This window comes from Cornus florida, unplaced genomic scaffold (genome assembly GCF_030987335.1).
Source record: "Cornus florida cultivar Cherokee Brave unplaced genomic scaffold, ASM3098733v1 CherokeeBrave_3.0.0_Hap2_Chr10, whole genome shotgun sequence".
Taxonomy (NCBI): Eukaryota; Viridiplantae; Streptophyta; class Magnoliopsida; order Cornales; family Cornaceae; genus Cornus; species Cornus florida.
Window position 1 is genome coordinate 115,865,205 of NW_026775580.1, and position 143,458 is coordinate 116,008,662.

Sequence of the window (143,458 nt, forward strand, 5' to 3'; positions counted from 1 at the left end):
TAACAAACAGTAGCTTGGTTTGGTTAAGTCAATGACTCCGACCTGATAGGTTAGTGTTAAAACATGAGCTGAGTTTGTACCAATTACTGTTCAAAGGCTGAATTTCTATATCCTACATTATGTACAGTTCAGTTATTAGGAATTGAGATGATTTGAGGTCAGATTTTGGTAGGAAGCTTCTCTGGCCATAATTTTTATTTTATAGTTTTAGTGGTTTACTGCCTCACATTTATCAGAAGGCCTGAGACGAAATGGAAAAAGGAAAATTGTCTGTTTGTCAGCTTTCTTTTTGTTGATCTATGCTGGACAGCTTTATTTTGTTCACTGTTATCAAGAATGATAGGAATGACTGTCCAATTTTGCATTTGATACCTTTATTGTGATCTTATTACTTCAGGTGGTTCCTTTTGCTTGTGGTAAGGTATAAATGTTTTGTCGAACTTTGTGGTTATGTTACTGATGCTAACGTGTCCCCAAAAAGCAGTTTGAATGATGATATTTATCACTACTATTTAGTTTAGTTGGATACATGTACCTTTAGTATCATTGAACAAAGTAAGATTCACAAAATTTTATTGTTCCTTGTGTTTTCTTATTGCTTTTAGCGAACTTGATTATTATATAAATTTCTGTTTACATGTTAATCCATCAATTTAGAATATTTTATTGGCTTCAATCTCTAATACAGGTCAACAACACTGATGCTGAAGGCAGACTTACACTTGCAGATGCTTTGGTATATGCCTGCAACCAAGGTGTAGACAAGGTACTATCCAGATACCATACCACAAGTACACATTGATACCTTGAGAGGACCTGGATTTTGTTTTTTGTTTTTTTCCTTTTGATATCAGAACTATAAACATCTGATGACAAATGTACTCTAATAGGCCATTTATCTTGTCCCACTTACTCGAGGTGCTGAGAGGTATAGATTGGAGTTAGATGTAACTTTGACATTTTTTTGCACAAAATGTCAGCTCTCAATTCAAAGCCTCATTTTCATTCTTATTCCGCACTTTTTACCTTACACAAACAATGGCCCCTTCTGACAAATGTTGCTCTGATATTAAAGTTATAACTACTGCTTGTTTTATGCAGCAAAATAACAAATATATTTTTGTTATTTGATAATAGTTGATGGAAAAATTGGATATCAACTACCTAAAAGCTTTATTTTTTGATTTCTTAACTTCAATTTAATGGCATGCTGATTTGAAACACATTGTATAATGAAAGTTTTTTATTTTATTTTACGTGTAACAATATTTGATACCAAAGAAAATTATTTGATATTCTTCAAATCCATTGGCATCCTTGGTCAATTTACAACGCACACACAAAAGGAGGGAGAGAGAGAGTGTGTGTGTGTTGGGGGTGGGGGTTGTGCACACAACAACAATCCAGAATATCAATGGGATGTAGACACGCCTTTATTAAAATTATTCTGGAAAAACATCATTCCTTCATTTTCACAACTCTTCTGGAAGAATTTGCTTCTGAAGTAAAATTGGTTTTAGACTTGTCTAACACCTTGTTTAATTGTTTTGCAGATAGTTGATGTGGCAACATTAACTGGGGCCTGTGTCGTGGCTCTTGGCCCCTCAATTGCAGGTATATGTATTATAAGTTTTCTCTTCATTGCCATGGCAATGAATTTGGAATATGGTTATAATGTCCTGCTTACAATTGCCCAAGGTTCAAGGGCGGAGCTAGGGGTGGGCCAACAGGGGCCATGCCCCCCCCAAACTTTTTCAAATAAATTTAGTACGTATCTCCTTAAAATTTAAGAAATTTTCAACTTGAACCCTTTTAACTATATATTGAGAAACAAAAATTTAAGCTCATTATTATTGTAGTCGTTTTCGCAACACATTGTTATTTTATTTACGTATACACATTTACACTATCTATAATATTAATTCAAGAGAATAAAAAGGATAAAAATCACTAATGTTCCCTCATGTTTAATAAAAATGGATGAAGCATTTTTTGTCAAACTTTTTTGCAAAATGGTATTTACAAGAAAAATATCTAGAATTATATAACAATCTTTATTGGCATCTTGTTTAATTTAAAATTATTTTGTTTAGTTAAAATTCATTATTTTTTTCTAATTTTTCATCAAGGCATATCTTTCCCCAGTGGAATCAAAGTACTCAAATTTTTTCTTCCAAAAATTAGATTTAAAAAAAACTAAAACAATTGATGAAGGAAAATTAATTCTCTAATAATGCTTATTTCTTTACCTCTTCTCTTTCTAATTGTAACTCGTCATTTTTTCTCTATATTCTTCTTTCTAATATCAAATTTTAGTCTACTATTAAGTTGTTTTTTTTCTCATTTTTAAATTTTCTCAAATTATATATACTATAACTATTATTTAAACAAAATTATATTACAATTGATTTATAAAATTTTCCAACTTTAGTTACATAGTACAAATCTGGCCCCCCAAACCTATATTTTCTGGCTCCGCCCCTGCCAAGGTTTTTAGAATGTTACAGGAACATATTTGTGGCACATCAGGGGGAAAAAATAATAATAATAATAAAAAACCATATATATTTTTATATACTGGAACAAAAATGATCAATGTTATGGAAAAGTTCACAAGATATCATGACATAATGGTACATGACATCAAGATTCCTTCTGGAAACACAGGTATCTTTACAGCCAGTGATGACCTGGCAGAGGAGGTACTTGCAGCTTCAGAGGTTGCGGGGGAAAAACTTTGGAGGCTGCCTTTGGAGGAAAGTTATTGGGAGTCCATGAAATCAGGAGTAGCTGATATGGTTAATACTGCTTTTCGTCCAGGTGGTGCCATCAATGCAGCTCTTTTCCTGAAACAGGTACGGGATTGATCATTCTATCTGCTTGCTTTTATTGTTAGATCAAGAGTGTTAGACAAGGACCAGATATAGACCATGCATGTAAAATGATAGATCCTGATTTCTGTATGTAAACCATATGTGATTATGGAGAGTGAGACATGATAATTATCGACCGTTGGATTGCCTATGTAGTGGATAGGTCAGATATAGACCTAACATTTGGCATTATTTTGCATATTGTTGCTGCTGCTCACATGTGAGTGTGTTCTCACACTTGACAACACTGCGCTTTTACCATTTTGCTAAATACAGTGCCTCCTTGTGTTAAAACAAAATTGTCCCCCTTTATGAACATAGTATTCTTCGATGATGTGTGCATAAAATTTAATATCTAAGAACATCAAAACCGGAGCATCCATCGTACTGAAATTCCCGGCTGCAACTGTACCACAAAGCCAATGGTCCTTTAATCTTCATTGTTTACATGAAAAGAAACCATCCAGACACTACAAGGAATTTTGCTTGCTGGGTTCCAGTATCATTTGTTTTTTTATAAAGAAGTTTTCTTGGTTAAAACTAGGCTGAGAAATTCTGATGTTACAACTGTCCCTTCTTCTTCTTTTTTTTCTTTTCAGTTTGTTGACGAGAAGGTCCAATGGATACATATTGACATGGCCGGGCCTGTTATGTCTGAGAAGACGAAACTTGCAACAGGATTTGGCATTTCGACTCTGGTGGAATGGGTTATGAAGAACTCTTCTTCTTAATTAGAGTTTTGAAATCCAATGGCGAGGAAGAGAAAGTAAAGTAAACGGATTTTCCGGTGCTGTGAAATCCTGAATTGTATGAAAGAAAATGGAAAGCGATGAGCTATCAGTTGTCACATTCACTTCAGTAATTTATATGTTTAGATTTTTTTTTTTTTGTTATCTTTAGGTTTTTTGAAATGTCCCTGTAGTTTGCATGATGAATTTCCCTTTCAGTGTGTTTCCATTTCCTTGTAAAATCACGCGAGTTACAGAGGCAATCCAGAATAGTTTTGATGGAAGTTTAAAGTTTCATAAACATAACTCTTGTTTTGTCTATGTTCATTAAGAAAGCCGGTCTTTTCTTTCTCTGAAGACCTTAGTTTTCCTGAAACAATTCAGTGCAGTCTTGAAAACTAGGTAAATGTTGTCTCAATAAAGCGCATAGGATAACATTTTTGTCTATGTTCTAATTTTGAAAAAGGGTAGGTCAATTTTTTTCTATTGGCCTTCTAAATAGCACTCTTTTATATGTATGTCCTCAAGAAAGAAAGGAAATTATTATTTTTAAATGCAAATGATGCTACCTTGGTAGTGATATTTCAATGTCACACACACATATAACATAAACCAAAACTATACATATGAAATAAACTTGAAGTACTTATAAATACAATATGCAAGAAATCTGGATGAGGGCAAATATTACATACTGCTTATCCTTAATTCAAGCCATTTTGTTACATTACCTTAATTAATTGCAGCAGCACAACTTTGAAACCCATACAACAATAACAATACCATAATAAGATAAGATGAAATAATGATCTCACGTTCCTTGAATTCAAAGTTTTTGAAGTGTAACTTTCATTGCCAGTCTTCTAACCAACGATGTTAATTTTTAATATTTTTTTAATGTATTAATAATGAGTGAGTTTTTAAATTTATCCTTGTTAAAAAATGCAATACTTCTTAATAATGCACTTATTTAATTAGGTCAAAATGCCATAAAAATAGTAAACTTGCTCTTAAAGTGAAACCTGTATTTTTTTTGGCATTTCAAAATAAAAAAATTGGAAAAGATTTTTGAGCTGGAAGAAAGTATTTTTCGCGAATCTTGCTATGCAAGTGCGGTGGTTCACCATCATTATCGCTCGCTCACACATTGAAAACCTTTAAATTGATGGGATGTGGAAACTAGATGATCATGACCGTCCAACAGTCCGACCCATTGGGCAACTTTAAAAAGTGTCAAAGTTTTGACTTGATTATCTTGGGTTCACCAAACAAGAGTAAAAAAATCAGTGAAAATTTAAAATATGGGCCATTTATATATAATTTGACTTCCTAGTAATAGAAAACGATAAAATAGATCGAGTGATGCAGAACTGCCTCTTATGAAGAGAACATTGATCTCTGTCCCCATCAATTTTTTCTTAAATTATTAAAAACTGCAAAATATCTATATATACATGATTTTTCTAAATTAAAATTACAAAGTAACTCTCACACCACACAAGGTTTTTTTTTTACGAGTTTTAGTTTCATAATTGCCCTTTCCTTTAGGGTTAGGATTCTCGGTGCCAAAAGGTATAATTTCTCGGCATTTAGATTCTTCAATTCCTTTCACGTTACCTCCAATCCTCTCTCCTTTGCAAAAAAGGAAGATCTCACTAATAATAGAATGTCTTGTTAAGACAAGTTGTATTGAAGAAAACTAAAAAATCTATGAATCAGTCATCAACCTTTCTAATTTCTTACTTTTGTTCTATTTTTTTCATTATAATATAATTTTTTGAGTTGATTTTGAACATATCTTTATCAATCTATCAAAATTCATTGGATGCCATGTTGAGAATATTTGACACAATTCTTGTCTGAGGTGGGGTTATCCTTAAATAAAAGGAGAAAAGTTTAGGACTATGATTAGTATAATAAAGGATATACAATTCTTGTTTGAGGAGGGGTTATCCTTAAATAAAAGGAGAAAAGTTTAGGACTGTGATTAGTATAATAAAGGATATTTGAATTAGAAACAAATTATATATCAATAAATAGATCCTATCTCATTTTAGAAAAAAAACATTTAATTGGATTGAAAATTAAAGGAAAGTTTAATTTTACTCAAATAGAAATAATGTTGTATAGAAAAAGTTTGTTTGATTTTACGTATAGAAATTAAGAAAAAAGAAAACCTAACGTTCTATATATATTGTTTTCCATAAGTTGAGGTAAATTTAGGTATATTGTTAGTGTCTTGTGAATATTATTATCAAGTACTTATAATTTAACTACATATATACATATTTAACAAGTAATATGCAAATGGTAGCACTACTAGAGACTCAAATTATCAACATGCCTTGTGTGATAGGTATTCTAACAATCAAATGAATGAAGAGGTGCATAGAAAATAAGAATAAATGAATGAACTTCCTCTGTATAGATGATATAAGGAAAGAAAGGAAAATAGAAAGAAAGACTCTTTTGCAAAGTTCAACCGTTAAATTATATAGTAACGAACATAGTCTCTTCTGGGATTTCAACTCCTGATCTTCCTTTGGGAAGTTAAGAGGCTGATACCGCTAGGCCACTGGCTCGTTAGTTAAATTATGAACTTATTCTATTATCTTATACCCAACCGAGCAAAAAGAAAGAAATACATAATCTCTCCCCTCATTTATCACTTCTCCTCTCCCTTTCATCCAATGTTTTTCTTTAATACAAGCAAAATGTGAATGAATTGGAAGAGTCTCAAATAAGAGTAACGTTGGGACGACTCCTTACACAGTTTGTTGTTAAAATTAGTTAATTTTAAATATATTAATTAATTATTTTTTATTCTTATTAGACTCTTAAAATATTATTTTTTTTATTTTTGTAAAGATAAAATTACCTTTTTAAGTTATCTTGCAAGTCTTTGGTCTCTCTCCTATCTTGATCTATCTCAAACAATAATTTTGTTTTAAAAAAATAATGTTTGTAGAACTCCATTAAAAATAAGAAACAAGAAATGAATGCATTTAAAATTAATAAATTACTGTGGAATGACAGTACTAGCACTCCTCAATAATTTAAGCATTACGGAAACTTTTTTTATTTACACTTTTTAAAAAAGAAGTGCATTTAATCGTTTGGTTAAGTAAGGGTCACACTGCGTAAAAAAATAAGCCAGGGGGGGCTAAAATCACGTTTCATGAAACAAAAAGGGTTTGAGAGAAATTCTGCAAAGTGAATTTGTCCTTTTCTTTATATGATCGAAATAATAATCACCGTCGGTAATTTCTATATAATGTCAACCGTTTGTCCCTTCTACTTATAGGACGATCAACGGCAAATATTCATTTTTAAATTTCAGCTTTGTAACCCCCAATTTGGTTATCGTTCTTCCCGTGCTATTTGATCCCAGACTAGAGAGACACAGAGCTTTATAGAGAGAGAAAGTTAGGGAGAGAGAGAAGGGAGCATCTCTGGATCTAGATCTTCGGTTTTGGTATTGTTTCCCACTGTAAGTGGCCATGGCGATTCGAAGGCCTCTCGTATTTCATCTATGGATCTTTGTGACCCTATTGCTCATCATTCGTGGACACTGTTTTTACCTTCCCGGTGTCGCTCCCGAAGATTTTCACAAGGTAAGTTGTATAATTATGCGTTTGTTAGAGTTTAGTGTTAGATCTTGTTAATTTGGTGGTTTGACCTAGTCTTCACATTTTGCGTGATTTTGTTGAATTTTGTAAGATCTGTGTCAGTTATGGCCTTCAATGAATAAAGTTGATTGTTTTGTAATTATTTGTTTGAAAACATGCTTTCTCGTTGTTCAGTTTATTGCGATTCATTCATATATCTACTATTGTGGTTCTCGATTCGATGAATTGGTGTGGTGAATCTTAACGTCTTGTTATTTTGTCAGCTTATATAAATATGAATATATATTTGTGTGTGTGTGTGTACATATATATATATATTTATGTACACTATGTGCATCTTAAACTAAATGTTCGTTGCTGTAATAGTTTATACAAACACTTGCATGTAATTGCATGCGCTGAGGGTGACAAACTAACAATCCAGAAAACTAGGAAAAAAAGAAAACTAACAATTCAGAACCTTATTTAAACATTAGTGCTAGTGATGTCATGTTAGGGAGTCAAGATCTTGGTTCCTCCCTTCTCTGCGACTTAAGAAGTTCCCATCTTTTTTATTGAAATCATTTTCAATTCGGTTGTCTTCTTAATTATAATTAGGAAAATTAAAGCTTTTGAAATGGTCTCCAAATGTTGGATGTGATCAAGATTGCTGGTGTATTACCTGTGGTTTGGATAATTTGTTCTTCATTATGTGTACTGTTCACTAGTTGGGGCTGTTTAATGGTTCATTCCGAGCCCTCACTGTGCAAACCTTGCATTAAGTGATGTAGAAATTAAGATGTTTTTTGGCTGATTAACAATGATTTGTTAAATGTATTGGTTCATGATCATATATTATGCTAACCTTGGTGGGAAATGAAGAACATCGACGGTAGAGATTATTAAGATTCTACAAGTAGCTATTTCTAACTCCACCTTAGAGATTGCAATGGATATAAATTCTGCCACGAGATTCTTCACTGCATAAGTTTTCTAGTGGCTTTGTTGGTCACTCTAGATTTTCTATGTTCCTTTTTTATGATGATAACAATATATGTTCGGTGAAGTTGGATCTTTTCTCTTCTATTTTTCTTTTCATAATAGCTTTTACTAGTCCAATATTGTGTAGTATGAAGATTAAAAAAAAAGCTTTGTAACTGCAGTATGATATATTTGTCTCTACTCTAAATGGAGCAAGAACAATTGAAATATGGGCAAGCAATTGAAATAGATTAAGAGCCCGTTTGGGGTTGCTGTTGGAATAAAAAAATGCTTTTATCAGTAGAGCTGTCAAAAAATTTCGGTCTGTAAAAAGCATGTTAGGTGTTTGGTGACACATTATAATAAATACTTTTCACAATTAAATTATTTTTTAATTTATTTGGTAACATTATTTTTTTAAAACACTTCTATTTTGCTAATTTTACAACAATGTCCTTTAATAGTATGTTACGATTTTTTACAATAGCAACTACATAAAGGAAGGAGTGTAATTATCTTTATAAAAAATAAAAAAAGGACAAAATTGTCTTAGGAAAAAGAGTTATCTAAAATATTCAACTTCTACTCAGAACGCAGTTTTAAAAACTGCAAATTCTAGCTACTATTAAAAGCACTTTTAATGGTTACCAAACACATCTAAACGAATTCAGGAAAAAAAAAAAAAAAGAAAAAGAAAAAAAAACACATCTAAACGCAATTTTTCAAAATAAAAGCGCTGTTAAGCAGTTGAAAAGTAATCCCAAACGAGCTCTAAAGCACACCCAAAAAGTATGTAAAGGGACATCTGCTTACTTTTTGGAGTTCCTCCCATCCTGTTGGCAGGCCAAAATTACTTTTCTTTGGGCATACCTTTGTTTTCTGAGTAAATTTTCTGGACATGATTTTATCTGGATTTCTTCTGGTCCAGCCATTGTGCATTTTGTTACCAATGTCAATGACCTGCTAAAAGATAAATTTTGCATTTGGATGTTGAAGAACTCATGAGGTCTGTGATTTTTTTGTTCTGGTTGGTCAAACCGAGTGTTGTAAACCGTAGATTATTCATTTATTGTCTTGATGATGCCTCAATCCTCTTGTTTGTTGGATCTGTGGAGTTATACACACAAACACACGCGGTAAAAAGCATCCTCATATGCATATTTAAGTGTCATTTTGAAGTATGCAAAATCCCAGGTATGTGCATCATTTGCTGTTTTTGCGCCCTTATGACGGTGACAGGGATTTGTTGCTTAGTGACCTCAATGAGATGGGTAATATGGATGCATTCCTGTACTTGCTTTGTGTTTGTTTGTTTGTCACTCCCTCCGTCTCATTATAAGTGTCTACGTTTTCATATTTAGCTGTCCCAAAATGATTTGTCCCAATACTACAAGATTCCCAATTTTCCCTTCTTGCTTTGAACTTATAAATACAAAACATCATCACATCATTGTGGACCCACCACGGGTAAATTTGGTAATCCATTCACTACCAATACAATAGAAAAATTAAAAGCCACATCTTAAAATGGGATAGCTATAATGACCTTTTCTTTGAGGCTATAGTAAGTTTAATGTCCATTTGGTGCAGGGGGATCTTTTGAAGGTGAAAGTGAACAAACTGACCTCTACAAAAACACAGCTTCCATACTCGTATTATTCCGTTCCTTACTGCAAGCCAGGGAAAATAGTTGATAGTGCTGAAAATCTTGGTGAAGTTCTTCGTGGTGATCGTATTGAGAATTCTCCTTATGTGGTCAGTAAAATTTCTCAGATAATTCATTTGTTCTCTTTTGCCTTCTAAATTCCATTTCTTTTTTATTTTATTTTTTTTACACACTGAGTTTCTTACTGAAGTTTTTTGTTGTAGTTTAAAATGCGAGAACCTCAAATGTGCAATATTGTATGTCGTAAAACACTTGACGCGAAAAGTGCAAAGGAATTTAAGGAAAAGATAGATGATGAGTATCGGGTGAACATGTGAGGCACTTTTCTGAGGAATCTTATATTTTTAATTTTAAATATTTTCACAAATTGCAAAATGCTTTCAAGTTATTGTATAATTTATTCATGTTTTCGGTTGCATTGACAGGATTTTGGATAATCTTCCTGTAGTTTTTCCCATACGAAGGAGAGATCAGGACTCTTCCATTGTGTATCAACATGGCTACCACGTTGGTCTGAAAGGACAGTATGCTGGAGTAAGTACCAAAATTTGTCATTGCACTATTGGACTTTGTCTCGTGTCTATACAAGAACAATTTTTTTTTTTGACTAATTTTATTTAATTTCTGCAGAGCAAGGAGGAAAAATATTTTATCCACAACCACTTAACATTCACTGTCAAGTTTCACAAGGATGCACAAACAGACTATGCAAGGATTGTGGGATTTGAAGTCAAACCATTCAGGTCATACATCACATTCGCTTCTTGCTTTAATGCACTGTCGGTGCAAATATCTCTCTAGAGGTAGTTTATGCTCGTGTTATAATTTTGGAATATTTTTGGTGGAATCAGTGTTAAACACGAATTCGAAGGTGAATGGAATGACAGGACCCGTTTAACAACCTGTGATCCCCATGCTAAACGCTTGGTTACCAGCTCTGACTCTCCTCAAGAGGTTGATGATAAGAAGGAAATTATCTTCACGTATGATGTTGAGTTCATAGTGAGTCCCTTTATCTCATAGAAAGGAACAACTTTGCTGCTAATGTTTTTAGTTTATATTTTCTATGTTTTCCCTTGGTGAATCGTGTTTGCCCCACTACTGCAGGAGAGTGATGTGAAGTGGGCCTCTCGGTGGGATACATACCTTCTAATGGCTGATGATCAAATTCACTGGTTCTCAATTGTCAATTCGTTGATGATAGTTCTTTTCCTCTCGGGCATGGTGGCAATGATAATGTTACGGACATTATACCGTGACATCTCCAAATACAACCAGTTAGAAACCCAGGAAGAAGCCCAAGAAGAGACAGGGTGGAAACTGGTTCACGGGGATGTTTTCAGACCGCCTACAAATTCGGATCTCCTGTGTGTTTATGTGGGGACAGGTGTTCAGTTTTTTGGGATGATACTTGTTATGATGATATTTGCCATTCTTGGTTTCCTCTCTCCCTCAAACCGAGGTGGGTTGATGACAGCCATGCTTTTACTTTGGGTCTTCATGGGCCTGTTCGCTGGTTATTCTTCAGCCCGTCTCTACAAGATGTTCAAAGGAACTGAATGGAAGAGTATCACTCTTAAAACGGCTTTCATGTTCCCTGCATCTATCTTTGCTATTTTCTTTGTCTTGAATGCCCTCATTTGGGGTGAGAAATCTTCGGGGGCAGTGCCATTTGGTACCATGATAGCGTTAGTATTTTTATGGTTTGGCATCTCTGTCCCTCTTGTTTTTGTGGGAAGTTTTGTGGGGTTTAAGAAGCCAGCCATTGAGGATCCTGTGAAAACCAACAAAATTCCGAGGCAGATACCTGAACAGGCGTGGTACATGAACCCGGTTTTCTCTATCCTTATTGGAGGCATACTTCCATTTGGAGCTGTATTTATCGAGCTATTTTTTATCCTCACCTCAATCTGGTTGCATCAATTCTATTACATCTTTGGTTTCCTCTTCATTGTCTTCATCATCCTAGTTGTCACTTGTGCTGAGATCACAATCGTACTCTGCTATTTCCAGCTTTGTAGTGAGGATTACCTATGGTGGTGGAGGTCTTACTTGACATCGGGATCTTCGGCCCTCTACCTGTTCCTATATGCTGCATTCTACTTCTTCACAAAGCTCGAGATCACAAAGCCAGTTTCTGGCATCTTATACTTTGGTTACATGCTGATTGTGTCTTATGCCTTCTTCGTGCTCACTGGTACAATTGGTTTCTATGCATGTTTTTGGTTCACTAGGCTCATCTACTCATCAGTTAAGATTGATTAAGTGATAGAATGTGAAGGTAAAAATGGTTGGTTTATGTCTTGACAATGCATAGATTTGTTTCACGGTGAATCAGTAATGCAGGCTGCTCTTATTACTTCCCAAGTCAACTTTGGGGTTTAGTTTAAATTTGAAATCATATAATAGAAATTGCTTTACTTCTTCTTTCCCAACCCATTTCGATTTTGTTTAAATTTTTGTTATTTTTTCACATTTCTATACTGTTATGTATTGAAACCTTTGGGAGGATGCTTAAGTAATTTCCCTGTCTTCAAGGACTGCCTGTCGTAGAAAATATTAAAGGGATATTCTTGTATGACACGATTGTTGGGTTTTTGTAATGTGAAATTAACTTATTTCTCCATTTTGTTATTTCTCAATTTATCCTTAATAGAGCTAACCATTGTTTTTTAGATTTTTGTTTCCTGCTGCACCGGAGCTGCTGACAGTTATTAGTAACAGGAAAGCAGGCATTGAATTCACCATTCTTGCTTGTGTCTTTATTAGAGCCCTTACGAACCAATATGTTCTTCAATGCTGAAGAGGTCCATTACACCAACCAATGGTGGTGACCGGTTCGGTTGCTGGTGCCAATCACCACCATTGGTGGGGTGGTGTATTGGATCTCTTTGAGAGACCGGTAACAAAATCATTCCGGGTAACTGCATTGTCATTATTTTTAAGGTTTATTTTGACAGCCCAACATTCTATTATCCGTTCAACAATTGGGAAATAATTTTCCCAGGTATATTAAACCCAACAATAGGGAACTAAAATACATAAGATAGCAACCTTGAAATTAGTTGCTATTTGATTCTGATGGCATTTTATGTACTAAAAAGCAATAAGTTCCTCCACAGCTATATTATCATAATTGTGTCCTATCAGTTGGAATATATGGTATTATTAAAACTAACAAGAGGCACATGCTAGTTGCCCACCAGTTCCGGAGGGGATTATAAAAACTGTGACTATTCTAACCAGAAAGGATCTCAAAATGTGGCAACTCTGGTGCAAACTAAAAGCATTTACAGGCATAGGGTAACCCAAACAAATTTGAATGCAACCGCATCAACTGAAAACCTGCTTAAACACGAAAAAGATCTGCAGAACAGAACATCTGCATGTCAAATGCAGATTGTACAAGGATGGTGATGCAAGAAGAAATTGTTAAGGAGCCAAAGATAAGCTACAAACACGGAACATGACAAGAGAGTAAATACTGTCAAGGCATTAAAATCAGCAGTAGAATAAGGCAGGCATACGAGTCAACAGACATATATTGCCAATTAAAAAAAGTCTAATTTTTGCATTGCTCGATTACTTCCAAGAACCAGAGCAGAATAACATTTGTTTGACCACTGAAACTGTTCCTATCTCACAAACAAGAAGGAATAGAAATTAAAAGGGATATGTGCACACACGTGGGTGGGTGGACGTGTGTGAGACTCTTTATTTCTGTTCAGCGAGAGAGAGTATTTATTCTGTTTACAATATAATCTACTTCAAGTTTTTCTCAGGTTAACTTTGATCCTGTCAACTAATATTTGCAACCAACCTTTCTAGTTCAATGGAGTTGCAGGTCTTAACAGGCTGCTGCATAGTGTTATTAGTTAAATGAAGGTTGCATAGTGTTGTTAGTTGTTAATACTTTGAAAAAATAATCGGCTAACAGTGAAAAAATCAATAACATTGCATAACTCCAGCCATCAGAAGCAATAACTCTTCAACTATATTTCCTCAATCCACCACAGGGCCCTCAATAGTTGGACATGAAAACCCAACAGAGACTATTCCAGTGAATCTCTTAGTCTAGATGAGTAAGCACACCAGCAATTGTGTTTCTAGCTTCATTGCATAAAACATCAGGATCATTTCCTTCTATAGGCTTGTGGATGACAACTTTTACAGATCCTGTATTTAGTATACGCTCCTTTCCCACAGGCATGATTTTTCCGGTTCCAATAAGAGTAATGGGAACCACTGGTACTCTGGTTTTTGCCGCAACACTGAATGCACCTTTCTACAAATGACCAACAGGATAAAATGATCCAAATTAGAAAAACCATTGGGGGTCTACGAATTCCTTGGTGGCAGACCGTTGTTACCAATAATGAAAATAAAATAGAAGCGACCAGGTAAAAATAAAAATAAACACAAAGAAGCAGGAAGACACATTTGAGCATTTGACAATCCATAATTTACAAGGTATCACTTCCCCAAAGTGATTTCACCCTATAAATATGTTCAATCCCAATTTGCTACACTTGAGCCTTAATCCACCACATAGTGAAATCTACCAAAATCTCATCACTGTGCAAAGTATTAGAGTAGACTAAAGAACAAATGTTGGTTGTGATTTTGGTACAAATCTGTGCTACATCTTGTTTTTGAGAAGATGGAAGCAAGAAATCCTTTTCCTCTTTTTATCCAATTCTTCTCAGAAGCCAAACAGTTGTTAGGTTTTAATTTTAAATTTCCTCATTGACTTTAAATAAGGCAAAACATGCACATGTCAAATAAGAATTCTAACATAGATGTCACCTTGAAAGTTCCTAATTTTCCATCTTTACTTCGAGTACCCTCTGGGAAGAAAAAAACAGATGCTCCCTTCTTAACTAGATCCATGCACCGTTTAAGACATTCCTGCGGCCAATAAAATTCAAAATTTAATAACTTACAAGCAAGACCGTAAGTTCTAAAAAAATTGTGAAAATACAGTATTGTTTACATTGGAACCCAAACAGGATGAACACAATTGCATCATTGGAGAATGAAGTAATTAAAAAGATAAAACAGGAAAAGAATACCAATTGGCTTCTGCTGTCCATGCGCTTTAAAGGAATAACACCCATTAAAAACATTGCCCATCCAATAACAGGAAAGAGGAAAATTGAAGTCTTGCTAATGAATTTGAAGCTTCTCCCAAGAGTGAGTAGAGGGAATATGTCTAAAAAGCTCTGGTGGTTGGACACATATACAGCAGCAGTATCTGGTGCAGGTAGATTCTCCAATCCCTCAAACTTGATCTTCAAAAATGGAGTGACAGTCAAAAAAGCCCAAATTTTGGCAATAAGGTAATGAGTTTTTCTACGGTATCGATCCCATAAGAGCACAAAGGGATGCGCCACCAACATCAGCACAAACAAGAAAATGGCAACAGATGCACTAACAGCATAAAAACAAATTCCTCTAAATTTTGCACCCAGCTGAAGTTCTGCACTTAAAGATATAAAATAATCACCTTAAGAATTAGAAAATTGACACTGAAAAAGAGAAATTACTTAAAGGCACGTCAAAAGAAACCTGATAACTGATAGGAAGCATCAGGCGTCCCAGTGCCAGAAAGTTCAGATCTTACGACTATGTATCTTGTCTGTTTATTCTGTTTATGCAATCTATCATTATAAGATAGTCTAAAAAATTTCTCCTTTGGGCCGAAAGAGCACCAAGATGCACATGCATATTTCTTCAGATCGAATAAATTTCTACCTGTAATGTCCACAGAAGGAAAAAGATAAAATAAACAGATGAAAAGAAGTTTTATTTTGCTGCAGATCAAATAAATTATGGAACCTCATAGAAAGAAAGGATGAATATTACAACACATTGAACATAAATACAGAGTCCTGTGGCTTCTGTAATATATTTATATATTTTCTTGTAAAAGGAAAAAGGAAAGAAAGAAATTGAGCATATATACATCGGGAGAAGGTTTCAAGGATTGTTTTGGGTGGCTATCCACACCAGTAACAATAACATCATGTACCATCCACTCAGATTATAATATTTGGCAATAATCTCAACAAAATTATGACTTGAGATGGCAATACTTGAACTTTGGCATGATGACATGCACATGCATGGATAAGGACTGAGGTTTTGAGGATTTCAGCAAAGTAACAAGTTAACAACTTTGGATATAAATGGTCAGATCTCGGTTCAAGGCAGATAAAATTGTATAATATTGAAAAAGTGGCGAAGTAATATTTACTGTTGTCATAAAATGAAAGAGAAATGTAAACTCTTAATGAAACATGGTAAGCACAATGAAATCATTTCTCAAAAGATAATTATTCTTTTGCAACCATAATTGTCACCTATATCACAGTGGACTCGTAAATTTGTCCTAACAGAAAAGACTTCATTACAAGATTGCAAAACATAAGATTTCTGTGGCTGACCAAGCATTCACAACGATATACCTAATTACTAAAAATAGCCAATTGTACCGTGCAAGGTATCTGCAAACACCATCATACTAAGCTATGAACGTAACATCTGCTTTGGAAAGAAATCCTGAATATATATGTCAAACAAACAGAAGACATAATCATTGGCTCTAAAGCAAAGACACGCGCAACAGGGGTGCTGTACCCTTGTCCGACACACTGCATAAGTGTGCTCTTTTTTCTTTCTTTTTAAAAATTGGACACACTATTGGACACATCGGAGAAAACACCTATGGCTGTTCATAGTTTTTTTTAGACGGGGGATGTATATGGTATATAAATATATATGTGTGTATATTTGCATGTATTCAAAGAGATGTATAGAGTTGAGATAAAAGAGTTATCTAAATATGTGAAGAGATGATGGGGATGAGAGAGGAGCCTCTGGAAGAGATAAATCCGAGAGCCTTGAATGAGAGAGAGAGAGGAAGAGAGAGGTGAAGAGAGGTTGTCTGGAAGAGCGAGAGAGTAACAGAGGCACAGAGCTGTGAAAGAAAGAGTGAGGAAGAGAGGGGATAACCGGATAAGATTACAATCTTATCGCCTTCTTTTTCCACCCAGTTTGGTTACAAGGATAGAAATGGTACCTTTTGAATATATAGATATATAATGGAATTTGGGTCTGTGGGTTTCAAAAGAAGAATATGCTGGTGGGGCTAATTTAAATGAGATATGTGTGAATATAACTTAGAATTTGAGCAAAAACTAAAATTTTATACAAAATAAAAAAAATTATATTATTAATTTATTGTTGATCCTTGCAGCATACTTGACTTAAATTTTTTTAATTTGCTGTATCGCCGTGTTCGTGTCGTGTCGTACCCGTGTCCCATGTCAGTGCTTCATAGATCATTGCCTCATTGGCAATCATTCGAAAATGTGGGAAATAATTTACTAAGTAACACCAATTTATGTATGAACTATAATCACTTGTGGCGTCAATTTTGGTACTACGACTCTACTATTTTTAAAGCCTTATCTGTACACAGCAGGTCCCAAACCCAAAAAAAGGAGGAAGGGTTTGTTAAAGAATTTGTCAAGACCAATATGAACCTGAACCTGAACCTGAACCTGAAGTTTATACGGAGATTATGATAACATATATCATATAGCCTTAGATAGAGCAGAATGAAAAAAATAAAATTCATGCAACTGCCCAAAGTAGTTGGGAAAAGGCTTTGTTGAGTAGAGTTACTTTATTGCAAAACGATATAACTGAGAACTATGATTGATTGAGAACAATACTGCAACGAGGACACTAGAAATAGACTCATTCAAGAAAGGATGAGTAAGATGGGCCAAGGGCAATGATTGTTTTCCTTAACAATAGTTCTAGAGAAGGCAAAGAAAATAAATAAATCATCAATTCATTTATGTGATAGCGTTATACACCAAATCGACTTAGAGAGATGATTCAGATTGAATAATATAATTTAGTAAATGAAGAAGCACATAGCATGTGACAAAATTATTCAGAGTTTCTGGATAAGAAGCATTATAATGCAAAATCAAAGGTTAAAAATATAGTACACTAGAAAGAAAAATACTTACAATTTATTGAGTTCCTACAAATTAATTGCTTATATGGAGAGGGCCCAACACAGAGTCCATTACGAATATGCAACTGCAGAAATTGAAAGTCAGCAACAGAGTCATGCAGCAGATAAGTTGCAACTATAGCAGTACAATTTATCACAAGAATCAATAAGAGAATTGTGTAAGGAATGGACACAGATTGGCATTATGTTGAAATGTATCCCAAATCCAAATTTTATATTTCCTCTGTCCCATAATAGATGTCCCCTATGGGGAATAGAACTTTTTAAGGGGACATGTAATTATTGCATTGTCCCCTTTGAAAATTACAAAGTTACCCTTTCAAGTTTAAATATATATATAATCAAGTTTGAATTTTTTTTAAATTTTAAGGGTATTTTATGGAAAGATGTGAAATATGTTGTTTAAATTTGGTAAATGGACAAGTATTTTGGGACAACTTATAAAGGAAAGATGGACAACTATTATGGGACGGAGGGAGTATTAGTCCATTCAACCATCAGAGAAAGGAAGAAAAGTAATACGTACACCATATTTGCATTTTGGCCACATTTATTTTATGAATTTATTGTTTCTTAGCCACCCAACCTTTCTTCAAAAAAGTAAATTAAAATGTTCCAAAAGTTTGGTAGCAGATTGTGTAGAGACTTGGATAAACAAGATGGATTTCATCTGTTATAGTTAATGGTCAATGGGATCTTCCTGCATTTTTGCCAGTGTGTAAAGGACTATATAATGTCTATTTCTATTCATTCTGGTATGGATGTTAATGTTATCAAATGGAAATATGGATTAATTAGCTTCAGGGCAATATGGGACAAAATCAGGATGCATAGGGATAAAGACTAAAGTCAAGTGGTACAGGGTTGTTTGGAAACATTGTAGACCTAGAGCATTTTTTACCTCCTCTCTTGTTTTAGAGAGTGCCATTCCTACTTCAGCAAATATACATGGAAAAGGGATCCAACTTGCTGCTATGGGGAAAGGGATGATTCTGATCACCTTTTTGTCTCCTTGCCCTGTTGCTGCCGCTGTTTGGGCAGTTATTTGATTTGCTTCATTTGACTTTTCCTGCAGTTACTTCATTGGATCAGTTTGTGGACTGGTTGTTGGTTGATGCTAGGACAAAGTCCATGAGATCTAGACTCCTTAAATGTTTATTCTCTACAACCTTAGGGTCCATTTGGAGAGAAAAGAATTCTGCACTTCATGAGGGCATCAGGAGATTTCCTAGAGAAGTCACTCACTCGATTATGCGGGATTGTTTGCAGTTGCTGAACTTGCAGTTTCAAGACTTGGGAGTTTATGTTTCCTTTATCATGATTTACTTCCGGTTGCTATTTTTGGTCATGTTTATTTTCATTTTTGCTTTGTATTGGAAATGGTTTTTTTCATTTCCTTTGAAGAAAATTCTTATCAATGATTCGACAAAAAAATGGTTGCCTTCACCATTCTCTGTACTTTTTTAAAAGTTTCTTCTTGATAAAATCACCCCATTTAGGGAAACAAAAAGTATGATCGGTATAATAACTGTTTTATAGATTTCACTTTTGTACTTTAGAAGGAAATGCCGATCACACAGAATGCCAAAAGCACTTCTCCATTTAACCTATCATGCTATAATATTATAATTAGCATCATATTCAATTTCTCTCTTTTTGTGGTAAAACATTCATTTTTTGGTATCTCTTGACCACTGATGTTCACTATATTCCAACTTGCATTTCTAGATTTACCCAAGTTACATTTCATATGTTTAGCTTCAACCCTACTAATCGTAAATCGGGGTGAAGTTCAAACGAGGAAAGGCTTACGGAAGTGTTCTGTTAGTTTATTAATAAGTAAGACATAGAGATACAAATTTAATGTAGATCCTCAATTAACCCTACTGTAATAGGAAATTCACTTATTTACCACACAACTGTTCTTATCTGTCATAAGTGCATCATAAATGTTGTTCAGCAGATCAATTCATCTGTTTGTGACTCGTTTTCTTTTCTAAAACCTACCATATTTAATCTATGGGGCCCTGTCATTTTGCTTTTGCAAAATCTACAGAAACCATCTGGAGATCTTTCTTCTTCTTACAATAACAGTAGGAGGGAACCAACGACTGTCTAATTTGGAAAATATGATTCAAATCAAATTTACAAACTGATAAAGGAGAAAAAGAAGAATATAAGATTCCTTATTTATTTCTTTTTCATATGTCTATGAGAAGAAAGCTGTGTTTACTTATTCTTTGGAAGAGGCCAAATGAGTTTAGAGAAAGAAAAGGAAGGTGCAAAAATATCCTCGAAGAAAGAGTTGCAATCAAAAGTGTTCTTCCACTCTACAGTCCAAGTTTGCAGATTTAGTTTCCAGAAGGCTGTCTTCTAAATAAAACTGAGAAACTTGAAGCACCCACAGATGAGAACAAAATAGTATTGGATGTAGAAGCATCTTTTGATCTAAAAAAATAAAAAAATAAAAAATAAAGACCAGGGAAAAAGAGTGATATTATTTGGGTTACTTGGGTAGTAGGCATTCTGATCTCTTTTGCCACGTGCTATGAGGTTCTTCAGTAAATCTCAACAATCTCGTGGCAAGGATTTTGACTTCACATCAACAGCAGGACCAAGGGTTCCAAAGGTGTCAGGCCGAGTGTTGTTAAAGGCCCGCCTAGGCTCGAGGCGCAGATCTAGCGCCTATTGTCATCCCAAGCTCACTGATGTTTACTAGGCGCGTGCATCGGTTGCGCCTCGTCCTATTTGTTAGGCACGCCTCACTGTTCTTGTTTTTTTTTTTTAAAAATGATTATTATATTTCTTCAGCCAAAAAGGGTACTTTTGGCAACTTAATAAAGCCTAAGCTTACGAGAGAAGGAACTTTTGCTCAAAAGAATAAACAAATAAGAAAGCCCGAGAGTCAAAGTGTCAACCGAACATAGAAAGAATGAGACTGTGAGACCAACAACAAAGCCCTAGTTGCAGAGATAAACGATGAAGCCATGTCAATTCTTTCTTCTTCTTCTCTCTCTTCCCCTCTACTTCTCTCTCCTCTCATCTTTGCGTACTTCTCTCTTCATCTAGTTATCTTCTCTCTCTGTCTTTTTCTTTTTTTTGGGCTCGGTTTTTTCTCCTTTTTCTTCAAACTTTCTCTCTCTTCATCTACTTCTTTTGTATTTGCGTCTTTTTTTTTGGCACTGTTTTATTTTTCCTTTTTTTTTTTTTTTGTCAATAGATTTATTTCTTTTTTTGCACTGTTTTTCCATTTAAAAATAAATAAATTCTGTTTTGCCTTTCAAGAAAACAAATTCGTACTCTGTTTTATGGTTCTTAAATGCTTATAAAGTTGATAGATTTACTTTTTTATATTTGATATTAATTTTTAGAATATTGATATGAATTATGAGATATGAATGCTTTTATGATAGTTTAAAATTTCAATTGTGCGCTTCACATCACTCAAGCGCAAGGTGCACACTCCAAAGGACTTCTAGCGCCTTGGTGCTCCTTGAGCCTTTAATAACATTGGTCAGGCTGAAAAACTCTTGGGAAAATAACCACTAATTAGGTGCTGTTTCTCACCAAAAGACAAATAAGTCATAAATTTTTTTCCTTAAGACCAAAAAGTCCTACTTTTGAGATTTTTTTCAAGTCCTAAATCAATGGATCTTCCATTTATACCCTTGCTAAATAGAAGTAAAATTTTGTAATTAAAAATTTATTCAAGAATTGATGCATAATCTATTTTTTATACATTTCTATAAGTTTTAGTTACTTAATAATATTGCATTATGAGTTTATGATGTAGGACACAAGAGCAGCCATAAATAGATAACGACGTTCAGAATTCAAAGGCTGAAAGTTCAAAGAACTAGGCCTGAAATTTGGAGGTTTGATAGTAAAATTGTAGAAAAACAAAAGGGGAAAAGAAATAGAATAGAGCTATCTATTGGAATTTCTCCAACAGGGCCTAGGCATCACGCCTAGAGAATGCCTCACACCCTCAAAATTTGTGAATCACTCACAAAGCAATCTCAAACATATTTTTATTCATTAATCAAAGTTATATAGTATCCTTTTTTACAAGTTGACTCAAGCATAATAAAAGTAACAAATATCTTAATTGATGCAATTGGATCTAATTAATACAATTTCACTATAATTGATACAATTTCACTATCCTCTACTTGCTGGCTTGCTGCCACCGTTCTTTGCCAATTCTCTCTGGCTGGGAAAAACTGATGTAGGACAAGGGAGAAGCCTTAAATAGTTAAGAACTAAAGAATTCAGAAGCTGAAAGTTAAAAGAACTAGGGCTGAAATTTGGAGGTTCGATTGTAAAAAAGTAAAAAAACAAATGAGAAGTGACTGGAAATTCAAATAAACAGAGAGAAAGGATTGAAAACAAGAAAAAACCTATTGAAATCACTCCAACAAGGCCTAGGTATCACATCTAGAGAAGACCTCACCCCCTCAGAATTTGTGAATCACTCACAAAGAAATCTCAAAAATATTTTTATTCATTCATTGACTGAGTAATCAGAGTTACATAGTATCCTTTTTTAAAAGGACTAATGACCCTTGGATTAGCCTACAATTGAGGTAATCAAAAGTTGACTCTAGCATAATAAAAGTAGCAAATAACTTAATTGATGCAATTTGATCTAATTAATGCAGTTTCACTATAATTAATGCAATTTACCAAAATTATCCAATTTGACCTAATCCCCCCAATTATGCAAGACTGCAAGTGGACCCCACTTCACCTAACATGTGTCAAATTAAGGATAGGGCTCTAGAATCCTCTTTCCCATGCCTTTTATACTATCCTCTACTTGCTGCCACTGTTTTTTGCCAGTTTAAATAATAATTAACCTAATTTAAATTCAATTAAAAAAAAAAAACTTATGTAACGACTTTAGTACCCAAAAAAAAAAAAGGAAAAAATTTATTCTATAAAAAATCAATAAAATATATATTTTAATTTAGATTTATAGTTAATTTTGTAAGGGTATATATGAAATCTTGAGTCTAAATTTTATATAAAAAATTATTAAGAGATTTGAGAAGAGGCTTGCAGGTTGGAAGAAGCAGTATTTGTCAGAAGGCGGGAGAGTTACTCGTATGAAGAGCACGCTCTCTAGTCTTCCTACCTACTATATGTTGCTTTTTACTATGCCTCTGACAGTTGTTCGAAGACTTGATGAGATTCAGATGAAGTTTTTGTCGGGTGGTGTGGGAGATGAGTTTAAGTATCACTTGGTTAATTGAGAGAGGATGTGTACCCCTGTCAAAAAGGTGGGGGGGTTAGGGAATCCAAAAACTGGACGTGTTCAACAAAGCTTTGCTAGGAAAGTGCCTTTGGAGATTTGGGAGGGAGAGGTCCAAGCTCTGGAGGCAGGTTGTTTCTTGCCATTATGGGGAGGGAGTTGGAGGGTGGATGTCTAGGGAGGTAAGATCCCCAGCAGGCATGGGCTCTTGGAAGCTTATTCGAAAGGGTTGGGATGAGTTCTCCAAATGCATTCGGTTTAAGGCTCGGACCGAAAGATATGTCGGGTTTTGGGAGGATAAATGGTGTGGGGACTTGGCCTTGGCTTGTAGATTCCCTCATCTTTTCAAGATTGCTGTAAATAGGCTTGCTATGGTTACTGACTATTATTGTCCCGATAACAGGAGGGTGACTTGGGACGTGCAATTTCGAAGATAGCCCAATGATTGGGAACTTTTCGAGATCACGAGTTTTCTTGCCTTGATTTATAGCCAGGTGGTGGACGGGGTGGGCATGGATGAGATGGTTTGGGTGAGTTCCTCGAGAGGGGTATTTGAGGTTAGGGGTTATTTTAACAGTTTGTTGGAACTTCCTGGTCCCTCCTTCCCTTGGAAAGTTATTTGGAAGACAAAAGCTCCCTTGAAGGTGGCCTTCTTCTCGTGGACGGCTGCCCTTGGAGGTATCCTTACTCTAGACAACTTTAGAAGGAAACGCCAGATTGTGGTTAATTGGTGTTGTATGTGCAAGAGGTCGGGTGAATCTGTGAACCATCTACTCCTTCATTGCTCAGTGGCAAGGGATGTTTGGTCAATATTTTTGACGGCGTTTGGTCTTCCTTGGGTGTTTCCAGAATCCACAGTTGACATGCTAGAGACTTGGAAAGGGTGTATAGTGGAGAGCTCAACTAGAGACTTGGAAAGAGTGCATAGTGGAGAGCCGAGTCAGAGATGCTTGGAGGGCTTCTCCCCTATGTATTTTGTGGCGTGAGAGGAATAGGAGGTCCTTTGAGGGAGAGGAAGCTCCTATTTGGTCTCTTAAATACAATATTCTATCTTCTTTATTCTTTTAAGTATATGGGCGGGATTGTACTTCTATGGATCATCTTTTGGATTTTGTAGATAGCTTAAAGTTATAATATCGATGTAACTTTAAGCTATCAACTAGGAAAACAAAAAAAAAAAAATGTTGGACAAATATGATTGGATAATCTCACCAACATGACAACCATCAACACCAGTGAAAAACTTAAGTCTCTGCATTTCAAAGATTCTAATATTAAACATTCGCACTACATTCCTCTATCAAAATTTGATTTTACTTATAAAATGAAATAAAATCCTCTATCTAAATGCATTGTCTACTGTTCTCCAAATACGAGAACCTCCCACTATTAGCAATTCATTTAAAAATAATACACATTATTTTGTAAATATTCTATGCTAATTTCTAAGTCATTGCTTAAAGATAAATTTTCCTAATTCTCTATTTCAAACCTTATTCACTTATAAAGCTTCGACGCTAGAATATATATACAGGCTACAGCTCTTATGAAAGAACTTAAACACTCAGGTCTTTGCTTTAAATTTGCCTCATCACTTTTCTCATAAGCAATAATTTATGTGAAAATGCAGCTTTAAGTACGAAAGCAGCCGCTTTATGCAATATAATACAAAAGTTTAGATCCATCCTCAATCTTACCCTCCTAGCATCAATTAAGTGGAACCAAACTAGATAATGGCTTTTTAAGCAACAAATTTTGCTGCCATTTTGTTCATTAACTCTTTATTTCATTTTTTTTAACATACCGATGTAGTGACTTCCACTTTCAAAACCATCCACGTTCCAGACAATTCAGAACAAAAAAGGTAACCCGCCTGCCCTGCCCCGATTATATAGCCAAATTATGTATATATCCTTATTCTCTTTATGTATTCTTTAAAATACCCTCTGTGTATGTGTAACATATCTCACTTTAGTCTTAAGAGTTTATGTTAAACTACCAGTCATGAAGCCGCCCCATCCCCGCTCCTGCTCTCCCACGCCCACCGCCGGCCTGTCCCCAACCAATCAACATGAATATGGTCGCCATAGTTCAATCAACATGCAAGGTTCGCGAAGGTACTCTCCCTTTCTCTCTCTATTTATCTATGGAGAAGTCTCTCTCTTCTCCTTCAATTGCATGCTGATATGAGTGCTCTCCTTCTCTATGTTGCATCTCATGTTTTTCTCATGGCTATGTCTTTAATCAACAATTGTAGAGTTTATACTATAAATCCCTAACTTTTAGGGTTTCTTTCAAATCTGATCCATGACCCTCTCTTTTTTCTTCCAATTTTTCAGATTAGAACAAAGGTAACGGGGCGGGACGGGGAGGGGACGGGGTGTGAATTCTAAGAATGCTGCGGGGATGGGATTTTGAGCAATTTGGGATTGATAACCGGGGTGGGGAAGGTTTGACCAATAATTTTTTCTAGAAGGGGCAGCTTGACCACAATAAAATAAAAGCATTTCAAAATACCATAATAAACAAAAAAGAACTTTAACATTAATTGATATTTTAATTTCATACTTTCATTTCAATTAATTTATTAGGTAATTACTTCTATTGACCATCATGCACAGGTGTTTTACCAAAAATTTAGCAGGGCATTATTACAAATTTAGCAAAATTTTAAGTATATAATATAGATAAAGAGAAAGTCAGTGGGGGAGGCCGCCCCCAACTACATAGGTACGTCGCTGGGTTTTCGAAAATCCATAACGAACCTGCCCTGTTGCCATTCCTATTGCCAATTGACTGAACTATTTGCTTATCTACTCAACATTATCATTCATTTCAATTTTCCACCGTACTCATTATTTGGCAATTGACCGGATTGTAAAGATGTTGCAAGCATCAGATTATTCCTAACATCATATACCAACATTAATGAATTTTCATTCAAAGCAACAACTTATCCAATTTAATATCACTGTCATACAATGAAAAAGCATATACTATGCGTGTCTGTGCATATGTGTATTGCAAAATTGTTTCCCCTAAAAGATGAGAGCAAAGCAACTCAAGAAAAAAAATAAAAGAGATATGGGCAATTACCGGCTGAAGGGAAGATATTAAGAAAAGCCTCGATTCCTTCGTACCTGGGCACGGGAGAAGAAGAAAACTATGAAAAAAAAGTTTTTAGATAGAGATAGATTCAGAGAGATTTTGAGAGAGAGACTTACGGAGACGATGAAGTGGAATCGATGGATGGAATACGGAGTTGTAGAATTTTGGCTGGTATGAGACTTCCATTGACGAAACTATGTATAGATCTGTCTCCCGTTCACTCTCCCACTGTAGTCATCTTCTGCGGTGTTGCAGGGTTTATTGTTTTTACGCACAGTTTTTAAGCTTCATAAATCATTTTCCTTTCTGGAAGTTCGCAAATATCTATCTCACTAAAGTTATGGTCTTATTCAGTATATCCTGTCAAAAAAAAAAAAAAAAAAATGTATTTTATAACACCTCCCATAAGGTAATATACATTAATAAGCATATTAACCCCAGAGAGGCTAATGGTCACGTTCGGCTCTTAGTAGTAAACGTTATTGTTGTAGAATTATCCTATAGCAGTTAATTTGATTGTATTTTTTTTTTGCCTTAATCTTCAATGAAATTTCTTGTCTTTTTACCAAAAAAAAACAGAAAAAATAGCATATTACCCCTGGACCCTTATGCGAAAATGAAAAATTGTCTATTATTATTATTATTATTTTTTTCTCCAAAAGTACAATTTCAGTAAATAAAAATATTGTACAAAAATTTGATTACAGTCAATTCTTTGATAATTGATTTTTAAAAATTCAGTTAAAATAGTTTTTGATTTTTGAATTCATTCAAATAGTAAACACCTTAGCAATGTTTAATTACCAAAATGTAAACACTTAAAAATAATCTTATCAAGAAAAAGTTTAGACAAATAATTACAAATGTGTCAGCTTTCACTCTTCATGAGTCCAGATTATCCTTAAATAGTTCCTAAAAGTTATTAATTTACCCTTGCTTTACCAATCTAAGAACCATTTCTAATCTGAAATTTACTCATCATCATCATAGTTCTCTTCTCTCTTGCAAACCTAGGGCACAAGGGTAGAAAGGGTGCGGGCTGTCAATGTGCAAACCTAACAGGTTGAGGGTACAGATGCTAGGACCCCCTCGCCCAAAGTAGAGTCCGCCATTGATTTGGAAAAAGTTGAGCAAGGAGAAAGACGAAATAAAAGAAGAAGGTTTTAAGTGCATAGAATGCTTTTCTTTATTTAAGTACGAGTTTTACAATTTTAAGTGGTAGTTTTAAATTATTCATTTTAAGTTTTACATAATGCTATTACCGTTTCCTTTGCTTAAGTAGAAGTTTTACATTATTTAGTAAAGATTTTATATTAGTGCAGTTGAAGGTTTATATGAGAAGGAACGAGAGGTGCAATAAGAATTGTTCATGAATACATGGTGGTGATCATTTGTTGTAGTCCATGAGTATGTCTTCATCGGTGGGGATTTGAGGAAAAAGTCAGAACTCGCCGTCGTCCAAACTCTCTGCCATCTGAAACACCTATAGATGTAACTGATTCAATATATCAAACAGGTGGTGGGTGCTTCGACTACTCTCCCTGATATGATTGTTGCTTTTGGTTTAAGATTTAATTATAGTCGCTTTGTTTGTTTGCTGGGTTTGCAATCTCAAAGCCCAGCCAAAGCCAAAAACCAAAAAACAGAGCGACAACACAAACTCAGAAGGAGAGAGAGGGGGGGGGGGTGAGGGAGGAGGCAGTGAGTGAGGGAGTGTTTATATTATAATTTTAAGGGTAATTTGGTAAATTTTAGAAAGTACTTAAGGGTAATTTGGTCTGCATGTATTCATGAATATTGAAAATTGGCAAATTTATAATTACTTTTGACTAAAGTGTTTTTTTTGATGGAGTTATTTTTGAGTGTTTACATTTTAGTAACTAACGCTTTCAAAAGTGTTTCGTTTTTATAAAACAAATGAAGCACAAACACTTCCCATAGGGATGTCATGGCATTGTCAGGTATTTAAACACGGCTTGAACATTTGTCGGACACGGCTAGACGTGCTTTGAAATTTGAATATTTTATTTTCTGATTGTTTTGGACACTTCTAAGACACCCGTGTGATTTATAATTATATTTATTAAAAGAATAAAATTCAATGCAATTTAAAATATATTATAGACTAATATAAAAAATAATATAAAATTTGAAATAACAAACATTTAATCTTAAACTCCAAGTTAGTGCTTTCATTTGTTATAATGTAAATAAAATTAATAAAAATGATTGTTTTTCTAAATATAATAAAATATTATATTATATTTTTTTGACATACCGATCCCTATTTATTTATTTATTTTGAGATTTATCATATTACCGTGTCGGTATCACGTTGTATCCAAGTTCCGCGTTTGTGGATTTCTTAGTATAGAACTAACCAAACATGCTTTAAGGTTTTTTATACCTTTAATTATTATCATATTGTTTTAGTTGAAAACTAGTAGGATTAAAGTGAAAAAATTAGGACAAATTTAGTATTTTTATGACTTGACTTTATTAACCACTAATGCAGGGAAAAGACCAAATACAAAGATTAGGGAGGTCAGTTAATTTTTTAATTAGCTAAGAAAGCAAGTATAATTATGCATACCTTAGCCTTGGAAAGGTTAATTAATTTTGAATTAGTTAGGAAGATTCTGTAAAATTATTTTATACCTCATCCTCAAGCAAAGTGAGTGCAATTTTTCCTAAAATGTGATTTCGACACTTCGCAATTTTATTTTCAATAAGTAAAGACTTGTAATATCAAATAAAAAAAGAAAAAGAAAAGAAAAACATATCACTAGCTCACATGTTTTGGTAGTACATTTACATTTCATTTAGATTCTTTTAATAAAGAAAAAGAAGATTGGTCTCTAAAAATGTGGGTGATTACCGCAGTTTATATAATTATGTTGTTTGAAAGTTATATTGGCATTTCACATTTCTTTCTATTTTGACAGTTAAGGTATAGATCGATTGAATTTGTGAATATGGAATTAATATTCTACTTGCGATCGAGGATGGGTGTTGTCTGCACTGGACATTCTGGTGGTAACTCTGGCTACGTCAATGGCGGTGGCTTGGGGCTTCTTTGGAGTATAAGGTAAAGTAACCCATGGTGAGAGCCACCGATGGGCTTTTTCGCCGGAGAGTATGGCAATATGCTCCGCTGGTTTAGTATCTTCTATCTACTCTGTGAGCTAAAAGACCACATGTTTTAGCTTAGATTAATTAAATGCAATTTGCATATGTATTGTGTTTATTTGTTATATTAGTATATCACTCTTAACTGTCAAAAGTTATGCTAAAATTACTACCAACTCAACTGATCACTCATCCTATTCTTTTCATAAATCCATTTTTAAGAAAGAAAAATTGGAAGAAATATCCTAGCACATATCCTTAGTAACAATCTCTAACTATAAGATTTGCTTTATTCTCTCTTCATTTTTAACACAAATGTAGAATTTTGACTGATGTTTTGTCAATTTGGAAAAACCCAGTCAACTGTAATTTTTTTTTGATAAAATTTCCTATAGAACCCCTAACTTTTAGTACTGTGTCAATCAATCCATAATAGTCCTTAGTGTTAGGGCTTAATTTATTTTGTGAATTGATGTTAAGCTTGTATACTGCATGGTCTAAGGGTTGTCAAATATGTGGAGTTTGCTTTGAAACAAAGATTGGCTTAAAAGTAACAAAGTTTGATGATAGTTCGGCAATCAAATAGAGATTGCTTGGTCATAAAATGTCAAACTTTCTCAACAAAACGTGAAGAAGTGTTTGGCTATATATATGACAATTTACCTTGAATTATGTTGAACTGTCCACATTTAGAATCTTGTGAGTAAATCTGTATGTCGCCCGTTGTTTTTCGTGGTTTCATGTAAACACATTATTGCAAACCCATCTTCTCCAAAACCCATTCCTACAATCACTCCTGCAAACAAGAATGCAATCCATGACTCTACAAAGGTGGCTATAAAATTATTACAGGTCTATGCGCTTAAGCCACTAAAAAAATCACAAGTTTATATCAGTCAGGCAAAAAATACAAGTTTCTCTATCAGTCAGGAAAAATGACAAACTGTAGGATTGATATTCTTTTGGTTATATGTTTAGCCTTGTTATGTTCATGCGCATCTGGGATTGGTAATGCTACACAAGTTTCATACGATTCAAATGCCATTATAATCAATGGCCAAAGGCGAATTATTTTATCTGGTGCAATCCATTATCCTCGAAGCACAGTACAAGTACATAATCTTTTTTTCTCAACCGTTTCTAGTTTCATTCAATAATAATTTTTGGTTCTATTTAGTTATATTTTCTGATGACAATTTTCAGCTCAAAAATTCGTTTAGTTGACCTTTTGATGAAAATTATTCTGAAAACAAATTGAAGACACAATTTCATAGAATAATCCTTTTCTATTATGTGAAAAGTGTCTTCTGTTTTTAGAGCAAACAATCATGTAGCAGCTTAGTCAATTAAAAAAGAAACACAACTTCGTAATTTTTTCCCACATGGATTATCAGAAATGCTAATGGTTACTTACTCAATCCATGCTTAATTTTAAACATATTAAAAAATCTGTAATATTCCTATAGCTGTTTTCCGCTATAGAAAAAGGTTGAATATTCATTTTTCAGTCATTGCTTAAACCGAGCATCACTTTTACTAGTACAATAATAGAATCTGCATGATTGGTATGTGCATGTTAAAGATTAGAAATTGTGTTCTTGAATTAGCGTGTTCAGTTTACATTGTACTAGCATAGCTCATATCAATCTGATACTAATCTTCATATGGGTTGCAGATGTGGCCAGACCTAATTGTAAAGGCAAAGGAAGGTGGACTTGATGCCATTGAGACATATATCTTCTGGAATCACCATGAGCCTCGACGCAGAGAGGTTTGAATTGATTCTCATAGTATGCCACTAGTTTCCATTAAAATGAGCTAAACAGCTTAGCCTAACATCTGATTTGTTATACATTTCTGATGACTTAGTATGATTTCTCCGGGAACCTAGACTTCATAAGGTTTTTAAAGACAGTTCAAGCAGCTGGTTTGTATGCTATTTTGCGAATTGGTCCTTATGTATGTTCAGAATGGAATTATGGGTAAGTACTTTTCTGTTACACATTAATTATTGTAAAAGGTTAATCACTTAATGGCTTATAAATAAGGACCAAAGGCTATTTCTTTTGTTTTTTTTGGCATTATTTTACATAAAATAATTAATGTGGGGCTCGACTTTGTATCCTCACATAGCATGTTGCAATGATACATATGGTGTTTTCCTTTGATCAGAGGTTTCCCTGTTTGGTTACACAACATGCCAGGAATTCAGCTGAGGACAGATAATGCAGTTTTCAAGGTGCTTTTTCTTTTATAAACCATTATTTTACAAGGTTCCTATAGCTATATTTACATGGTTGAGTTTAGGACTCTATTTCATGTTTGATCCATACTGTTAAAGAATAGTAACATGAAGTGTTCTAATTTTAGCTTCCTATTTTTTATTTTTATTTATTTTTATTTATTTTTTTATTTTTTTTCTTTCTGCAGAGTGAGATGCAAACATTTGTTGCGAAGATAGTAAGCATGTGCCAGCAAGCCAAGCTCTTTGGACCACAAGGAGGACCCATAATTTTTGCACAGGCATTGTTTATTGCAGCCATATCTCTGTTTGTATTGTTTGTACTGACATCTATATAAGCTGCTCTGAGATTATTTAGCTTTGGAGTTCACAAATTACAGATTGAGAACGAATATGGAAATATCATGGGACCTTATGGAGCAGCAGGGAAGTCATATGTTCAGTGGTGTGCCCAAATGGCCCAAAACTTCAGTATTGGTGTTCCATGGGTCATGTGCCAACAAGCAGATGCTCCACCACCAATGGTATAAAATTTCATTCTTCACTTTCACTTTTATGAGAAGATAATACATATCATCTTCACATTTCCTACAGTTTTAGAAATACTTATCAATCCAGTAAAGGAACCTCTAAACACATGATATACCATGCAGATCAACACATGCAATGGGTTCTACTGCGATAACTTTCAGCCAAACAATCCAAAAAGTCCCAAAATGTGGACTGAGAACTGGACGGGATGGTAAGACATTCTCCTTTTTGTCTTTCTTTCTTTCCCCTTTCATTATCTGAATCACATACTTTGATGGTCATTTTGAATTGAAATGGCTACAGCACCTAAAATGATATTTCCTCCTAAAAGGTTCAAGAATTGGGGTGGCCAAGACCCTCAAAGAACTGCTGAAGATTTGGCTTATTCCATTGCACGCTTTTTCCAAGCTGGTGGTGTTTTCACTAACTATTATATGGTTAGTCACATCCATCCAATGTTATTTTTGATCCACTCTTTTATATTGCTATTGTAGTTTTTGTACTGATGAGGATTTTAATTTCAATCAATTGACTCAAATAATTTCAGTATCATGGAGGAACCAACTTTGGGCGCTCAACAGGAGGTCCATATATTACAACAACCTATGATTATGATGCACCACTTGATGAATATGGTAATCATTCTTCCAAAGGTTAAACTTGTAAGCAGTGAGAAGATATATGAAGGCAACCCTATCATATTTCGCTACAAGACTAAAATGAAACTAAAAGAATGCTGCAATTATATATTTAAGTTATCACTGTGATGAAAATTTAAATGAAATAAACTTCGCAGGGCTTCCAAATCAGCCTAAATATGGACATCTGGCTCAACTTCATGCTGCTCTTAAGTCAGTGCAGAAGGTTCTCACTAGCACCAAACCAACACACCAGCGTGTTGGAAATCAAGTTAACGTAAGGAACAATAAGTAAATTGTCTATATTACTTTCTTAGAATCCAAAAGAAAAGCACTAATATGAAATAATCCAATCTATATATCACCAGTTGACAACATTTCTTAACAATGCTACGGGAGAAAAGGTCTGTTTCTTGAGCAACATAAATGCAGGACAGGATGCCAACATCGACTTAAAACAGAATGGCAAGTACTTTGTGCCTGCTTGGTCTGTTAGCATTCTTGCTGGATGCAACAAGGAAATTTACAATACTGCAAAGGTAAAAGTGATGGTCTGGTCTTTCCTTAATCAAAAGCATACTAATTTTGCCTGCTCATTTCAAAAACTTGGAATGATATATAATTCTTCTGTTACTTTGATCAGGTTAATACTCCAACAACTGTGATGGTTAAGGTACCAAACAGGGCTGAAAAACAATCTGCCCAGCTCTCCTGGACATGGACAGTGGAGCCCATGTCAGACACCCTCCGCGGACATGGACAATTTAATGCAATGAAGCTTCTTGAGCAAAAGGAGACAACTGTAGATGCTAGTGACTACTTGTGGTACATGACAAAGTAAGTTCCATTTTCTCTTGACTTGATTTCGTCTTGAGTTGAAGTTTACCAAGAACAATATATATATATATATATATATATATATATATATGGTACTTTGTACCCCCACAGGGTTGACATGAATGACACTTCGAGCTGGACCAATGCAAATCTGCTTGTGAACACAGCAGGCCATGTACTTCATGCCTATGTCAACCAAAAACTTATTGGTATAAAACCATTTTCCTCTGAAGTTATAAAACCATTTTTGAAAAAATGTGAAGTTCAATTCTTACTTGGTTGTTGTTCTTAATTTGGTGATAACAGGATCCCAATGGGGCACGGGAGAAACATATAACTTCACGTTCCAAAAAAATGTCAAACTTAAAAGCGGGACTAATGTTATATCTTTGCTCAGCGCCACAGTTGGACTGCAGGCATGTTTTTCCGCAGTTGTTGAAGCAGGATGAAGATAGTAAAGGATTGTCTATCACCTTTGCTAAATTAATAATCGAATTACCTTGATGAAAAAAATATTGTCAGTTAAAATGATTTTTTTCAAGCTCAACATACCAGTACGTACAACTTATGTTAGTTTCTTATTTGTACTTTTAAATGAGCAGAACTATGGTTCATTTTTTGATTTGTCGCCTACTGGAATAGTTGGGGGCCCAGTTAAGTTGATCAGCAACAAAAACGTTATTATGGATTTATCCACAAACCAATGGTCATATAAGGTAATTAATTGGTAAATCAGAGAGTTTCTGTTGCTGTGTTCTATTACTGATATTTGACAATTAACTTGCTAATTTTCATTTTCTGGATTAAGGTTGGACTGAATGGTGAGGCCGAAAAACTCATGGACGCTGGTTGTCAATTACGCCAAGCAATTAAATGGTCCACAGATGGACTTCCCATATTGAAACCCATGACTTGGTATAAGGTACTCCTCTATCCACTTTTTCCTCTCAATTAAGGCTCATATTAAAGAAACTATTAGTATTGCAGCAAAATCAATTTATATAAGATTTCATTTGATAATTGTTTTTGTGTTTCAGACCACCTTCCAGGCTCCATTAGGTACAGACCCTGTTGTGGTGGACTTGCAGGGCATGGGGAAGGGGCATGCTTGGGTGAATGGTCTAAGTATTGGGCGCTACTGGCCCGCTTTCCTTGCTCCTGAAAAAGGATGTAATGACAGTTGTGACTACCGCGGAGTTTATAGTTCAGACAAATGTGTGACAAATTGTGGCAACTCTAGTCAGAGATGGTAACTTAATCATTTCACTTTTCTTGGATTAACACTGAGTCAGTTGCATTACATATATTCAGATATCATTACTATAAATGTATCAGGTACCATGTCCCAAGATCATTTCTCAGAAATGACAAGAACACTTTAGTTTTGTTCGAAGAAATAGGTGGAAACCCAACACAAGTGGCTTTCCATAGTGTCACAATTGGAGCTGTTTGTGGAACCGCATACGAGGGGAGCACATTGGAATTGTCATGTCAAGGTGGGAAAACCTTATCGAGTATCCAATTCGCCAGCTTTGGGGATCCTAAAGGAGCTTGTCAGTCTTTTAGTAAAGGCTCTTGTGAGTCTGCTACGGGCATGTCTGTTGTTCAAAAAGTAATCAACCCGATCTTCTTTCACAAAGCTACCTAGTTTGTTATAATTCTATAGAAGAGCATTTTCCTTATGAACTCTTTGTTTTTTTCTCTGTAGGCCTGCACTGGAAAAGAGAGATGCTCTATTAATGTTAATGAAGGAACACTTGGAACAAGCAACTGTGCCAACATCATCACTAGAAGGATGGCAGTGCAGGCTGTTTGCTCATGAGGACACCCTGTATATACAGAGTATTTCTCTCTCTCATTTTCAATTTTCTTTTCCGAATCTCCCAAACCAAGTGTATATAGGAAATGATATAACGTGTTCTATAAAGCAAACAAATTATATCAGTCGGACCTTTGTCAGGTATATAACAGTAAACATATCTAGGAATATTTGAAAATGTCATTCTTCTTTTTATGAGAGAGGTTTGTTTGCCTGACCTATCCTCTCAGGTCGTGAGAGATTTTGCTAGGTTAGATTTTTTGCTTGCTGTAGTTTTGTAATCTTGTTGCCTTTTGTGGCCATTCTAATTCGTATGCATCTCTTTTGTATTAAATGAAGATTACTATATTGGCTTTGCTCTATGGCTAACATAGATTTTCGATCTGATGAGCAGGAACTTATTGATTGAAGTAAAAACAAGTGTATATGGTTTTGTTATCTGTGTGTTTTCTAGTTTGCTAAAACAAAATCACATTTTGCTCATTGGGATGTTTGTATTATATGGTTTGCTGGTAATGAGCATTGTTGAGAAGAAATGCTTGATAAAACTTGTAAAGAATTGTCCTCTGATTTTGTACCTGTTAACATAACTCATCAATTATCTCAAAGTGAAAATGGTGGTGGCGGGGCAGGATGAAAGGGCTAATGGCAGATTAAGGCATTATCATATTTTATAAGTATAAAATTATATAAACATAAAAATTCAAATGAGATGATATAAGCCCATTGATAGAAGAGGAAAGTTAAAAAGAAAGGATCAACCCTCTCCAAGAAAATTTAATTTAATTCAATTTTTTCTTATTAGTTGACTATATGCTAAAAAATAATAATAATGTAGAAAATGGAAGGAATTCATTTGTGAAAAGGCTTAGAATGGTCAGATTTGGGTTAAACTTGGTTTGTATCAGGTTCTAACGGATCTTGTAAAAAAATCCATCATCCTTCCCCCTTTAAATTCGGATGTAAGATCATATATAGTTTAATGACCCGATAAAATTGAGAATGGATTGGATCAGAAATCAAATCAATTTTTGGATGAAATTAGAAATGTGACACTTACACAGTCACACTTGTTTTTTCCACGCTTTGCACCCCACTTGAATTTTTTATAAACCAGTGTTTAAAAAATTGCTTTTAATTTTAATTTTTTAAAACCAGTGTTTAATTTTCATTATAGGTAACAGTAATTTTCAATTCCAATATTCTACACATTACATGCACCCTACATTGACCCAAAACAAATAAACAGAAAATAAATGAACCTAAAACAACCATAAACATTAACGTTAGTGGGGATGCCCACATCTAATATCTCATCGTTGACTGCCACCCCATTCCGCTGCTGGTGATGCTTGTAGTTCTGGGCCTTGTGCTCCTTCCCTCATTTTTTCCCTATGCACTTGGTGTTGCCCGCTCGAGTTTCAGAAATTCCAATTTAAAAGCTGAAGAGGTCCTTTATTTACCATGAATATATATCAAAATTCCAGAGCCAAACGGAGAACAAATAGAACTACAATTCATCCCTGATATATATATATATATATATATAAAACTGCTTTAGAATTATAATAACGGTGTTAATGGTAATGATGATGAGGCTTGTGCCTCTAAAAGGCTACTGCATAGAGAATTTGCTTTGAAACAAAGATTGGCTCAAAAGTAACCAAGTTTGCCGATAGCTCGGCAATCAAATAGAGGTATTGTTTGGTCATTAAAATGTTAAAACTTTTTCAACAAAATGTACCTGAAGAAGTGTTTGGGTATACTCTATATATGACATTAATTTACCTGAATTATGTTGAACTGTCCACATTTAGAATCTTATGAGTAAATCTACATGTCAGCGTTTGTTTTTCGTGGTGGTAAACAGATTATTGCAAACCTATCTTCTCCAAAAACCATTCCGATAATTACTCCTCCAAAGAACAACCTGCAATCCATTGACTCTATGAAGGTGGCTATAAATTAATAAAGGTCTATATGTGCTTAACAAGACACTAAAAGATCACAAGGTGGAACCAAAAAATGACAAGTTGGAGGATTAATATTGTTTTGGTTATAAGTTTAGCCTTGCTATGTTTATGTGCATCTGGGATTGATAATACTACTACACAAGTCTCATATGATTCAAATGCCATTATAATCAATGGCGAAAGACGAATTATTTTATCTGGTTCAATCCATTATCCTCGAAGCACAGTAGAGGTATGTTATCTTTTCTTCTTCGCCATTTCAGCATTTTTTTTTTTTTTGAATGGCAAAATTTCTAGTTTCATACAATAATTTTTTTTTTTTTATTATTTTTTTGGGCATCTTTAGTTCTATATTCTGATGACAGTTTTCAGCTTAAAAATTCGTTTGCCGTTTCATGAAATTATTCTGAAAATTAGCTTAAGACACAATTTCGTAGAATAATCCTTTTTCTAACATGAGAAAATTGTTTTCTGTTGTTAGACCAAAAAATGACACAGCAATTTTAAACATTTTTAAAAAGAGGAGCACAAATTTGTATCTTTTTCCCCACGAATTATCAGAAATGTCAACAGTCATTTACTCAATCCATGATTAATTTTAAACATTTTAAAAATCTGTAATATACCTATACCTATTTTTCCACTATAAAAAATGCTCAATCTGCATGGTTGGTAAATGCATGTTAAAGAAATGAAATTGTGGTTTTAATTTGTGTTATTTCATTAGCATTTTCAGTTTCCATTGTACTAGCGTATCTCATGCTAAACTTTATATGGGTTGCAGATGTGGCCAGACCTAATTCGAAAGGCAAAGGAAGGTGGAATTGATACGATTGAAACATATGTATTCTGGGATCACCATGAGCCTAGACCCAGAGAGGTTTGAATTAATCTTCTAGGGTGCCACTAGTTTCCAATTTAATAAACTAAACAGCATAGCCTAACATCTGTTTTGTTATACATCTCTGATGACTTAGTATGATTTCTCCGGGAACCTAGACTTCATAAGGTTTTTCAAGACAGTTCAAGAAGCTGGACTGTATGCTATATTGCGAATTGGTCCTTATGTATGTGCAGAATGGAATTATGGGTAAGTCCTTTTTTGTTAAATGGTTTGTAAATAAAGACTAAAGCTATGGCACTTTTTGGCATTATTTTACATAAAATCATTAATATGGGACTCGACTTTGTATCCTCATATTCATCATATACATAATGTTTTCCTTTGATCAGAGGTTTCCCTGTTTGGTTACACAACATGCCAGGAATTCAGCTTAGGACGGATAATGCAGTTTACAAGGTGCCTTTTCTTTTATAAAAGCATTAATATTTTACAAGGTTCCTATAAAAGCAGTAATACTACTTGCATGGTTGAGATTAGGACTCTATTTCATCTTTGATCCATACTATTAAAAAACAGTGACATCAAGTGTTTTAATTTTAGCTTTTCTTTGCAGAGTGAGATGGAAACATTCGTTGCGAAGATAGTAAGCATGTGCCAGGAAGCTAAGCTCTTTGGACCACAAGGAGGACCCATAATTTTTGCACAGGTATTGCTTATTGCAGCCATATATCATTTTATAACATTTGTATGTGCCGCCATCTATATATATAAGCTGGTCTGGGATTATTTAGTTTTCGAGTTCACAAATCACAGATTGAGAATGAATATGGAAATGTCATGGGACCATATGGAGAAGCAGGAAAGTCATACGTCAAGTGGTGTGCGGAAATGGCCCAAAACTTCAGTATTGGTGTTCCATGGATTATGTGCCAACAAGCAGATGCACCACAACCAATGGTATAAATTTTCACTTTTACTCCGTATGAGAATATAATACATATCATCTTCACATTTCAAAAGGTTTTGGAAATACTTATCAATCCAGTAAAGAAACCTCTAAACACATGATATATCATGCAGATCAACACATGCAATGGGTTCTACTGCCATAATTTTCAGCCAAACAATCCAAAAAGTCCCAAAATGTGGACTGAGAACTGGAGTGGAGGGTAAGAAACTGTCTCCTTTTTTTGTCTATCCTTCCTTTTCCCCTTTCTTTATCGGAATCCACATATACTTTGATGGTCATTTTGAATTCAAATGGCTGGAGCACCTAAAATGCTATTTCCTACTACTAGTTTCAAGAATTGGGGCGGCCAAGATCCTCATAGGACTGCTGAAGATTTGGCTTATTCCGTCGCACTCTTTTTCCAAACTGGTGGTGTTTTGATGAACTATTATATGGTTAGTCCCATCCATCCAATGTTATATTGGATCCTTTCTTTTATTCAATCAATTGACTCAAATAATTTCAGTATCATGGAGGAACCAACTTTGGGCGCTCATCAGGAGGTCCATATATCGCAACAACTTATGATTACGATGCACCACTTGATGAATATGGTAATCATTCTTCCAGAGATTAAACTTTTAAGCAGAGAGACAATATAAAAAAGGCAACCCTATCATAATTCCCTACCCAGACTAAAATGAAACTAAAAGGATGCTGCAATTATAGAGTATATTTTAGTTACCACTTTGATGAAAACTTGAATGAAATGAACTTTGCAGGGCTCCCGAGTCAGCCTAAATATGGACATCTGGTTCAACTTCATGCTGCTCTTAAATCAGTGCAGAAGATTCTCACTAGCACCAAACCTACACACCAGAGTGTTGGAAATCAAGTTAACGTAAGGAACAATAAGTAACTTGTCTTTATTACTTTCTTAGAATCCAAAAGAAAAGCACTATATGAAATAATCCAATCTATATATTACCAGTTGACAACATTCCTTAACAACGCTACGGGAGAAAAGGTCTGTTTCTTGAGCAACACAAATGTAGGACAGGATGCCAACATAGACTTGGAACAGAATGGCAAGTACTTTGTGCCTGCTTGGTCTGTTAGCATTCTTGCTGGATGCAACAAGGAAATTTACAATACTGCAAAGGTAAAAGTGAGGTGTTCTTTCTTTAATCATAACCATACTAATTTTGCCTGCTCATTTCAAAAATTGTAATGATATATAATTCTTCTGTTACTTTGATCAGGTTAATACTCCGACAACTGTGATGGTTAAGGTACCAAACAGGGCTGAAAAAGAACCTGCCCATCTCTCCTGGACATGGGCAGCAGAGCCCATGTCAGACACCCTCCACGGGCACGGGCAATTTAATGCAATGAAGCTTCTTGAACAAAAGGAAACAACCTTAGATGCTAGTGACTACTTGTGGTACATGACAAGGTAAGTTCCATTGTCTCTTGACTTGATCTCTTCTCGAGTTGAAGTTTACCAAGGATAACATTTATAGTGCTTTATACCCTCACACAGGGTTGACATTGATGACACGTCGAGCTGGACGAATGCAAATCTGTTTGTGAACACAACAGGCCATGTACTTCATGCCTACGTAAATGGAGAACTTATTGGTATGCTTCAATAAATTTCAGTTTCATCATTTTCCTCTGAAATTATAAAGACATTTTCAAAAGATGTGAAGTTCAAATCTTATTTGGTGGTTCTTAATTTGGTGATGACAGGATCCCAATGGGGCACGGGCACGGAAGATGCATATAATTTCACCTTCATTAAAAATGTCACACTTCAACGTGGGACTAATGTTATCTCTTTGCTCAGCGCCACAGTTGGACTTCAGGCATGTTTTTTCACAGTTGTAGAAGTAGGATGATGACAGTAAAAGATTGTTAATCAACTTTGTTAAAATGAATTTTTTCATGGACACAAGAAGCTCAACATACCAGCACTTACACCTTATCTTAGTTTCTTATTAGTACTTTTACATGAGCAGAACTATGGTTCATTTTTCGATTTGTCGCCTGCTGGAATAGTAGGGGGGCCAGTTAAGTTGATCAGCAACAAAAACGACGTCACTATGGATTTATCCACAAACCAATGGTCATATAAGGTAATTAATTGGTAAAGCGGAGAGAGTTTCTGTTGCTGTGTTGTATTACTGATATTTGACAATTAACTTGTGAATTTTCATTTTCTGGATGAAGGTTGGACTGAATGGTGAGGCCGAAAAACTCATGGATGCCGGTTGTCAATTACGCCAATCTATTAAATGGTCCACAGATGGACTTCCCATATCAAAACCCATGACTTGGTATAAGGTACTCCTCTGTCCACATTTTCCTCTCAATTAAGGCAAATATTAGAGAAACTACAAGTATTGCAGCAAAATCAATTTATATAATTTTTTTTTGTGTTTCAGACTACCTTCCAGGCTCCATTAGGTACAGAACCTGTTGTGGTGGACTTGCAGGGCATGGGGAAGGGGCAAGCTTGGGTGAATGGGCAAAGCATTGGGCGCTACTGGCCTGCTTTCCTTGCTCCTAAAGATGGATGTAATGCCACTTGTGATTACCGCGGAGTTTATAGTTGGGACAATTGTATGACAAATTGTGGCAACCCTACTCAGAGATGGTAATTTAATCGTTTGCTATTTTTCTTGGATTAACACTGAATCAGTTAGTTGCATTACATCTACTCAGAGAATTACTACAATTGTATTAGGTACCATGTCCCAAGATCATTTCTCAGAAATGACAAGAACACTTTAGTTTTGTTTGAAGAAATGGGTGGAAACCCAACACAAGTGGCTTTCAAAACTGTCACCATTGGAGCTGTTTGCTCAACTGCTTATGAGGGGAGCACCCTGGAATTGTCATGTCAAGGTGGGAAAACCTTATCGAATATACAATTTGCAAGCTTTGGGGATCCAAAAGGAACTTGTCAGTCTTTCAGTAAAGGCTCTTGTGAGTCTGCTACAGTCATGTCTGTTGTGCAAAAGGTAATCAACCCAATCTTCTTTCACAAAACTACGTACCTTGTTGGAGTACAATTCTATAGAAGAGCATTTTCCATATGAACACTTCGTTTTTCTTTGGTAGGCCTGCACTGGAAAAGAGAAATGTTCTATCAATATTAGTGAAGGAACACTTGGAACTAGCAACTGTGCCAACGACATCACTAGGAGGGTGGCAGTGCAGGCTGTTTGTGAAGACAAAACCGACTCGATTTTAAAAATTTTAAGATCGCTGTCACTTGATTTTTCATCAAACCAATTGCTGAAAAAGATTTCATACCTTTGGAGGACCTTCTAATTGTCCATACGAGAATACTCTCTTTTGGCCTAGAGCTTCAGTGAACACTTTCTCCTTTGGCCTTCAACACCATTTATACTTCACCTCTATGATTCCAAAGCAGGTTTGTGAATCCCCTCTTCGTGATTCTGTATTACAAATATTTGTGTTACTGAAAAAATTGATACAAGAGAGACAATTGTCGATTAAATATCCGATGCTAAAGATACAGGATCAAAAGACCTTCCTTATCCTAGCTCCAGCTGGGATCTCCAATTAATTGCAATACATATAACAATATTATTATAATGGATAAATTACGGTTTGGGCAAATCTCACGCGTTTCAGATTTATTACTTCACATCCCTTGAGGCTTGGATTTGTGCTCAACAATCTCCTTTCCATCAAAATTTGTAAAAAAAATGCATTAAATGACCAAGTTGCCCTTACACTCATTTTTTATTTATTTACAATATTTTTTTAAGTGGGGTAATGGTGGTGGAGAGAAAGAATTAAGAGAGATGAGATAGAAAATTATTATTTTTTTTTAGATTTTATAATATATTTTGTATTATAAAAATATATTTCATATAAGGGTATAATTAATTTTTTATGGTCTTAAGGGAGGTTAGAGTAATAAATCTCAAATGTTTCACCCATGTGAAATTTGTTCAAACCTCAGGGGAGGTAAATATAATTTACCCATAATTGCACTTTAAGATTCAAAAATTACAACAAGGCCCGTCTTACTAAATAATTTAATATAAGTCATTCTACTACTGAATACCACAAGTAGCTCCAAGAAAAATGAAATATTATATTACTTAAGGCATACTTAATTCTTATATTTCTTGAGTAACCCATTTAAAACTTCATGATTACTGAATTAAATTTTTTTAAAAATAATTAATTATTTAAAATAAATAATAAAAAATAATTTAATAAACATTTTATTAAAATACTATGGACAGGTTCTAATGATCAAACTTATTAAATTGAATGAAGGAGTTATTTGTTACTCTTATAAAGAGTAGATTTTATGTTGAGCACTTGTGCTCTCACAATTCCAACATTAGCTGCCCAAGATACTGTGGTATTGACGTTAAAAATCTCACATATTGGTAAATCAAGGTGACCAATATTGAAACTTGAGTCCACTAAACCCATAATTTAGAGCATAATGCATCTAGTAGATAAGAATTACACTAAAATAGTGATGTTGCGTTTGGGAGCACTAAATCGGTATTTTGGATTTGGGATTGGAAGAAATTTGGTACAAACTTTGAAATAAATTTCCTCCAATCCCAAATCCAAGCCGCCGATTTGGTGCTCCGAAACATAGTATAACAGAAATTTGTATGGTATCCAATTTAGTGTATTCCAAGTACACTAACACACTAATTTAGAATGAATTACCCCAATAATTGAGACAAACCATTTTATCTCATAAAGGTAAGTGTGTTACAGTTTTATAGAAAAAAAGTGCCCAACTTTATCATATTTAATTAACCTATAATGCAACTTGAGGACTTTGATGCATCTCATGCATGCAAATGAAAAACTCACTGAACCAAGTGTACATAGGAGATTGCATAACATGTTCTGTACAGAAATTAAAATGTTATCAGTTAGACCTTTAATTGTTATAGGTGACCATGGATGGGAACGGATCAGATTATGTATTAAACCTAATCCAAACGGATCCTTACATATTGTTAAAAAATGAATTCAATCTGATCCATTACTTTATGGATTGGATTATATCGAATTAGGCCTTTTTACAGATTGGATCAGATTGGTCCAATAGATATGTTTTTTTTTTTAAATAGCCAAATATTATTATTTTTATCATGGTCCAATAGATGAATTTTCAGCCATTAGTAAAACTTAAAAGTTAGTAGGTCTTTAGGTTAAAAGTTATTAAAATTTAAAATAACAAAAGAATAAAAAAAAAAAATAGAAATAGTGTATATATACATATTATTTTATATATAAATTTAAACGAATCAAATTAGATTAAATTGGTTAACTGATATGTGGATTGCGAATTTCTTATTTATCAATGCATAACTGAACTACCACTGAAAAACCAATTCAATTCGCACGGATTAGATCAATTTCACAGATCATTGATTAAAGGAGAGAAGATTTGACAATGTCATTCTTCTTTTCATGAGAGGTTTCTTTGCTTTACCCATCCTCTCGGGTTGTGAGAGATTTTGCTAGGTTAGATTTTTTGCAAGCTTGTTGCCTTTTATGGCCGTTTTAATTTGTATCTCTTTTATATTCACTTCCTTCTTTGCTGATTAAAATCCCAATGAACACTATATTGGCTTTGCTCTATTATGGCTGACAGATATTTTGTTGAGCAGGAACTTCAGTGATCGAAGTAAAAACAAGCGCAAGAGCTTTCGTTATCAATGTCTTTTCTGGTTTGCTATCTTGCTCATGCATTGAGATGTTTGTATCATATCGTTTACTGGTAATGGACATTAATTGTAGAGAAGAAATGCTCGTAAAGAATTGTCCTCTGATTTTGTACTTGTTAACATAACTCATCAATCATCTAAAAGATGGAAATGATGGTAGTGCCAGTGGTGAAAGCCTACAAATTACAATAATCGGGGAGTATCGCCACTGAGTGGTTCCAGGTACGGTACTTCCAGAGTAGTGTAAACTTTCTTGTGACAGTGATGGGATGAAAGGAACATATTAGTGCATCACCATATGTATACTTTAAAAAAACAAAATTTCGTAAATACACAAGCATAAAAATGTAAGGAATTTAATCCTCCAAGATCTCACACAATAAATATGCATTGATTACCCGAAAAATGAAAAGAAAGAGGAAAAAAAGAAAAGATGGAAAACACACAAATGAGACGAGATTTACGTGGTTCCACATATTATTTCACTAACAAAGAATGACAACCTTTTCTTTTTAAATAATTATACGCAGTCTTCTAGTACTCTCTCAACTCCCTCAAAACTTCATTCACTCACAACACAAACCTAGTCTATAAATACAGACCAAAACCCAATTTTTTAGTGGCCAAGCATTAAGTTACTTTGGAGTCCAAGACTTATCTAACAAAAAATTCTTTAACGTTCAAGACAAGAAATTCCTTAATTGACCAGATTTACTAAACAAGAATATATTCAACTGATTATATATTTTTTTTTGTATAAATCTGATATGTCATAATAAATTTACACAAAAATTCTGAATTATTTATTTTTAACTCCGGTAGTTATTTTATACAATATTATTAGAATTTATCTGAGTATTTTAAATGGCAGCATAGGCTTCTATACTTGTCATGCAATTAATTAACTTAATGCAAGTAACAATATTTACATTAATTCTTGCATGATCAATTATTATATTACCATCCAAATATATAAACAATAAAATTACAAGCTATTAAAAGTCTCATTCTAATAACTTAAAATGCAACCAAAGCCATCAATCGTTTCCTGAAGGATTAACATGGTATTATCCTCTACAATAATTTATTTTTATAACCAGGTAAGCTTTTTAATAGTCATTAAATTAATATCATGCACCTCAATTTAATTCCATTATAATAACTTATACTATAAAAATAAACTATAAAAATTAAAGACCCAATGTCTAAACTAATCATAAACTCTAAAAAAGAACTAACACCACTACTTCCGTTTTTATAACCATGCTCTGTTTGGTTGTTTGGCAAAACAAGTATTAATTGGAAGTTTTGGAACTAACAACACAATTTTCGTACATAGGAACCGACTAAAGTTACAAGCCATCAAGTGTAACTTATAGACTTAAAGTATGCTACTTACTTTACCATTTCAACAGAAGTTCCGTTACATTTGAAATCTATTCAGATCAACAAGTAGAATAGGAAACATAAAATAAAAACTATTCGGACCATATCTGCTTTTGCAACACCCACAAAAGAAGAAAAAGAAGAAGAAGAAGAAGAAGAAGAAGAAACCAAAGGGCCTTTGGCCCAATGGTATAATCTCCCCATCTTTAAAGAAGAGGGGAGGGGTTCAAGTCCCGGCGTGAGCAAAAAAGTGTGTGTGTTTGCTTTACCATTCAAAAAAAAAAAAAAAAAAAAAAAAAACCATAGAAGAACAAAAACAAAATTAATAATCAAATAAAATAAGTTAATTTACACGCGGACCTCCCGTACTTTTTAAAATATCTTACATGGACCTCCATTCTGTTAGGGCCAACGACAAAAAATGATGACATCAGCTACTATTTTTACTAAAATGCCAAAAATACCCTTGTCATTGATATATATATATACACACACACACAAATCTGCTAGTGCTTTTGCAATTATCTTTTTGTCAGATTTTGCCCTTAAGAGTTTTGGTTCTACCCACCTTATTGATCGTTGGGTCTATAGTTTGCAAATATTACGAGTGTGTCTTTTTCAGTGTTAACTGCTTATAATTTCATCCCTTATCTATCTCTAGAGACTGATGGTTAATCCATTTCGGAATCCACATATATGGTAAATTCAAAGACAAACTCACCTCAACCTCTCATGTGAGGTAGATTTTTTACTCCTAATTTCCTAAAGTATTTAGCACCAAAAATCCTTCTGAAGCTCTGCTTTTTCTTCACTCTTTCTCTGTCCTCCCATTTCAAGCACACATTTTTCATAAAAGAGAAAATATAACTATATGTATGTATATGTAAGATATAACTATACAAACACACACTTTACACACACATATATAACTATATGTATGTATATGTAATATATATCGATATCTATAGATAGAGAGATGGAGTAAGATTTTCTGAATATACAGAATTTGAGAGATGGGAGGGGTGACGTCGTCGATGGCGGCGAGGTTGGCGTTCTTTCCGTCGAATCCGCCGTCGTACGTAGTGGCGACTGATGAATCGACCGAGAAATTGGGGATTTCTGATTTCCCGGTGAGGGAAAACGTTGACGTTTTGAAGTTGGAGACCAAGAGAGGGAACGAGATTGTGGCAGTGTACATGAAGAACCGGTCGGCGTAGTTGACGCTGCTGTACTCGCACGGAAACGCATCTGATCTGGGTCAGATGTACGATTTGTTCAATGAACTCAATGTTCATCTTCGAGTTAATGTTGCAAAACCCAGGCCAAGATCATCATCGCCATGAACCAAACCTCAACACTGTCGCCTTAACCCCAAACCTCACTGCCACCACCGCTGTAAATCACATCGCCATTGTAGTCGCCCAAAATCAGTATGGCGAACTGTTTAGGATCAGGCCAAAGACATTTCGGTAAATTTTTTGACGGCGACCCACCATTGGTCTCTTCAGATCGCCTCTCTCTCTATACTATATATATATATATATATATATATATATAAAGAGAGGGTACTTTAGTCATTTACCATAGAAAATTAAGGGCATTTCAGTAAATTAGCCAGATCCGTTGGTGTATTTGACGGTCCGTCACACATAAGGGAGATCTATGTAGGATATTTTCAAAAGTAGGGGAGGTCCGCGTAATTTTCAGAACAGGAATGGTGCCGCCTGTAATTATGACAAACCATATGAGAGGTCTGTGTAAATTATCCAATAAAATATACACATAAAGATACAAAAACACCATAATCATACCCAATCATAGAGTGACCCGATTTAAATATGCAATTAAATAATTTCTTTTCTGAAATTTAATCTTAAAATCCTTCTAGAGATGAATTGAACACAAATAAGGACTTGCTTCAAGAGTTTCGGACCAAAACTCTAAACCCTTTTTCTCAAATTTTCCCCTGACGCCAGCGGCTTTCGGGTCGCCGTCGTATGCCTCTACGCTCTGAATAACGCCCACAACAGCCGACCTAACCACTATTTTCCTTTTTTTTTTTTTTTTTTTTTTTTTTTTCTAGGGTTAATTCCACCTGCACCCCCTGAGGTTTGCCAATATTCCACTTACACCCCCTCTAAGTTTCATAATTTCACCTACCACCCCTGTCAGTGACGACCGTCCATTTTGTTAACGAAAATGTGCAATTTTACGGTATTGCCCATGAATTATACATTGATATTTATATAAAGATGTACCTGAGAGTAAAATTACCGAACTGACTTTAGTTGTGTGTTACTAAAGTGATCCCAATACTTCGTTTTTTTTTGTTCCATATACAGAAACCCACAAATACGATAGAAAGAGAAAGGGCGACAGTGAGAGAGAGTGAGACACAACTTTATTTTATGTGATTTCTTTGCTTCGAATCATGTAATTAAACCAAACGAAGAACGTAATTGGAGCGAAACATGGTTTAATTTCAAGAACGATTGCTATTAGGGCTTGGTGACTACGAACTATTGCGATTAGGGCTTTCTGAGTACGAGGTATGCATAAAACGTTGTTTGCCTGTTTAGATTTTAGGGTTTGTTGTTATGATTTGCAAATTAGGTTTTCTGACTATGACGTTGACTTGCAATTAGGGTTTGTTGTTAAGATTTTAGGCTTTACTGTTATAAACCATCAATATATGACTTGTATTGCTTTCACAATTATTGTTATGAAATTTAGGTTTTATTTATTTATATATATTATTTGAATCTATATGTTTTCTGTGCCTTCTTTTTTCCCCCATCTAATGCACCCACTTACACTACTTCCTCATTTTATGTATGGTGGGTTTGCTTTCTAGTTTATCAATATTATTGCGTCAATGTTCGGATTGCCATATATGAATGACTTCTTTAAATTTTCTATATTTTAATGGTTGGGATTTATAAATTAAGAGAAGTTGTGTCTATCATTGAATGATGTTTAACCTTATCATTTAGTTTCACTTAATTACTGTGTTATGAAATCTGTAGAGTTTTCTAGACCTATATGTTGGTGTATTTGTAGTCATTTCTCATGCTTTGGCACATCAATGAAGCAGTTGAGACCTTCTGCTAGCTTATCACTGATGTCCATCATCACAAATAATTACTTATGGTAATGAATTTTTGCATAACTCCATTGAGACTTTGCTTTTGGATCTGAAGTGCTTACTCGATGTATTTTGTAAATGTTTTAGTTATATTCTTTCAAAAAAATTTGGGAACTGGTTTCTTGCCTAAATTTTTGTGAAGACTCAACAGGGAATGCAATAGGAAATATAATATTCAGGCATATATGTATTAAGTAAGTTGTTTTTTTTATCTTTATCTAGAAATATAATATTCATATATGTATTCACTTCATAAAATGTGCTGTTATTAAATAATTGTTGTTGTTGGGTTTTTTTTTTTTTTTTTTTTTTTTTTTCAGTCCAGTTCATAAAATGTACTGTTATAAACTTGAGCCTTACTTGAATTTTATATGCAAAATTAATTTTCTATTATGATGTATTATGATTATAAGTTTCTAATTTTTTTGTTTTTATATTGCTTTAATTGTAAATACAGGGCATGTCTTTTTGTCGAAGTCATAGAGATACGTCATAAATTATTAGTCCATCATTTGGATAAAGTGTTTATATTTTGGAATGTGGATCCTAATAGATACTCTTATATGGAATTGCATGATGATTGTTATAAGTATTGTTGTTGTCTATTGTTTGGTGATGTGGCGGTTGCACTTAGAATTGAATACGAATTATATGATAGTAAGCTCAGAATGTTGGTTGTTGATGACAATGATGTGCTGGAGATGTTTAGTTTTCACAATTGTAGGAGTGACATAAACATATTTGTCGATATAATTCCAGCTATCAATGTTGAGATTCCAAACAATGGACCACGACCCTAGACTGTAATCCTGTGAATATAAAACAAAACAAAGAAATACTCATATTCAGAAATGTTTGGCCGAGCCCTAAAACACTGTCCCAAAATTTTAGATAAAACTTTAATACTCAAGGCTGATAATAAGAAAATCTCTTGTTTCAAAAGTCATTTTAAATAACGTATCATGTCCCAACATGCAAATACAAAGTTCATTTCCCTGTCCACACATTATCTGAAAATATAAAAATAGGTTTCATACGTAAAACCCCATAATCCTTTAGTTACAATAATTAAACAAAATCTATTTGGAAGAATATTTACAAATATACATATTGGTCTCAAAATATACATTTTCTATTTATACAGAGATATATAACCAAATAGAACCCAACATCCATCCATGGCTGTGGAGGAATTCCTTCTACGACCTCTTATCCATAACTTGAAAAAAATGTATATATAATAGGAATGAGCAACCACAACTCAGCAGGAAATACCTAACCACCACTTCTTAATACCCCCATGAATCCAAACAAAGAATAGGAATCAGAAAGGGAGTCATGCAAATCAGGAAAAAAATAATTATCACATCATCATGTTGTCTCACAAAACAGTCAACACAGAAGAATATGAAGTACTATATACACAGAGTCTAAACCATTTCCCTTATTACAACTTTCTATACAAAGAATCACATTTCTCATTATCACAACCATCAGTCTAAAGGTAGGCCCCTGTACCGTAAAAAGACTACCCATCTATTAATACCTAAGGAACCCTTTAATATTAATGATTTACTAACCTAGACAAAATGATAACCACTCATGTCTAATCATAAACACAAACTGAGAATATCCATCTCTATTACTCTATAATTACCACATTCTTTCCAATCAATATCTTAGTTGGTCCTATGCTATGCCGGGAGAAAAATAACCACAATATCACATTTATAAACCAAGTCATGAATGGATATGCCATGCAATGGGTGCAATGTCATGCGATGTCGCTTCCCATACTTAAAATCACTTACATTCTTCACTTTTCAAACCATTAATGTAACCCCTTAGCGATGAGAGAAGGGTTGGCTACTGTCTTTAACCCTTGGTACCCCCGCGGTGTCATTTGGAGCCCAGATAGTTCAACCACGCTAGGGCGATCTCCCTAATTCCCTCTAGGCTACATTAACGCCACAGACCCTCGGTATCCCCTTGGCGTCCGGGTTTTCACAAAATTCTTTTCTCAAATCTTTTTTCCAACACCCATTTTTCATTTCAAAACATTTTTTTTCTATTTTTCTTGCCCAATGCTATGCATGAATGCACATGCTTCACAATATTATAATAACGCATCATTACTCACATCAAAATCCAATTCTATAAACATACTTTGGTAACAAATTTATCATGGCATCAAGCTTCACAATGACATAGTATCACAGATTTCAAGAAATCAACTCAAGCATGTTGTCATCTAATCTATACAACATAGAAGTTATTAGACATAGAAAACATATAGAAATTCTATAGACACACTTTGGTAGCAAATTTATCATGACAACATGTTTCAAGGATAATGCATCATTCAGTTTTTAAACACTAATACAACACCAAACTAATAACAAAACAACACATAATTGAAGTGAACTAAATATATAATTTCCAACTTGTCAAACAATAACAATACAACCATTCTGATTATTAGAATTTCAGTTTTAGGCACATAAACACCAACAATATTTTAAGAGCTTAAATTCCATATTTAAAACACATAACGCATCATTTCTGTCTAAGTTACAAAATTTCAGATTTTAATTACACAACATGCTTGCAAAGAAAGCCTAATTCAAGTCATATAATGGTCCAATTTAAAAGATTTAATTCACAAAGAAACAAAGGGTGTGAGGGTTAAAACAACCCCTACTAGTTGTTAACAATTCATACGCAGCTTGTTTCCTTCATCTTTGAAAATTCATAACAATTTCAATTCTAAGTCAAATTGAATGATTCCAAAGCCTAATGAAAGCTTAAACAATATACTTTGAAAGTGTCAATTTAGTTTAACAAAATCCCTTCCCAATTGGAACATTTTTTATCCAAAATTTTGAAATAAAATCTGCCCAAAAACTAATTTCCAGCTTGTAGCTTCCATCTTTGAAAAATCATAAAAAAATTCAATTCTCATCCAAATTGAGTGAATCTAAAGGCCACTGAAAGTTCAAAGACTATATTTTCAAGATAAAATTTTACTTCACCAAAATACCTTACCATTTAAAGCAGGTTTGATGAGAAAGACTCGGACACAATCTGCCCCAACCCAAAATTTCTAGCAAGGACACTTTAACTTCAAAAATTCATAGTAAATTCATTTCTCAACCAATTTATGTGAAACTAATTCCCAATGAAAGCTAATGAACTATATTATCATAATATCAAATCATCTCTAAATTATAAATTACGAATTTACAGGATTTGAGCAAAACAATAGCGTGTAATTTCAGCCAAACAGTTTCAGCATGCTTCAGTTTAATTTTTATACACTTTGCAACTTAAATTGAAAGAGATTAACTCACTAAAAACAAAGGAATTGAGGGTTAGACAATCCTACCTCAAGAGAGTTCAAACCCTAGGAACAAACACCTCTAAGCTATCCCAATGATAGATCGAATCACCAAAAGGATGAAGAAAATTGAAGAACATTCCATTGAAAAACAACTAAGACCCTCCTCTTTTCAAGGCACTTTCTGAAACCCATGGATTAAGGAATGGCCTTAAATAATATATCAATGGAGACCTCATTTCCTTTAGGTCATTTTTCATTCACACCTCAACATCAAACTCTCACTACAAGTCTCTCTAAATGGTGCTTTAAAAACCCCTCTAATGGAGGACGAAATTGGTTAAATAAAGAAGAAAATGGAATTAACATGAAGAACCCATAAGCTGAAGCTCTCTTCTACGTGAGGAGTCATATAGATTATGGCTAGAAACTTTTCAAGTGCATGTTTAGGTGTTAAACTCACAAAGGATCAAAAGGTGGACCAAGGAAATGACCAAAACGCCCCCACTTTTTCATTAAATTACAAGCATGCCATCACATCATCAAATGACCATTCCACCCTCATGAATAAAACAAATGACATCCAAGATAATTATTTTTCAATTAAGAAAATAACTCCAAAAGCTAAAAATTCTGGCGTGGGACCCACACGAGTCGCTCGGCCTTAAAGTTCATAAACTGTCCAAATGGTTCAACTAGCATATCAATGCTTCCCAAACTCCATAAAACACTCCAAATCACTATAAAATCTTTGTGACATGCAATCCCAAACATGGCACACAACCCTAGGTAATGAAATAAACACTTGTGCCAAAAATGAGAAATGCTCAAAAATTCGAAAAAGTGATGGACATCACAATACCTGTATCAATTGAAATGTCCATGTTAGTGCTTCATCATACTGTGGTGTGGATGAAGAGGTGGATTATAGTGGTGTGGGTCTTCAGAGCGATCAGGTAAATGTTGAGTTTGACAATGAACAGGCAAATGACGAAGAAGTTGGTCAAAATAATGAAAGGGAAAATGTTGAGGGTGGTCAAAACAATGAAGAAGAATCTGATGAGGATGGGGATGAGGATTATGTGTATGGTTTTAGCACTGAAGATGAAGACTGGAATGAAAATAAGAGTGATGATGGGTTAGTAGATGAAACAACATTGGGGAATAAATATTGTAATAGATGTGATGATGGGTTAAGTGACTACTCATCTAATGATGACTATGGCTACTCATCAAGTGATTATGATGAAGATGGAGAGGGAGATAATGTAGAAGAACATGATGATGATGATGATGAAGGGTATTATGGTAAGATAAAACCAAAAGGAAAAAGAAAGAGAAGGTCAAAGATGGAGATTAACTATAGCAAGTTTGGAAAAGTGTTTGAAAGAGTTGAAGGGCAAAAAATTAAATTGGAAAGATATCATATATTTCCAAATATAGAAGAATTTAGAGATACATTGAAGGATTATACAATTTAGGAGGGATTTAAACTGAAAAAGGTAAAAAATGCAAAGTTGAGAGTGACTTGCAGGTGTGCAACACAAGGCTGCCCATGGAGGATACATGCATCCCCTATCGAAGAAAAGGAGACATATAATGATAAGCATGATTGTGTTAGGCTCTCCCACAATGGAGAAGCAGATTCTTGGTGGTTAGCTAAGAAGTTTGGTAAAAATTTTAAAGAAAATCCAGAATTGAGTGTAAAGGGGTTCAAAGGGGTAATTAAAGGGGCTCTTGGACTTGAGCCAAAGAAGTCACAGTTGTACAGGGCAAGGGGGAAGGCAATGGATAAAATTGAGGGTAATCATGCTGCCTCATATGAGTTATTGCCACAATATGCAAATGAAATCAGAAAATGTAATCCAGGCAATATAGTTAAGTTTGACCATTGGAGACCTGATTATACTTTGAATCCAACATTTAGAAGAATATATATTTCATTTGAAGCAATGAGAACTGGATTCAAGTTGGGATGCAGACCATTTCTGGGGTTGGATGGCTGCCATTTAAAGGGACCATATGGTGGTTTGTTATTGTCAGCCATTGCTTTGGATGCTAATAATGGTATTTCCTATGACATTTGGTGTAGTGGAGAGTAAGAGGAAAGAAAGTTGGGCATTTTTTTTTTGCAGCATTTAAGCACTGTTATTGAGGTAGATGTACTTGCTAAGCCTTAGACCTTCATGTCAGACATGCAAAAGGTTAGCATTTTATTGTTTTTTTACATTTTAATATTTTTTTATTCACTTTACTGTTTTTTTAATTCATTTACTATTTTTTTATTCACCCTACAATAATTTTATTTTAATTCATGTACTGTTTTTATATCATTTGTGATAGGGTCTTGACCAAGCATTAATTGAAACTATTCTTCAAGCTACTCATAGATTATGTTGTAGGCATTTATATAATTCATTTATCATGGTCTACTGTTAAGATAAAAATTTTGGAAGACTGCTAGAGCCTATAATGCAGTAGATTTTCAGAAGGCCATGGACCAAATACAGAACTTAAATATAGCAGCCTACAATTGGCTCATGAATAACTTTGGTTGTCATCATGGGCTAGGCATGCATTTAATCCAGATTTGAAGAATAATCATATGACCAACAACATAAGTGAGAGCTTCAACAATTGGGTGGGTGATCTTAGGATGTTGCCTCTACTTTCATGCTTAGATGGGATTAGGGCAAAACTGATGGAAAAAATTCACAAGAGTTACCAACAAGGTTGCACTTGGCAAGGATTGGTTACACCAAACATAAAGAAGAAGTTAAACAAGGTTATTGATGAGGGAAGGGCATTTGCTGTGATGGTTGCTGGTAAGGGAGAGTTTGAAGTCATAAATGACACAATTTTTTTTTTTTTTTTCCTAAATTCATAGATGACACAATTTTTTTTTTTTTTTTCCTAAATTCATAGATGACACAATTTTTTTTTTTTTTTTCCTAAATTCATAGATGACACAATTAGGCATATTGTTAATCTTAATACAAGAACATGTGACTGTATGGGTTGGCAAATCTCAGGCTTACCTTGTAAGCATGCAACTGCTGCAATATGTTACAACAGAGAAAAGATTGAGACTTTTTGTGATTCCACTTACACTATTGACACATATATGAAGATACATGAAGGGATTATACATCCTTTACCTGACAAACAATGGTGGGAGCCATATATTGGAATACTATTAGAGCCTCCTCCTCCTATAAGATTACCTGGCAGGCCTAGGAAGAACAGAAAGAGAAATGCTGATGAACCCCGCAAAACTACTAGTGTGATCAGAATGACTTCCAAACTAAGGTGCATACTTTGCCAAAGGACAGGGCACAACAAAAAGGACTTGTCAAAGGGCTCTAACTAAAAGAGAACTGGTATTCAATTTACTTTATTTTTAAATTATTTTGTTATCTAATGAATCATTAATATACTTATATATCTTATTGTTAGGAAGAAGAGGCTGCAAGAGATAGTGGGAGCTCAGTGCCATCACAAAGCAGAAGAGGGTCAGCTCAATTAAGGCTAAGCACATAACATAAAGGAAAAAGGGATACAACAGGTATTTGTAATGGTTTTGTTTTAATTGAAAACTAATTCATTCTATGTCTTAACATATGTTTTTTGTTATGTGTGACAGTCACATAGAAGAAGTGATTCTATTGCTATCTTGTAATGGCTTTGTTTAATAAAAAAATTTATTTATTTATATGTCTTAACATATGTGTTTTGTTATGTGTGACAGTCAAGAAGAAGTGGTTCAGTTGCTCCAAGTGTTGTACAGAGAGGAAAAAGGGACTGAAGGTACAACAAATGCACAAACAAGAGGAATAAGAAGTCAATGAGCAGCCCAATCAGGGCCAAACACATAACAGGTATCTTGTAATGGCTTTGTTTAATAAAAAAACTAATTTATTTATATGTCTTAACATATGTGTTTTTGTTATGTGTGATAAACAAGAAGAAGTGGTTCAGTTGCTCCAAGTGTTGTACGGAGAGGAAAAGGGACTGCAGGTCCAACAAATGCACAAACAAGTGGAATAGGAAGTCAAGAAGTAGCCCAATCGGGGCTAAACACACAACAGGTATCTTGTAATGGCTTTCTTTAATAGAAAACTAATTCATTTCTATGTCTTAATATATGTTTTTTGTTATGTGTAACAGTTAAAGAGAGGAAATGGTTTTGCTGCTCTAAATGTAGAGAAAGGAAAAGGGATTGCAGGTCCATCAAATGCACAAGGAAGAGGACCCTCACTAGGACCACGTAAAGGAACATGGGCACAAATTAGTTTACCACAGAGAGGGAAATACATACCTGTGTTTGCCTAATTGGGAGCCAGAGGAAGTGGGTTTGGAGGATCTCAGAATCCAAGAAGTACATAAAATGAAGACTTCATTTGGCAGTATGTGTCATTATGGGACAATTGTAATGTTGAAAAATGATGTTTGTTAGTATTTTGCATTATGTTTATATTAGTTTGTTTTTGCAACTTGAAAGAACAATATGTTTTGCAACTTGTGTTTATGGATTAGGTTGGTATGTTTTTGTAGCCATTATATGGCTTACTATACTGACCTTTGTCTTGGATGGAATTAAATGAATTAATTGTTCTTTTACATTAGGATTTCATCTAGTACTTGAGTTTCTTCTAGTGTGCCTTAGAAGAAATTTTTTTTCATTGCAAAATTGAATCAGATGAATGAATGAAATACTACCTATCTGTTTGCTTGTTTCCATTGCCTACAATATAATGATAATTTTATCTCAGAATTGAGTCAGGTAGTATTTCATTGAGGGAGCCAAGTACATGTCCATAAATTGATCTCAGACAATCCAACTCCGAAATAGGAAATTGGTAAGCAGCCATCCCTCACAAACCTTCTCTTGCGAGCCTTGCTGGGAGGATTGCTCTCTGATAACCATTACCAACCCTCCATTTCCAACCAAAAATAATAAACACAACTAATATATGCACACATATATATATACACGTGCCTAAGTGAAGGGCATTGTTGTATGTTTAGAGTTAATAAGTCATTGGTAGTTTTTGTAATTTTGTAATAGTCAATAAGATTAAAAATATCATTTCAAGGATTAGAGGGCAAAATTGACCTTTTATCCATTTTTCCTGCTGACATCAGCACAAATCCTTCAGTTACTTAACGGCAGGTGATAACTTGATACGCAAAGCCAAACCTCAGGGTGTGTAGGTGGAATTATGAAATGTAGAGGGGGTGTAAGCGAAATATTGGCAAACCTCAGGGGGTGTAGGTGAAATTATGAAATGTAAAAGGAGTGTAGATAGAATTAACCCCTCTTTTTTTTTCTTTTTTTTCTTTCTTTCCTCTCTTCCTCTTTCTAGCCGCTGCTCTCTGCTATTTCTGTTCTACGTAAATTATAACCCCCAGAACCTAAACATCTCTCTATATAAAAATATATATTTATAATTATGTAATATAACCTAAAGTGATTATACACTAACCCACCTACATCCTACCACACCATAACTCAACCATATACATTACGACTTTCAGCCAACCCATACCACGTTTTGCCTTGTACAGCAACTAATGTTACGACATTATAAATAAATAAATAAATAAATCACAATTCAATTATTAGTTTAACAAACTGTGCACATATAGCCACCTTATACATATACCCTATAAATATCCCTATATATATATATTTAAACTTTATAACTTTAATAAAGTTTATATATATAAATATATTTATTTTATACAAAACATACACATATATTTATATAATACTTTAGTGTGTGTGTATGTATATATCTATCTCCCATCCATGTAACTAACTAAAAAAAATCTAAAACAACACCAATGAAAAAAATTACAATTAACTGAACAATTTCTACTAAATTTAAACACTCCACAAATAATTCAAATAGTCAAGTAAATACAAATAAAATAAAATAAAAACTAAATACTTAACATTTAAATGACAAAAAAATAAAATGCTAAAATGAATGCACAACCAATTCAAATAGCCACGTAGATAATTTAAATGAAATAAAATATAGGGTTGATTTGTTAATGGAAAAAGAAAGACCCATGAGAAATAAAATATGCTGACGTGGCTGTATAAAAAAATTATGTAAAATACACAATAATTTTACACAAAAAAGTTATGTATAAAAAAAAAAAATTACATATCATACGTGACAGTATATATTTTACACAAAAGAGTATTTTAATAGACAGCTGAAGATGCTTTAAGAAAATCCTTACAGGTCAAGAGTTGTCTAACAAGAAATTACCATATAAATACAACTCTAAAATAGAAATCAAATTATTTATAAAATATTTATAAAACTTAACTAAAAAACTCATGATGGGAGAGGAAAGTTATAAATACAACCCTTTAATTTAATTTTGTTCTTATTAATTGACTAAATGCCCAGAAAAATAATAATGTAGAAAATGGGAGGTATTAATTTGTTAAAAAAAGATTTAAATTAATAGTCAGAATGCGCCCTTTCGAAGACTTGAACTCACTATTTTAAAAAATAAAAATGAAAGAGTCACAATGCCCTGATTGAATCAGTAATTTTGACATAACATGCATATCACAAATGGTCAGAGTTGAAATTATATAGTACATCTTTTTCAGTCCATTAATGACAACCACTCATAAAATCAAAGTTCGTAATTGCCTAATATATCACAATTACCTGTATGTATTAAGATGGGTGACCAAAGAACGAAAAAATGACACATATCCTTGCTAGCTAGCTTTAGATTGTAGTAATTGAAAGCAAGATCAGATCCTGAGATCAATTGGTACGAGATATCATTCCATTAAATTTTCTAAAGAGTGACCTTGAAAGAATTAACTCAAGTGAACCAAAAGTGACCTTGGTGTTGCTTGAGTTTCAGAAATTCCAATTTAAAACATGAATAATTAAGTCTTCCTTTACCATGAACATATATAAATCAAAATTCAAGAGCCAAACAGTGAACAAAGAGAACTACAATTCATCCTTGATATAAAATAACATATATATATATATATATATATATGCTTCAGATTTATATATAATTTATATAAGAAGAAAAAAATGCAGCAGATGTTACAGTAGTAGGTTGAACTGGTAGTGATGACAACGATTGTGCCTGCATCTGAAAGAGATTAGTCTAGACTCTAGGGTAACCTAAGTTTGCTGATAGTTCGGCAATCAAATAGAGATTGGTTGGTCATACTTTTTCAGCCAAAAAACAAAAAAAACAAAAAAATTGTCCACATTTAGAATCATGAGTAAAATCTACCCGTCACCGTTGTTTTTCGTGGTTGAAAACACATTATTGCAAACTCATCTTCTCCAAAAACCATTCCGATAATTACTCCTCCAAACAAAATTGCAATCCATGATGATGACTCTATGAAGGTGGTTATAAATTAATAAAGGTCTAAAAGATCACAAGTTTCTCATTCAGTCCATCACAATAAAAATGACAAGTTGGAGGATTAATATTCTTTTGGTTATTAGTTTAGCCTTGCTATGTTCGTGTGCATCTGGGATTGATAATACTACTACACAAGTTTCATATGATTCTAATGCCATTATAATCAATGGCGAAAGACGAATTATTATATCTGGTGCAATTCATTATCCTCGAAGCACAGTAGATGTACGTAATCTTTTCTTCCTTCTTCACCATTTCTAGTTTCATAGGATAATATATATATATATATATATATATATAATTTAATTAGTTCTATTATCCGGTGACAGTTTTCAGCTTCAATGTACTGTTTCATCAGAATTATTATGAAAACAAATTTAAGACACAATTTCATACAATGATCCTTTTTCTAATATTTGATAATTGTTTCATGTTTTTAGACCAAAAAGTAACGTGGCAATTTTAAATAATTTTTTTTTTTTTTAAAAGGAACACAAACTTTTTATCTTTTCTCACAGATTATCAGAAATGTTAACCGCTATGTACTCAATCTATGCTTAATTTTACATAGTATGTATCTGCTTTTTCACCATAACAAAAGTTTAATATTAAATTTTCAGTCATTGCTTAGCATCACTTTTATTGGGGTAAAATGCAAAAAATAAAAAATAAAAATAAAAAAAACCCTCAAGTAGTGCCAAACCAGAAGGAAAGATAAAACAAAAAAATCAAAAACCTGAACAACATTTGTTACCAAAAAAAAAATGAAAAGAAAAGAAAAAGAAAAAGAACAAGAAAAAGAGAAGCTACCCCTGAGTTTTGATTTTTTATTGCAAAATGTCCCACGGCGCAGTTTGAATGTTACTGTGATGGTGTGTCACGTAACACTTAATATCTGCCTTTATAAAGATGAAAAGACTCTCATGCCCTTTTTTTAACCGTTACATCCAAACATCTCTTAACCTAATTCCCCAAAAATCCCCCAGTCGGATTGACTCTCTCCCTCGTCTCTAACTAGATTGAACCTCTCTTCTACAAAATCACCTACTCCTTCTCACTCTAATCTAGCAGCTTGACTCTGGACCTCTCTCTCACTGTTTCTATCTCTATATGTATCCTCTCTCTCTCACTCTCTCTGTCACAGCGTTGGGTAAGGGTCTGCATCCATCTCGTAAGGAGTGGTCGACATCGCCATTAGATCCAATCCCCTGTTTACCATAAACATAAACGAGCAAATAGCCAGCACACGCCAATATGAAAGCAAATCGATACTCTTTACTGGTCAAATCTCCAAACGTTTCGAAACGCTCAGGAAATGCATCAAAGCCGTACCCAAGAACACTCCGCCGCCGAATTGCGTCCCGACCACCAGAAACCTCTCATTCCGTTTCATGAAGTAGGGCGATATACCTCTAATGGGAGGGCTCCGATGAATACGAGAATTAAGCACCATATCTTTACCAGAATTAACGGTCTTGATCGGAGGTCCGACTTGTGGGAAAACGATTCGTCTTCGGCAGAGGCGGAGAGGAAGGGAAAGAGGAAAAGAAGAGATCGAGGCATTGGAATTAAAGAGAGAGGGGTGAGCCTTTAGAAGGAATTTCTAGGGTTTTAAATAGGATTAGGTAATGAATAAATTTGGCAATGCTTGGTATATGCACGTTAAAGATTTGAAATTGTGGTTTTAATATGTGTTTTTGCATTAGCATTTTCATTTTCCATTGTACTAGCATATCTCACACGAATCTTTATATGGGTTGCAGATGTGGCCAGACCTAATTCAAAAGGCAAAGCAAGGTGGAATTGATACGATTGAAACATATATCTTCTGGGATCATCATGAGCCTCGACACAGACAGGTTTATATTGATCTTCTAGTGTGCCACTAGTTTCCAATAAAATGAGCTAATTAACAGTGTAGCCTAACATGTGTTTTTGTTATATATTTCTAATGACTTAGTATGACTTCTCCGGGAACCTAGACTTCATAAGGTTTTTCAAGACAGTTCAAGAAGCTGGACTGTATGCTATTTTGCGAATTGGTCCTTATGTATGTGCAGAATGGAATTATGGGTAAGTACTTTTCTGCTAATAGTAATTATTGTAAAAGGGTGAAAGATCACTTGACGGTTTCTAAATAAAGAGTAAAAGCTATTACACTTTTTGGCATTATTTTACATAAAATAACTAATTTGGGTCTCAAATTTGTATCCTCATGTTTGTCAATTTGAGCATAACATTGCACGTAGCAATGATACATATGGTGTTTTCCTTTGATCAGAGGTTTCCCTGTTTGGTTACACAAGATGCCAGGAATTCAGCTAAGGACAGATAATGCAGTTTTCAAGGTGTCTTTTCTTTTTTCAAAGCATTATTTTACATGTTTCTATAGCTATATTTACATGTTGAGTGACATTAGTATTCTCTGTCATCGTTGATCCCTAATATTAGAGAATAGTGACATCAAGTGTTCTAATTTAGCTTTTGTTTGCAGAGTGAAATGCAAACATTCGTTGCAAAGATAGTAAGCATGTGCCAGGAAGCTAAGCTCTTTGGACCACAAGGAGGACCCATAATTTTCGCACAGGTATTGCTTATTGCAGCCATATATCTATTTGTATTTATTGTACTGACATCAATATAAGCTGCTTTGAGATTATTTAGCTTTGGAGTTCAAAAATTACAGATTGAGAATGAATATGGAAATATCATGAAATCTTATGGAGAAGCAGGAAAGTCATACGTTAAGTGGTGCGCTAAAATGGCCCAAGACTTGAATATTGGTGTTCCATGGTTCATGTGCCTACAACCAGATGCACCACAACCAATGGTATAAATTTTAATTCATCCACTTTCACTCTAATGAGAAGACAATACACATCATCTTCACTTTTCAAAGGGTTTTGATTGACCATTGTTATGATGTCATTAGCCTTAAATTTTTTATTGATCTTTAAATACCCAAAATATTTACCATACATATATATAGTTCTAAGCAAGATTGTTGGATTAAGGTAGTCTACAACAATACTACTAATGATTTTATAAATAACTATTGATTGGTTGTTTCCGTGCATCCTAAATTATCAATCCAGTAAAGGAACCTAAACACATGATATATCACGCAGATCGACACATGCAATGGGTTCTACTGCGATGATTTTGAGCCAAACAATCCAAACAGTCCCAAAATGTTCACTGAGAACTGGACGGGATGGTAAGACAGTGTCTTTTTTTTTCTTTTTTGTCTATCTCTTCTTTCCCCTTTCATTATCCGAATCACATATACTTGATGGTCATTTTGAATTGAAATGGCTTTTCATCCTAATAGGTTCAAGGGTTGGGGTAGCGAAGACCCTCATAGACCTGCTGAAGATTTGGCATATTCCATTGCATGCTTTTTCCAAATCGGTGGTGTTTTAACTAACTATTATATGGTTAGTCACATCCATCCAATGTGATATTTGATCCACTTTTTTATATTGCTATTGTAGTTTTTGTACTAATGAGGATTTTAACTTCAATCAATTGAATCAAATATTTTCAGTATCATGGAGGAACCAACTTTGGGCGCTCAACGGGAGGTCCATATATTACTACAACCTATGATTATGATGCACCACTTGACGAATATGGTAATCATTCTTCCAAAGGGTTAAACTTTTATGCAAAGAGAAGATATATAAAAGGCAACCCTGTCATTCACTACAAGACTAAAATGAAACTAAAAAGATGCGGCATTTATATATATATTTTTTTCATAATTTTTTCTTTTTTTCATAATTAGCATTTATATATTTTAGTTACCACTGATGATAAAAATTTAAATGAAATAACCAAGGGCCTAGTGGTATCCCTCTATCTTCTAAAGTGGATGGTGAGGGTTCGAGTCCCCAAAGGGGCAAAGTGGGTGTGTGTGTTTCTTGCCAATGACAATTTTTAATTTTTTTTTAATGAAATAAACTTTGCAGGGCTCCCAAATCAGCCTAAATATGGACATCTGGCTCAACTTCATGCTGCTCTTAAGTCGGTGCAGAAGGTTCTCACTAGCACCAAACCCACACACCAGAGTGTTGGAAATCAAGTTAACGTAAGGAACAATAAGTAACTTGTCTATATTAATCCAAAAGAAAAGTACTAATGTGAAATGATCCTATCTATTTATTATCAGTTGACAACATTCCTTAACAACGCTACGGGAGAAAAGGTCTGTTTCTTGAGCAATTCAAATGAAGGACAAGATGCCAACATTGACTTGAAAGAGAATGGCAAGTACTTTGTTCCTGCTTGGTCTGTTAGCATTCTTGATAAATGCAATAAGGAAATTTACAATACTGCAAAGGTAAAAGTGATGGTGTGGTCTTTCTTTAATCAAAACCATACTAGTTTTGCTTGCTCATTTCAAAAATCTGGAATGATGTATAACTCTGTTACCATGATCAGGTTAATACTCCGACAACTGTGATGGTTAAGGAACCAAACAAGGCCGAAAAAGAACCTGCCAAGCATTCGTGGTTATGGAAAGCAGAGTCCCTCCAAGGAAAGGGACAATTTACTGCAGCGAAGCTTCTTGAGCAAAAGGAGACAACTGTAGATGCTAGTGACTACTTGTGGTACATGACAAGGTAATTTCCATTTCTCTTCACTCGGTCTCTTCTTGAGTTGAAGTTTACAAAGGATAATATATATAGTACTTTGTACCCTCGCAGGGTTGACATTAATGACACGTCAATGTGGAAGGATGCAAATCTGTTTGTGAACACAACAGGCCATGTACTTCATGCGTATGTAAACCGAAAACTTATTGGTATGATGCTTTCATTAAGTTTCTTGAGCTTCATCATTTTCCTCTAAAGTTATAAATACATTTACAAAATATGTGAAGTCCAATTCTTATTTGGTTGTTGTTCATAATCTGGTGATAACAGGATCCCAATGGGGCACAGATGGGAAATATAACTTCACGTTCCAAAAAAAGTTAACACTCAAACGTGGGACTAATTTTATATCTTTGCTCAGCGCCACAGTCGGACTTCAGGCATGTTTTTTCACAGTTGTAGAAGCTGGATGAAGATAGTAAAGGATTTTTAATTAGCTTTGTTAAATTAATAGTTGAATTACGTTGATTAGAAAATTATTGTAAGTTAAAATGATTATTTTTGTGGACACAACATGCTGAACCTTATCTTAGTTTCTTATTGGTACTTTCACCTGAGCAGAACTACGGTGCATTTTATGATTTGGCACCTGCTGGAATAGTCGGTGGGCCAGTTAAACTGATCAGCAACAAAAACGTTCCTATGGATTTATCCACAAACCAATGGTCATACAAGGTAATTAATTGGTCAACCGGAAAGAGTTTCAATCACTGCTTATGTTTGCTGTATTACTGATATTTGACAATTAACTTACTAATTTTCATTTTCTGGATGAAGGTCGGACTGAATGGTGAGGCCAAAAAATTCATGAATCCTGAAAGTCTTAGTCACCGCTCAATTAAATGGTCCACAGATAAACTTGCCATAATGAAACCCATGACTTGGTATAAGGTACTCCTCCATCCATTTTCACCCCTCAATTTAACGCTCATATTAGAGCAATTAGTATTGCAGCAAAATCAATTTAAAGATTTCATTTGCCAATTCTTTTTGTGTTTCAGACCACCTTCCAGGCTCCATCAGGCAAAGACCCTGTTGTGGTGGACTTGCAGGGCATGGGGAAGGGGCATGCTTGGGTGAATGGGCAAAGTATTGGGCGCTACTGGCCTACTTTCCTTGCTCCTAAAGTTGGATGTAATGCCACTTGTGATTACCGTGGATATTATAATAATACAGCCAGATGTATGACAAATTGTGGCAACCCTACTCAGCGATGGTAATTGAATTGTTTACTCTTTTCTTGGATTAACCATGAATCAGTTGCATTACATCTATTCATAGAATTACGATATATAAATATACCAGGTACCATGTCCCAAGATCATTTCTCAGAAATGACAACAACACTTTAGTTTTGTTTGAAGAAATGGGTGGAAACCCAACACAAGTGGCTTTCCAAACTGTCACCATTGGAACAGTTTGCGGAACTGCATACGAGGGGAGCACACTGGAATTGTCATGTCAAGGTGGGAAAACATTATCGAATATCCAATTTGCAAGCTTTGGGGATCCAAAAGGAACTTGTCAGACTTTCAGTAAAGGCTCTTGTGAGTCTGCTACGGCCATGTCTGTTGTGCAAAAGGTAACCAACACTAAACTACCTTGTTGGAGTATAATTCTATAGAAGAGCATTTTCCATATGAACTCTTTTGTTTTTCTCTGGTAGGCCTGCACTGGAAAAGAGAAATGTTCTATCAATGTTAGTGAAGGAACACTTGGAGCAAGCAACTGTGCCAAAGACATCACTAGGAGGGTGGCAGTGCAGGCTGTTTGCTCATGAGGGATGATTAATCCTTTTGAAAGCTACTCCCGAGAAAGAGTAGCTATACAGTTTGAAGATTGTATCAATTACATATTTCAATCTAAAAAAGAATTATCCTCTGACTTGTTAACATAACTCATCAATCATCTCACAGTGGATATGATAGTGGTGGTGCCGGCAAGATGAATGGGCTAATGGCAGATTGATGCATTACCATGTGCATTTATGGACTATCAAATGAGCATAAAAATTCAGATATGATATAGCCTGTTGACAAAAGAGGAAAGTTGAAAATAAATGAACGCCCTCCAAGAATTTTTTTTTTTTTTTCCTATGAATTTGACTAAACATGTTCAGAAATATAACGTAGAAAACGGGTGTAAGTTGGCCAACTCCCAAGTGATCTGTAAAAAGGGCTCCGAATGGTCAGATTGAGCCCGTTTGGCGTTAAAAAAAAAAAAAAAAAAAAAATGGAAAAAAGTGTCAAAAATTGCAACGGACTTAGTTAGACCTGACTTGTTTCGGATTCTGACACATCTTGTAAAACAAGCCCACGACTTACCCTCGTTACGTTCCGATTTAAGAATTAAACCTCATAGATCAGATTGGATCACCAATCAAGCCTACTTCACTTCAAACAACGACAGTTTTCAACAACATATTTTAAAATGAAATTAGATATGTGATATTGCCACTTCACTTGTCATTTCTACCCTTTGCGCTCAACTTTATTGATTAATTTACTTTTATAAAGTAGTGCTTACAAAATTGCTTTTTTAGATAACGGTAATGTTCAATTCCAATGTTGTTGAGTGAAAAAAAAAAAAAAAAAAAAAAGATCCAATGTTGTCATACCCCCTATATCCACCCAAAAACAAACAGAAAATAAATGAACCTTAAACAACCATTTCAGCTTCTTGAACATTAGTTGGGATCCCCACATCTAATCTCATGGTTGACTTGTACTTCTCGGGCACAGCTGCACCACCCTGCATACAGATTTCCACCACTGCCGGGGCCTGACCGTAGAAGTTTCTAAGCTCCCGTTTCAACAGCGGCTCATCCAAATCAGGTACATGCCACACAAATCTTGGTGGTATTAAGTCATCAAGCACTGCTGACTGCCACCCGTGCTGCCCATTCCGCTGCTGATGCTTGTGGGCGCCACAGTTCTGTGCCTTGTGCCCGCTAGCGCCCACATGCACCTCTGGGCAATAACCACACACCCTCACTGGGTACATCTTCATCAGCTTCTTGGCTCCTTCCCTCATTTTTTCCCATGCTTGGAGAGTTTCCTCAGCAAGCAACGCCGTATCTTCTGCACTGGTTGGGGGTACTATCTCTGCATTGGGTATTTCAGTTAATATTGGTATCTTTGGAGCTTCAGGATCAGGGTCTGGTAGTTCACTTTCATCTGCATCTACGAATTCATTTTTTCCAATGCGTATGATTGGCTTTCTTCTTCTTTTTTGGGGAAATTCAGGTATATCAACCCCTGCTTGAATGCATAACTCAACTACTGCTGGAATTCTGGGGACTGAAAATCTCTCTTCATGAGGAATACGTTTCCCAAGACGATCATAGAGGTGGTAGGCTTCTACTTGCACCAGTATGTCTTCGACAATTGCATTTGTCCACTCATGAAGTCCCCTGCGCATTGAAGCACCTTGACCTCTACATGACTTGAATGGATGCCCGACAGGTCCCACATGGACCTCATTGCACCACCTGTAGACGTATTGCAGTACCATGTCATGGCAGAATGAATAACATTTGCACAAATTACTTCTGATAACCTATTTCCACATCTTTTGGAAAGGGAGAAAAATTAACTGTGAAATTGTAGTTACTGGGGATGCAATTTTAACCAAATAATATAAAACATGGACATCCATGGATGGGTAGACTGGGTTCAAACCTAACAATTAGTATTATTTGTACATAGTGCGTAGTATAGAGATCTATAACTCATAAATTGCCATTAGCCAAATGAAACTAGAAGGGGAATAAAGAAAGAGAATTACTTGCAAGCATGTACAGGCACCACAATTAAAAGCTTCTTGAGATTGTTGATCAATGTCACTCTGGCATTCAGCACATCATATGCAACCGGAATTAGGCTTTTAACCAGCAACCCTTTCTTAGGAGGAGGGACTGGTCTTCTAGGTTGGCCTTTCCTGTTCTTGAGCCTCTCTCTGGCAGCTCGCCTTAGCTCCACTATGGGTATAGGGAAGGGCTTCTTCTCCTTCTTTGAGTAATAACGAGGCAAATCGGCATTTTGGGGATAATTGCATCTGATGACCAAAGCATGGGGTTGAAACAAATTCTGTGAAGTGATTTTAGAATCTAACTGATGTTTGAATTCACTGCCACCACACTGCAAAAGCAAAAATATAGAATATTAAGAAAATTTTCAGAATTACAGTCAACTAAGGAACAGATATGGAGGGATACAAATTAATAATTTCTTATGAGCTACAGAAATTAACTAAAACTAAATTTGCTGGAATGAGAGAACTTAAGAGTCAGTAAAAGTGCGAGAGTCTTTCTTAAATTCAATTAACGTAAATGAACCATAATCATGTAGCGCTTTTCCTAGTAGATTGTGTGACGATCTGATTCCCTCAAGTAGAGAAAATAAAGCAATGATATAAATAATAATGCTAAGTCATAACATAAAACTAATAAGCTAATCAATATAACAAAGTCCCAACATTTAAACACATCTTTCACACATAAGTCCCTAGAACAAAAATGTAGGTGTTCCGTAATATACAACTACATATTCCACAAGGTTTGCTGCTAGAACCCAAAAATAAAAAAAGATCATAGAGACTTTCGAACCCTGAGAAGCTCCATACACCTATTAGTAAATACCGGGTGGGAGCTGTCATCCCCAATTGGAAATCTGACCTTGTTGCACCCAATATAACTTACGTGTTCCACAAAAAACAACACAATCCTATAAGATATTCAACCGCATCAATGATTAATACGTCAACCATTAAATAAGTTCCCCACATTCAATATGTATAATATAGAATCCACAATTAAAAATATCAACTAAGCAGAAGCCACACACAATTCATACAAAGAATACGGAAGTGAATAGAATACATGCACTTCAAACCATCACTTGACTTGAGTCACTCGACTCCACCCAACTCAAATCAATTTAGCTCAGCACGACTAACTAAACTTATTCAAACCAGTTAATAAATGTTAGCCACACAAGAATGGTGGGCTTGACCCAACCCAACTCAATTTGGCCCAACGCTACTCACTACATGTACCAGATCTTTTTTACAAGTCACCCTTGGTGGCTAGTACGGGCACAGGCTCCCAGTGGTCATCTCCCCAAAAGACACAACATCAAACAAAAACTCACTAAATCTATTAAAACTAGTTAATAATTATGTGTCATACAGTAATGGAAAACAACCATGTACTAGATCTTTACAAGTCACCCATGAAGGCTAGTACAGGCAAAGGCTCCCAGTGGTCATCGCCCCAAAAAATGCATCAAAAAGAAAAACTTCGCTACACGGGGATACCATAATGCACTTATTATTTTAATTTCAGGTGACCCACAGAATTTAAGAACTTGATGCATTCCATATTATACCAAAAGTGACTTTATATGAAGATTAAAATTAAATACCCTTTTCACCTGGAAAATGAAGTATCAGACAACGGTTGCAGCCTCATCAGCATGCCAAGTCTAGAGCATATAGAGTAAATATTACATACCTTGAAAGAATCAAGTGAACCTAAACCTTGGTTTTGCTTGAGTTTCAAAAATTCCAATTTTAAAGGTGAAGTCCTTCCTTTACCATGAATCAAAATTGCAGTGCCAAACGGGGAACAAAGAGAACTACAATTCATCCCTGATATAGAATAAAAAAATAAAGTGCATCAGAATTATAATTTATACAAGAAGAAAAAATGGCAGCAAATGTTACTGAAGTTGAAATGGTGGCGGTCTATCACCAACATAATTATTAATGGAGGTGGTAATGCTAGTGATGAAATTTTCCCCTCCTCTTCCTTAATAATCAGATACCCACTTCCGAAATACCATTCATGCGGTGTCAAAAAGCCCTAAGCTTGAGAATTTTCTCACAATTCCTTTGATTTTTTTTTTTAATTAGTATTCACAATCATACATTTCCATCCAATATAAAAACAAAAGGATTTATAGAAAGGTAAAAAAAGGGATTAAATTCAACAAATAGGAGACTATATAAATCACTAGACCCAAGTTAAATTCTCCCAATCAATCCATTGATTACAGTAGAGTTAATAAAAATTCTTAGAACATAACCCAATACAGAAAATTACTTTAAAGTCAAAAAAGAACATACAAAATGTAAGAGAATGGAGGACGTTGCAGAATGAAATTATCAGAAACATTTTTATGTATATATCATTTTTAAAAAAAAAAAAAAAAAAATCCAAACCTACATATGCTCATATATAGAGAATAAGGCATGAAAAAGGAAGCTTACTTCGGCGGATTCAGACTGAAATTGACATCCCAATTGTTATTTGGTCAGTGAAAGCAAGAAATTAATCTGTTACAACACAGTCCACGCATTGCCAAAGTTCCGAAGCAGAGAGAGAGAGAGAGAGAGAGAGAGAGAGAGAGAGTTGTGAGAAGCTGTTGTGAACACGCGTGTCTTGGGCCTTAGCCGTTTAGTGGATTACTTGATACCAAATCCTATCTTTATTCGGGTCAGGCAAGGACGTAAGTCTGGGTCAACCAGTGCACTCCAAAGGACCAAAAGATTGGGCTGTCTTTCGGGCTCTGAGATAAGTTTAATGGTGGCTTTATGGTAATATTAAGTGGTTTTGGTGTGACGCCACGTGGTGTGAGGAAGAGATGATATCTTTCCCTTGGTCGAAAATATTCGCCGATGAAAAAAAATTGCCACCATTAAATTACGTGGTTTTGGTTGCTTTATGGTGGTATTAAGTGGTTTTGGTATTTTGAAAAAAATTGCTTTTAGTAAAAATTATTTTATTTTATGCAGTGTTGAAATATTTTGGTCAAAAATTGAAATACTAATTTGTTACTTTTACATATTTTTGTACTGCAAAAATAGGTACGGTAGCAATGAACAGTATCTCAAATTTCTCGGCTTATCTTCTGATATCACAATCTGATTCAATTTGTTTTTAATTGTTGAACATTGGTCAACAATTTTCTAATATATTGCCACACTTAAATATATATATGTGTGTGTGTGTGTATACTTGCTTCATTCACAGGTTATAGTGTTTGATTGCTGAATAGTTTCTTTATAGTCTTTATCTTCCTAATTTGAATATTATTTATAACACCAATATATTTTTTCTGTTTCACTTTTAGAGTTTGATGTTTTAGAGAAATTTCTCTTTTTATTTATTCTAATCATTTTTTAATAACTTCAAATTAAATATAACATTAGGACCGATGCCTTGGTAAGTGTCTAATGATTAATTACTAAAAATCGTGATAGTGCCCTTTTGATTTTTGTCCATACAATTGACCATATGAATAATATGGTGTACTTACCATTTTTATATAATAAAGCATAGCAACATTGGTCAATATAATGGCTAAGGAAAATGAAAACAAGATAAACTTGTGCAATTTTTTTATGCCATTAAAGTATAAATTTTCTAAAATACTTCTACAGTGTAATTTAATATAAATTAATCTTTAATTTAATATAAAATATAAAGATTAATGAAGTGTTTTGAAAATATTTTGTGAGTGTGCGTAAATTTATATATATTTTTTTTGTATTATAGGATTGCAATTTGTCTTTTTTTTTTTTTTTTTTTTTTTTTTTTTTCGGTTTCTATCAATTTGAGTGTCTGCATTTCATATGTTATTTTGCGTGTTCATGTTTTGGTTCAATTATTTTTGCATACTGTACCCAACTTTTGGAAAAAGTTCTGCAAGTCTGCATTTCATTTCTAATTCCAGTGAGGCTTTTTTTTTTTTTTTTTTGAAAGATATTATTTGACATGTTTGTTGTATGTTATTCTAGTTTGAAATGGCATATGACAGATTGCATGATATCATTGTTCACTTTGAGAGACACATACATGTAATAGGAAATGTTCATCCAGACAAGTTCAGTTATGTCATGCTGTATAATAATGTTATTGTATTGCTGAAAAATGATATTCAGAAAGGTGCGGAATTGAATTTTTTCTTTAAATTTCTTGGAACTGATCAGAAAGGTGCGACATTGACTTTAAGTTGGGAATGTATTGATATATTTGAGACTTTAAGTTGGAATTATTTATGTATTTTGAACCTTAAAGTTGGGAATGTATTGATATATTTTGAGATTTTAAGTTGCTGTAACAGGTTTTCAAAATTGGATTACAGACATAGCACATATTTTAGCTTACCAATTGCTGTAACAGGTATTAAAAATTTGCAATCCTCTAATAGGTTTTAAAAATTGGACAATAATAGGTTATGATTTTAGAGGTTTAAAAAAAAAATTACAATTGTTTTACATGTTTTCAATTTAAATTAAAATTTGTTGGCCAATTGTATTACAGGATTGTAACTAGGTGCCGTTTCAAAAAAAAAAAAAAGAAAAAAAAAAGGGGATTGTGCAAGATACAAGAATGCTTTTACATTCTAACATGCAACCAATTAAGAAAGAAATAAAATATGCAAGCAATTAAGAAAGAGTATTATAATAGCTAACGTCATTGCCGGGAAAAAAAATAAAAAGAATAGCAAAAGGCATCAATTATATGTAGCAAACAGCTGTGGCTTGTAAGGTCATTGGGGGTACTTTAGTCATGAAAATTTTGAGGGGTATTTTAGTCATGAAAAATTTGAAATAAATTTTTTTTTAAGTCAACAAATGGTCAAAAGGGTAAAATAGTCATTTTATATCTAAAAAGTATTTCACTTACCCCCAAATTGACATTTGGGGTGTAAGTGAAATACAAAATCACTCTTTCAAATATGAGTGAAAATTAAAAAGAAAATCTTAATCTGGGTGAGAAATAACCTAACCTCAGGGGGTCTAGGTGTAATTTACCCTACTTTCTATTACTATTTAAAATATCATATAACAAAACGCTTGTTTTATTTTGGGTTAAAACAAAATGCGTACCAAACAGCCTTAGGGTTAAAATCAATAAATTTCTCTATAATTTTGAAAATTAAAAAGAGTAATGATACTTACACCGATGAGTTAGACAGAATTGTTAGGCCTATTACGTTTGATTCGTCAATATATATCAAATATAAGAAAGTGAGACCTCCACTTTTTTATTTAATGCATTAATAACCAATAAAATTTAGTTGGCCTAATGATTCTGCCTAACTCATCGATGTAAATATCATTACTCAATTAAAAAATATCCCTCTCGAATAATATTATTGAATGTTAGATGGATTTTTATCTTAATAGCAATTAATGACCATTTCTCACCTTCAGTATTGTTTCCAGATATTATTTTGGAACTAGTTTTTCATGTTTTGACAAAATGTTTATCTATTTGAGGTTTAACATAACTTGAAAAGGTGTAAGTGTAATTTGCCTTAAAAATAATGGTAGTTGAGGATTTGTGCTGTTCTAAAATTATCAATTGATGATTTTTTATACTATATATTTTTTGTGAGAATTGTAGGAATTTTTTTTTTTTCTTTTGTTTTTTTGTTTGGTCAAACGATAGAATTCCCAATGGTGAACGACCAAGAGTATAACATGCCATTTTACATTCCTAATGGTTGAAAATTTCAATCTATCTAAATTCAAATTTAACTCCCAACCCAAGCCATATACAATCACACCAACCATCCATTTTAGCTGAAAATTATTTATGGCCTAGCTAGCCTCGGTTGGTGGAATTTCAGCAAGAAAGAGATAAGGGCATGAGTCAACCTTGGCGCTTAGACCAGCAGGGAATCCAATATAGATAGATATAGATGGCACATGGTAGGTAGGCTTATTAAGTAGGTAGGAGGCACGTTTGATATGCTAAATCCATCATTGGATACTATCTAAACAGATCAAAACAGACCTTAAAAGTTTGATAAGATCGAATAAGAATGATTGAGGAACAGAAAATGAGTTGTTGAATAGAGAGGTGAGAGGTCAAACTCCAACACTGCCAAGCCAAAATAGCAATGGAATTTGAGCAATAGCCATCAAAAGCAAGAGATAGTGTCGCTTGCTTGAATGGTTGTCAAAGCTTCTCACCTCTGCAATTAAAATCCTCTTCGTGATCTTCACCAAGAAAACTCCCATACAGAAGCACTCCCACAACGTAACTAGATAGAAACAGTGATTCCACATAATCCTAGCAACCAAGATCACACACGCCGCCGTGAAAGTGTATCCACCATAGGACACAATGTCAAGCAACGGTATGTCCCCACCTCCCAACGAGTGCAATGTAGCTTCAAGAACCAGGATTTGCAACACCCAGCACAGTAGTCCATTGCTAAACTGCACACCCAATGCCTCTGGGCTAAACCTACAACATCGATATATGAGCATAGTTAAGGAGTTTATTAATCTTAATTTAAAACAAATATTTGAACTCACTTTCCATTGATGCCCAAAAAGAATCCAGCCAGAACCACATAAGTATTAAATGCCATCAATGGAATGTACAAATCAGGTGCATTTATATCATCAACTGGAGGTTTATACATGAACTCGCCTCCAACAGGCTCTGTTGTCCTCATCCAATGTCCCTGAAATTTTGTGTGTCTTAGTTTTGATGGAGGAAGCAAGAAACAAGCACACATGCCTAAATTTAAAATAGAACAGAAGTCAGTTCAATTATCACATACGTACCCTGTGAAGAAATGGAAACAAGATCACCTTCAATTTGTTCTTCACATACTGCTCATTCACTTGAAAATAGTAGTGGGGGTTGGAGAAATATCTGCTAATCTGTCATACATACGTTTCCATGTTATTAAGTCAGATTTGTTTGCTACACTTCGAAGATATGCCAAAGTTAATCCCTAAAAAATTATGTATATAGCCCAGAGGAATGTGCCATTTAGACTTAAATTGTAATCCCAAACGAAGAAAGTGACATTGAGGAGGAATAATGATGATGTTTAGTAAATTTTTACGATGAAAAACTTGCTATACGTACATGTATAACATAATTAATTGTGTAGTTCTGAAGCAATTTCCAAATGTAGCTTACCACTTGCTCTCATAAAGTGCAGAAGAACATACATTTTAAAATTCTGAAGGCCTTCTAATCACCATAATGCCTGAAAATATGTATTTACAATAGATAGATACATTTCAAGATGTAATAATTATATTATATACTCCAGCGTGTAATCATCTTACATTGCTTTGCACATAGGCAGACCCTGATCCTATTATCTTCTCCCCATAAGCACCTAATTCAGTTTTGATAAGATCTGATCCAGCTCCACATAGTGTTTCCCCGAACGGTATAGTCTGTTGGCTCGAAGCCGGTATAAACACCCGAGCATGGCTACTTGAATTTCCATACATTGCTGAAACTAATGACATCAATGAGTATAGTCATCAATAACAACTAATTATTAAATCAGTTAATAAAAACATTCAATTAATCTACTTACCGTTTTCCTTCTCCTCCGATAAACCAATGGCCATGAAGGTGCTTCTGCATAAGAGATAAGAGAACAAAAAGCAGGGTATGCACCTGAGAGGTGGACTTTATTGATATCTCTCTACCCATAATAAGGTAGGTTCTATAATTTGATTTGATTATAAATTTGACATCTAAATATTTCATTTTCAGACTTCATGTTAATACTCCAACAACTTCAACTTTGAGCAGTTTCAATTCCATTACTTTATTTATTTTGGTAAGTTCAATTCAGGTATTGTCATTAATTCTCTCAATAAGGATTTTTGAGTTTCCTTTTAAGAGGAACAAGATCTCCTTTTAAGATTTGATTTTCTTTGTAACATTCAATTTTTGTAACCAACATTTGCAGTCGTCACTTAACACTAGAATTGATAAAACAGAAAGCAACAACTTAGCTCAACCTAGCTAATATGGAAGTGGGAAAGTTCATCTTTAGAAAGCACTCTCATATTAAAGCACACAATGTGAGCTAAAAAAAAGTTGGTAGAATTCATTTATATATATATGTGTGTGTGTGTGTGTGTGTGTGTGTGTGTGTGTGTGGTCATGAACATGAACATACACATACAAAATAAAGAAAGCATCAAAACTCAGTACCCTGTGTAATTTCTTTGGTTTGTTGGTCTAAGAGTAAGGCAGTTTCACATGTAGCCCAGCCCACCTAAAACGCCATCAAATTCTTCCTAAATCCTCAGCAGCTTCACGGTCCTCTTTAGAAAACCAAACCTCTATTTCGCCCAATTTTTTTTTTTTGGAAAGTATGACGTGGAAATTACAAAGGGTCCAAAACCCAATGTCACAAGTTTCATGGCACTGACTTTTAATTATTTCATAACTGTATGATAAAGTGACAGCTTGTGACCAAATAGTTATGAGAAAGGCTACCAGAATATGATACCCAACCACAAAAGAATTGAAAACTAGGCAGAGTTGACAATTCTTGGGTTTCACATTTCTGCTTAGGTGGGCAGTTGCGATTGGGTTATTCTGAACAATTTACATGGTGGTTGTTACTGGATTGGGGAGTTATATGGAAATAACGTCGGGTATTGTAATTCCAGTTTTTAAGGCAAAGGTGGTGTTTGTGTTGGGTCGTAATCAGCAGCTGAGTATGCAGACTGAATAGGGACCATTTAATAACATAGAATAATCCATTAAATCATGTAACAGGGAAAAAATAATGTCATACAAGTTACAAGCTAGACAATTTTTCATCAAACCAAATAAAATAACATCTCCCACCAATTATAAATCACAAAAAACAAAACACAAAACAAAAAATCACAATTTACTTTTCCACTCATTCTAACTATATGATTAGAAACGATATGGTTTGTATGTGCTTAAACTTGCATAATTAACCTTACTGGAATTATATAAAAAAATTATACCATTAAAGAGCTTGTACCAAGAAATATGATTTTCTATTTCATTAAAAGTTTTCATGGAATTTCGGAAGGAATATATAATGGCAAGAGTAGATAAATTGAACAGTGTTACAAAGTAAAGTCAAAATCAAAAGCCGTTCCAAGCCAGCAGCCCGGCCTGTTCTAAGACCGCAACCCATTGTCACAAGGCCCATATGGGTGGGCTTGTATTTCTCAAAATTCTTTCTGACCGGCCCGAATCAAAATGACAACCCTACACATGGGCTTGTCAATTGTTATTTGAACCTGTTGACACTCTTTGTAGAAATTTCCCCACAAAGCATTCTAGGCCCAAGCCCTTCACTTTGTTCTATAGGCCACTAATGTTGGGGCATACCCAAAATACCCTTGAATGTTAAACACCATTCATTTGTTGACTCTATCCAAACCGGCTGGAAAGTTGTTTTAAAATATAGTACTAGTATTGTTTAAATTAGGTAGTAGGTCACGTATATGTAGGGTATAAGGCTGACGTAATGCATTCAATTCACTACTAGTAGTAGTCTGTCCTTTTAGGCAGTATTTTGGAGCCATTCAAGCTTTTAATTAAACTCAACAGCCTACTGCTCAGCTCTTTTAGGTAACATTTGGTAGTATTTTGGAGCCGTTAATCAAACTCAACAACGTACTACTCAGCCCTTTTAGGTAACATTTTGTCTGTTGTTATTTGTTTATAATATTAAGATTTCCATTCTTTGACTATGTGTTACAGTAGTAGTAGTATATTTTAACCTAATTATCAACCAACACCAACCTAACAGTTCTTGAGCTTCTCATGAAAAACAAACTCTACTAATGGATCCTTTCTTTTCTTTTAAAGGAGAGGTCCAAGGATGCATCAAACGGCTTTCAATCAATCATGTCGTCAACGACTCATTTTCATAGATTATATTGGAACCGTCCGATAGAATTTTCCAGCCGAGAAGAACAGTAGATATTTGCTGGTACGAATTAAATTAAGGAAAAGTAGTAGAGCCCAAGTAGATGGAGTTTGTAAATACGAAGTAGCGGTCAAAGTCTATCCAATGCCGTAGCCATTGGGACATTACAATTGGGTCACGTACTCACATCATCATGCCAATCATATAAAATCCAATATATTTTACATCCAGTTGTCACATGCATGTTACCACTAAGTTCATGGCATTTTTGTACAGTTAGTTAATTAACACTAATTAAACACAAGAGAGTCAATTATTTAAATCCCATTTTGGTTGTAATAATACTATTTGTTATTCTTATATGTTTAAAAAATTGGTTTGCGTACGTGACTAGGTTTTGCAAAATGTAGAATTAGCTGGAAGACATTGAATTGATGGAGATCGACACTGAGAATGCATGTATTTAAAAACCCACCATTGGTGATGGAGAAAGCATTTTCAATTTGTTTAGAATATAAGGGTGGAAAATGAAGAAGCTTCCAGGGTACAATGCAGATGTTGCAGAAATTAAAGAAACATTATTTGAGTGAAGTACTTGTTAGTTGTTTCCATCTCTTCATGCCTGAAATTATTCATACTTAATTGCATGCATGCACGCACATGGGGTACGTTTGTATCTACAGTATAGTATAGTATATATGTATGAGATGGAAACAAGATCTCGGAAATCATGGGCAGATCTCGGAAATCACCTAATCACCAAGTCAAAGGCTGTACAAGGTCTCTGACTTGCTTGTGGTATGGTTTACTATGGAATAGTATAACAGTATACATGTGCTTTTTTCTTTTTAGGAACTATGGATCCCATAAACTGTTAGGGGCCTAACAGATATACACAGGAGAGTGAAGAAATGATGATAGTATTAGTTACGAGAAGAAAAAAAAAAAAAAAAAAAAAAAGGATAATACTAATAATTTTTATTTATATTTAGATAAATAGTAAATAAAAAAAAAAAATGATAGTTTTCTTATTTAGATATGATAGAGGGAGAAAAAAAAATAAAGGATAACAATCAAATTACTATCATATCTTTTTAAATAGATAGAACATGACTAGAATAATAATTTTTTCCTTTTAATTGTTGGTGGCAGTTTCGAAATTATGAAAATATCATTTAAACAATATATTTTCTTTCCTTTATCTTCTTATTTTTGGACAGATAGGATTCGAGGAATAGGGAGGGCTTCTTCTATTATTTTAAGAAAAATGATAGGTCTTCTGACGTTAATTGTCGACTCTTCCTCCGAACACAACGTGGTTGGATCCCATTGAAATTCTTAAAAAAATTCCCGTAAATATCTTTTTTTCTTCGACTCATTCTCAACCACGTTATATTCTGAGAAATAATCGGCAATTTAAGTTGGAAGTCAGTTCTCTTATTTTAATTATCATTTCCAATCTTTTTTTTTTTTTCTATCATTTTAAACAACTCAAACACAATTTACGCTGTCATTTCAATTCTTTTCTCTCATTATCTTTCTAAATTTCTCAAAAGTAAACTAAACTTCACAAATTATTATATCACGAAAGTAACTGGAATTAGGTGATCAAAAAAATATATATTTATATATATAATTATTTATAGATCCAAATCTCAACATAATTCAACCAAAGTTATATATATTATGAATATAAAAGTTTTAGGATGATATCATGTAAGACCTACTCATACGTACAAGTCTATTATTAAACTAATTTTTGAAGTCAATAACATTGATTTTTGTATTCTTTATGAATACAGAATATATGTGATCACTACTCTTTTATGTTTATCCAATAAAATAAAGTTTAGAGAGTCGAAAAAAAAATCTAGCTAGTTCATGAGCCATGGCGCGCGTTATATATATTTGCTAGATCATGGTTCAAACTCTATATATATATTTAATGAAAATAGTTTTTGTCATTAGGCATGTTAAGCGTAAAAATTAACAAACAAATGTTTGGAAACAAACACGGGAAAGACCAAAAATGTGAAGCTCGTGTTTATATGAGATTTGGTAATTATGAACACCAAAAAAAAAACAAAAAAGATCATATCTATTATCATTAATATTTCGAATTACAAAATTAAAGAAGAAGAAAAAAAAAAACGGCTTACTAAATTAAACTATCATGAAATTAATTTATGTGGCAATAGTATTTAGTGAGCAACTTTAGGTTGGTCTGATTGAAAATATTGGTGAACAAGTATTAACCACTTCATTGACACTTGGTATAAAACTGATGTGGACAAAAAGCAAGCGATAATTAAAGGTAGGTTGATCAACCTCTTAACCTCTCTTAATTAGGTAACAAAATTACCGTCAATAGGCCCCCCGGGGTTTGGCAGGGGCTCGGGACTGGCACCCACTAGCACCTAACCGACTAGTGTTCAATTCCTACTAAGCCTTCCAATTTTTCCGACTTACCCGGTGTATTCTTGGGGTAAGGCTCTACACTCCCAGATTTGTAACCTAGGGTGGGTCCCGAAGGGCCCCTGCCTAGGTGAGTTCCTGGTGCTAAGTAAAAACAAAAATTACAGTCAATAGATTGATTTGCATGTCTAATATAAGTCACGAAATAAATATATATATGTATCACTTTGTATATAGATTACAGTCAATAAATGTATATATGTATCACTTTGTATAAGATTAAAACAAAAACTACTAGCATGAAATAAATATATATATATATATATGCTTGATGAGGGAAAAAAAAAAAACAAAGGTTTGACGGATACATTTAAGTGTTGGTTTATGGGGAAGCCTTTTGGTTCAAGTTCAGGCCTCCTACGTGACCCGACCTGCTTTGTCTTGTGCTACATTCAAGGCAACCAAAACCCCCATAACTATTCCTCTCTCTTTTAGCCCTCCCACCTTCCCACATAGCTAGGACCACAACACACACACACACACATCGAGAGAGAGAGAGAGAGTGAGAGAGTTTTTTCGTGATGCATTTATGATGTTCTTAAGTTGTTCTGGTATAGGTCCAGAATTGCCTAAGTGTAGGACCAGCTCTCTCTCTCTCTCTCTCTCTCTCTCTCCCTCTGTCTGTCAGTCAAGACAATAGTTGTAAGATAGAGAGAGAGAGAGAGAAGGTCCACATAACTGTCCAGCCTGCAAGAGAGTAGAAATGCAGCAACATTAGACTTGAAGGACTTCTACGCCCTACAATCTTCATCAACTCAATATCTTCACTCACTTCGATCTATGTTTTTATATTTTATAACCCTTCAAGATCGACCAAACTAATATATATATATATATAAAGACTACTACTACATTATCTTTTGAGAGAGAGAGAACACCCTAGCTACCAAGGGTGGAATGGCAATCCAAAGGTGGAGTAATCATCTACTGTTGTTGTACCTAGTACTCTTCAGTACTACAATCATCACCATTGGTGCAGCCGTAACCAAACAACAAGAGCTTGATAGAATATCGGTGCTTCCCGGTCAACCTCCGGTGCCATTCTCTCAATTTTCTGGCTATGTCACCGTCAACAAGCAGCACGGCCGAGCTCTCTTCTATTGGTTGACTGAAGCTCATACTAATCCTAACAACCACCCTCTTGTTCTTTGGCTCAATGGAGGTCAGTTTACCCTTCTAATTTCACCCCCTTTTATGAGAATATAGAATATAAAATTGCAGCACTATAACAAAAAAGTAAATGAAAATAAAATTCACTCTGCTAGCTGCATGTTTCTAGATATACTTTTATTCATGTTTTATGTGTAACATACGTGTGTATAAACATTATATGCTAAAATTTTCAACCATACATTTCTACTTTTTAGTCCTGCTGCGTAGGAAAATATATAGTGACTTAATTACAAATTAATATTGGGTTTGATGATTTGATTGTGTTGTAGGTGAAGTACCATTGCATTGATCCAAAATGATGAGCAGAAATCTACTTCTGGCTCTCTCAATAAATGACAATTCTTAATGCTGCTGCTAATTCATCCCCTCCTCTCTTGCAAGTGCCACCCATATTACCCACAACCTCTTCCTCCATACCCACTACTCTCATGTCGATCTTCGCCTTCACGCACTCTTTAGCTACCACCGGCTCACACTAGCAACATCCCACATCCCACACTAAAATGCACCAAGTAATGTCACCATCACCTTTAAGAACAACAGGCTCTTAATTATGATAAATTAAGGTCAACTCTATTTTTTCAAAACATCATTAACTCCATAAAATGATACTAAATAAAGATTCAAGATCCCATGAATATTATTTCAAAACATCATTAACTCCATAAAATGACACTAAATAAAGATTCAAGATCCCATGAATACATTCTTAGTTCCTAAGTACGTGTCAACTACTAAGAGTACTTATACTCGTAAGTAAATTGAAATACCCACTTATAGAGGCCCTCGTGATTTCTCTGTGTCTTCTAGGCTTTTTATTCCTTCTGCTGCTGATCTAATTCCCTGTTTGGCAGAACTCAAAAAAGCCACTTTGGTTTCTTGTCATTATTCTTTTGTCCATCGTCCATATTCATATATGAGTATATATTTTATATACACCTCCTATATGAATCTATAATAGGGGAAAATAAAATTCCAAAGCCATAATGCCCCACAAGAAAGTTGAACAACTTTCCACTGCGACAGTCCCATAGCTTTCATGTATTGGCAATAAAAGATGCTCTCATATGCATCATCCCTCTCTCTCTCTTGACTTGAGCAAGAGTGGTACAAAAAGATGCAAAGAAGTTTGCAGTACCACTTTGTTCGAATTAAGCACGCATACGCATGCTTAGGATAACGTACAGACGATGATGGTGGTGGGTGTCTTCACGTTTTTTTTCTGACAAAAAAACTGAAATGAACAAGGAGTTTATAATTGTTCTTGGGAATTAGAAACAATAGTACTCTGTATAAAGTAGGAGTATATATCAAGATCGGAAGAACATCTTGTGTGTTGATAAATTAAAGCTGAAATGTTTATATATACGGACATGTGAATGCAATTACATTATTTGTGAAAGCACCTTGCTAATTGTCCTTTTGAAAACTTGAATCATTATCATCCACTTTAAAAGATAGAGAATATATCACTAAATCTATAAGATACGGGGCCATGCGAGAAGGGAGAGATAATGCAATCCCATAGAGATAGAGCTGGCACCATAACCACCATTTGGTAAATTTTAAAAAGAGCTGTGTTATCCAAAGTTACCATTCAACTTAAATATACTGTTGCACATTCATCCCTAACAACTAAAACTTCTGAAAAAACAAAATATATATATATATATATATATATATGAATTCATTACAAAAGTCATCATGTAAAAAAACCTGACCGACCGACAATTAATGTACAAGGGTCTTTACATAATTAAGGCGTTTTATGTTTCTAATCTCTGTTTTTTCAATTCCTAGGAAAAGGGTACTTAAAATTATCATGTTTCTTTAAATTGGAGTGCCGCAGGACCAGGTTGTTCATCAGTAGCATATGGAGCATCAGAGGAAATTGGGCCATTCCAAATTAACAGAACCGGTTCTTCTCTATATCTCAACAAGCACTCCTGGAATAAGGGTAACAAACGTCATATATAATCATCTTGCTCCTTTTTTATTTATAAGTGCATCTAACATGTTAATCCTTAAATTTGCAGTTATTTAAAATTCATCTGCTGTCTTTTTAAGCTAAGAAAGAAAAAATATATATATATAATAATAATAATAAAATTCAATCTTGTGCTTACAGAAGCAAACATTCTCTTTCTTGAATCACCTGCCGGTGTAGGTTTTTCATACACAAATGTGAGCTCCGATCTCAAGGATTCCGGGGATGAGAGGACAGGTACATATAAATTGAGCATATGATTTGCTTTAATTATATACGTATACTGTTGTTAATTATATTGTTTGAAAATTTAAATCCTTAAGAGTTCTTCCAATCTTGTGACACAGCTCAGGATGCTCTAGTTTTTCTTATAAGATGGATGTCAAGATTTCCACAATACAAATATAGAGACTTCTACATTTCTGGGGAAAGCTATGCAGGTATACAGCAACAACAACTATTCACTCGAACAAACAATGTGTGAGTTCATAATACATATATGAGTTCTCAACCGATTAATGTTTACTTACATTTATGCTGGTTTTTATACAGGGCATTACGTTCCCCAGTTGGCCAAAAAAATCCATGATTTCAATAAAGCATCTTCTCATCCAATCATCAATCTTAAAGGATTCATGGTAAGTTATTCAATATAATTCAAACATTTTAGATACACATAATTATGAATCTGATATATTTGTTCATGTCTATATACAGGTGGGAAATGCTGTAACAGATAACTACTATGACAGCATAGGGACTGTTACATTTTGGTGGAGCCATTCGATGATATCTGACACAACCTATAAATCAATCCTCAAACACTGCAATTTCACAGCAGAGAGAAGTTCACAAAAATGTGATGATGCTGTAAACTATGCCATGAACCATGAGTTTGGAGACATCGATCAGTACAGTATTTATACGCCGTCTTGCATGGCATTACCTAATAGTACTATTCGGCCTGTAAGGCTCAAGAACAGTCTTATACGTAGAAGAGTTTCCGGATACGACCCCTGTACAGAGAATTATGCAGAGAAGTACTATAATCGACCAGACGTACAGAAGGCAATGCATGCAAATACTACTGGGATCCCATATAGATGGACTGCTTGCAGGTCTTCTTATTGCCTCTCTCATAACAAAGCTTCATTTTTTATAGTACTCTTTATCCTAAATCATTACAAAACAGAAACAACTCTTTTACTTTTAGTTAACTGGGATGAGGTTTCAACATCAGATATGGGAGTACAAACTTTTACCAATACATTTAACAATAACCCATATGTAAAACTACACAATACATATTCCAAAATTGTTATTATAATTACTAAACTTTTACCAATACATTTAACAATAACCCATAGGCTATTTGAGGATTTATATTTTGTTCATAAATTGATTTTACAGTGATGTTCTAATAAAGAATTGGAACGACTCTCAAGTTTCTATGCTACCCACATACAAGGAGCTAATTGCGGCTGGTCTCAGAATCTGGGTGTTTAGGTACAGTTCTGATAATCCCTGGTTTGGCATCAAATTCATATGTTATTTCATTAAACTATCAAATTAGTGCATGTATTATCAACTGTAAAATAGACCATGCAAAGGTAACCCTATTCTGATGATGCTAAAGAAAACCAAGATATAATTGACCTCCATATATAAAACTGAATTTACAAAAACATTAATAGATTGAATACATCACAATTACAATTACGTTTTAGGTATTAGAAATAGTAACTAGTGATTAGCTTAGGGTGGAAGTTCATTTAGCAAAGTTAGTTATTTTCATTTTTATTTACTATTTATTTTTTTATTTTTTTTTGGATTTTGGTGATTACTATTAGTTACTTTCAGAAACTGTCTTCTCATACCCATTAATAATTTACATGTCTTGAACCTCAACTTACCATAAAAACTTTTAATCACTTTGAATCCGCCATGAGTACAATTTTATCAAATGTTAATAATGAACAGAAACAAAAACCAAAGAAATATATATATATATATATATATAAACTGACAAAATTAGCAAAGTAGATGAAGGAAAAATGGAGTGCCTAACAGAGTTGCTTGTAAAAATGCAGTGGGGACACAGACTCTGTAGTTCCAGTGACAGCCACTAGGTTCTCCCTTAACCATCTAAACCTTACAATTAAGACCCGGTGGTATCCGTGGTATTCCGGTGGCCAGGTACACTTGAATTTTACACAAAATAATGGTTCTCTTTCAGAAAGAAGTTAAGAGAAAATCATTCCGACTGCAATTTCTTTTACAGGTAGGAGGCTGGACAGAGGTCTACCATGGACTAACATTTGCTACAGTTAGAGGGGCTGGGCATGAAGTTCCTATGTTTCAGCCCAAGAGAGCTTTTATTCTTTTTCAATCATTCTTGGCCGGCAATGAATTACCAAAATCATAAGAATTTCCATGGAGACAGACAGGAAGCAAATTTTGGGCATATAGATTTAAGCAGTTCAGATGTTGAAGCAATTCAATCAATTAGAATTCCCATAAAAAGTTGCGCGTTAAGTGACTACAACAGGACCTATTCATTCAAATTGGTATTTGTATTATTAAGATTACTCATTTCTATTCATTGTAGAATTCAGATTTTGAGCAGGAAATGAGCTAAGCCAAGCCACTGACTTTTCATGTCATGCTCATCTAGATGATGATTAGTTTTACAATGCAATATATAGAGTATGTCATTCATGAAAATTGGAAAAACATGTCCAAAGACCCAAACATTATCCTTGATTTTAGGGGATTCCCCCCCACCCCAACCCCACCCCCCCCCCCCCCCCCCCCCCCCCCCCCCGGCGCAGGGGGAAATCTCTCTTTTATAGTAGGTGGGGGTTCTCAGTGAATAAGTTACAAGTGCAACAGATACAAGGTATTAAGCGGGAAGGACAAAGATCACAGGTTCCAAATAGCTAACCATGTAAAATTGAGATCCGAATTTCGAAGTCAGTAGAAATGAGCAGCTCTTCCCGGCAAGTATACAAAACTGAAGCTCTGTCACGGATACCTGTGTGGCTGTGTCAGAGAGAAACATCATTGCTTGAATCCTTCGCCAAGGCCTGGTGGCATTCCTAAGCTCTGGGCAAGATCACCCATCCTTTCCTTCATGGCCTGAAAATTTCAGAAGGCCAAAACTTAAAATTCAGTAACAATGATGGAAAAAGAGCTTCATTTCTTTCACAAAAATGCGAGATTCTCACTTGTACACTCTTCTGATGTGCATCCTTGTATGCCTCAGTGATCAAAAGAGAGAGTTTCTGCACAAAAAGAAAAAAATGATAATGGAATGTTACTAACATCACAAAATCATTCTCTTGAAGCATCTGAAACCAGCAATCTTGATAGTCCCACATGCTTAACTATAATTAGCCTATTTGGGGAAGCAACAACACCCAACTCTAAACCGATTGGACAATAAAACATGTTCCAATATAATTTCGTTTATAATATATGTCAATCCAAACTAGGAAAAAACATTGAACTTAACTTTGAAGATTTTAGAAGGATCTGAAATGTGAATTTTCAAATTGACCTTGACCAGCCAAAAGAAAAACTAGTTCAACACTTGGGCAAGGAAAAATTTTCAGAAATTTCCTAGATTTTAGTTATTTTTTCTATTCTTTTCAAATTTACTAAAACTTAGGTTTTCAACCACAAAAATTTCATAAGAAAAAATTTAAAAAATTAAAAAATAAAATGATTTTTGTGAAATCCCACGTCCTTCAATAAAGAAATAAAGACTCAATTTTTGTAACCCTCCATAAAACATCTTCAGTGAGCCCTTCAAACAAAGTTCGCAGATGGATCAAACAAAGTTCGCAGATGGATCTTTTTAGAAAAAGTGAATGAAACTAAGTAGCAGCTGAGATGCCCAAATAATAAGGACTATGACAAACCTATGCAATAGAACAACAAAACTTTTGTGTATAAAGATCTACTATGAAAGACGGTAAAAAATGGTGAAAATCTGGAACACATGTTTCATAATTTATTCTCATGCAAACAATCAACTGTCAGTCAGATTAAGAACATTGTTAGCTCTGATATAAAACAATATATTATCATGCAAGTATCATCTGATATGTTGTATAGGCGGCCCAATCGCTTGCCTGAAGCTTGGCATGCCACCAAAGGTCAGGAAGCTTCCTTTCCAGGATAAGACAGTATCATTTTCTGTTCTTATTCATTTTTGTACAATCATAAAACACTGAATTGATTGTGTTATAAAACGCATACTATTAAGGACTGACATGGCTATGCAAGAGAATCGTAAGACTCTTCCTCTGCAAGATGCACTACAAACGTATTTATTTGAGTAATTAAATAGCCATATTTCAAGTTTTCATCACGCAATCAACATTGTAAAAGAATGAAGGTGAAAATCTAAAATATATATTCCATACTCTATTATCTTGCAAGCATGCAAAACACAACTTCTGGATGGGGAACGTTGTTGACTGTGACAGAAAACAATATATTGTCATGCAAGTACCCCTGCATTCAGTATTGGTGGTGGCATCCTAAAATTTCTTAAATTATAAATTTATAACAGACTTACAAAATTGAGACAATCTGTATGCTTTCATGTGCAAAACCTGTAATATCATTTAAACTTTGTTTGGGAGCACCGAATCGGCGGTTTGGATTTGGAATTGGGAGAAATTTAGTTAAAACTTCAATCTAAATTTCCCCCAATACCAAATCCAAAGCACCAATTCGGTGGTTCCAAACGCAACAATAATGTTATTCAACGCAAGGAATTGAGTAGTAGGGGGTTTTTAATGACACTCGTCAGCACACCCTGTCTTACATATGATGTAGAATGAATTCATTTTTGTGTTTAAGGCACTAAAAACAATTGTATTTGTTTCTCAAAACCAATTCTAAGAAAGCATCAGAGGATTTTAATGTATTACATAAAACACAATGAACTGATTGAATTCCAAAGATACATCTAAACAACCCCATTTTACCTACTACAATACATTTACAAGGTTATAATCACATCATGTCTAATAATTTTGACAGTTAGGAACAATATATAATATTTGTACATGCATTATAATCATTGGCTGAGGGATAAAATCATGATATAAGAATGTAACTGATAATCTAAAGAAAGGTCCTAAGATCATCCAAATTAGCGTACTCACTTCTGGTCCTAACTCCATTGCAGCCTCGGTGATTTCAGTGCGTATAGGTTGCTGGTTCCCAGATAGTGTTACCTGAAGAAAACTGTGGTTAAAATTTTTATGTTCTCCAGAAAAATCAAATATTGATGGTTATGCAAAAACTTATCTGTGTTTTAATAATCTAATTCATTCTCCTAAAACCATTGAGACACAAAAGCGCTCCACTCTTTTGTGAAAAAACAACAAAAGCAGGGTAAGAACTAGACACTCCATAAATCACACCACAGCATGGTAACTGGCATTTGAAATAATTATATAATGTTTCTTAGAGATTGAGCTAATACACCACAGCATGGTGATGACTGATGCTTTCAATTTTTTGATGACTCCATTTCCACAATGATTTCATCCCAAACAATCCTGTGATTCAAAGTGCATAGGGGACAACATAATATGGAACTAACCAATATATCAAGTTCATGGAAGCCAGTTAAAGGCAGGGAGAATGAATATCCATTTCAATGTTGTCAAGAAACGTAGTTTGTGCCTCCCGGAAGTGGAGATGCTATTTGGAAATCTTAAAGAAGTTTTGTGCAAATATCAGGACAACTTCCTGAAAATGCTCCTGGTTTAAATTAATGGGGAGCAAAACTTCATGAGAAAGGTGGGATGTAGCACCTACGCATGTCAAATAAATCAAATTTGAGATAGAATTATTTCGTTCTTTCCCCCAACTTTTCCAAGCCTAATCTAGGGTGATTTATGAAACATAAATTATTTGGTTTTACCATGAGGATTTTAGGCAGTATACATTTTTTACTCGGTTTGTAACGTAAATTAATTCCTTGCTACATATTTCACATATTTTTTGTGGACTGTGTCTCGCAGCTTTTGGACTGCATTTCCAACATCCGGTTGCCATACAGATAACTATTGCCCAGATTTGAGCTAAAACTTAATCTGCCCTTGCCAAAGCTAACTTTAAATGTTATTAAAATTATGCCAAAGAAAATGAGCAAACTGCATACCTTTATTAGCTCACCTTCACAATAACCATCAAATTCCGCTCTGCAAAATAGAACCAAAATGAATAATACCAAAATAAGTTATTCACACACAAAAATTAGAAACAAAAATTTGGATAGTAAGAATATCATAACACAATACAGACGCAGCAAGTTCCTTTTGTACTCGCACAGCCTCAACCTGAACCACCATTTGTGCCTTTTTCACAGTCTCGTATAAATTTTGCATGTTTCCCAGGAATCCTGCCTAAAATCAATTTGGCATGAAAGTAATGTTAGTCTCAATGGAGAAATGCAACTCACACCTGTTTTCAGTTATGAAATTAAGAATACAACAACCTACATATAGAGTTAATTGCAAGTATATAGAATGATTATCAAGAATTGGAGCTCATACTGCACTACTACAGGATTTAGAAGAAAATGAGAATAAAAATGAGTGCAATAGGTAGAATCTAACAGGCAATTATTCTTTTTTCTTGGAGTACTTGCAAGTAGATAAGAAGCAGTATAATATTGGATACAGACACCTAAATTAAAAAAATAAAAATAAAAATAATAAAAACTTAGTTGACCTTTGAAGGTGCATCGTCGCCCTTCTCGTTATTTTCCTTTTTTCCTCCAAATAGAGCACAAATTCGAAGAGATCTACATTTGTGCCCAAGTGTCCGACAACCAGACTGAGATAGAATCCACGTATGGAGTCGATTACCATTTGGACTTAGTTTGTCTGTGTAATAGCAGGAAAAGAGTAAGTTATTACTGGCTCTTTAGACATCTGAGGAATTGATCCAACAATGTAAAACCCAACAAATATTATTATCTACAACTTAGAAAAGAATGGATCCTGCTTTAACCCACGAATCGCAAATCGGATATCCTCTCGGTCCATCCAATTCTGGAATTCAGATGTCATTAGAACAAAATTGGAAAAATCACAGATTTAATAAACTAATATCAAAGTTCTAAGCTCAAAGGGCATTGATACATTTTAAAATGTTATCAACATAAAATTGCCCGAGTGGCATCAGACAAAATGTACTACCATCAAAAGAAGCAAAGTTAAAGGACAAATTTAAAACAAAAATTCATCCTTGATGCTTGTGGCTTTAAATCCAACAGTTAGACTATGTGTTCCTCATACAGAATAATTCCATCAACCAAGTTACAAACAATAAACGTGTTCCTTGTAGCTGCCATCTATTGAGGTCCATGACTTCAGTCATGACAAATTTTATGGCCATCTCTGGTTCGTTGGTTTTCAGGACAAAGATGGATCTGAACCAGCAAAAAATAAAGGTACAAGAGCCAAGACATATCCAAAGGGCAAAAAATTTAGATGCCAATGGGGAAATGCAAGGAGGTCAGTGATCATTGGACGCCACTGATGGATGCCGGCACCACAAAACCAGGATGCAATTGACTGTAGGAGAAAGCCTCAGCTTGTATGACATAAGACAGTGTCTAATTCTTCTAAAACAGCTCTAGCAACCATTGAACGGTGAGAGTAATTTGCTCTGAAAATGTATTGTTGGGCTTTACTTTTTAATGGAAATTATCTGGCCTTTTATGCCCCATGTTAGTTCTATGGAAAGAGATACTTCAGGCCTATTGCAGATATGAACTTGATTCATGTCAAAAGATCATCCAAAAATCACACACAGGCAATGTGTATATATATAGGGATGACATATGAATATATTATTTATAATAACACGCTGGATTAGGTTTTCCGACACGCTGGATTAGGTTTTCCGACAAGTCAGTGTCAACACAACCAATAAAACAAGAAATATTGTAAAAGCAACTCAAGGGAGTCCAATAATAACAGTCCACTGAACTATTCATCTGTATCAAAACACCAAAGTTCCAATCTTCACATACGTAAGTACACTTTTTTCTAGATTCAAAATTTATATATATATATATATCACATGGATTGTCCAACCAAAAATAAAAAAGTGAATTCAAGTAGAAATCAAATTCATCATAAATTAGATATATACACAGAAATAATAAATAGACGGAAGACTTACAGGAGGAGACGGAGGAGAACCTAGGTCTCGTCCCATGCAAGTTTGATAACTGAGCAATCAGGGCACTCGTCGACGCCATGAGTGAGAGAACGTGTGTTTACTATCCAGTTTTATCTTGGCGAGTAGAGTGGCAGCTTATCGGTGTTGAGGGGATAAAATGTTGAGATAAAGATAGAGAAATGGGCCTGTAGGTCCCATTGCAGCTCGGGCCCACCCGTTCTCGGTTTCTCCTTTTCGTTTTTACTATCAAATTGATTGATTATATTTTTAAATATTATTTTTTGAAAATTCAATTATAAGTTTTTAAAATATTGTCTTTTATAATATTTTAAAAACAATTTTCAATTTTAAAAATTTTAAGAATTGATTTTGAATGACAAATCAACCAAAGCTCTGAATTTTTAAGTTTTACAGAGGTGGAAAAAAAAAAAGTAACTGACCAGTGACCGAAAACCAGTATTGTAAAGGGCTTTTCAGATCAACTTTTCACATCAGTAAATCACAAAGATTCATCCCAGTATGGATCTACTAATCTAATGACTGCGCTTTAGGAGACTATTAGTTCCTCAGATAGATATTCACTCATGTAATTGGAAAAAAAAAAAAAAAAGCAAGAAATCAATGAGTCAAAATGGGATGATATAACTTTGATGGGGTTGTCTTTCATGTGTCACATGATTTTTGTGTGAATTGTGTCCGAACGGGAACATGGATCATAAAGTTACATCGTACATGAATTCCATCAAAAAAATTCCTTTGTTTTCTGGAAACTAATAGCCAACTTTAGCTATAAGCCTATTCTCACTTCCAAACAACAGAAGCGAGTATGGTTCTTAATATACAGCCGCATGTACAAGTAGGAATTTGAGAAAAGCAGAATTAAAACTTACTCTTGATCTCTCTGACTCATGTGTCCATGTCACATACCACATCTATGCAAACAATTAATTAATGGCGCAATGGGAAGACAATGAAAAGGGCAGAGGAAGTAGACCCCTCCCAACACTCTCTCTCAGTTGCAAAAGGCCAAACCAACCGCTCTCTCTCTCTCTCTCTCTATATATATATATCCACACATATAAAATATATCCCTATCAATCTGTATTTACAGGAGTAAGTGCTAATATGGATAAGGAGTGGCGACCGACAAATTTGCTGCACGATGAAACCAAACGGCTATTCCTTCACGCTAAATTCTACCGCGGTGGGTGTAAATATGCAGTGAGTACTAACCATTTTCAGACTACATTGGCTTATAATCCTCTGTTTTTAAAATTTTATATATATATATATATATATATATATTAATAATAATCAACCTATTCATCAATGATTTTGAACTATCATTGCAAACCCTGAATATCACAAATTTTACCAGTGGGGTTGATATTATTTTGTGGATATATATAGGTATTGATGAATCTGGTAGGCTCTCAACTTCTGTATAATCCAATAAAGTTTAGGTATCGATTGCAGTTGCTAGGCAGGTGGGCATGGTGCAAAGTGTGTCACACAAGTCCTGAAGTTAGGTATGGATGAAATTAATAAGTCCAAATGGATAGATGATTGAAATTACGGGCATACCACAAATTAACGGATCAAACAAAAGTATGTCTGTAGTAACTACAGGTTACAACTCTTGAGCATATAATCGTCTCTATATTTTTTGCAGTAGTAAAATCGTGTGTATATTTAATCCTTTCAAATTTAGTAATTGTGAAAATCTGGTGCACTAATTCTACTTGGTGGTCGGTGAGGTGGATTTGATTATGAGGATCATAATTTTCTGTGGAAAAATGTTATATTTGTCTGTTGTCTGTTTTTTCTCCCAGATAGCAGTATTACCCAGGAGAATAAATGAATTTGAACAGGAAGATAGAAGGGTATTTATGTAATTAGACAAACATGTCTTTGTATAAGGGTAAAGTGCAATAAACCCCCCTAAATTATCAGTCAATTTCATAAAACCCCCCTGAACTAATTAATACCCCCTCAATTATCTGAAAAGTGCAGTTTTAGGACAAATTCAAAATCTCCGTCGCCGGAAGTCATCAGAAATATAAGATTACAACATTACCCTTCATTTGAACGCCACCGTTTTGGTGTTTTAATTGCTTATGTTTCTGACGTGTCAAAGGTAATCTCAGCTATCAATAACACTAAAAAAAAACACCACCCACCATTTTATCAGTTGAATGCCAAACACCACCTAAGACTACCTCATGTTAGCACCAAACACATCATTACGCCACTAGTACAGATTACACGCTCTCTTTTTCTATGCTCTATCTCTGTACGCTCTCATTATCCTGCAGCCGATGATATCGCTAATGACCAAACCCAACTCCGGTGACTGGCTTCGTCGATCAGCTCACGACTATCACCAGAGACAACCACCGCCGACTTTTGGGACCCAATTTGGAGAATCAAATCAAACTAATCACAAAACCAACCTTAATTAAATCATTGACGGATTAAAGCTCTGGATTTTACTTTTGTAGTTGCTGCTTTTCCTCTCCCTGCAGCTATGGCTACCGAAATTCGACGCCGCCATGATTGCGTTGTCCACAATTGTTGGGTTTGAAGATTTGGGCAAAAAATGCTTTGTTTAGATAATTGTAGGTGATGACGGGTTGGTGTTGTCCGGGTAAAAAGTAACAATGCTTTGTTTTTTAATTGAAGGTGATGATGGGTTGATTTGGGAAAAAAATCTTTGCTTTTCAATTATTTGTTATCTTTTTGGTAGCCTAAAATTGTTGGAGTCTTTTTTTTTTTTTCCTCCAACAATTAATGATTGGGCCATCCTCATCTTCTAATAAGCAAACAAACAATTGACTTCCAGCAAAATGGTTTGTATTGACCATAATATATATATATATATATATATATATATATATATATATATATATTTGTATGCGTACATATATATAAAAATTGTTATAGAATTATTCTGGCATATAATTGAGACTTTGATAACAGAGAGCTTCACCTGCTCTTGGTAAATTGTAGTAATTTCACCTACAAAACGAAAGTTAAGATGTAGAGACTGAGCCCTACGCAAGGAATAGATGGTGATTTGGTGTGGAATGAAACAAATGGAGTGGAAGTTAGGGTTAAGGGTTTCAATTTGGGGATTCAAGGTTGGAGCAGTAATAAGGGCAAAAATGTCATTTTAAAATTATAACATAGGTCACATGCGTGTCCAACCGCCAAAACCGACCGGAATAGTGTCGTTGGGTGTTTTTTTGCAAAAAAAGAGAAAGTTTAAGGGGTTTTCTGTTAAAATAGAAGTTCAAGGGGGTTTCTTGGAAGAGAGAATAAAATTCAGGGGGGTTTTTTGCACTTTACCCCTTTGTATAATAATGCGAAAAGCGTCGCACTCAGAAACCACCATCACAGTCTCAAGCCTAAAAACAAGGTACTAACAACAGCTTCAAAAAACAGCATCCCCCATTTATCTCCTCTTACTTTTTTTCAGCAATTCTCGCTCCTCTCTCTCTCTCTCTCTCTCTCTCTCTCTCTTAAAGTCTTGTCTTTCTCTCTCTACGTATATCTATCTATCCTAACAGCCAAATAGGTAAAGAAACACGCACAAAGAAAAGAGAGGAGGGAACATGGAAACTCCACGCACCTTCCACCATCAGAAACAAAAGAAGAGTCCACACCACCCTACTCTCCTCTCTCTCTCTCTAATGGCCCAACTGGACCAAAATTTATGTACTCGAAGAAATACAAAAAAGAGTGAGAAGAAATATAGAGAGAGAAAGAAGAGATGTCTTCAAATGTCCTCCAACCAAACCGACCTCATAGATACACACACCCATACATACATACTCTCACACACACAATGGAACATTATGTTGCCACAAATACCCTTCTGCAACCCCCCAAAAAATCCCCATCTTCATCACTTTCACTGTCTCAAAAGAACAACGTTTTTTTCCCGATTTATGTGGGCTTTTTGGGCTTTGTCTCGGTCAGAGTTTCACAGAGAAAACAGGAAAGCGAGAACTTTCTTACCTCCTCTCTTCTTTCTTTCTCTCTCTCTCTCTACACTTTCTCCCTTCATTATTTCTTACCCACCTCTCTCTGTCTCTCTCATCGCATGTATTTCTTTCTCTCTCTCCTATATATTCCACATATATCTCTGAGTTTGGTTCAAAGTTTAATATTTTTGGTGTAGTGGGTTCTTTGTATTTGTGATATGGTGTCTAAGAAGATGAAAGGGGTTGCTTTGGATCCATCAGCCTATGGTGTACGCGAGGATGCTAAAACGAGGTTCAAGCATCAGACTCTCATGCAAGACTACCAAGAGTTGGTGAAGGTAATTTTCTTCCTCTATGTTGATGATCTAGGGTTCTCTATGGAAATTGTTTCTTGACTTTGCCTAGATCTGATTGATTTTGCTTATTCTTCCTATATGTTGAAGATCTAGGGTTCGTGATGAAAATTGTTTTTGGGTTTGACGCTTATAGGTGTTAGGTGTTTGATTATGAGTTTCTCATAAGAAATTGCGGTTTTGGGTCCTTCGATGTTTTAAAGCTTTAATGAGTTTGATCTATTCGCTTCTATTCATTACGGGTTTATTATCTGACATATCTTCATATGGGTCTCCGCCTCTCGATAATAAGACCTTCCTGGGTGTTCTTGTTATTGATAGTATTTGCAAGGTTTTATTTTGATCTATTTCTTCAAATTTTGATGGGTTCAATCTGTATTACTCTGATCTCTCTCCATGTGAGTCTCTTGTGAATGTTACCAACCCTGTTTCACATTTTTTTAATTTGTTCCTTTGATCCATATGTTCCATGGTTTTTGGAAACTTTTTTCCTGTCTACGTCCCAAGTTTTTGACCTTTTTTATCTATTTTTTATTTTGGCATTCCTTTAGGAAACTTTCCTTCATTCTGGCATTGTTGATATTCTTGATATTGAAATTTCTCAAGGTTCAATTTTTTCTTTTTGCTTTATTTTTTAATTGAATTCCCTTTTGGATCTTTCTAGGTTAGAAATTTTTTTTTTGCCCTTACATTTTCCCCTCATTCTTATTTTCTGTACTTTAGTTCTTATTAGTCTGTCATGGTTAAGTACATTATTTATGAGCATTATCAGAAAATTCCTTCCACCCTTTGCTCCCTCTCTCTCTCTCTCTCTCTCTCTCTATCTTCTATATTTCTCATCCAATATTTTGTTCTTTTCCCTTTTCTGTCAATATTGTTGTTATTGTCTTCTTGGTCATTTACTCACAATTCGTAACTTGATAAATACATAACTTTTTTTACTAATCAGTAATTACTGAAAAATAGTTTCTTTCTTTCCTTCCTTCCTTTTTTGTGGTTCCTTTTTTGTGGTTAGCTGACATAGCTGTAAATGGATTTATAAGACTGCTCATTCTGCAGGAAGCAGAAGCTGTGAGAAACAAACTGGAGACCTCAAAACAAAGGAAATTAACCCTCTTGGCAGAAGTTCGGTATGGTATTTTACCTTCATGTTTTTTAGGATTTTAAAATCAAACTTTAATAATGTATCAATTTTATCGCCAGCTAAAATGGGTTTTACCTTTATATTTTTGTTGATATGTATGTATTTTTTACAATCAAATCATAATAGAAAATTACAATTTGAATTTTTATTTTTTTAATCTGCATTTGATATACATGTGCATCTGTTCTTTTAATCAAATTTTAATGCAAATTATAACTTGAAATTCTTTTATGTGACCTCCTTTTCTTCTCCATATGTTTGGTAAATTTGCACATGCATCCAAATTATAGTAGGAAAGTTATCAGTTTACATATTTTCATCTTCAGCAAATTAGACAGATATTACAATCAAGTTTCGGGCGTTTTCAAGTATCTGAGTTTGGTTTACTTTTTTCTTTTTCTTTGGATCGCAGATTTTTGCGCCGACGATACAAGTACCTCTTGGAATTTAAGTCTCCCAAACCTCCGAAGGGACGAGAACTGCGCAAAAACACTAAGAAAGAGAGGATTAACAATAGAAAGGAAGCCACTCTGCAAAAGTTAGCTCCAACACTAGACTTGAACGAGAAGGAAAGAACTTTTAGTGGAAAGGAAGCTGCTTTTTGGAACTCAACCCCAATTCTTGACTTAAAGCAGAAGGAAAGGATATATAGTGGAAAGGAACCTTATCTTCAAAATCCCACTCCAATATTTGATTTAAAACAGAATGATTTAAATCAGAAAGGACAGATGTATGGTGGAATCGTAGATGTTTTCCCGAGGCCAACCTTAGCTTTTGATTTGAACCAGAAGGAAAGATTATATAGTGGGAAGGGAGCTACTCTGCAAAACCGAGCTCCAGTTCTCGACTTAAACCAGAAGGAAAGGACTTATAGTGAGAAAGAAGCTGCTGTGCAAAGCCGAGCTCCAATCTTTGATTTAAACCAGATTTCGGTAAACAGTTAGAGAATTTATTGAATTACGAATCCCTAGATGTATTGCTGTTACTTTATTCTAGTTGATGTCTAATTGACTTATTTTTACAGAGAGAGGAGGAGGAGGAGGAGGAATTTCAAGATGGTTGTGAACCATCAAGAGTTGAGGAGCTGAAGAATTGTTTGATCAGAAGCGGAAGTGATGAGCAGCAGCGCAATGATTTGAAATTATCTGTATGTAGGAATGTAGGGAATGGATCCAACAGAGCGGGGAAGAGGAAGATCTCATGGCAAGACCAAGTTGCACTGAGGGTTTAAATATTATACAATTGCAGAATATCATAATCCTGCAAATAGGGGCTTTGCCGGCTTAGGCAAAGGTGAATTCCATTTTCTTTTGCCTTGGTAGTTCAATGTTTTCTTTTCCTTCCTTTCATAAAGAAAAATAGCGCTTTTATATATTGAATATACATGAAATGGTGGAAATTATTGTTGCTGAGGTTTCATATTTGGTGGAAAATATGTGGCTTAGTTTTCATCTATATATTTTTTGGGCTAATGGAAAGAGGAAACAAGGAATTTGGAATGTTGCAATTATTGGAATTAGACTTGGTTTTGCCGAATGATTCCAAGTGTGTGTGTATATATATATATATTTGTTCTTTTCCTTTCCAACTCTCGTGCCAAAGTACCAACCATTTGTACTCCTTGATCCTCTGGACAGATGTCAAAAAAAGAAAAGAAAAAAAAAGGTGGTGGATGGAAATGGGCCTTATGACTTCAAATAAAAGTCATAGTAACTCCTTGTTAGATTAGAATACCCTCCAGTCAATTATATTTAGATTAGAATACCCTCCAGTCAATTATATTTAGAATGGAAAGAAATTTAGTTTAAAATTTTAATTATTCACTTGTAAATGATGCTTCCACTCACTCTCTCTGTGTTATATAACTGCCTAATCAGATCAGTAAGCAAAGTTTGTTCCAGCGATATCAATGAGGACTCCACTCTGTGTGTGTGTGTGTGTGTGTGTGTGTGTTTTATAACTGCTAATCAGAGCAGTAAGCAAAGATTGGCAGTCTACAACACAAAATCAAAATGCAATGGCATTTCAATGAGGGTATTATTGGAATATATACTCAGCTGTCCAGAATTCTCAATCTTAACAGATTTGTTCATTTGAAAATTGGAAGTATTTGAAAAGAATTTGTTTGCCAAAGAAATAATAATAATAATAATTTAAGTTATAGAATCCACATAATGAATTCTTTAAAGATAAGTTCAGATAGTATCATTACACATTATTCAGACACCCCCGAGATGAACAAACATGGGTTCTAAAATGGGGATCCTATTAACGTCTAAGGTGCTGTTTTATAAAACTGAAAATTTTAAGTTTTGAAGTTCCAAACAGAAATTGTAAATTAATTTTTTATTATTATTTAATTTTTAAGTGTTCAACATAATAAGTGAGGCGATTCTCACTTAAAAATTTTACATCTTTACAAGAGGCACTTATTTTTTTTAAGTGATATCAAAATTTGTTGTCAAACGCACTTAACTGATTAAACACTTAGTGTGGCTTGATAGAAATCTTTAACGTTGGTTGTGCTTCATGAACATTTGCACCAACCAACATAAAGGATTTGGGATCTACAAAGACCAGTAAAGATTTAAGTTAAGATACTTTTAAGTATGAAGCAGAATGACGAATTCAGATAAGCTTGTAAAACTAGTTTCAAATAGAGCTTGGCTGATTAGAAACATATGGACTCCTCCATATCTACAAGATTCTTGTCATCTCCATGTTCCTATTCCCTGCGCAAACCGAAAATTCACATAGTTATATTATCCAAACTACCTAGTCTGATATTTGAAAAAAGCGAATGCTTTTGGTGTCCCTTCCTCTTAAACTAAGAGAACTTCCAAATAAAACCAAGAATCCAACTAAATTTCGTCACATTACAAATAAGTTACATGAAAGAAAGCTTACACAACACCGGCACTTATGATGGAAAGCCATTGAAAAGCAATACATTCCGTAGATCACAGAATATATTCATTCTCCATCCTTCAGCATCTACACTAGTCAATATTCACATTAAAAGATGACCAAACTAATCAGTTAGTGCCACAAGCAGCAACTCCAGCAGATGCCTGATGATTTTCAGCTTCCAACCCATCCGCTAATCCAACATCTTCCGTTGTTTCCTTCTCTTCATCTTTGGCAGCAAGTTCTGCACCCTTTGCATTCTGAATAGTCTCTGCCATTTGAGTGCCTGCGTCGGATTCACAATTTTTATTAAGTTCCTGAAGCCGCCCCACATGCTTCTTCCCCTTTCGATGAGTTTCCATCACTTTCTCTGAGTAGGCCCCGATCTGACACATTTCACACCAGAACTTAAATCTCTTCATCTTGAAGTCCCTATTCTTCTGCATTTTTTGCACTGCCTCCCCATTTTTCTTCTTTAAATCATCGACATCATGATGCTGCAAAGGTATCTCACTCTTTATTGTATTTGGCTTCTTCTGCAACAAGGCTTCTCTAGTTTTGTTGAACTGCAGTGATTCCTTTCCCATACTTTTCCCCGTATTCGGATCACCAGTGAGCTTAGTTGGCTTGCTAGTTCTCTTTGGGAATAGCCCGATGGTAAAGTTTTTGCCTGTCCTCTGCGCTATAAGATTAGCCTCCCTCGCCTTGTGTTTTTTCCCCTGGAGGTGTTCATTCAAGCCTTGCTCATTGGTGGCACTAACCTGACACAGTGCACAACTCCATTCCTCTTTAGGTTTCTTCTTTGGACCAACAGTAGGACGCTCGCCTGCAGCTGGTGGTGTTTCAGTTTTCCGCTTTGATCCAGAATAACTCCCATCCGGTTTAGCCTGCAACAGAACACTAAAACAAAGTCTATAACCGGGCACTCATACAACAACTAAAACAAAGTCTAATAACCCTCTGCCATTAGAGTAAAATAACTTTCATTGATATTAGTTGAACTAAATCATTCTATAGGGAAGTGCTATGTTTTAGACATTTGTTGTGTCTTGGATTCTGGTAAACCAAATAAATACCATAACCGCTCTTGCCCGGGGATAAAAGAAATAAGAAAGAAAAGTAAAGTAGAAAAGATTCCTATGTGTAGAAAAGATTCTTCTTAAAGAGTAAAGGAATACAATAGAAACTTATTCAATAATCATTTGAAGTAAATGGCATTTTGTTGTGCATTTCTACCAACAGATAAGAATGGGGGCAATGGCAGCATCTAACTTTACAGCAGAACAATATTTTTCAAAAAAAAAAAAAAAAAACGTATCAAACACTCTCAAAGAAAACATACTTCATTACTCTTCCATTTTGACTATCATCATTTCCTTTCCCTGCTTGATAACTCACGTAGAACGATGCTAACCCTAGGATAATTTAAGGATGAGTGGAACAGAATCTCAAGTTGATCAATCCAATGATGCAAAACAAATTTAAAAGTAATTCATGTCACTTACGGAGTATTATAAAATTTAACTTTAAACTACAGAAATACCATATGAAAAAAAATATTTAATTGAAGAAATGATATATAGTAAAAGATAGTTATGCTATGTTTGGGAGTACCGAATCGGCAGCTTGGATTTGGAAGTGGAGAAAATTTAGTTCGAAGTTTGAACTAAATTTGTTTCAACTCCAAATTCAAATCACCAATTCGGTGCTCCCGAATGCAACATTATAGTTCTTCACTATATAAGGGCACCAACTCAAGCTAAAGATTTCTTGAAGGTGGCATATGCCATCAAGCAACCATGATAGGCAAAAACATTTGTTTCACAGGTGGTATATTAATTATAAAATAAACCAATATGAAAAGGTTTGATAAATTTTCAGTGGTTATTTTTTTCAAGTAAATACCAAATAGAATACGGTAATTTGATAGTGAAACAAACCAGCATGCATTAATGTTCAACAAAAACATTTTTTTAAAAATAAAAAAGTCAATTAAGTTACCAAATTTCAGTTACCAACACTAATATCATTTAAATAAGCAAATGCCACAATCTTTAGACTAATGGGACACAACCTGGAAAAACAACAGAAAATGCATATTGAAGGTCAAATATAGTCAATAAGGAAGGAGCAAACTTTAATTTAAGGAAAACATGAAACAATAAATTAATTAATATAAACAAAGCAAGCTAGAAAGAAAAAATCTCAAGAAGCTCTTTAAACAATTTTTCGTTGATACAGTTAGTCTTTGGAAAAAAGGCAACATTAACCTAACATCCATCATCACCAACAATTAAGTTCTCATAGTGAATTCCGCACCCTATTCTTTCTATTCCCTAACCATGTTTCCTTTCCTTCCTAAATTTGATATTGGGACCTGTACTTACCAGTAGGACTATTGCTAAACTGTTGCTGTAAAATTACACTTTATATGGAGGCCTGAAAATGATAAGATGAACATTGTAGTGTCCTGTATGCCTATTGTGGTAATGGTTTAGAACCTCATAAAATTACCAGAAATAAGTTTAGTCAATCAGTGGATGAAATCTATTTGACAGGTGAAACATGATTATAAATGCAGCATATAAGCCAATTAGAAGATCTAATTCTAATGACAATATTACAAGTCAAATGCTATGCAAGTGCATTAATAAAAAGAATCCCAGTGAATGAGATGATTAGTGAAAGTGAAATTGATTTGAGATGATGAATTATAAATTTAACAATCCCAATAGAGCACACTGCAATTAACTGAGATTTGCCCTGGTTTGACGACGATAAACTATACAGGAACTGCCTCCTTCAAAAGATAAAGCAAGTTATTTATCAAAGGGAGAATAGTAAGGCACTGTTCATTAGGGTTATATTTTAACCTTACAAAATCCAAAGACTAAATAGACAAAATTATCTGTGACAACGAGTAAACTACAAAGAAATGAGTGATCCAAGGAAAATCTCATTCCGTTTGAAATTCGGAAGGAGGAGATCCCTAAAATTCTCTGATTTTGTTCATTCGCAGATACCAAACTGAACCAACACAAGCCACTCATAAAAAATCTTGTTACTTAATTCACCTGTCTTTATCCGCCACCCTCAAAATATGTATTCTGCTAAACAAATGAAATTTGTGGCAGGATGCATAGGGCTCCAAAGCTCTGGAGCAGCTAAACAATTAAGAAAAAGATGATCCACAAATTCTCCCTCATCTTGCACATTCAAAACATATTATGAACTACCAACCCCCCAACTAATCAAATGGTCACCATCAAACAATTATGCTTAGCAATGATAATCTAACAAATAATGCAACCTCAGATGGAGCAAACAAACCTCGAACCTTATTAGCTGGAAAGTGACCGCATATTCTTCTTAATTGCTTCAAGAAGAATTACCTAAGAAAAACTATGAAACCATCCATTCAATCACATCTTCTGTCACCAAAGAACATTAATGTGGTTTTACCTATTAAAGAAATACTATATAAGCCTAGAGCTCCCAGTTCAAAACAAAATAACAACTGTAGGAATTTAGCGACTCCTGTGATCTGCCCAAAGAGCATAATCATCCAACCACATCTCCACATATCCAGCATTTGAGAACAAATCCAAGAACTCCGCCATAAGCAAGTCATTTGAAAACCATCTGTCCTTCCAGAACCTCACTACCGCTTTGACTTTCATGCCCTTGAAGGGATAAGCTTGACAATCTCCATTGCTTTTCCAAAGCTAACTCTACCAACCACTCACCTCAATGGACCAATCCCCATCATCACATGGTCAAAGTAAAGTTATGATACATTATAATCATATTATTCTTATATTCGCATGTTTCATTGCTTTTAAAAAATAAATAAATATACTATGTGAATATAAATTTATAGGTAAATTACATTGACACCCACTGAGATTTGCCCTTATTATACGTAGATGACAAGTTTGGATAAACCTACACTAACACCCCCTGTCAATTTGACAGTCATAATGCCGTTTAAAAAAGTCGGTGAAATGTCTAGCTTACCCCTAATTTTTCAATTCATTTTTTATAAAAAAAATATCAGACTTCATAAATTACTCAAATGCCCAAACCAATTAACTACCCAACTCCAGCCATCCAACTCCCTCTTCAACCCCTGAACCCCACCCCTCTTCTTATACAACAATGGCAACGAGTACCCTCCAAGGACCCATCACTGGTAAGCAAATTAATAATGACGACGACCACCATTTCCATGATTGTGAATCAATGTTGCACTCTCGGCACCATGATTTTTACAGTGTGCTCGTGGCCGCTACTAAGCGTGCCGAGGAGAGGCAGCGAATTTAGTTGCAGCGGTACAAGGATGGGTTGATGGCCAAGAATAGGCTGCTGATGCTGACAGAGGAGAGCGGGTATAGGGATTTATTTGGGTGCCTAACACCCATGCCCAAGATGCACCTAAAGGGCAGCAAAAACAGGCAAGGACTTGTAATGCTGATAATTTTGGTACCCAGTGAGTTCCAAACATAGATTGCAAAATGATTGTTGCAATATTGAATATGGTTCAGTCAATTGGAAATTTATGGGATATATATATATAAATAGATGTATGTATATTATGAATACTTTGGGATTTCATGGTTCCAATTTGGTGTTGTAATGAAATTGAGGTTCAATCAAAGTGGGGGTTTATCTAATTTTGAGTTTTCATTTCGTGACAATGATGAAGTTTGGCATGGAAATCTCATCAATGGGTAAAGTCTGGTCATAGCCAATTTGCGTAATAGATATCACTCTTCATGGTTGAGGAACAATGGGAATTTGCAAAACTAGATTTTCTACTCATGTTGGTGGTCTACATGTTAGGCCATTAGACTTGAATAGGTAAGAATATGATCTTTAGGGCGAATTTGGGGCACGACATGCTGAAGCTCTACACCTTCTTGCTTTGAATAGTTTACTAGAATATTGTGATTCGGTTATGGATTTTACTTAGTTACATCGGTTTCCTTCTTTACTGTGCTCATGTTAGATTTGAATATTTTTAAAATTGGAATTGGCAGGTTTGCATAATTAGATTTGATTAAATTGTAATTTTTTAAGTTTTTGCAATTGACTTTCAATTTTTAAATGCATAATTACATATTTTTAGAACTATTTCAATTTGCAAATGTATAATATTTAATTACGTATTTTTCAATTTGTGTGATTACATATTAATTGTCTTATTATGTATGTAAACATATCATTTGTAACTTTCATTGATTTTAAAGTTTAAAAATCTTAAATTTTTATTTAGTATGTAAATTTATATATAAAATGTCTGATAATATATTTAATACAGAAATATACAAAATATTATTGGTCTATTTACAATTGTATGGCACAACCATAGTACAATAATAAAGGTTATTTTGGTACATTAAAAATAGTTAGAATGGATAAATTGGTAACTTAACGATTCAAAAATGTCACTTCACAAGTCGAAGGCATGCAGGTCATTTTACTGTGTCATAACACTGACAGGCTATCCAGTAGACAGCTGGGGTTGTTTCAGCAAACCTTAGAGGGTTCGCGGCCACTGAGCGCTGCAAGTTCTATCTATGTGTAATAAAGGCAAACCTCATGAGGAGTCGGTATAATTTACCCAAATTTATAGTTCATTATTTTTATATCCAGACGCTTCTTTTCTTTAGATTTTTATAATCCAATAACACTAGCAAATGTTGTTCAACAAGTTGGCTCTACCAACCAGGAAAGAAAAAAAAAATTGTACATGAGCATCTATACAGTTTATACGTCCATCACTATCACAATACAAAAAAAAAAAAAAAAAGAAGATGAAATAACACCAAGCAAACAAAAAGGCAAGTAAAATCTTTTTCTCATCTTATTAATTTAGTTATTTTTTATTGGGGTGGAGTGGGCAAGTAGCTCACAGTTTAAGCTGGAAGACTTGCGCTTAACTTATGCTTTAATACTTGAAAGTATTTAAGCTTCAAATCATGAATCATAAAATTTAGAAGATAATCAAAGGAATAAAGTAAAAAAGGAAGGATACCTAAGTTTCAAATATTTTTTGGCTAAGATCCAATTTATCTTGTAGGACTCAACATAAAAATCACGGGATTTCAACAAGTATGATCCTCAAAAACATTTTTGTTGAAATATGTGATTTACAGTTAAAATCCTATGAATCGAAACCCAAACTATTTGAATCATGGTTCAACATCCTTTCTATACTAAAATCTTTGATTTTCTTTCAAAATTTACCATTCAAAATTTCAATCTTAAACACTATTAAATTATGCAGTTTAACTGGGTGTGTAAATTGATTAACTAGAATTAGGAAAATTTAACCATCTTTGACTTTTATTTTGGTGGAATTTCTTAATCAAAATAAGAGGAAGATGAATTATATAAAAATTCATGCAAAACTCCAAAGTCAAAATTGAAAGTATAAAGTTGTTATAACAAGAAGTATATGTCCCAAATTACTTAGAATTAAAAATGCTATAAAAATGATAAATGCTAGAGTTGGCACATTATAGAGCATTTGAGGTAAAATGTAGTTTGAAACCACAAGAAGTAGTAGTGTTTTATCAACTATAAGAATAAATGAACAAGCAGATGACATTACCATGATTTTTGGGATGAACCCAACTATTTAAAATACAGTCTTCATCCAGAAGTTGTTATCATAACAAAATATTATTATTTATTTAATTTAGAAATTACCAGTTATTCATCCATACAAAGTTAATAATAAAAATAATAATACTATAATAACAACAACATTTGAGGTTACTCTAACTTGCAATGAAATTGACTAAGGCAGCAAATCATAAACATGTTATCCATCTTAAATAATTCATCTCTTTTTTCTACTTTCCCAAATAGTTTCGAATTATATTTACAATTTTCTGCAATCCATGACTAAATACACGATTCCCGCAATTTCATTAATCCCATTTAGCTATAGCTATTACCACTAAATCAAAAGTATTGAAAATCTTTTTTTTTTTTGATAAGTATAAGTATTGAAAATCTTAACCATCTATGAACCAAATACACAAGGTACCAAGCATTACTGCAAAAATATCTTCAGTTTTTTCTTATGTCCCTCAAATCATATGACCGTAAATTTATCGACCACTTTATCTGGCAGGCACTACAAAATCAATAACCATTACTCTTTCCGGTTTGGATATCAGTAGCTGAAACCAAAAGTGCTTTGGGTTTCAATATATCCTTTCAGCCCAAGGCTTGGTTTGAATTCCAAGCTTAGGCAGGTTGGGTGTTGGATCTGCTTCACAATAATAGTGTGAAGTCTAGAATGCGATGGGCAGGCTTTTCTATAGGATGACCCAATTGCCTGATTTTTTTTTTTTTTTCCTAAATTGATTTTTTTTCCCCTGCCAGCAAACACACATTAGTTGGATACTCCATGGTCCAATGAAACAAGACGATTTTATGGTCACCAGTTGAAATTAACTAATTACTACAAGGCCAAAACAAACCAACTTCATAAAATTCAAACTGAAATTCCACCTTCGTCAAAAATCAGAAGTTGGATAAAGCATATAAATGAAAAATCTACCTGAACAAAGTAAAAATCAAGAAGATATTGAGTGACAATGGTCTGCTACTCAAATCCCTTAAAATCTCAGCCATTTGGATGCTTTACTTTAAGATCCGAGCCCAAATCATATGAGTTATTATATCATTCAAGACCTGCCAAGGTTTTAGAAGGCTGTAACATCCTACACAACACCATAGTGCCAACCATGCTTATGATGCCAGGGCCAACAATTTAATACCTCCCACGAAAGGTCCCACCCCTCAACGGTACGAGAATATTTGCAAGAATAGATGCAAACCACTCGAAAGTCCAAGCTCTCTTATTTGTAAAGAAGGCTGAAACGAATTCCCACTGAATGGAGCAAATGAGGTCCAGGACCTCATCCAACTTCGAGCACTCAGGGTTCCTTTGAAGATGAAGATTTCAAGTAATTCCACCTATTCATAAATCCATGCAATAAACCGAAAATTCAAAGAAGAATTTAATAAAATCAAACAATTCAAGAAAAGCAAGTAACTACTCCCATCAAATCATTAAAATAAACCTAACTGAAGCTTTCAACCAGTCACGAATTCACCAGAAGGTTGAAAAAGATGCTCGAATTGCATAACAAACTTTCAAAGTTATTAATGAGTTTCCCTAGGCATGAGATTAGAATCCTGCTAATTTCCCGCGCATCATACCTACTAGACCAAACCTTGTGCCATGGACAAGACTGATTCCCAAGGAATTTCTACAGCCATTAGACTCTATTCTGTATATACAATTAAATCCAGAACACCATAAAGTTTGCTGGAGAAAAACTTACTCCATTACACCAAAGGACCATTTGTGACAGGTTCTGAACTTTCAACTCAGTATAGACCTATTTTAAACTCCTTGTGGTCATACATGAACCCTTTTTTACTAGTTAGCTCTTCCTAGGGGATATAAAGAAATGTCCTCTGTTAAATCTCTCTCCACTCCTATCCAATGAAAATCATAATGGCACATTCCATGTTGTGGCGGGCATTAAGATCAAGGATAAGAAATATATATATGACTATTGGCTATAGAAAACTTGAGGATCATGCGTAGTTCCATCTACACAATAAGAAGGCCCGAAAATTTTGGATGTTTTTGAGATGCATGATAATGGAGAATCTGAGCTAACAAAGAGAGCCTAGTATAGCCTACCCTATTTAATATTAGTTCAGACATGAAAATGCATGGATCAAAAACCAGATATTTTCCTAACCATAAAGTGATGTCAAGTATCTTTTTCCCAACGTATCTGCAAGATTAACATAAAAAATTAAAAGATAATTGATACATTATCCTAAAAAGGAAATTAATATAGACCATAAATTGGAGAAGAATATAATAGTATCCAGTAGCTTTCTCCATCAAATAGACAACTACTCTTACATAACATTCTCATATATCCCAAATCTATCAAGTAACTCAACCATAACGAAAGCAAAATCTTTAAAAAGAAAATAACAGTATCTAAAAAAATACAGAAATTACATCAAAGTTGCAGCCACCAAAGAAATAGCTTTTTAATAGAAGGCAGTGGTTTTAGTGAGAAATTTCTAAATATAAAAATTTCTTCAAAACTACAACCCATCAAACAAAAGAAATACTTGTTATGCATATATAGAGAGATAAGAATGAGTAAGAAAGTAACAAACACTGACCAGGAAAATTATTTTATCTTTGCTAACCTCCGAAAGAGGTTTGATCTCAGAGATCTTAGGTTCCATCTTGCGTTGAAAAGGCATCTCAGAAATCTTAGGTTCCACCTTGCGTTGAAAGGGTATGATCTCAGAAGTCTTAGGTTCCACTATCTCAGAAATCTTAGGTTCCACCTTGCGATGGAAGGGCACCGTCTCGAGTCCTCCAATCTCTCTGCGAGTTGAATAGCTCAATCTTTCCTCAAGCGACAATGCCAATCTTTCTTCAAGTAATCTACCATCAGATTGATGCAAAACTGAAAGTCTTGGCTCGAACCACGTGGACGAAGAAGCCCCCGGTGCGGGAGGGAGAAACGATATCCCATCTGCTCTTCGCAATGCCATCTCCCTTTCCATCAACATTTCCCTTCTCACCTCTGCTTCTAATAAACGCTTCCTACTGATCTCCTCTGCAATAATTTCTTCTCTAATTCGTTCTTTCTCTATCTCCCTTAGAATTGCTTCACGAACATCATTTCTCCGGTAACCAGCTGAAACGGAAGTTATCGGTGGGAAATTAAAAAAATAAAAAAAAAATGGATGTAAACGAAGGAATTGAAAGTCAACACAAACTCTGTTTGATTCACTAACATGCAGGAAATGAAATGAAAAATGTACACTTTTCAAATCCTATATAAACTCTACAGGACCTAGTGTAATCTCTTAACTTGGACAAGATCTATTCTTTTAAAAAAATTATATACGCATAAACACATCCGATCGAAAATTTTCACCAATTCATCAATGTCCAAAGATAATTGAACAATCTAAGACTTGTACCGACCTCGGAGTGCTTGCTCTGTGAAGAAACTCATGCTTGAAGAAGAATGGAAGTACGTCGACCCTTGGTCGTCGATGGCTTGAAACTTGAATTCCATAGTTATATGATATGAAATATATATAGAATGTAATAGATATATGGAGGGGAAATTGTGGATTGCTGATGTTAGATATACAGATTTAGGGTTTTGAAGTGACGAAGGCTACTTAAAAAGAGGAAAAGTGGCAGATGTTTTTATTTTGAGCGTTATTGTAAATAGTGCCAGTGTCGTGTATTTACTCCAATTACTAGGTTTGAATCATTTAAACATTCATGAGCTAAAAATATGTACTCCCTGCACGTCCACACTCACAGGTACCGGTGTAGAGTGTGGACGTGTATGGGACGGAGAAAATATATAGCAATAAGTAGTAATAGGTTTTTTTTTCATAAAAATATTTTTTTACAATTTTTTAATAAAATAATATTTCTTTTTTAATTTTTTATTTAAATTATAAATCACTAAATCTTTTACTGTATCTTTACCCATATAAAACATGTGCAAATCTATTAGAAAATTGATATACAATTTTCTTTTTTTGTTTTAAAGTTCTTAAAAGTTTAGTTAATTAATTAATATTATATAATACGTAGTAATTAATTACATTAAACTTTAATTTCATTTTTAATATATATAAATTGTAAATTTTATTTAAAATAATAAAATATTATCATTTCCTTTATTCAAATAATTTAAATAAATTTCTATGATTTTTAAAAAAATAAACTAATTATTGTTAAAATTTATTATATAAAATGAAAACTAGTGTTTAATAATAGAAAAATCTTAAACATATTTAAAAATAAAAATATATATCAATTTTAAAATGGATAAAGAATATTCCAAAAATAATAATAGGACTCTGAATTTGATTTTGTTGCATCAGATAAGAGGGAATCTTATATGTGTACACGTGTGTTATTAAGTTTATGTATTATTGTGACCAACATGCCAGTGGCCTAGCGGTACTAAGTCACTACTTCTCAAAGAGAGGTTAGGAGTTCAAGTCTCAGTGGAGACATATGTATGTGAGTACCAATTAGGAAAAAAAAAAGTTTCAAAAAATTCAAGTACCCTTTCTCTTTCAAAAAAGAATGTCTCTTTTTAAAAGATTTGTGAGTCAAATTTTTCCAAAAAATACATTTATTTGGGAACAGGAGAGTACATTTAACCAATTAAAATAGGGTTTTGCTAACCACAATCTCTCATCGTATTAGAACATCTCCAGCGGTCTGTTAAAATACTCTTTTGTGTAAAATATACATTGCTATCTATGATGTTTAAATTTTTTGCAGCAGTCCGTTAAGATACATTGCCACATCACCAATGTGTAAAAGAATTGTGTATTTTACACAACCCTTTTACACTTCCGGATCAACATATTTCCTTTCTCATTCCTCTTTCTCATTCCATTAAAGAATCAACCATATATTAAGTAGGTTTATAAAAGTTATGCGGGGTCCTGGCATGACACATGATTGATTGTTATTGACAGATATATTTTTATACAAAAGTATAAAACAACCGTTGGAGCTAAAATTAAATAATCCAAATTTTTTGTGTAAATCCATCATTACACATCAGATTTACATTAAAAATATATATATACACAACGGTTGGAGATGTTCTTAGTCTATGAATCCGTTATCATTTATCACTTTTAAGTTACTTATTTGGATGTAAAAACTTATCATCATAATAACTTAATGTACTTTTTATCCTACTGGCAAGTCACATGGTTTATTGGCCACGTGTTTGTTTGCACTTCGTTAAAAAAAATAATAATAATAAAAAAAATAAAACGAGAAAAAAAATTTCTCTTATATTTTGGGATTTTTCTCCTTTAAAAATTCTCATTTAATAAATGTCTAATTTCATTTGACGCTTCTGAACACAATTTATCATTGTTGTGATTTAGTGTATCCATACATAATCTGTTACTTATAGTGTTTCCGTAATACCCCTAGATTTTAAAGGAATTATTTAATTAAATAAATTGTCTTTAAATTGATTTAATGGATTTACTGGTTTAAATTAATTTATTTGTTTATTTGATTTATTGGAATGATGATTGTGTGTATATAGGTGCTTGATTGTTGATTGATTTGTTGATGTGTTAACCTTGGTTGTATGGAATGATTTTGTTATTGTGATCCTTCTTTTATGTACGTGATGTGTGTAATTAGTTGTTTAACTATTTATTTATTTTATTAAATGGATTAGACTTGGAAATGGATTAAAGGTTTTGGTAATGAGCTGTTATGGGAAGCCTTGGAGGATTTATAAGGCTTAAAGGCCCATGGATTTAAGCATATATATATATATATATATTATGTATAATAAATGGATTGGATTATATAAGTATATAAATGTATATATATTTATATAGGGGGATTATATATATATAGTAATTATATATATCTATATGTATGACGTAAATACATATAGATATATAGTAAGTATATATACATCATATATATATTTATTTATTTATTTTGGAGGATTATATATACATAAATTACATATATATATATATATATATATATGCTTATATGTATATTACGTATATACATATGGGGAATTATCAGATTAAGGTTAGAAGGTTAGGTGTGTGTGTGTGTGTGTGTGTGTGTACCTATTATGTGACCCTAAAGAAAGGTTATTACGTGAGAAGAAAGGAGGCAAAAATTAGGTTTGCTGAGAGAGAGAAAAACCGAGAGGGAAGGCTGAACCAGAGGGAAGGTCGGACCAAGGAAGGAAACAACGGCGACACAGAGAGAAGCTAGAGTTGCAAATCAAAATTGAGAAGCTTGGTGTGCGTCAGTTTCGTTTTGAAACTTCAGGCAAGTTCTTCTCTATCTCTCCTCTTAGAACCCATGAGTTCTACACTTTGGGTATCATAATTTAGACTTTAATTGCATGCAAATCACCTAAACATAGGGTTAAAAGTATGGAAGAAAACTAGTTATATGTGTATATATATATTGTTTATATATATTATGTTTAGATGAATTGATTGGAATGAAATCATGTTATATCATGTTTAAAATGCGTATTTAGATGTTAAATCATATATTAGATCATCTTATAATTAATTAGAATTGTTCTTACACGAATCGGAGGCGAAACAGACCAGTTACAGAGGCCGGAAGCTACTGTCGCGAAAAGGAAGACGACCCAGGCTCAACCGAGCCGACTCAGTTGGCAACCGAGCCAACTCGGTTGGGCAGAGAGCCGACTTAGTTGGTAACTCAGCTGTAACTGAGCCGACTCGGTTGGCAATTGAGCCGGTTCAGTTGTCAACCCAGCCGACTTAGTTGGTAACTAAGCCGACTCGGTTGCCCTGCTACTTGGTTTCGAGTTTTGGTTGTCCAGTATTGATCCACGGGTGTCTTAATGAAGTTTGAGGGTTTTTATGGACCTAATTAAATACTGGAATGCGTATAAATATTAAGAACGCTAAATGGATTAATAAAGGAATGCGTAAATTAATTCATAAATTAATTTAAAGGAAAGATTGAATGCTTATATGACTATTGATTTTCGAAGCATGTTTAAACAATTTATTAAATGGTTCTATGATATTTATCATATGTTGACATGTTATAATTAGGATGGAAAGTTTAGAGGATTATTTTATGTCTTTTTGTGTATTTTGTATTGTACCTACGTTGCTTATTGTATGCTTTATTGTGCTTGCTTATGGGATATGGTTCATTTGGAGGCATGGATTATTTACCAAGGTATGAGTATAACTGTTATTTAATTTCTATGGAGAAAACATACTTCAGGAGGCAAATATAAATAAATTGTCATTAACTAAGTATGGACAAGAACATACTATTGGAGGCATGGGTTGTTTGCCAGGATATAATTGGAATGTCAATTTGTTAACTATAGAAAAATATTATACTTGTGGAGGCATGGGTAAGTTGCCAAAGCATGAATAAAATGTTATATAAATTAGATGAATAAATAAACATCTATGGTTATGGTTATGTAAATATGAGGAAATAAAATGCTCCTAGGATTGAGTATAGTATTATTAATGGTTAATTAACCATTTGGATTAACTTTGGAAAGAGAAGTTCCATGTAATGAGAACAGTTTGTTAGGGATGGTCATGTGTATATATATATATATTTATTAATCCACAGTTTGGAATTATGGAGGTATTAATTAATATTGGTGATGTTATGTATTATTATTATGGGGTAATTACACTTACCTTCTCTGTAGTTAGGGGTAATTACAGACGATACCCCTTACGTTTAAAAAATTACACCATCCTCCCTCAAGGTTTGCTCCTTCGTAACACTTAGTCCCCTCCGGTGAAAGTCAATGCCGATCAATGGCCATTTTTGATGACATCAGCCATTTTTAAGTATGAAGTACCACATTTGTCCTAAACAAATTACAAAAGACATTTTCATTTTTATTTTTTACTTAAAATTACTTATATACCCCAATTTTATATGCCCTCCACTACCACCCACCTCAACTAGCCCTAGATTCAGACACTCAACCATAATAAACAGATCGAGACCCAATTTCGTTGCCGGCAAGTTTGCCATCGCATGAAAATCAGCATAGCCATCGTATGGATGAGATAAATAGTTAGCTCAATTTCTATCGCCGACAAGCTTGTCGACCGCACAGCCACCGTGGATGGAGCTCATTCGCCGGCACCGTAATCCGATCAGTCTGCATCGATGGCGGCGTTACTGATTTTGCAGGGCCGGCGGATGCAGCTCATACACACACATATATATATGTATGTTGATCTGCGGTTTGTTACGGCTTCTTCTTCCTATATGCCTTCTTGGTTTGAGTTCTTATGGATCTGGTCTATGACCCATTTCTTTTTCAGCCGACAACAAGAAATTGCAAATCTCGTATTCGCCAATCGACAAGAACTCGGCGACGGCAATGAATAAGATAGCCGTTGCGGAGGTCCTCATCGCCGCATCAACAACCACCATGGATGGTACTCCATCCTTCAGGTCGATTGCCGCTCCGACGAGGTCGATCTCACCAAGAGGTAGTACCGCCTGCTCGCACTTATCCTCCACCCCGACAAGAACAAGTTCACCTTCGTCGACTCCACCTTCAAGCTCGTCGCCGATTCATGGGCTGTCCTCTTCGATCGACGATAAAATTACCTTCAAGCTCGACGCCATTCTCTAATGTCGGAACACTTGCAAGCCTCCGTTACCTGCCAGAAATGTCGTTGCTTTTATTCCATGGCATCATTGGAGGTAAGTAATTGTGTTATGGCGGTGGTACTGGCTATGGCCGTCGTAATATCGGTGAAGATGGTGGTTTTATTGTGCCGGCAATGCAGATAGTGGCTTTGTTGTGGCGGCGGTGCAGATGGTGGCTTTGTTGTGGCGGCGGTGCAGATGGTGGCTTTGTTGTGGCGGCGGTGCAGATGGTGGCAGTGAAACGACATGTTCTACAAATCTAGGGCTCTAGAAGAAAATAAATAAATAAAATAAACTTAATTTTAGGGAAAAAAATATTATGGGGGTAAAAGAGTAATTTGGTAATTAATTATTGTTATTAATATAATATGGGGATATATTAGTACATTTACAAAAAGTTCTAACATAACTAACCGGCGATGACATTGAAAGGAGGTCAGTGTAATTTTTGAAACGTAAGGGGTACCACTTATAATTACGCCTAACTTCAGGAGAGGTAAGTGAAATTATTCCTTATTAATATTTATCACTATATATTAAAGGTTAAAATTGGATTAGGTTGGTTGTGGTTAGAGATGTATTATTCATCGGTTTTCAGGGACTTGTTAGAGGTAACTTGTTCATGGGTTTTGACCTACCTTATTTTATTTTTCATGTTCGTAGAAGTTCAAGTCTTGAGATTGAGGATCCGCAGCTTGGAGGCTTATCTATCATCTATTCTTTTATTTCAAAGTGGGATGTTAATTATATCATTTGATTTTAGTTTTACTTATGGATTTCGGATTAATTGATATTGGTTAAGGGGTTATTAAATTATGGGATTCCCAAGTTGTAACTTTTGGAAGATTTTTATTTAATAGAATTATTATTTATTAGTTTTCTTCGTTTTATTTATTCTTTGTTTTTTATCTTTGTATTATGTGCTTACTAAATATTAATTGTTTTGATATCTCCTGCTTTTATGAGCGTGGACTTGATTAACCCATGTCCCCAAAATTAAGGGTTATCACAGTTTCAATCGTTATCTGACTTTAATTTCTTTGACAAAACACTTCTATAAGGAAGCATGGTTGAGATTATCAACTAATCATAAAATAGAAATGAAAGTCAAATAACGATTGAAACATTATAAGTATCAGATTATATATGTATACACTAAATCACAACAATGATAATTTGTGTTCGTTGTTCAGAAACGTCAAATAAAACTAGACATTTATTAAATGAGAATTTTTAGAGGAGAAAAATCCTAAAATAGAGCAAAAATTATTTTTAATTTTAGGCAAACAAACGTGTGGCCAATAAACTACAAGATTTGCCAGTAGAATAAAAAGTAAAAGAAGTTATTATGGTGATAGATTTCTACTTTCTACACTCAGACAAGCAACTTTAAAGTTATAAATGATAAATGATTCCTAGACTAATACGACAAGTGACTGTAAAACCACAATTAACAAATGAAGTGTTCGAGAAAATAAATAAATAAATAAAAATTATGGTAGTAGATAAGAAGGAATCTGTTAATAGATAAGAAGGAATCTGTTAACTTGTTCTAGTGTTGTTAGAATAGTGAAGAAGTACATGCAACCAATAAAGCTTTGTAGAAAACAAACAATAATAAAACTCAAATTTAATTTTGTGGCAATAGATGAAAGGAAATTGATAACTTATGTCAAATTTAATTTTGTAGCAATAATAGAAATAATAATAGTAATAATAACATTCAAATTTTAATTTTGCTAAAAATAGATAAGGGGGATTATAATATATATGTGTTATTAAAGTTTTCCTCATATTGTGCACGTATATTGCACATACATACAACCAAAGAAAATATAACAAGGTTTGTCGAAAATAATTTAATAATTTCACTAAAAATAATGAACTTCTAATACATTCAAGAAAAGTAATAATAATGGAGGTCAAATTTAATTTTGTGGCAATAACAAAATGGTGCGACCAAGCGTGTGGACAAAATAATGCACAACACTTAAAGTTTAGAAATAATGTCAAGTGGGCACCATATTTTAAAATTTATAAAACCACTAAACACTTATACTATGGAGTGTGAAGTGAGTAGGGATTGTCCCAAGAGATTTAAACAATTATAGGTTTTCCATAATTAAATTCTACTTTAGTGTTTATGTGATTGCTAAAAAGGTTTGGTTTTGTGATTAGACTAATTTTAAGCTAAATGATTGCAATAAAATCATGGAATTTAAAAGATTGGAAAAAGACTTAGGGTGTAGGATTCACCACTAAGCACATTCCATAACTCACTCACTTTCAACTAATTGGAGAAATAATAATGTGTAATCTAAATGTGGCTAACAACTGCAAAGAAAAGTATGAAGCATCAATTTCAAGCCTGAATTGCCGACCTAATGACAAATAAACTAAGCGTAGTGCAATTCACCAATCCAAAGAATGATCCATCAATTCAAGTTACAATTCTAGCTTACATTAATTTAGAAGATAATGCAATTGTGACAAAAAGTATGGAATTCAAACATAAGTATGGATAGTCTACTTACCTAATAATTGAATTACAATTAAATTAATTAAACTTAAATTAAACTAATTAAACATGAATTTAAAACTAATTATACAAGAAATTAACTTAAACATGTAGTGCCATCCATCAAATAGAAGTAATTTTCTATTAATTTGAACACGATTACAACTAATTAATATCATGCATAGCCATTACAAGAATCAATTAACAAAAAATTTAAGTGAAAAGAGAGAGATTAGGTTACATGCTTAGGGTTTATCCATCCCTAAATAGAAGAATCAGCCACTCATGATTGATGGATTCGAAGACGGAACAATCTCCATCATTTGCTTCATCATCTCTGAGCTTTCTCTTCCAAACCCTAGCCCGTTATTCGTTTACCCTCTTTCACGTGTTTCCAGAGAGAATATCGACATCACGATACAGATCATAAAAAACTTGATAAATCCAAATAATAATATTCATCTAATTAAAATAATAAAAAACTAACCCTAAAAAGAATGGGCTTATTTTTCCTTAAGTAACAAACTCTATTAAAACCCATGAGTTACAAAAATAAGCCCAAAAGACAAAATCCCACAGCCATCAAAACATAAATCCCGAAATGCTGCCAGGTGCTGGGAGATCGATCCCCCAACCTTGGGGATCGATGACCCAAGGGCATTTTTAGTTCTGTGAATAGTGGGGGATCGATCCCCCAGAGTTGGAATTTCCTTTTATACCTTATTTAGCTTCATTTTGGCCCCGGGCTAATTGGTTTGATTCTTAATCATTGGGAACGTTTGTAAAGGCCCATAAAAGATGGAATTGACCGCTTTTGAAGGATAAACATAATGTACGAACAATGGGCTTGCGACCTCTTTTTGCCATTTTCTGAACTTTTCCCGAATGTCTTTGTTTGTCTCCAAAAATGTTTTAATGAATAGAAATTAGTCCGTTTGAACCTTATTGACCTGAAATTGACAAAAACATAAATTAGAACTAAAATATGAAAATAAGATAGATACAAGGACTAAAATATCCTAATTTAAGTGCTGAAATGTGTAACATTTAAGCACTTATCACAAAATAATAATAATAATACTAATAATAATAATACTCAATTTTAATTTTGTGAAAGTAGATAAGAAGAAATCTAGTACGTGTTGTTAAGGTTTCCTTCCTATTGTGTAAATATAGTGTACGTATGAAAAAAATAAATATACAATAAAAAGAAAAATATAACAACGCCTATTAATATTATTATTATTAGGGTAAAGTGCAAAAAATCCCCCTAAACTATTGCCTTTTTGCAAATAACTCCCTGAACTAAAAACCATCCCCTCCTAACTATTGATTTGTTGCAATTAAGGACAAATCCATCACAAAAACTATTTTACCCTTTCTCATTAAAATTTTCATTTCTTATTAAATTATTTTTATTATCTTTTCTCTTATGTAATTATTAATTATACTATTAACCTTAATTTTATTTTTAGTATCAATTTATCATAAAAATGAAAAAAAAATTAGATAAATAGATTTGTAACTACCTTTTTCTAAATTGATTAACTTATTATTAAAACTTTATTATTTATAATAAAACGTATTATAACCAATTTAAACATTTTTATCGTAAAAAAATATCATTTTTTTCATACAATGTATTGATGAAAAATTAATAAAATGCTTTTGAAAAAAATAACTTTTTTTTCATGTAGTATATTCATTAAAAATTTAATTAATTCTAAAAAAAAATTATATCTCATCAAAATTTTTATACTAATTTTTATTTATTTAAATAATTAATTCAAAAATTAAAAGTAAATTTATGCAAATTTAATGGAAAATATCTCATGAAATTGGTATGAATTTTTTTATAATTTATTTAGATAAGAAAAATATATTAAATGTAATTCAATAAGAAGTGGCATTATGATCATTTAATGAAATATAGTATAATCATTGGGGTATATTGCAACAAAATCAGATAGTTTTTGGAGTTTTATGCACAAAATATAGTTAAAGAAGGTTATTTGCAAATTCAAACATAATTCAAGGGGTTTTTTGCATTTTACCCTTATTATTATTATGACACAATTTTGATTTTGTAGCACTAGATAAGAGGCAATTTCTTACGTATTATGTGTTATTCTCATGTAATGTACATGTGACCTATAGGATTGTGACAAGTATAGTACATGCGTGAAAAGTACATGCAACCAATGAAAATGTACGATCAACGAATATATAATAGCGTATGTTAGAAAGAAACATGCAACCAATAAAAATGTAATATCAACCAAAATATAACAGATCATGTAAGAAAGAAACATGCTACCGATGAAAATGTATGGTGAACGAAAAAATAATAAAGTTTGTCAGAAAGAAATATGCAACTAATGAAAATGTGTTGTCAACGAAAAAACAATAAGGTGTGTTAGAAAGAAACATGTAACTAATGAAAATGTGTTCTCAAATGAAAATATTATAGCGTGTGTAATAATTGAATAATTTTACATAAAACGGTGCATTTGTAATATAGGAAATGAGGACTGCTAAACACCTGCAATTGTGGATCCGCAGTCGCAGCTCCAATTGGATAGTTTTAAATGGATTTGACTTCCTGTCTTTTTACAGTTGTTTTATGTCACATGTTTACCGCCAACGTGTTGGTTTTTCACCTTTTTAGTGATTCTTCATTAACAGCTATTTTTCCCATTATCTTTCGCTCATTACCTAATAGACTATAACACTTTTAGACTCTGTTTGGAAAAGCCTCAAAACCGCCCATATTATTAATCCACCAGAGTCATATTTTGTTATTAAACAAAATCCATACAGTCTGAATGTTAACACTTTTAACTCATTTTTACACCAAAACAGTTGTGACAAAGAACAGTAACCAATAAATACTTAAAATTTGAGTAATCTCATTTTTTAAAACCCAATAAATCATGAAATATATTTAATAATATTAGTGGCATTAGTCCTTTCAGTTATAAAAGAGTAAAATTTATCTACACCCATAATTAAATCTAATCACACCTAAAAAAATTAATACATGATCAAAAGTTATATAAAAGTGTAAATTCCATCCAATCATATCCTAAAAGATCACGACCAAAAATAAATTTCCTTCTTTATAAGCTAAGTATGGTTCCTCCTTGCTAGGAATAAAATTTGTTTCATCAGACCTAAAAATTTTAGATAACGATTACAGTATAGTTCTTTGAAAAGAGAGTTGGGGATAACCGGCGGGTAATGAAAGGTCTCTAAAAGGGTTTTTTGCCCCTTTTTTTTTAACCAAAGGCAAATCAACGCATTATTTGTAAACACGTGACTTGAAACAACTGTAAAAAGAGAGGAAATCAAATCCATTTAAAACTATCCAATAGGAACTGCGACTATGGAGCCACAATTGCAAGTGTTTAGCAGTCCTCATTTCGTATATTACAAATGCACCGTTTTATGTAAAATTATTCAATTATTACACACGTTATAATATTTTTATTTGAGAACATATTTTCATTGGTTACATGTTTCTTTCTATCACTCAAGTCATGATCGATCGAACTTCACAGATTTGTATATGTGTACTTCACACACCATCCATAGTGTTCATGCTAGTTTCTTGATGCCCAATGCCTGTGTTTTCCACATTGGATGCATTCCATACTTATCATGTTTAGCATGTTTCACTCATTCATTGTTTACACCTGGCTGCATTATCACTTGCATAGATTCATGATTATTACTCTAAGTTGTCTATCTTATTTGACATACATGTTTCTATATGTGTGCTTTAAATCTTTATTATCTGTTGCTGACTTTGCAAGTGTTTCGTTCTTTTACAGGCCATGGCATGGGTTAAGACAGTTGCCCGTTGACAGTATCCGAGGAGGGTACGACAGCGTGTAGAGGAGCCCGCAAAGCCTTCACATGCTCAGGATCCAGCTCTAGAGCAGGTTGATTAGGCTGAGCAGTTAGAGGGGTATCCTGAGCCAGCTCCAGCTCAGTCCTCATCAGTTAATCCAGACCACAGTCTTCAACTGCTGCATCTTCATCCCATTCAGATGAGGCTGAGCATGTACCTTGTCCTTCACCACCACCAGCACAGCATAGCCAGGTCCGAGATAGACCTCTCCCGAGATACTCACGCCTTCAGGTGGCGCATAAGTCGGTGTTTGACATTACTTTCTTCTCTTGGTCAGTCTTAACTCAGGCAGCTTTTGACAACATCGAGCGGCACGGTATTTTAGCCATTCTGGCGCCAGTTACTTATCCTGTCTTCCCGCGGCAAGTTCAGATGTTCTTCCAGAACCTTCGACCTGCCCCGGGTAATCTATTAGAGCTGCAGACCACCATCGATGGCTACCCCATCCGGATCACAGTTGACACATTAGCCAAATCTTCTCGGTGCCCTCATGTCTGCTTTCCTGACCTTCATTATCTATCTTGAGGAGGCCTTCTGACGCAGACATGGCCGTTGCACTGACTGGTCACTATGCAGCTGGAGAGACATTCGCCACACGGACTTATTTGCTTGATGATCTTTGGTTCTACGATTCGGTCTTGTACCGAAATGTTTTTATGGTGAGCCATAAGATCCAGAGGCGTTCAGACTTCTTAGCTACTTTATATGCATTCTATACAAGCCACTGGGTATCTATTCCGGCACTCTATTGGAGTGTCATGATGAAGTTCTATACAGACTATATCAGCAAGGCGAAGCCTAAACGGGCTAAGTACATTCCATTCGCTCATCTTATTACTCAGATCCTGCGAGACCAGTGCTTCCCTTTCCATCCATATGAGCGTCCTGAGACAGGGGCCTGTAGCTTTCTTAAGAAGGACTGGAATAAGAGTTACAATGCTCTTATCAAGAGCTTGGAGGAAGACGTTATCTTAGCCACAGAGGAGGCTGCAGGGACTGAGGAGACGGAGATAGCAGCAGCAACAGAGCATGATCCAGCAGACCCACTGGCGGCTGCGGACATGCATATGGATATTGATCTAGAGTGAAAGCCAGCATAGAAGTCACCACATCATTCTCAGGCAGGGTCGCCATTACATGTCCAGGAGCCTAGTCAGGATGAACATCATTCTCCTGACCCAGTCATACCTGACGCTCCAGTTCTAACACCCCGCCTAGGAGAGCGTATACAGACCTTGGAGGACGCCGTTATTTCTCTTCGGTCCAATGTGGCTTCCCTCAGTACTGATGTGGCATCTCTCCGTTCAGATGTCATGGCTGCGCTGCGAGATATATCCAGAGATATCCGGGGATCACGCCCCGCTTACCCAACCTCCTCTGCCTGATCTCTCTATCTCTTTACTCTCATCATTTTTATAAATCTGTGATATTTAACTGTTTTATTTATACTGTTATGATATTTTTGCGGCCAGTCTATTGGCCCAAACACTGTGATGTACATTATTTTTCTTTCTATACATGTTATCTTTTGGATGTCTGGATTTTATATTGATACATTTATCTATGATTGACTCCATTTATCAGGTACATCCCAGTGACTTCAGTGAGAGAGAGTGCTACCCAAATTTTTTTTAGGATCACCCTTATTCCTCTATCCTTAGTTCATTTATTATCCCATTTACACCTGTATGTCTACTGTGCACTGTTATTATCCCTTTTGTTATCTGATGAGTTTTATCCAAGTGCCATCTTTTCAGGACTGCTGTTAATTCCAAGTTTGGGGGGGGGGGGGGGGGGGTTATACACCCACTTTGAATATTTGTGTCACGACCATTCTTTACCTTAGTTGCACTGGTATACTCTTTCCTTTTGTTCTCTTTGTACATTGAGGACACTGTGCCATTTAAGTTTGAGGGTAACGGGTGTTAATTGCAGTATTTGCTTTCAATTCAAAATTTTAAGCATGACTTGTGTATTTGAGAGATTTTCTATGATTGGTTCATAACTAACTATGATTTTGATCTTTTGAGGATTATATTGCTTAAAATTTAAAAATTGTGACGGCCCAAGTTTTTGTAAACCCGGTGCGTCAGTGATGACCCGATAATGGATTCGAAATGCAGAAGCGAAAGGTAAAACAATGGTCTCTAGAGATACAATGCGTCTCTAAGACACCAATGTGACCCTCAATGAGGTCACAGAACCCAAAGGAAACAAATGCAGAAGCGTCGTTTCAAAAACGGACAAAAAGAACCTAGGGGCAAAATGGTTATTTTGCAGAAAGTGGATTCAGGTGCTATCGAGCACACCACTAGAAAGATAATGATAAATTAGTCAATTTTAAAAAAAAGTTTACTCAATTTGGAGTCCGGACGGGGGAGAAAGGTCAAAAACAAAAATGATGTCATGGCGGCCCGACGAGGACAACCCACCACTTCTGCAATTGAGAGTAAAAACGGGTATCTAAACGGACTTTTTCGAAAAAACCCAAAGAAGAAACACCCCCTAAAATCAACTTTCCTACCCTGATCATGAACGAAAACAAAAAAAAATGCATTGTAAAATGTCCAGAATGCCCCCAAGAAAATTAGGTCAAGAGGAAAAAAATGAATCCGAGTTACTGCCCAAGTTTTGGAAATAGGGCTTCGGGAGGTTTTTAAATTGCCTAAATTGAAAATTCAATCTTAAAATACACCCACAAGACCTCCAGAAGTTTCGGATCGGTCGTGATGATTTTAAAAAAAAAGTCGATGAATAGTACCAACTACATTTGTACTAAAAATTTGCAAAACCTGGCAGCAAGGATTTTCTGGATCAATATGGATTTTTGAGGGCCAAGATAATGTTTTCTGGAAAAATACAAAAAATAAACCTCTTTCAAAATCAAGTTTTATACGTGACTCGCGAGGAAAAATGAAAAAAACTCATTGTGAAATACCCGAAATGCCCCTGTAACAGAATAGGGTCAAAACTCAAAAATATGTAACTTTAGGTTTTTGTTTCATCAAGGAAGGTATTGTTTGCTAAAGTGAGTATGCAATATGATAAAATAGATGTACCAACATGGCCTAAATCCTCTTTACATTCCATTAACAAGTTTAGCATACAAAACCTACATTTCTCACAAATAAGCTACAATGGCAATACTTGAGTTTTAAAGAGAACATGCTTGTAATCTTTTATGTTAATGGCTCTTGGCCTCATGCTACACATACAAAACAAGCATCAAAGAGAGTACTTAGATACACATTACATGAAGGAAGCCATCTTAGCTTCTAAAATACCATACATCTATGGTATACAAAAGTATTACATCCAAAAGATAAAACATGTTAAACAAGTGCATGCTAATATACAAAAATGCTTCAACTAGCTCAAAAGCTTCTAAGGATGATGAGCATCCATGAACGAGGTTTCTTTACCTGAAAAATAACCCAAACCACTAGGGTAAGTAATCAAGTTACTCGTAGGAGAAGCATATGCGTATACCCTAAAGTTTCAATATCATTGCGAGATCAATATAGACGAATACAAGGGAGCATTCCACTTAACGTCTATGTTCAAGGTGTGCTAAGGGATCATCTTAAGCTAACTTAAATGATTCTTAAATAACACATAACAATGTCAATGTACTTAACAACATCAATTCGCAATCAACCAAAAATTACAAGTTACAATTAAACATTAGTTGTCAACTTGAAATTTAATGCGAAATCACATAATGGAAAACTTGGACATCTCGTCTTGGACTAAACCAAGATCAATATGGTTATTCCGGGCATTAACCCGCTGGGAAGACCACCCTAGTGGGAACTATCTCAATTAGGGAGAACTCATACCTCCCGCACTAAAGTCAAACTTTAGCCATGTCACTTGTAACACAATGTCCAAAGAGAATCCAAAATATATCAAGTTCAAAACTTATATATCATAATTTAAGGCATATAAACCACCTTTCATGCATAGGTATCTTTGAAACCACACAAACCATGTCTTAGGGTTCCAAATCTGAATGGCATAATAAATGACAAGTTCTTAACATGATATAATGTGCAATATAATACTACAAACTCATCAATTTAAACCATGCCTCAACAATAAGCTTTATATACTAGATTACAACATTTATAGTATTAAGCTTCTAAAATAATTACAATCACTAATAGTGATCAACTTGAATGTAGAATTATCATCACAATAGTATAGTAATTCAAATTAATAAGAGTTATATACAACATCAATAATCCTACACAAGATACATACACAATATGCATGCTTAAATCAAATAAACCCTAAGTCAATCATAAGGATTTCCTATAATATGCAAGACTATCATATTAGAAGCATGTACACAATATATATTAAACCCCAAAGGATTATAAAACACTTAAAATATAAACATACTACCACCCCTACCTCAATAGAGAATTGAATCTCCATAATCCAAGCAATCAAACACTAAATGGAAAACAAGCTTAGGGTTAATGAAGAGGAGAATGAGAGGAAACTTTTACTAGTTAAGGTTCTTAGTCTAAGATAAATGGAAGGGCACCAAAATTGAAGAAGAAAGCTATTAACCAAGCTTTTCTCCAATGGTGGCTAGGTTAGAACTTTGAAGAACTAAGGAAAATGAAGAGGATAAGTGAAAAATGGTGAGTGGAAGGGCTAGAGATCCTCCACTCACTATGTGCTCTTATACTACCTCACACACACACACTTGCATGACTAAATCTTGATCCTACACTTGTCACAAATCAAAGGCTCTATCCTTAGGCTTAATCTCAAGCCTACACTTGTCAATAATCAATGGTTACATGTGCACTAATCTAAGGCCAACACATGGATGAATCTCCACCCACCAAATGTCAAGAAGTCATGGTGCCAAGTCTCTTCACCTAAATGCCAACAAATGGTTCCATGAGAGTGTGACACTTGTCACACTTTCCAAAAATTACAAAATGGTCCTTTTTCAAATTATCCTCCAAAATGAATTTCAAAAAGGTCCCCAAAACGAAAAATAATTATTTTACATAATTACACTAAAACCCCAAAAGTTATAAATAATTACACTAAAGTATGCATTCATGCCCTTTACAAGAAAAGTACTAATCTAGCATGCTTTTCAAGAAAAGTAAAAATACCAATGTCATGGAAATCAAATATCATGAATGCATGCAAAATCGGAATCAAAATCGAGCACAACAAATGAGGTTATGTACGGAAAAATGAAAAAGGACAAAAAGACGAAAAAAAGAAAAGACAAAATAGGAAAAAGATGAAAAAAGAAAATCGCCGAAAATTGGAAAGGAGGAAAAAGACCGAGTTATTACAAAAATTGCTTGATTTGAGAGTCCAATACTCCTTGTACGCCTTGTGGATGCCATTTAGGAGTAAATTTTTCGAAAGATCGATATCTTGCTTACACTTGTGGTCTACATCATCCTGATTTTGTGATTACTTTGAGATTCACTCTAAGATTCTACACTAGCACAGGCGCATACTAGCATTCATTTGTGGGGTACATGCTTTGTTGATTATTAAATTGGTTATATCCCAATTGGGCTAGTAGTGCATTGAAAGCTTTCATTTTGATAAAGGTGGATACCAAACCCTTTTCATTGAGAAGCCGGGATTCTATCCTCATCAAGCACTGAATTTCTCGCGCCAAAAGCTGGAAGACCCAAACTCTAGGTTAATAATTGAATCTTGCTATAAAAAAAAAAAAAGGAGAAAAGTTGCAAAAGTAATAAAAAAAGTGAGGATTTATCTCAAAAGGTGAGAAGTGGGAAATGATTAGATGGAGGTTGTTTTAATTTGTAACCTAATTGATTTGAGTTTGTAAGTTCTTAAGGGTGTTTGAACACCTAGTGCCCTAAAACCGTCTGGTTTGGGAGTCATTGACCTAACGCTCGACCTCATGGATCGCTAGAAAGTTAAATAGATCAACACATTGCACCACTTCCATCTTTGATCCTAAGGGTAGTAAAAAAAAAAAAAAAATCGAGTGAAAAAAATAAGCGCACCTAGATCAATAAAGCTTAAATAAAATGTTCACTCTTTGTTTTGATGATCGGTAGTAGATTTGTGTGCTAGTTTGAGGGTAAAGATGTGTCATTTCTTTAGTTGGCAAAGATAGCAACATATTTGATGTCGGTCCACTCAAAAATGATTCTAGTGTTATTTTGATTTGCATGATCATTTTTTTGATGTGTGGAGGACCATACTTGTTTGCTTGGTGTTGAGATTTTGGGAGATTGCTTAGAAAGAGTTAAAAAATTGCATACTTGAAGTGGTTTTCTCCCAATACTTGTTTGCAATATTGGTGCCTCTTTTTGTGATAATGAGCTTAATGTTTGTGGGTATCATTTTTGGAAACCACTAGGGGTAACCTAGGGGTTTAAAAGGCTTGTTGCATATGCTAAATGCAATCGTGTTCCCTACGAAAGTGGCGCTATCCATTTATTGTTTTCTAGTTCATACTTGTATAGTTGTTCATTTCATTCCTTTACTTCGTAATTCATTATTAGGGACTAGCAATATTTAAGTTTAGGGGTGTGATGAGCGCTGAAAAATGCGCAATTAAACCCCTTAAGCTTAGGTATTCTAGGACCTTTATCTATCTTATTTTCCCGTTTTAGACTAATTTCATGTTATTGCTCTTTTTAGGTACTTATCCCAAAAATAAGTTAATTCAGCCAAATAAGAGCTTAAAGGAAGCAATCTCAAGCTGGATGGAAAAAAGGAGCAAAGTGGAAGCAAAATGAAGCAAAGTGTGGAGATTCAGCATGTTCAATCGATCTCAGCAATCCTTCGATCGATCTTGAGTTAATCGATCTAATACTTCAAGATGGATCCAAGCAATTAGTGTGATACCCCTCGATTCTAGAGCCACGGGTGATCAAGTCCGGGCACAGATCCGAGGGATACCAAACAATCAATATGTAATTGAACACAGAATATAAAAAAAATGAAATAAGATAAAATAATAATAAGCTGATAAGAATTCTAAATACGAAAAATCCTTCAAATAAAATTTTAATATAATTTAAACCTTCCAATCCTTACAACTTGGGAATCCACCAAGTGGACCCCTAATAATCCTCAACTGTAAATGAAATACAGAATTAAAACCCAAGACTAAAATAAGAAAGAAACTCCTATATAGTCGGAAGAGTGAGTGTCTGTATCTGCATCACCACGATCAAACCCTAAGCCTGGTACTCACGAACACCTGAAAAATAAGGGTGGGTCAGGCCCACATGCAAGTTCCATACTACTACAATCCATACATAAACCTGATACGCAGATACATCCTAGATAGCTCGGCAATAGCTAAAATAGTCCATATAGATATAGATACACACTATAGGACGTTCACTAGTCCAATAGGTCTGTCTCAGCCTGAGTAGAGATACCATGCAAATCGCACATACTGTGGTTATGTGTATCTAGACCTACCAGGGAACAACACCTGTGTCCAGTTGTCCATCCTAGGCGATATACGCACCCTAACCATGGTCCTGAAACTCAAGCTCATACCATGGCACCATAATAATATGTATATAAAGTCCGTATACTCCTAATACAAAATATCATTCATTCTTTGTAGTGGTCTGATATAAGTATAACAATCCATCCAGAAACCAAAGTAGGTCATTCAATTCATAATTGATATGACACAAATATGAGTGGGACTGAACCTTTATGGTAAATTCACACCTCAATCCAGAATAGGTAGGTTATAGTGTTTGAACTAATCCATACTTAGTATGCCACCGTCCCATACCGGTGCATACCATCCTCCATCCAATATAGTTGACAAATTAATAATAAATATTCATCAACCATACTCCAAAATAAACATAAATACAGTCTATTATATGTATGACCAAATTATGCATCCAGTATATGATTATAATCATAAAACTTCCATTTAAATTGTTAACGCATTGATAGACAATTTAAACCATCCATATCCATCCAATTGACAAAACAGAAATTTCAATAGTTCATCAATTAACACCCACACCATGGTATAATGACTATCAGAAATATGAGCTGAGCACATTATACTAGACATCCCTAACCATACTCTCATACTAGTTCATTTAAATTATTAAAATAAAGAATAGGAATGAAAATCCTCCTTAATCCCTGACCGCATGAAAATTATCGTTTCATTACATGACGTCCTTTTTAATTCATCATGTTAAAACCTGTGCTTGACATAATATGTCAACTAAGAAGTCTCACAACACATTATATACAACCCCAATGGTATTTTATACTTACCAAAATAAATTGGTTAAAACAAACTGGCAAATAAAAACTCCTCCACTTCTGACAACATGCAACAATGTATTTAAATTACATGACGTCCACAACCACAACCCAACCAACCCTCATGGAACTTAAATATATCACAAATATCTTTGGTACAACATCCCTAAAATATCTTTCAATTCAGTCCATTCAATTAGCTAACCAAACTAGAAATTTAAGACTTTCTCCTTCCTGGACAACATGCACTTTAATTTTTTTTAAAAAAAATTCATGATGTCCATTTATATTAACACACTAGCATATACTAACTAATTTATGGTTTTAATAGGTTAATTTTAAATATCTAAAACCCCACACCACTTTCCATTAATTTCATTTAAGCCCCTGAAATCAGAAAAATTACAAAAACGCACTTACTGTGCATTACCAAAAGTGGAGTCGGCTCCATTATATTTTGGAGCTTGCTCTATCCTCTTGGAGTTGGCTCTATAATAGTTTAGAGCCTGCTCCATCTCAATGGAGCCGGCTCCTTTGAAAAATGGAGCCTGCTCCATTATCTGAACCTCCGTCTTCTTCAATTCCGGACACTTTCTGACTTTCCGGTTGCCCCTGTTCAAGTTCCTAACCCACTGTTTTAAGTTCCAGACCATCCCAACTAATTATAAGAAGTAGTTTTTCATCACTACATGATTCAAAACAAGTGTACATTCAAGAGAAATCATGGTTAAAACAGGTACATAATCCAACCGTAAAAGCAGTCCTAAAACAAATTCAATTTCATGCAATTAAATTCCTTTAAATTCAAGCACATTAATTAAATAAATTTTACTGTCCGTTTAAGTCTTAACAATCCTAGAAGCTTCTCCAATTCCAATATGAATTAATTGACAAAACATAAACCATAAACAAAACAGTTTATGCTTCCCCTGTTTGCCCTCTCTGCTATCGGCGAACTCCATCCTTCGGTTCTAAATTTTTTTTTTTAAAGTTTACAAGGTTCAATCAGAGTCTAAACAACCCTAGAAGCCCTTTATGTTCCAATCTAAATCAATTGACAAAAATCTAAACCGAAAACAACACAATTTATGCAAGAGAACTGAGACCAGTTAATTAAGCGTGCAACAGGTTACAGTCTGATAATCTTGTATCAACCTTCCATTTTAAAGTTAAATTAATTTCCTGGAGACCATATAGAATGCACAGAACACAAGTTTACAGGAAGGAGATAGAATGAAACTTGCCTTTAGGTTTCGGTTTGAAACCTTACAACGTCGTCTATGGAGTTTTCGACGAACGGACGACTGGCAACCTTCATACTGCTCAGTTCCAATACCACAATCCATCCACTCCTTCCTCCTTGATACAACCTTCAGGTCATGATTGAACTCCTAACTGGTGGCCCATATAGTTTCCTCTCAAAACCATTATGTGTGCCTCTGTTTTCTCTCTCAAGAATTCTTACGTGCATAGGTTTGTTTTTAACCCTAGCAGACTTGTAAAGTTAAATATATAGGCTACCATAAAAAACTTAACCCTAATTCCTACCTCCTATAAGTCGGCACCCATAATTACATAATCGTAACGCCCTAAACCTAATTAATTAATTATACGTAAAACAAATAAGGAAAGCAAATAAATAATCACTCAAAACACATAAATAAATTCAAGACAATAAATAATTAAATACATATCCACTATTCACAATTAAATAATATTAATTTAAATACACACTATTAATCACTTAAGAAAAACAAAACAACTAAATCACATAATTAAATCAATTAATCAATAAATAAATAAATAAATAAAAATCCCAATTTTATCCCTTTTAAAACTAGGGGTAGTATAATTGGCCTTATCCAAAAGATCTCAGCATGTTCGATCGATCCAATAATTCTTCGATCGATCGAAAATATTCGATCTTATCCACATCTACCACCCCACCTACCACTTTTGTCTCTTTCCCAAAATATCTCAGAGATTTGTCTTTATTCAAAAAGGCGCCGCCAAGGATGATCGATCTCTGCAGTATTCGATGGATCTCACCTAAGTTCGATCGATCTCACCATAGTTCGATCGATCGAACCTCCTCAAGTTCGAAAAAAAATAAGTTCCAGCTCATTAAAATTATTTCATGGTGCAATCATTGAGAGGAACCCTTGTGCACGAGTCCAGACCATTGGGTGTGACACTTGTGCCACCTATATAAAGATTTGAGCTACTTTTTACACATATACTTACACATATACTTAGAAACATTCTTAGAGAGGAAGAAAAGAGAGGAGGAGAGGCTAGAGATATATTCTTGGGAGTTCTTCCATTCTTCTAGGGTTTCCATCAAGAAGGAGGTCATTCCTACCATGGAGATAGCCCTTGAGGGTTGGATGGCTACTTCAATGAGTGGTTAAACATTTTCTTGGGGCTAGAGTTAGCCCTAAGCATGCCTTCTAGACTCTAATGCTTTGTATTTTGAGGGGATTTGTGTTGTAATCTTGTTTTAACAATTATTTTATATATGAATCTTGTTTATTTAATGATTTGTGTGGTTTAATACTTCTAATTGATCATTTCATTTTATCCATATGTCTATGTATGTTATAATAGATGTTCATGTGTTTATCTCTAGTTTTTGTATTATTGATGCATGTCTATTTGTGTTGATGCTATGGATCTAAAGATTGTCAAAGCATAGTACTTAATATAATACTACTGTGGTTTATTTGATGGTTCATACTCATGTCTTGATCGATTGTGCCTCTCCTTTAGTTTATTTAGTTTAATTTTCATACCCTTAGCTTAGTTGTAGTGTAGTTACCTTAGTTGTTAGATAGGAGGACAATCCATGCTTATTGTTTGATGTTCCATGCTTATGAATACAAGTAGTATTATTCTATAACCATGTGATGTGTTTGGATTGTGAGTTTAAATGAAGGATTAATGGCTTAGTTTGATATATTGTGCTATTCACTACGTTGCTTAGACAATATATGCTTAATTGGTCATCCATGCTTGTTGAACAATCAATCATACACTCTCAAATTGCAACACATTTTTTCCCTCATTAATTATACATTGAATGTCTAAAATGGTGATATTTAGTGGTGACCTCCAAACCCCAAGACCTCACTCTCTTATTTTCTCTAAATTTCATTTAAATTGCTTATTTTACATTGATCCTGTGTAGTTTAGTTTGTAATATAATCAACCAAACAATCCACTTTTGATCACTCGACCTACTAACCTATATATTGTTTCCATTACTAGTGCATCCACAATCCTTTGAGACGATCCCTACTCACCCTAGTTATATTTTTAGTTAGAGGTAGTAGTGGCATTTATAAATTTAAAACTTGGCTACACTATTTTGCACAAATTTGGTTGTACATCGACGACGCACGCCACCGCCTAATCCCAGCCCATCACCAATTGCCGTCGTCGCCACCACCTACACAATCCCAATCATCAATTGCCGTCGCCACCCATACAATCATCGCCTCTCAAACCCACCACCATTCCACGACCTCTCCCTTAAACCCAGATTTTTTTTTCCCCCTCCAATTCTCCTCTTTCTCATTTGTCCTTTCTTCGTTCTCTCTTTTTCCTTTTATCGTCCCCAACCACAGCCGCCACTAATTCCACCAAACCACCCCCAACAGTATTCTTCTCAAGGAGACCATTGAGAGCCGCAAACAACTGGACTCACTGCGCTAAGAAAAAGGGTCTTTGGAATCGGAGCTAACATGGTCTGAAACGGAAAAGGGGTCATGTAGGGCGAGTTGACTCAGTTGCAGGACGGTATAGCACGACTGGAGTTGGAGAGGAACTTGGTTTCTGAATTTGTTTCTGTGCATGTCAATCAACATGTTGAAGTGATTGCGGAGGAAAGAAATGGGTTTGTGAAAGAAAGAGCAGAAATTGAAGGGAGATTGCAGAAACTAGAGAGAGAAATAAGGGAGGTTGTGAGGGAGGAGAGTGAGATTGAGAAGGGGAAGAGAGAAAGAGAGTCTGAAATTGGGTTGTCTTAGATGTAACAGGATCATTAATTAATTATATGATATAATAGCAAATCTAATTAAAGGCATAAAAAGTGCAGATAATTGCTCTCTCTGGCAACGGGAATGTTTTTGCAATTGTCGCCGGCACTGATGCCATTGCTCTCTCCGGCGAAGAGAACAAACGCCATCACGGATGCCTTTGCTCACTCTAGCGAAAAGAACGCCATCACGGAAAAGAGAACGCCATCACATGCCTTTGCTCGCTCCGACAAAGAGAATGCCATCACGGAGAAGAGAACGCCATCACGGATGCCTTTGCTCGCTCCGGTGAAGAGAACGTTATCACGGATGCCTTTGCTCGCTCCGACATATGCCTGTGTGTATATATATATATATATATATATATATATATATGTATGTATGTTAGCAGATAGAGAGAGAGAAGCGTAGATTGTGTGATAGGAAGAGATATAAGAGAAAAAATGAATAAAGGGTTCTTGTGTCATTTTGCATGGTTTGATATTTTGTAATATATCTGAATTTAATATGGAAGGGTAAATTTGTCTTTTTATATGACTTAAGGCCGTGTTTGGATGAAATTTTAGAAGAGGGGATGTCATTATCCAAAAAAAAATAAATAACTTTTATTTATATGTTATGCCAAACTTTAAAGAACGTGATTGTACTTTATCCGAAAACATAATAGGACATATCAGAAAATGTACTATCACCGAACACTCAACGAAAATATAATAGCGCAAAGAAACATGCAACCAATTAAAACGTACTGTCAACCAAAATACTGTATAATAGAGCAAAGAAACATGCAATCAATGGAAATGTACTGTGAACGAAAGTATAACAGCCTCTGTCATATTGAAACATGCCACCAATGATAGCATCGGTCATAAATAAGCATGCAACCAATGAAAATGTCCACTCGATGAAAATATAATAGCCCAAAGGAAACATGCAACCAAAGAAAATGTAGTGTTAACCAAAATATAATAGCTTGTGTCAGAAAGAATTAAATAATTTTACGGAAAACAGTGAATTTGTAATAGAAAATAGCTATCCACCGGAACGCATATCAGAAGAAAACACGCAATCAATAAAAATGTAGTGTCAACCAATTAAAATATAATAGTGTGTGCAAAAAAGAATTGAATAATTTTAGTGAAAACCCAAATATGTAATGAAAAATAGTTGTCACTCATATGTATACCGATTACAATGTTTTAGGATACATCAATTTTAGAACCATGAACTGACTTTTTTATTTATAGACATTCTTATATAGCTATTAACCATTTACTCTCCAAAATATCCCACTAGCTTATTTACAACCTTACAAATTACTATCTCTCTAAAACACTGTATATATACTCTATCTTGTAAGCTTTTCAATAATCTTTGTACAGGACTCCATAATCTTTGTATAAACTCAAAAATTATAAAAATCAAATCTTCATTCAGGTGGGTAATCTCGTGCTCACCTTTTTACATGAAAAAGATGAGTGTACGTATTCATCATTTTTTTTCATATGTATTTAAGAGATAAGTTATTATTATTATTATTATTTAAAAAAAAACAAATATACATAGACTCACAATATTGTTTCAGCTCACTCAAAGAATAAATCACATCATATAGATTAATCAATTAATGACAATTGCTTAGTATAATTTTACAGTTACGTCCATGCAAACCATACAATTGATTTGGAGAGACATCGCAATATAATGCAAACTATGACTATATGACTGTTTATTTCTATTTTATTACCTCGGACACAATTGTTATTTGATTAGGATTGATTGACCAATTATTTTTTATATTTTTATTAGGATAAATTACAGTGACACCCTGTAACTATTTCATTGATTAGGATTGATTGAACAATTAACCATATTTTTTATATTTTTATTAGGGTAAATTATAGTTGTATAAATTTTTTCTTGACTTGTAGTATTTTGCAATAAATCCACTTTTTAAATTTTGGCCAAAAAAATCAGGTGTTATTTAATAAACTCAATTCAACGCTTAATTGTTTGTTCAATTAAGTGTGTTTAATAATACAATTCGAATATCACTTAAAACGCTAAGTACCATTTAAAATTAGATAAAATTTTAAGTGAGACATTATTTATCACTGAATGCTTAAAGTTGAAAATTTTAAAAAATATTAAAAATATTTATTTTTTAGTTACCACTTAAAACATAAGTACTTCAAATACTTCAAATTCAACTCTGAAAAATTTTAGTTTTATAGAACAGCACCCAATAACGAAGGAATATTACTTTTTGACTTATAGCCAAACATACCCTCCCAAGTCAATGAGATGTTTTATGCAATATTATTATGTCAACCAATTATATATAAATATAATATAATAATTCGCATAAAACCTCCTTTAGCTTGGTGGAGGTATTTTAGTAAACATAACTTTCAAATTTAGTTGGATTGGGTTTCTAGAAAAAGAATAATAATTATTTTTATAAAAAAAAGATTTACTGCAAGATACAAATTTTCTGCAATTCACCCTATTACATGAGATTGAGATTGAAACTTTGAATTCATCCGGGATACATTTTCTATGATACCATTTCATTTAAGGGAGGAATTAATTATAATGATAACTCTTGAAGTTTATTATAATAACAACCAAACACAAGTGAAGACTTTTTTGAACAAAGATATTCCAGGTAGAAATTCAATCCAAATAAAGTTATGAAAAGTCAAGATTGTCTTTTAATATTTTATTATTTTTAATGGTAAAAAATCAAAACTCTTAAGAGACCAAATAAGCCTTTATTGTGAGGACGAATAACCACATATATTGGCACCACCACCCACCGTCACCGTCGCCGCCGCCTATTTACTTTTCTTCCTCGCTGTCTACCCAAAACCACCTAACCTACCTTCCCAAAAAAACAAAAAACCACCGAACCACCCACCACGGCCTCCTCTCTTCTCTCTCTTTTTCCAGCACTTCTTTCCACCTCCACATCAAACACTTCTTTTTCTGGACCAAACACGCCTCCAAAAACTGCCAAAACCCCAACCCAATTTAAGAATTTTCGCTACCTATGCCACCGACGGCTGCAAAAAAGATGGCGGTTGAGACACCCACAACCTTTGGCTTGAAGAATTCGATGAAAACATTCACGGTAGATGAGATCGATCGGGATGAGAGAAGATTGGTTCGTTTGGAACTTCTATAAGTCTCTCTTGGGCTTCGGCAATAGAGACGACTAGGGAGTTTAGATTGGGCTATGGCAACTAGCAACGGCCACAGCAGTGATGCGATTCTGATGTCTACGACAACTAGGGTTATATATATATATGTGATGTCAACAATTGGGATCTTCATACTATATTATACAATATATATGTATGTTGTAGGCATCGCGGGTAGAGAAGAAGGAGAAGGCGTCACCAACGAGGATCTTGTATCGGAGGTCGAGGTGTCCTTGGAGGAGAATCATTTCTGTGTCAGGGCAATATATATTTGAATTGATTGCAATTGTATATATGTGTATGTGCTTATATATATAAGAGAAAAGAAATAGAGAGAGGAAGAGGTGGTGGTCATGGTGGTAAGAAGTGGTGAGTGTGGGTGTGGGCGGCAGTGGTATACTGGTAGACTTGGTAGTTGTTGCTTGAGAAAAATGAGAGAACATAGATAGAGGGGAAGAAAGGGAAAAGGGAAAAGGGAAAGGAGAGTGGAATGTTTTTTTGATCATGATGCACTCTTTGATCCATCCGATGCGCCTAGTGGGTGTAAGGGCTAAATTAGTCCATTACAGTAGCTACAAAGGTTAAATAGGTAATTTTATAATTTAAATAGTTTAATTTAAAAGTCAAAGGACAATAAAATCTTTTTAGCTTGTGTTAGACGGGGCTAGTGCGTCTTTGTTCATTTTATTGAGATGTTAACTTATATATTACTGTTATTATAATAAACTTCAAAAGGTATCAATGTAATTAATTGTAAAAGGAATTTAAAGTTGTATTGGACTTGTATATTATTTTCTTCCTAAAAGCAAGTGTTCCTTTTGAGAACCATGACAATTTAATTTACGAAAATGACGTTTTTTAAAAATAACATTTTTTATGTAATAAAAGAAGATTAATTAAAGTAAGGAAGTAAACAAATCTTTTGTGAGTAACGTAAGCAAACCACAATTGCAAGGTAAAAATAATAATAAATTTGTTTAGAAGTTTCACGATACAAAAACAATGAATTCAATTGAGATTTCGCACAACCTCTTAACTTAATTCAATTAATAAAGATATCAAGATAGGTTAATGTAACTCTCTGCCTTTCACTTAAAGCCAAAATTTCCACCCCTACCTATTTTCTCTCTCCTTCCTGCGTTGAGATAGGAATTGGAAGGATTTACGTTCCTATTATTCAATGGGACCCTCCACGCAGTGATCACTTTGACACTGACATGGCAATAATCTATTAATTTGTTGACTTTTTTTAACCACCTCTACTACCTATTAGCTTGAGGCCTCGATGAGCTTGGGTATACTGTCGTGTAATATTGCTCAGTCAAATCCGAGAATAATTTGAAGATCAGATCTCATTTTGTTTTCTCATTCCGTAAAACTTAAATGTGAATTAATTTTTCAAGTAGTTATCATCATCGTCATCATAAAATATTAAAATATTATCCCTCTACCTCCTGGTTTAATTTCTATTGCTACAGCCGAAGATGGTATCAAGGTGTGAGATCTTCTTGGAAATCCTGATGGCAATCTTGCTCCCTCCATTGGGAGTCTTCTTTAGACATGGTTTATGCAGCGTATGTCTTCTCTCTCTCTCTCTCTATATATATATTTCTATAAATATAATACAATTTTGTATCTAGATATACTTAATTGGAGACATAGACCTACATGTGAATGCATAAATTAATTTACATTTCTTTTTCTTTCTTATTGCAGTGTGAGTTCTTCATTTGCTTGATATTGACTCTATTAGGTTACATTCCTGGAATAGTCTATGCGGTCTATGCCATTGTGGTTCATCGTGATGCATTCCACGACGATGTGGTTCTCATTGCCTAGTTTTACTAGCATTAATTTTTTCTTTATTTATCATCTTCTTGGACAAGCTATATCTAAGCCAATAATTTTAGACTCTTTCATTACTTGTATGTTGTTGAACCAATTTTATGCATGTTTGGACTCGATCTTAATTTTAATTGATTGGTGCAAATTGTCTATTTATATTTGGATAATTTTAATTCATTGGTGCAAATTGTCCATTTATATTTCGAATTTAATTATGATTTTGCCTTTTAACTTTTTAAGCTTTTTATTTTGTTTTGTTTTCAAGATATCTGGTGTTTGTAATATGGAAATGTAAATTAATATATTGATAATTTATTAATTGCGTTTCCGATGTATATTACACCAAAAAGAGAGATCACTAATAGGTGATATATCTTGAAACTAGTGCAAGAATATGTATGTATATATATGGAAACTCCACTACGGATTTAAATAAGTTAAATACGAAAGGGCCCATAATTGTAGTTATTTAAAAGTTACGTGGAATTGAGTTCGTCACCCCTTTTATAGGATGCAATAATCATTAATTAGAGTTTGATTGATCTATCAAACTCTGATTAATGATATTATTATCCCTAAAAATAATATTTAATTATTTATAACAAGTTAACAATCATATAGAATTGAAATGTTAACCGATAAAACAACAGTCCATCTCTCTAAAGCCCCGCGGACTTTCAAATTGTAAATTTAGTTTTCGAGAACTAGATTGGCTGGGGTTGTAAATGAATTGGGTGGCCAATTTGTACTAGGACATAGGAATCATGTTATATGGATTGACAGTAATATGACATGATTATTACACCGTTAACAAAACACAGGACGGTATATATAAAATATTTAATAAATGAATTAAGATTTGACACGACACTAATTGACACGACAAAATATATTTAAGTTATTTTTTATACGAACATAACACGTTAGTTATACGAGTTACTTTTAACACAAACACAATGCGTTTACATAATACGTTTAGTTAAATAAATCATAAATGGATTGACGAGTCAAATATGAATATGACACATTTAGTTACGTTGCCAAAGTCAAGTTGATATAATTACGACGCGATCGCGATTCAGCCAAACCCAAACCTACTATTCCATGTCATGTTCAAGTTGTGTTAGCTTGTTAGTGTCAAATATTGCCACTCCTAAAACGAACTAAACTATTTATGAACAATTTGGATCTTATTTATTGAAAACTTAACTAGAGCTTGTTTGTTAAACAAACGAATCAAACTCGAGTTCAATTTATAGGCTCGTTTAGTAAACGAGCCAATTCTAAACAATGTTAGGCTCGACGTACACATGAACATAAACTCGTGAGGTTCCTATATGTTCGTGAACATAGACTTGTACAGGACTCACATAAACTCATGTAACATAGGTTTGTGTAAACTCGTTTCAGTTTATGAACGAGTCAGAATGATCTTGACCGCAAGTTCGAACGACTTTTGTTATTAAACGAGTCAAATCAGGCTTGAGCCCACAAATGAACAAGCCAAATCTGAACAAACTCAAACTCGTCTCCAGTCAATTCATTTGCAGCTCTAACTACTATACTATTGGTATAATGTTTATTTTTTATTTTTTATAGTTACAGTTGTAAATTGTCTTTCTTTTCTATGGTACTCTCCCGTACAGTCTCATCAAAATGACACATTATAATTTTTTACATAGAAGTTGTAAAACTTCATCACAACAACTGTAGAAGTTTAAACTCTGAGAGCAATGCAATGGAAATTTTTTGGGGTTTTTCCACTTGGACCATCAATCTTCTTATTATGAGAGTGTTGGGCGAGTGAGCCATGTCACGCCATTGGTATTCAATAAAAATTTATCACTCACTTAAATTTGTCTCTCTCAACAAGTTGTATGCAAGGTGCATCCAAAAAGGGGTGGGAGTTGAGATGGTTGGAATTTGTAGGTTATTTTTACTATTATACCATTAATTAGGATTAGGCTTCGGAGGTGCTAGAAGCCCGAATCCGAATTATAATGTTATATTATATGTATTTTTATTTTAGTCAAATTGTTCAAAGTTTAAGGTTAATTGTTTATATTTTAGTGTGTAGAAAATAGATGTGCACAAAGAATTGGTAGAATTGGTCGGAACCGAATCGAACTGATGCTTTGATTTCGATTTCAATTCTGGTTCCAAATCTGTAGAATCGTTGACTTTCGGATCGTTTTGGTTTGAGACCATTTGAAACTTAATCGAACCGAACCGGTTATATATTATATATAAATATATTATTTTTTAAATTATATTTCTAGTCAATTTCATCCGGATTTTGTTTATTTCTCAAGAACCCTTCATTTTCATATTGATGCAATGCGAAAACGAAGCATATGCTTGGAATGCAAATTTATTGGAATGTCTTAAATGCATTTTATTTTCTTAATTTTGGATAATTTTAAGTCATGGGTTGATTTAATTTTGACTCTTATTGTCAATAAATTTTCTCTTGGACTTTCTATATCTAGAACTTGATCATCCAGATTTTTTTTTATTAGTCTAGAAATCTACATTTTCATATTTCTTAAACTCTTTTGCAGCTATAATTAAAATGTTATCTGATTTTCAAATTTTATATAATGGGAACCATAGAACCGAATCAAATCTTTAGGATTCGGTTTGATTTATATTGACTAAAGTGAAAATAGGAAGAAAATAAAAATTTTAAAAAAGATTTAATATGAAAAATAAAATAAAAAATAAGGCCTTTCTATATCCTAATGGTGGCTGGGCTTTGCAACCGCCTAATAAGTCGCCTAGTAAAGTCAGTCACCAACAACACATCTTTATCTGGAGACGACCCTAGCCTTTACTTGACGGTCTGCCCTAACTTCATCTGTTTTCTTCTTCGTTAAGAATCTGAAATCAAAAGTGTGGTTCTCTGTCATTTGATATTCGACCCTCTCTCTCTCTCTCTTTCTCCTTCCTTTGAATATGGCCACGAGATTGGAGATCTGCTGCGAAATCCTATGCGCGATTTTGCTACCTCCTGTTGGTGTTTGCTTCAGACACGGTTGTTGCAGCGTAAGCTTCCATTCTCTCTCTCATTAGATATACATCTCTTTGTGTATATACATACATACACTGTATTTAAATTTGGTAATTATCTTTGCAGGTTGAGTTCTTCATATGCTTGCTGTTGACAATCCTAGGTTACATTCCGGGAATAATCTACGCTCTGTACGCGATCGTGTTTGTCGATCGCGATATGTACCGTGGCGATTACTATCACCAAGTTGCTTAGTATTCGTTTTCTCCACCATTTCCCTTTTGTGTGCTAATGCTTTAATCTCTGTTATAATGCTCAGATCTGTATTGAACCCATTCACTGAGTTTAAACTTAATTTTATTTAATAATTGAACGTCTTTGATTACTATCTTTCTGCATTGTTGCTTAGAATTTGAAAATTCTATAGATATTCCAGTACAATTATATGTGTATTCATACATATAGT

The 143,458-nt window shown here is 34.3% G+C and overlaps 13 protein-coding genes across 16 annotated transcripts in view; 8 read left to right on the plus strand and 5 right to left on the minus strand.

Annotated features, from left to right (window-relative positions):
• Window positions 1-3,954, plus strand: part of LOC132277842 (leucine aminopeptidase 2, chloroplastic-like) — a 7,914-nt gene extending 3,960 nt beyond the window's left edge. Inside the window, exons 7-10 of the mRNA XM_059779684.1 lie at window positions 689-766; window positions 1,554-1,614; window positions 2,668-2,855; window positions 3,473-3,954. Coding sequence (XP_059635667.1) covers window positions 689-766; window positions 1,554-1,614; window positions 2,668-2,855; window positions 3,473-3,604 — 459 coding nt within the window. The 3' untranslated portion in view covers window positions 3,605-3,954. The remainder of the gene's footprint in view (window positions 1-688; window positions 767-1,553; window positions 1,615-2,667; window positions 2,856-3,472) is intronic.
• Window positions 3,955-6,917: 2,963 nt separating this feature from the next.
• LOC132277843 (transmembrane 9 superfamily member 8-like) lies at window positions 6,918-12,482 on the plus strand. The gene is made up of 7 exons (XM_059779685.1): window positions 6,918-7,215; window positions 9,781-9,945; window positions 10,060-10,169; window positions 10,282-10,390; window positions 10,487-10,599; window positions 10,708-10,858; window positions 10,964-12,482. Exons 1-7 carry the CDS (start codon window positions 7,102-7,104, stop codon window positions 12,119-12,121), a joined length of 1,920 nt encoding a protein of 639 aa, XP_059635668.1. The 5' UTR covers window positions 6,918-7,101; the 3' UTR covers window positions 12,122-12,482.
• Window positions 12,483-13,400: 918 nt separating this feature from the next.
• On the minus strand, window positions 13,401-26,595 carry LOC132277845 (1-acyl-sn-glycerol-3-phosphate acyltransferase BAT2, chloroplastic). Its single transcript, XM_059779686.1, has 7 exons — window positions 26,388-26,595; window positions 26,260-26,303; window positions 17,902-17,974; window positions 15,425-15,610; window positions 14,929-15,335; window positions 14,663-14,764; window positions 13,401-14,141 (listed from the first exon to the last, which is right to left on the minus strand). Exons 1-7 carry the CDS (start codon window positions 26,455-26,457, stop codon window positions 13,926-13,928), a joined length of 1,098 nt encoding a protein of 365 aa, XP_059635669.1. The 5' UTR covers window positions 26,458-26,595; the 3' UTR covers window positions 13,401-13,925.
• A 5,871-nt stretch (window positions 26,596-32,466) lies between these two features.
• On the plus strand, window positions 32,467-35,888 carry LOC132278450 (beta-galactosidase-like). Its single transcript, XM_059780235.1, has 12 exons — window positions 32,467-32,610; window positions 32,721-32,808; window positions 32,970-33,088; window positions 33,180-33,350; window positions 33,455-33,648; window positions 33,760-33,857; window positions 33,955-34,064; window positions 34,251-34,364; window positions 34,457-34,570; window positions 34,686-34,897; window positions 34,984-35,260; window positions 35,357-35,888. The coding sequence occupies exons 1-12, from the start codon at window positions 32,467-32,469 to the stop codon at window positions 35,468-35,470; spliced, it is 1,755 nt and encodes a 584-aa protein (XP_059636218.1). The 3' UTR covers window positions 35,471-35,888.
• A 2,336-nt stretch (window positions 35,889-38,224) lies between these two features.
• On the plus strand, window positions 38,225-42,829 carry LOC132278451 (beta-galactosidase-like). The gene is made up of 18 exons (XM_059780236.1): window positions 38,225-38,320; window positions 38,418-38,530; window positions 38,674-38,740; window positions 38,898-38,990; window positions 39,098-39,241; window positions 39,365-39,453; window positions 39,583-39,688; window positions 39,760-39,847; window positions 40,016-40,134; window positions 40,225-40,395; window positions 40,496-40,689; window positions 40,777-40,874; window positions 40,986-41,101; window positions 41,255-41,371; window positions 41,466-41,579; window positions 41,681-41,892; window positions 41,983-42,259; window positions 42,360-42,829. Exons 1-18 carry the CDS (start codon window positions 38,225-38,227, stop codon window positions 42,570-42,572), a joined length of 2,427 nt encoding a protein of 808 aa, XP_059636219.1. The 3' UTR covers window positions 42,573-42,829.
• Window positions 42,830-60,952: 18,123 nt separating this feature from the next.
• Window positions 60,953-67,027, plus strand: LOC132277865 (beta-galactosidase-like). Of its 2 annotated transcripts, none has more exons than XM_059779706.1 (19): window positions 60,953-61,861; window positions 62,043-62,138; window positions 62,240-62,352; window positions 62,561-62,627; window positions 62,774-62,866; window positions 62,966-63,109; window positions 63,408-63,496; window positions 63,611-63,716; window positions 63,827-63,914; window positions 64,251-64,369; window positions 64,451-64,621; window positions 64,723-64,904; window positions 64,989-65,086; window positions 65,208-65,317; window positions 65,499-65,612; window positions 65,715-65,828; window positions 65,939-66,153; window positions 66,243-66,519; window positions 66,604-67,027. In XM_059779706.1, the coding sequence occupies exons 1-19, from the start codon at window positions 61,595-61,597 to the stop codon at window positions 66,715-66,717; spliced, it is 2,577 nt and encodes an 858-aa protein (XP_059635689.1). In that variant the 5' UTR covers window positions 60,953-61,594; the 3' UTR covers window positions 66,718-67,027. The 2 variants fall into 2 exon arrangements, with proteins under 2 accessions (XP_059635689.1, XP_059635690.1); XM_059779707.1 differs by having other exon boundaries at window positions 61,722-61,904.
• A 487-nt stretch (window positions 67,028-67,514) lies between these two features.
• LOC132277866 (APO protein 2, chloroplastic) lies at window positions 67,515-71,469 on the minus strand. Of its 2 annotated transcripts, none has more exons than XM_059779709.1 (4): window positions 71,208-71,469; window positions 70,450-70,586; window positions 68,724-69,076; window positions 67,515-68,427 (listed from the first exon to the last, which is right to left on the minus strand). In XM_059779709.1, the coding sequence occupies exons 2-4, from the start codon at window positions 70,582-70,584 to the stop codon at window positions 67,596-67,598; spliced, it is 1,320 nt and encodes a 439-aa protein (XP_059635692.1). In that variant the 5' UTR covers window positions 70,585-70,586; window positions 71,208-71,469; the 3' UTR covers window positions 67,515-67,595. The 2 variants fall into 2 exon arrangements, with proteins under 2 accessions (XP_059635692.1, XP_059635691.1); XM_059779708.1 differs by having other exon boundaries at window positions 71,164-71,217.
• A 2,783-nt stretch (window positions 71,470-74,252) lies between these two features.
• Window positions 74,253-76,217, minus strand: LOC132280071 (uncharacterized). The gene is made up of 4 exons (XM_059782189.1): window positions 76,044-76,217; window positions 75,528-75,626; window positions 75,273-75,424; window positions 74,253-75,201 (listed from the first exon to the last, which is right to left on the minus strand). The coding sequence occupies exons 1-4, from the start codon at window positions 76,212-76,214 to the stop codon at window positions 74,820-74,822; spliced, it is 804 nt and encodes a 267-aa protein (XP_059638172.1). The 5' UTR covers window positions 76,215-76,217; the 3' UTR covers window positions 74,253-74,819.
• Window positions 76,218-81,719: 5,502 nt separating this feature from the next.
• On the plus strand, window positions 81,720-86,951 carry LOC132277881 (serine carboxypeptidase 24). Its single transcript, XM_059779724.1, has 9 exons — window positions 81,720-82,280; window positions 84,141-84,248; window positions 84,420-84,515; window positions 84,626-84,718; window positions 84,831-84,916; window positions 84,996-85,396; window positions 85,689-85,784; window positions 86,369-86,474; window positions 86,560-86,951. The coding sequence occupies exons 1-9, from the start codon at window positions 82,016-82,018 to the stop codon at window positions 86,701-86,703; spliced, it is 1,395 nt and encodes a 464-aa protein (XP_059635707.1). The 5' UTR covers window positions 81,720-82,015; the 3' UTR covers window positions 86,704-86,951.
• Window positions 86,952-87,076: 125 nt separating this feature from the next.
• On the minus strand, window positions 87,077-92,650 carry LOC132277882 (nucleoid-associated protein At4g30620, chloroplastic-like). The gene is made up of 7 exons (XM_059779725.1): window positions 92,499-92,650; window positions 91,038-91,192; window positions 90,609-90,709; window positions 90,466-90,505; window positions 89,459-89,530; window positions 87,506-87,562; window positions 87,077-87,416 (listed from the first exon to the last, which is right to left on the minus strand). The coding sequence occupies exons 1-7, from the start codon at window positions 92,575-92,577 to the stop codon at window positions 87,339-87,341; spliced, it is 582 nt and encodes a 193-aa protein (XP_059635708.1). The 5' UTR covers window positions 92,578-92,650; the 3' UTR covers window positions 87,077-87,338.
• Window positions 92,651-95,993: 3,343 nt separating this feature from the next.
• On the plus strand, window positions 95,994-99,488 carry LOC132277890 (uncharacterized). Its single transcript, XM_059779732.1, has 4 exons — window positions 95,994-96,822; window positions 97,897-97,967; window positions 98,394-98,913; window positions 99,006-99,488. Exons 1-4 carry the CDS (start codon window positions 96,703-96,705, stop codon window positions 99,210-99,212), a joined length of 918 nt encoding a protein of 305 aa, XP_059635715.1. The 5' UTR covers window positions 95,994-96,702; the 3' UTR covers window positions 99,213-99,488.
• Window positions 99,489-100,714: 1,226 nt separating this feature from the next.
• LOC132277889 (uncharacterized) lies at window positions 100,715-111,292 on the minus strand. 2 transcript variants are annotated; one of them, XM_059779731.1, is made up of 3 exons: window positions 110,946-111,292; window positions 110,153-110,652; window positions 100,715-101,775 (listed from the first exon to the last, which is right to left on the minus strand). In XM_059779731.1, exons 1-3 carry the CDS (start codon window positions 111,037-111,039, stop codon window positions 101,017-101,019), a joined length of 1,353 nt encoding a protein of 450 aa, XP_059635714.1. In that variant the 5' UTR covers window positions 111,040-111,292; the 3' UTR covers window positions 100,715-101,016. The 2 variants fall into 2 exon arrangements, with proteins under 2 accessions (XP_059635714.1, XP_059635713.1); XM_059779730.1 differs by having other exon boundaries at window positions 100,739-101,775; window positions 110,126-110,652; window positions 110,946-111,288.
• Window positions 111,293-142,751: 31,459 nt separating this feature from the next.
• Window positions 142,752-143,382, plus strand: LOC132277905 (UPF0057 membrane protein At2g24040-like). Its single transcript, XM_059779745.1, has 2 exons — window positions 142,752-143,027; window positions 143,119-143,382. The coding sequence occupies exons 1-2, from the start codon at window positions 142,938-142,940 to the stop codon at window positions 143,245-143,247; spliced, it is 219 nt and encodes a 72-aa protein (XP_059635728.1). The 5' UTR covers window positions 142,752-142,937; the 3' UTR covers window positions 143,248-143,382.
• Window positions 143,383-143,458: the final 76 nt, after the last annotated feature.

Coding starts and splice junctions, on each gene's coding strand:
- LOC132277866 (XM_059779708.1), bottom strand. CDS start 71,191: ATGCCTTATTCTCTATATATGAGCATAT. Junction 70,587..71,163: donor TTCTCTATATATGAGCATAT/GTAGGTTTGGAT, acceptor ATTCTATATCAG/GGATGAATTGTAGTTCTCTT. Junction 68,428..68,723: donor GTGCCTGTACATGCTTGCAA/GTAATTCTCTTT, acceptor ATACGTCTACAG/GTGGTGCAATGAGGTCCATG.
- LOC132278450 (XM_059780235.1), top strand. CDS start 32,467: ATGGCTACAGCACCTAAAATGATATTTCCTCCTAAAAGGTTCAAGAAT. Junction 32,611..32,720: donor TTTTCACTAACTATTATATG/GTTAGTCACATC, acceptor AAATAATTTCAG/TATCATGGAGGAACCAACTT. Junction 32,809..32,969: donor TGCACCACTTGATGAATATG/GTAATCATTCTT, acceptor TAAACTTCGCAG/GGCTTCCAAATCAGCCTAAA.
- LOC132277865 (XM_059779706.1), top strand. CDS start 61,595: ATGCATCAAAGCCGTACCCAAGAACACTCCGCCGCCGAATTGCGTCCC. Junction 61,862..62,042: donor TTGGAATTAAAGAGAGAGGG/GTGAGCCTTTAG, acceptor TATGGGTTGCAG/ATGTGGCCAGACCTAATTCA. Junction 63,110..63,407: donor CAGATGCACCACAACCAATG/GTATAAATTTTA, acceptor TATATCACGCAG/ATCGACACATGCAATGGGTT.
- LOC132277882 (XM_059779725.1), bottom strand. CDS start 92,577: ATGGCGTCGACGAGTGCCCTGATTGCTCAGTTATCAAACTTGCATGGG. Junction 90,506..90,608: donor GTACAAAAGGAACTTGCTGC/GTCTGTATTGTG, acceptor TCTATTTTGCAG/AGCGGAATTTGATGGTTATT. Junction 87,417..87,505: donor CACATCAGAAGAGTGTACAA/GTGAGAATCTCG, acceptor TGAAATTTTCAG/GCCATGAAGGAAAGGATGGG.
- LOC132277843 (XM_059779685.1), top strand. CDS start 7,102: ATGGCGATTCGAAGGCCTCTCGTATTTCATCTATGGATCTTTGTGACC. Junction 7,216..9,780: donor CTCCCGAAGATTTTCACAAG/GTAAGTTGTATA, acceptor CATTTGGTGCAG/GGGGATCTTTTGAAGGTGAA. Junction 9,946..10,059: donor TTGAGAATTCTCCTTATGTG/GTCAGTAAAATT, acceptor TTTTTGTTGTAG/TTTAAAATGCGAGAACCTCA.
- LOC132277890 (XM_059779732.1), top strand. CDS start 96,703: ATGGTGTCTAAGAAGATGAAAGGGGTTGCTTTGGATCCATCAGCCTAT. Junction 96,823..97,896: donor ACTACCAAGAGTTGGTGAAG/GTAATTTTCTTC, acceptor CTCATTCTGCAG/GAAGCAGAAGCTGTGAGAAA. Junction 97,968..98,393: donor ACCCTCTTGGCAGAAGTTCG/GTATGGTATTTT, acceptor TTTGGATCGCAG/ATTTTTGCGCCGACGATACA.
- LOC132278451 (XM_059780236.1), top strand. CDS start 38,225: ATGTGGCCAGACCTAATTCGAAAGGCAAAGGAAGGTGGAATTGATACG. Junction 38,991..39,097: donor GACCCATAATTTTTGCACAG/GTATTGCTTATT, acceptor CACAAATCACAG/ATTGAGAATGAATATGGAAA. Junction 40,396..40,495: donor AAATTTACAATACTGCAAAG/GTAAAAGTGAGG, acceptor TACTTTGATCAG/GTTAATACTCCGACAACTGT.
- LOC132280071 (XM_059782189.1), bottom strand. CDS start 76,214: ATGTATGGAAATTCAAGTAGCCATGCTCGGGTGTTTATACCGGCTTCG. Junction 75,627..76,043: donor CTGCCTATGTGCAAAGCAAT/GTAAGATGATTA, acceptor TATGTATGACAG/ATTAGCAGATATTTCTCCAA. Junction 75,202..75,272: donor TTTTTGGGCATCAATGGAAA/GTGAGTTCAAAT, acceptor TCGATGTTGTAG/GTTTAGCCCAGAGGCATTGG.
- LOC132277881 (XM_059779724.1), top strand. CDS start 82,016: ATGGCAATCCAAAGGTGGAGTAATCATCTACTGTTGTTGTACCTAGTA. Junction 84,249..84,419: donor CAAGCACTCCTGGAATAAGG/GTAACAAACGTC, acceptor TTGTGCTTACAG/AAGCAAACATTCTCTTTCTT. Junction 84,719..84,830: donor TTCTGGGGAAAGCTATGCAG/GTATACAGCAAC, acceptor GTTTTTATACAG/GGCATTACGTTCCCCAGTTG.
- LOC132277905 (XM_059779745.1), top strand. CDS start 142,938: ATGGCCACGAGATTGGAGATCTGCTGCGAAATCCTATGCGCGATTTTG. Junction 143,028..143,118: donor TCAGACACGGTTGTTGCAGC/GTAAGCTTCCAT, acceptor TTATCTTTGCAG/GTTGAGTTCTTCATATGCTT.
- LOC132277845 (XM_059779686.1), bottom strand. CDS start 26,457: ATGGAAGTCTCATACCAGCCAAAATTCTACAACTCCGTATTCCATCCA. Junction 15,336..15,424: donor TGCTTCCTATCAGTTATCAG/GTTTCTTTTGAC, acceptor CTTTAAGTGCAG/AACTTCAGCTGGGTGCAAAA. Junction 14,142..14,662: donor GAAAATTAGGAACTTTCAAG/GTGACATCTATG, acceptor GGTCATTTGTAG/AAAGGTGCATTCAGTGTTGC.
- LOC132277889 (XM_059779730.1), bottom strand. CDS start 111,039: ATGGAATTCAAGTTTCAAGCCATCGACGACCAAGGGTCGACGTACTTC. Junction 110,653..110,945: donor CACAGAGCAAGCACTCCGAG/GTCGGTACAAGT, acceptor CTTCCGTTTCAG/CTGGTTACCGGAGAAATGAT. Junction 101,776..110,125: donor AAGATAAAATAATTTTCCTG/GTCAGTGTTTGT, acceptor GTTCTGTTGCAG/GCTAAACCGGATGGGAGTTA.